Source organism: Mustela putorius, unplaced genomic scaffold, assembly GCF_011764305.1.
Source record: "Mustela putorius furo isolate JIRA1106 unplaced genomic scaffold, ASM1176430v1.1 tig00003962_pilon_pilon_pilon, whole genome shotgun sequence".
Lineage (NCBI taxonomy): Eukaryota > Metazoa > Chordata > Mammalia > Carnivora > Mustelidae > Mustela > Mustela putorius.
In genome coordinates this window covers 8,647,097-8,791,275 of record NW_025422106.1, presented here as the reverse complement: position 1 = coordinate 8,791,275, position 144,179 = coordinate 8,647,097, and the positions used below count along the sequence as shown (strand labels likewise).

At 43.7% G+C, this 144,179-nt stretch overlaps 2 protein-coding genes across 4 annotated transcripts; both read left to right on the top strand.

Moving 5' to 3' along the window:
* Positions 1-17,279: 17,279 nt before the first annotated feature.
* LOC123389176 (small integral membrane protein 36-like) lies at positions 17,280-17,723 on the top strand. Its single transcript, XM_045070213.1, has one exon. The coding sequence runs from the start codon at positions 17,280-17,282 to the stop codon at positions 17,559-17,561; it is 282 nt and encodes a 93-aa protein (XP_044926148.1). The 3' UTR covers positions 17,562-17,723.
* Positions 17,724-77,241: 59,518 nt separating this feature from the next.
* Positions 77,242-132,235, top strand: MMD (monocyte to macrophage differentiation associated). Of its 3 annotated transcripts, none has more exons than XM_045070063.1 (7): positions 77,242-77,527; positions 84,704-84,785; positions 88,588-88,748; positions 92,483-92,557; positions 94,484-94,585; positions 96,476-96,545; positions 132,128-132,235. In XM_045070063.1, exons 1-7 carry the CDS (start codon positions 77,502-77,504, stop codon positions 132,218-132,220), a joined length of 609 nt encoding a protein of 202 aa, XP_044925998.1. In that variant the 5' UTR covers positions 77,242-77,501; the 3' UTR covers positions 132,221-132,235. The 3 variants fall into 3 exon arrangements, with proteins under 3 accessions (XP_044925998.1, XP_012909127.1, XP_004747416.1); XM_013053673.2 differs by lacking the exon at positions 132,128-132,235 and adding an exon at positions 105,353-106,132; XM_004747359.3 differs by lacking the exon at positions 132,128-132,235 and adding an exon at positions 102,189-104,102.
* Positions 132,236-144,179: the final 11,944 nt, after the last annotated feature.

Genomic DNA, 144,179 nt, shown 5'->3' with positions numbered 1-144,179 from the left:
TTAAAAAAAAAATAATTAACCATGTTCTGTAGTTTAATGTCTGTGCATGGATATCTCTTTTGTATCACAGGTACTGTTAGGAAAAGGATAGTTCCGAGCAATGCTTCCTTTTTTTTCTTCTGAATAAATATCAATGCCTATGAGTTCTACTTCATGAAATTTTAAATAGTTAGTGCTAGAAAAACCCAGAACAAACATCTGAAGGAATCTCCTAAAGGTACAAATGGGGGCCACTAAAATCTAGAGAGGTTAACGACACCCAGGATCACATCAGAAATACGTGGGAAAGCTCAAATGCTACCCAAATGTCCTAGTTCTTTGTCCAAAACTTTTCAGCTACATTTCTTCTTCTTTTTTTTTTTAAGATTTTATTTATTTATTTATTTGGGAGATGAGCAGGGAGGGGGCAGAGGGAGAAGCAGAGTACCTACTGAGCAGGGAGCCCAAAGTAGGGCTCGATCCCAGGATCCTGAGATCATGACCCAAGCCAAAGGCAGACGCTTAACTGACGGAGCCATCCAAGCACCAAGCACCATCCAAGCATTTCTTCTTTAACAAAAAAAAGCGGGGGATGGGAGGGGGGACTTTATTTATTTAGAGCAGCTGTAGGTTGCTCTAAATAACCTACCGAATTGAAAGGAAGAGAAGATTGCCTATATGCTCCCTGCCCCCACGCATGTGTAGCCTGTGCCATTATCAACATCTGTCACCAGAATGGTACATTTTTTACTATGGATGAAGCAATACTGACACATCATAATCACCTAAAGTCCATAGTTTACCTTAAGGTTCACTCTTGGTGCTGGACATTCATAGGTTTAGACAAATGGATAATGAATCCATGATTAGATCACACAGAGTATTTTCACTGCCCTAAAAACCCTCTGTCCTCTGTCCATCCATCTCCTCCCTGACCACACCCCAACCTCTAGTAATAACCACTCATCATTTTGTTGTCTCCATAGTTTTGCCTTTTCCAGAATATCATACATAGGAGTCCCCCACCTTATTTGTGTTTTCGCTTTCTGCCATTTCAGTCACCCACGGTCAACCGAGGTCTGGAAGCAAATGGTCATGCTTCTGACCTCCGCCCGAAGGTCCGCAGAAGCCTAACGCCATGTCACATACCTACGTCATTCACTTCATTCCTCTCGTCACTAGGCATTTTATCCTCTCACATTCCCATAAGAAGGGTGACTGCAGTACCATAAGATATTTTGAGAAAGAGGGAGACCACATTCACAACGTTTATGACAGTATATTATTGTAACTGCTCTGTTTTATTATTTACTGTTGTTAACCTCCTGTGTCTAATTTATAAATTAAACTTCATCCTAGTATATAGGCTGCTGCACTATCCAAGGTGTCAGGCAGCTCCTGGGGGTCTTGGAACGTATCCGCAGATAAGGAAAGAGTATTCCAGACGTCATCATACACAATGCAGCCTTTTCAGATGGGCTTTTTTCACGTAGTAACATGCATTTTCAAGTTTTTCCCTGTCTTTTCACAGCGCCTTTCTTTTCAGTGCTGAATACTATTCCAGGGGCCACATTCAGCAGTGGGCGGGCGACAGTTCCCTGGTCAGACTGTCCCCCGCCTCCCCCACTGTGTCCCGCACAGAAACAAGCCCTTGGGCTCTGCGGGCGGGGGATCTTGGTGGGCCTGCATCCCAGTGCGGTGTGTAGCGAGCCCTCCGCTTCTCCAGCACAGTTCCTGGTGGCCCAGCCCTGCAGGCCCCCCTGCCATCCCGATGGGGCGAGACTGGAATGCACTGGGGCAGCTGCAGATCCCCCTGCTCTAGGGCCCCTCCTTGGAGGAAGCGCAGGCCCGGGGAGACCGGGGAGCTCTATGCCCACCTGCCGGAGTGAGGGGGAGGGGCAGAGCGGCCAGCCTCTTACCTTCCAAGGCCAACTGTCTTGGTGTCCGTAGGGCAGGCGGTGCTCTAGTCTCACCCCCACTGGGGCTCTAGGGTTCTCTCAGCGGTGTCTGGTCCACCAGTAGCTGGTTTTCTTGGGAGGAGGAGCGAAGCCGGGACCGACCCAGGTCTCCATCTTGGTGACGTCACTCCGGAAACCCCCTTCTGCGGGAGGGGGGGGATGGGCCACCACGTTATTTATCCATTGGCTGGCTCAGGGATATCTTGGGTGCTCTCAAGTTTGCGTGATTGTGAATGAAACTGCTATAAACATCCATGAGCAGATTTTCGTGTGGACATGTTTCCAACGCCTGTGGATAAGTACCAGGGAGCACGATTACCCGATCATATGGTAAGAGTACATTTAATTTCAAGAGACTGCCAAGCGGTCTTCCGAAGTGGCTGCACCCTTCTGCATTCCCAGCAGCAACGAACAAGAGTTCCTGTTGTCCACGTTCTCGGCAGCCCGTGGCGCGGTCAGTTTTCCAGATTTTTGCCATTCTACTTGGTGGAGAGAGAGGTATTTCATTGTTGTTTTAATTTGCGTGTCCCTGATGACATATGACTGGGGAGTACTATTCATAAGCTTATTTGACATGTGTGTATCTTCTCTAGGGAGGTGTCGGTTGAGATCTTTGACCTATTTTTTAATCAGGTTTTTTTCTTTTCTTAACATTGAGTTTTAAAAGTTCATGGCAAATTTTGGATAATGGTTTCTCTATTGTATGTGTCTTTTGCCAACATCTCTGTACACGTAAAGTATATTTTCTTGGAGGTCCTTAGCAGAAAAAGCAAAAACGATTAAGTGATTGGTTTAAGATTTCCCCCAAATAATCCTACCCCTCTGTGATAATATCCTAGTTACTAAACAATGGTGAGTAATTGTATGGATTTCTGTGTTTATATGTGCACCCAACACTTGCTTTGAGTTACGTGCCTTGCACAAGACTAGGCCCTGAAGATAACACTGAGATAACACAGTCCAAGCTCTTAACAGTTTCACAGTCCAGACAGTAACACACACTAAATTATGAATAACCCATGCTCTAATCCTGAGATGGGAGAAGTTCTGGGATACAAAGATGAGAAGGCAGAAGAGTAAAGGGGACAATTTAGGACTTTGGCTTATGGCTAGGAGTTTTCCAGAAAAGAAAAAAAAGGCATTTCAGGCAGAGACTAGTGTAACCACACAGATAAAGCTACAGAGATGTAGACTCAGGAAGAAATGGGTATTAGTCTTCCGGGGCAAAACAGACAGAACTTGGTTCCTTCCACCTCTACTAAGTTGCATGCTTCTTAGTAAATTAGTAGTGCCCATCTCTAGTGATCTATTCATTTCTGGCCTATTTTTTTCTGACTAGAAAATGAACTAAAAGAGAATTCCTGCTCAGAGGGTGCCCTCTCTTGGTAAGAGGCCATAAAAGACAGTTCTCCCCAGAAAGAAACCTATATATTCCTTTTTAGAATTGCCTACCTTCTTTTTCAGGCAAATCTAAGAAAATGCAATTTCTATGACAGGTAACTTTGGTTAACAATAAGAGTAGGTGAGTGATAGAGCCACGTACTGAGAAGCATTATGGTCCAACAGGCTAAGTGACCTTAGGCCTCTGAGCTTCTGTTTATATCAGTGCACTGCACTAGATAATTTTCATGCCTTCCCCCCTTGCTCTGACATTCCCTGACTTCTAGAAAATATGGCTCATCATATCTTGACTGAATATAAAATGCTTGGTAGTTAAACGGTATCTGTAGGAGTTAATGGCTATGAAGAAACTGGAGAGTCCCTACCAGGAGAAAAATGTTGTTTCTGGCGGTGGCCACTTTGGTCTCTGAATTTTCCACAGCAGCCAGAGATAACTGGCCAGAACAATTTTCCCCTTCTCTTCTTCTCATGTTTTGGGCAGTTAAAAGTCTATTTGAGATGGCAAAGAGTGTAAACGCAGCAGGATCACCACATATTCCTGAAACACGCCCCCCCCCCACCCACACACACCATTTTAAAGTACAAATCTGCCAAACAGCAATTCCACCAAAAGTCACCTTTTGAGTGTGTTATGGGATTCCGAGGATATCTTCTTCCTAAATGATTTGATTTTTCAGGCATCCAGTAAAATGAGTTCACGTGTGCTGAGGGCCAGCCAAATGAGGTGAGCCGAGAAGAGATCCTTGAAACTTGTGGGATCTTGGGATTTGGGCATTCCCCTCAGGTAATTCTAGCAAGTGCATTATAGGGAAAAAGAGTTCCTGGAAATGGAGAAGAGACTTGAGAGTACAGGGAAGGGAGAGAAGTGAGACTGATGCAATGTGCGGGGGGAAATTAGTTTATCTTTTCCGTTGTTCCCAAAAGAATGTCACTGGTGATATAAAGAAGTGGAAAATCAGAAACTCCATTATCATCCAAAAACCACTTGTCCATTTCCTGCTCTGCCTGGGAAGGAAAATTGAACTGCAAACTTCAGATTTAACACAGGGCTGTGGTCTTCTGGTGCCCCCTACTGTCGGGGAGGAAGACTTGCAGCTGCCTCCACTAAGGCAAGAATGAGACCAACGGAGAATTTGGCTGCCTGCCTGAGAAACTCTGCAACTGTTAACTGATAAGAAGAAAGGACAGAAGGAGGGAGCAGAAGAGGGAGAGAGGGGACAGGACATTCTCAAAGTACTTTCAAGACTGGAACCAGGCTGAGTCTCACAGAGCTGAAAGACTAAAGGGTGCAATCTCTTAAAAATGCCCAGGGGAGGGGCACCTGGCTTGCTCAGTCGGTAGAACATGTGACTGTTGACCTTGGGGTTGTGAGTTCGAGCCCTGTATTAGGTGTAAATATTGCTTTAAAATAAAATCTTTTTTAAAATGCCTAATGGCAGGCACCTGAGTGGCTCAGTCGGCTAAGCTGCTGCCTTCAGCTCAGGTCATGGCCCCGGAGTCCTGGGATCAAGCCCCACATCGGGCTCCCTGCTCAATGGGGAGCCTGCTTCTCCCTCTCCCTTTGCAGATCCCCCTGCCTGTGCTCTCTCTCTCCCCAATAAATAAATAAACTATTTATTTTAAATGCCTAATGGACAGTAGATCTTAACATCAGATTAGCACTCAAAGAATGTTTGATGAATAAAAGAGGACAAAAATGAGAGAGAGAGATCTTAACTGGCCAAACTGTGTTTCCCTCCAGCCACCCATCTTAACAGAAATGTCTGATTTTTGTCACTCATCTAAACATTTTCCATAAGTTATATCAACCCTCTGGATATTTTAAAAAGGCTAAGCTTTTGTTTGGAGGCCAGAGACTAGCAAATCTAAATGTGCAGAGACATCCCTCCATAGACAGGGGAAGAAGAGGGTATATAGAAGGGGGTAGGGTCAGGAATTAAAAGCACAGGCTCCAGAGCCACCGCTTAGATTCAAACCTGGGCTCTGCCACCTAAAACCTATGACCCTGGGCAACTTCCTCACCCTCTGTGTGCCTCCATGTCCTCACCTGTAAAATGAGGTGATAAACCTTCATACAGTAAGGGCTGGCTGGCTCAGTGCATGTAAGGCAGACAGAAGAGAGCCTGGCAGGCAGCAAGCCCTCAGTCAGCAACAGGTACTGAGGGGATGACAGGGGACATTGGTCTCTGCCTCTTCAGGGGCCTTCATTATTTCAGGGTTGAAGTCCATCTCACTTTATACAATCGCTTCTAGTAACAGAACACCTTTCTCTCTTGGTAATAATAAACTTCCTGGAATCGCGGGACCCTTAGACACATTTAATGAAGTCATGTTTCCCATCTAGCTTCGTATAAATAGACCCAGGCACTTGAAAGACCAAGTCAAAATATGATTTTCCCCTGAAACTAGGTGTATTTGTTGATGAGGAGTGCATAACAAAATACCACAGAGTGGGTGGCTTAAACAACAACAAAACATGTTTCTCATAATATTAGAGGCCGGCATTCCCAGATCGAGGTACTGGCAGGTTGGGTTTGTCCTGAGGTCTCTGTCTTTGGCTTGTACACAGCCACCTCCTTGTCGTGAGTTCACACGGCCTTTCCTCTGGGTATGTGCATCCGTGATGTTTCCCTGTGTATCCAAGCCTCCTCTCCTTCAAGAACCCCAATCAGATTGGATGAGCACCACCCTAACAGCCTTGTTTTTGTTAAGTCCCTCCTTTAAAGGCCCCATTTCCAAAAACAGTCACATTCTGAGGTCCTGAGGTAGAAGTGGCTTGGAGGGTCCAAGGAACATATGAAAGTGGCTGGAGTAGAGCAGGTGAGGGGGAAAGTGACTGGCAATGAGATCAGGGAGGTGCCTTAAGCCACCTTGCATATTGACTTTTGCTGAAGTGAAACGGGAAAACATTAGAAGGTTTTGAGCAAAGGAGTAAAATGATCTGACTCCTGTTTTTAAAGGCTTGACACTCGGATTATTGTGTTGGTAATAGATGGGGTGGGGCAGTAGGGAACCAGAAGCAAGCAGACTAATTGCAATAGTCAAGGCAGAAGGTAACAGTAGCTTGATGCAAAGTGGAAACAGTGAAGGTGATAAGAAAGGTTTATTCTTGATATATTTCACATGTAGAACCACCAGGATTTTCTGTTATTCCATCTGGTGCTCATATTTCCCTCGGGGTTGCTTCTGGCATCCTGACAATTAGTATTGTCAAAGTTTTCTTGCATCTGAGCATTATCTGTCTCTTGGATTCAAAAATACATCTTAAAGCCATGCACGTCCAATGTACATATCAAAATAAATGAACACTAACATTACGTAAATCCTACATAGGAAATTGGATAAAGTAGGCATCTTTAACCATCCATACCCTAATCACAGGTTATAAAAAGTCCCAAGCCAAAAGGAATGCAGAATGCCTCCAGATGGTACAATATTCAGATAAGGAAATAGAGAATGTCATCATGGGTGTGAAACATTTCTAACCAGAAAAGGGAAAGAGAGCAGAAGAAAAGAAGGCAGAGCAGGAAAGTGATAAAATTTGCTATCCCCAAAACGGGGTAACTACCATGGTGCAATTAGTTTTTCATAATGGTTCTTTTCAATACTTTCAAAAGCAAACTACAAAATCTTTTTTCTCTCTAATGGCTGAAGTTAAGTGATATCTTTTGAGGTTTTCTTATTTAAGATGAGTTTAGCATAGCTCTGCTCATCTTTCCTTTTCCTGATCTTTGTTCATAGAGCCTGAGCTTTTAGATGAAGATCATTTTTATTAAGTAAAAATTATTCTGGTTACTATTACCAGGATTATTTTTATTGAAAACGGACCATCCCTGATGACATCAATTCCCCATCATACAAAAGCTGATTTTCTTTCTCCGTACTCCATGTGGGAGGCTTAAAAATGAACTTCCAAGAAGATAACCACATCTCAATCTTTAGAACCTGTGAATCAGTTTTTGCAGACATCATTAAATTCAGCATCCTGGAGATGAGGAGATTATCCTGGGTTACTTGGATGGGCTCAAAATGTAATCGCATGTAAGGCAAAAAGATTTCCTGCAAAGAGAGAAGGCAACATGAAGATAGAGCAGACACAGATTTGAAGATGTAGCTTTGGAGACTGGAGTGATGTAACCACAAGCTAGGGAATGCCAGCAGCTTCCATAAAGGCGAAAGAGAGGACAGATTCTCCCCTAGACTCTGCAGGCAGAGTGCTGCCTTTCCAACACTTTCATTTTGGCTCAGTAATACTAACCTTGGACTTCTGGCCTCTAGAGCTATAAGACAATAAATTTCAGTTATTGCAAGCCACCAAGTTTGTGTTAATTTGTTACAACAGTCCCAGGAAACTAAATAGGTGATTTTTTTTTTACCCTAAATTGTTACTTCTTAACACATTTTTCCCCTTGCCCCATCAAAATCCTCAGTTAGTAGGCTTACACTTGTGAAGTGTAGGTCATCAGACTTGACCACCAGACACCTCCTGCTTTTACCTCATCTACCAACCGCCTAACCACTTCTGTCTCATCGAAGGCTCTGCTCACAGCTTCCTTTTCACTCTTAGCCTTTCATCCTTCTTGGCAATTTCAGCACATTTCAACAAAATCTATCTCTGTGGATTTTTGCCCACCCCAACGGAAAAGATAAGCCTGTCCTTTCTTTTCAGTCCTACACACTCTCGTGGTCCTTCCTGAATCTTGTCATCACCAAAAACTATGTCCCCTTCCAAATCCCAGTTTCAATCATGCCCACCTCCATTCCTCCCAATGCATGAACTGAACTTTGTACTCCAACTCTCTTTTGACTACGAAGGGACCATCACTGCATTGACCCTACCATGTCTCTCTCTCACACACACACACACACACATACCACATGTCCTCATTTCCATCCAGCTTAAAAGCTTTGACCTAATACTAGAACCATTTGCTTCCTTAATACCCTCACTGTCCCAACCCTGTTTTGTTCACTCAATTAAACCTCTAATCTAGGGACGCCTGGGTGGCTCAGTTGGTTGAGCAGCTGCCTTCGGCTCAGGTCATGATCCCAGCGTCCTGGGATCGAGTCCCACATCGGGCTCCTTGCTCGGCAGGGAGCCTGCTTCTCCCTCTGACTCTGCCTGCCATTCTTCTGCCTGTGCTTGCTCTCTCTCCCTCTCTCTGACAAATTAAAAAAAAAAAAAAAAAGATTAAAAAAAAAAACCTCTAATCTGCCTAGCCAAACTATCTACCAACTTGGAGCCAAGTTTAAATTCACTTTAAATTCATGACAGCAGGGATGCCTGGGTGGCTCAGTCGGTTAAGCTGCTGCCTTCGGCTCAGGTCATGATCTCAGGGTCCTGGGACTGAATCCCACATCAGGCTCCTTGCTCAGCAGGGAGCCTGCTTCTCTCTCTCTTTCTCTCTCTCTCTCTCTTTCTCTCTGATAAATAAAATCTTTTAAAAATTTATTTAAAAAAATAAATAAAAATAAATTCATGACAACAAATCTCAAAGGGGAACTCAATAGTGCCCGGCAATCCTACCTTACTTCTCTATGATACTTGTATTCTCTTTCCCCCAGATCAGTATTTCAAAACTTCTCTTCATGTTTCATATGCCACACAGTTCCCTCACTCGATCTCTGCTGATTCATTCATGCATGGAAACAAAAATAAACTAAAAACTAAAACTAAAACTAAAAACTAAAGAGCCGGATAAAACAAACCTCCTTTTCCCACCAGTAAGACCACTTTAAGCTCACTAATGTTTCCCCTTTCCTGATATAATGGAAGAATTGTCCCTGCTCCTAGCTGCGGCCCATCCTTCAGTGCTTACTCTGGATCTCATCCCTGCTCAAGAAAATTGCTTCTAAAATTTTCCCTTTCCTCTTGTGTTATCAATTCCCCTTTCACAACTGGATTGTTCCCACTGGCCCCCCCCTACAGGCGAGAATGTCACTCATATGAAAAATAAAAACACCTTGCCTTTGCCTCTCTTACTGCCCTCCAGCTACTTCCCATTTTCGTGCAATCTTTTACAGCCAAACTCCTCAATATCATCTTTGCTTACATTCTCTACTTTCTGACCTTCTTTTCTTTTCTCAGCCTACTTTTTGGGGATCTCATTCTTTACCCTACCCGCTCCAAACTCCTTCAGTTTCTATCAACGTCTCAAAACAAATGGCCAGTTCTCCATTCTCAAGTTACCCAACCCTTAGCAACTTCTAAATCAGTTGACCACTTTCTTTTTTAAACCCACTTTTCTCTAGAATTCCCAGAGACCATGCTCCCCTGGTTTTCCTCACTGCCACTCCTTCTCTGTCTCATTTCTCGACTCCTTTTTCTTTCTGCTCAAGCTCTCAGGGTGGGAATACCCCCTTGGTCCTCTTCTCTTCCCTAGCTACACGTTCTCCCTATGTCAGCTTGTCCAATTCCATGACTGTAAATACTACTCATCTACCAACTCCAAAATCTGTGTCTGCAACACCATTCTTCCCACTAAGATCCACACTCAAATATCTAGCCATGTCCTCAGCATGTCCGATTTAGCTAATCCTAAGGAGAACCCAAGATCCATCCCCTAAACCACTCATCCAGGTCGCTAAATATACCCACTTGCTCGGGCCCAAATCCTCCTTTTCTCTCATCCCTTACATCCGATTCTCAACAAGTATGACATGTAGTTCTCAAATCCAAGACACTTTCTAGCATCTTCATGGACAGCCTTGTCCACGCCACCACCACATCGGACCTAGAACATTGCAGTGGACCCCTTGACTGATGTCTCCCTCTTTCAACTACACTCTTGTCTTTCTATAACCCATTCTCTGCACATCAGCCATAGAGTTTCTCCAAGATTAAGTGTGATTGCCGAAGCTCAATTTAAATCTCTCTAAAGGCTTCCTATGGCAATTCGAACAAAATTCAAACTCTTTAGCATAGCTTCTCGAGCCCTGTATGATCTGACCCTGCCTACATTCATCTGGCACACTTTTATTATTGAGATGGAATTTTCCTGTCCATTGTGCTTTTTTGGGGTTTCTCTTGTCTTGTTGCTCCCTTTAAAAAAGAAAAGAATCTCTTATCCCCCCCCCAGCTTTATTGAGATATAACTGACATATAACATATGTCAGATCATCACACTGTACACCTTTATCTTTTACTTGCAGGGGATAACTGCCCATGATGTGAAGGCACCACCACCACTGCTCTTCCCCTCTATCCACTTCCCTTGGATTGAAGATGCTGAGGACGGAGTGGAGATAGCGACTTGTCGTAAGAGATAAGCAATGAAGTTCTACGGATCCTGGGTCTATGATACAGAAGTAGATGGTGGAATTAGTTGGAGAAATGTCCAACTGTCCTTAAATATTCTGTTTCCTAACACAAGCCCTGATTATGCCCAGCCATGAAAACCCTTTAAATAGTTCCCAATCCAGCTCCATCTACCAATAGTCTATCCAAATTCTGGTATCGGGCTGTCCTTCAGTCTTGTTTTAATGCCTGTATAACTTACAGGCATGAGTCAAATATAAAAACCCATTTCTCTTCGCTTCTCTATAACTAAAATACATCAGTTTAGAAGTCCCCGTGCCTTCCAATGGTGAAAATACAATCTTGCCTTTAAAAGCAAATCAACTATTTTCTTGTTTGCAGCTTCATCTTTTGGGAAGGAAATACTTATTCAGGGGCTGGTTTCTTCTTTTTCCCCTTCTTTCTGCTTTCTTCTTTCTGGGAATCATCTAAGTTTGTGGGGTCTTGGGTCCCAGCTTTGGAGGAGGAACGCGTACTCTACACGTTATCATTTGTCTTCGGTGTTCCACACTGAAATGTGGTCTATCTCATCTGGCCCAGAGCATCAGACTCTGTACCAGCTATATCATTGCTTATGTCCAAATCTCTTTGTCCCACAACTGTCAGATCTGCTAACTCTGTGCCCTTGATAGAAATAATGAGTCCTTTACAATCAGACGTCTCTCAACTCCTCCATCTCAATCCCATTTTGGAGTCTCAGAAACTCTTAGCTATTTGTCTTGTACCCTCTTGGCATGACTTCGGTGGTAAGGTGGCCCTGGTTCATCCAGTTAGCCATCTTTCTTGGAAATTGTTCTCTACCATTCCAGCCCATTGCTGCTCAGTCTTATGTAGTGCATGGGGCTTCTCCGAAAACCTGACGATTGCCCGGATATACTCTGGAATCAAAGCCCAACCCGTTTTGCTTTGGAGTGTCCATCTGGGTGTTTCTACAGTCTCTCCACCAATAGAAGTGTATGGGGGAGAGGAAAGAGCCTTCATAACGGCACACAAACATCTAGGTTCTTGTTGCCTCCCCTTGGAATCCCTCTTTCAATTTTATTGCCTTTAGAGTAGGAAACTTCCTCACATTCTTCACTTTGTCTTTGCTACCTTTTGGCCTGTGGTATAAATTCTGCGCTCTCAGTCTCTTGATGCACAAAACCAATATTTTATCATTTTAAAAATAGCCTTTGCTCTCTCCACAATGCCTGGCTCTCTAGGTCTATGGGCTCTGGTATAGATTTATGAAGTCTACAGAGAAGCTCCAGATGATGAATTTGGCTTTTCTGCGCTGTATCTCTCCTGGGAGTCACTACCTTTAGAAATTCTGGATGATGACAAAGAAGAGAAATGGGCTCAAATCATTCTTGGGAAGGGGGAAGGGGAAAGGGGAGAAGCAATGCCTTGACGTCTTAAAAATATTATCCCCTGCTACACTGATTCTCATTTCTTTTGTAGGTTTTTTATATTTTTCTGTGTCTTCCAAGGAATTTTACTGGGAAGATATAAAAGGCTCCATCAGGGACTGCCAGCCAGTTGCTATTTTAAACTGAAGGTCTTGTGTTTATTTTTTACGGAAGCAAATTTCACATACAAAAATTTTCTTTCATCTTGGGCATTTTCTTCATGGAGCCATACCCCAGAAGAAGGAGCCAGAAACCTAACTCAGGGCTAGAAGGGGCAAATGCCAAAAGACCTTTGTATATGTCATAGTTCACTCCAAACCTTGGTTTATTTAAGTATTAGATAGATCATGTATTATTTTCCCAGGACTGCTGTAACAAAATATCACAAACTGGGTCACTTAAAGCAACAGAAATTTGCTCTCTCACAGCTGGGGAGATTAGAAGTCTGAAATCAAGGTGTTAGCGTGATTGGTTCCTTCTAGAGGCTCAGAGGGAGAATCTGCCCCCTGTCTCTCTCTTAGCTTCTATGGTTGCCAACAACCCATTAGTATCCCTTGGCTTGTAGTCACCTCACTCTAGTCTCTGTCACCATTTCCTCATGGCATGATTCTCTGTGTGTGTCTCCGTGTCTTCACGTGGCCTTCTTATAAGAACAGTAGTCATTGGCTTGACCCAGTATGACTTCATCTTAAGTCAACTCATTACATCTGCAAAGAGCCTATTTCCAAATAAGGTCACCCTCTGAATTTCCAAGTGGATATGACTCTGGAGGGAGACTGTATTCCACCCAGTACAGGTGGAAAAATAGATCTTGATGTTTCTCTGTGATAAAATGTGGCAGCCTTTCTCCAGAGGCTCCCAGATGAGCCATGCATTGGGTTCCAACTGGGCGGTTGAAAAGGGCAGCGGCTTATGAATACAGTTATGTGTTGTTAGTGCAAATGTTTTTTGTTTGCTTTTTAAGATTTTATTTATTTATTTAGGGATACCTGGGTGGCTTAGTGGGTTAAGTGTCTACCTTTGGCTCAGGTCATGATCCCAGCGGCCTGGGATCGAGTCCCACATTGGGCTCTCTGCTCAGCGGAAAGTCTGCTTCTCCCTCTGCTGCTCTCCCTGCTTGTGCTCTGTCTCTCTCTCTCTGACAAATAAATAAATAAAAACTTTTTTTAAAAAAAGATTTTTTTTATTTATTTCACACAGAAAGAGAGAGAGAAAGAGGGAGTAAGCAGGGTGAACGGCAGGCAGAGGGAGAAGCAGGCTCCTGGCTGAGCAGGGAGGACTCGATCCCAGGATCCTGGGATCATGACCTGAGCTGCCGGCAGACGCTTAACCAACTGAGCCACCGGGTGCCCTGTGTGCAAATGTTGAGGTGATGTAGGTTTTTCACAATATAGAGGGCTGCAGTTTGGTTCATTATTGCTGCCATTCTCACTTTTCTAGCGTCTGTGGCATCTCGTTCTCAGTCATTCCCACTCCATCCAGTCAAGAGCTTCAGTGAAAAACAGCACTAGATTAGAATTCAGAGAACTTGGTTTCAAGTTTTATCTCCATCATTTACCATCTGGCCTTAAGCACGTCACTTCCCTGAGCCTCGACGTCCTCAACAGCAACATAATTAAACTGCCAATGATTTCTTTTGTAAGTATGGGATGTTTTTACCTCCAAAGCTATTAAAACTTGAAACTGTACTAAAACTTTGGGGATGCTGCATTTTATTGAAGAAGCAAGGCACTGTGTGATATCAGAAATAAATTCCTATCCAGAACAGTTAAAATACCAAAATATTTTGGTGTTTTATGGAATAAGCTATCGTTGCCTGGAAATGCATTTACACATATTTATCTGCAATTATTTTTTAAATTTTATTTATTTATTTGACAGTGAGAGATCACAAGTAGGCAGAGAGGCAGGCAGAAGAGGGGATGGGGGGAAGCAGCCTCCCTGCTGAGGAGTCTGATGTGGGGCTCAATCCCAGGACCCTGAGCCAAAGGCAGAGGCTTAACCCACTGAGCCACCCAGGCGCTCTGCAATTATTTTTTAAGATCTATTTACTTATTTATCTTGAGAGAGAGATCACAGAGGGAGAGGGAGGAGCAAACCTGCTGCTGAGCAGAGAGCTTGATGCAGGGCTCTATCCCATGACCCTGAGATCATGACCTGAACCAAAAGCCGATGCTTGACCAAGTGAGCCATCCAAGTGCCCCTATCTGGTATTATTAAGTGATATTTCAGGTCAGCAGACAAAATGGACTATACTGTAAATTAATATGTATACAACTGAGAACTCATGGAATCCCTCTCTGATTGCCTTTCAAATGCCCTATGGCACATAGCCTGGGGTAGTCTGTGTAAAAACTTGCTTTATATTTCAAACAGTAAGAAAGAGAGGTGGAAGGATAAGAGGGAGAAAGAGAATGATCTCGTTAGAATTCTTTCGCCTCTTTCCTCCTCTTAAAATGGAGTTGATAACTCCTCTTTTCATTAGGGTTCTCTAACATTGGGCATGTAGTGTCCTTTCAATATTGATCACATTACCAAGCTCCAAAGCGCCTAGCACCCAGCCAGCACATGGTAAGTGCACAATAGATATTTGTAAATGAGAGAAGGAATGAGTATGTCCTGATGACCTCAAGGAGTTGTTCTGAAATGTAACTCGATATCATTACCTATGTCACCCTCTCCTGATGATTAGAAATAACTGTCCCAGTTTTTGCTTCCTGCCAACTTTCTTCTTTCATTAGCAGCCTCTGCCTTGGCCACTAGATGGCACAAGAGGAAAGTTCCTTAAAGCTCTGAACAGCTGCAGCTAGTGAATAAAGCAGCCATCCCTGGGGTTAATTAAGCAAAACAGGGAGCCAGCGTTTCACTCAACATATCGGAAGGAAGCAAAACCTCCACAACTCTGGACTTCAAATGAACTTTGAGCACTGATAAATACGAAGACAAACAAACAAACAAACCCAAGTCTCTGCAGATTGTAATAAAATACCGAACCAAAAACAATAGCCTTGAACCAAATATTCTGGGACACCACGGAGGGAATCAGCAGAACTGGGACAAGGCAAGAAGAGAAGAGGCCAGATTGAATCAACCATCCTGATTTAAGGGTTATCACTGACACACAGAGAGATCTGGAGCTGATCTGAAAAACTCCATTCCATACAAATGTTGCCACGTGTTTCAGTGCAATTTAATGTGGACCAAAACGTATCCAAGTCAATGTTAGGAAATCTTTGTGTCCTCTATTTAAAGTCATCAAAAGTGGGGTGCCTGGGTGGCTCAGTCGTTAAGCGTCTGTCTCTGGCTCAGGTCATGATCCCAGGGTCCTGGGATAGAGCCCTGCATCAGTCTCCCTGCCGCCCCCCCCCACTCCCTGCTCAGTGGGAGGCCTACTTCTCCCTTTCCCACTCCTCTTGCTTGTGTTCCCTCTTGCACTGTGTCTCTCTCTGTCAAATAAATAAGTAAAATCTTTTAAAAAAATAAAGTCATCAAAGAACTCCCTAAATATTGTTATAGGAGAGAACCTATGCTGTACAGAGATGGATTTACTATAGACATCAAGGATCTAGAGTTCAGAGTGAACAGAAAAATGAATTCACGGGTACATAATAACGTTGCCTTTTAAAGCCTGGCTGTGGTCCAGGAGTCCTGCATGTGACTTACAGGTGCACTGCACAGCTCCCCTTGCTGAGATTCTGAGCTCACCAGGAAACTTTCTGATTATAAATGGACTTTGTAGATATGCCTCTGGAGAGAAAAGGCTATGGTTGCTCCAGCACAAGCCCTTCCGATCTTGTGACAGTTGTATTTTTCACTGTACCTTAATAAATTGGTATTCTGATCTAAACAGCAGTCTCCTATGAGCTTGGTAAATGTAAACTGCCATGAGGAAAGGGACTTGCTCTTGACAAAAGGAACTCTCCCAGCCTGTGGGACTCACAGCCTCACATGGTGTTAAAGTCTCTGTTGAAAACCTCCTGTGACATCTCTTGGCAGACAACCAAGGCTCTGGGGGTCTGGGGGACCTTGCTTTCACATGTCTAGGGCCAAGAGTCTCCACCCTGGTTGCATATCAAAATTACTGAAATTATGAAGCTGTTTAACTAATGCAGATTCCCACTCCAGCCCCAGAGATGATAATTCAGAAGCTCTGGGGCTGACCCGGGAATCCGTATTCCTCAGGAACCCAACTGATTCTAACCTATGGTGTGAGAAGACTATCCATCTGCTTAAGTATAATTTCACAGTTAGTCCAGGATCACAGAATCATGGAATATTTTATTTTAAAAAGGTCTCTAGAGCAATAAGAACTCTTTTTTATAGCATCCCTGAACCCTCAGCCTCCCGTGGAAGCTGGGCATAAAGAGGCCAGACAGGAAGCTGCCAGGCCATTAACTTAACAACAGTGAGAAACCACAGACCTCTGGGAGCTTAGGCCTTTAGCTAGGAGCATCAAAGAATCCCATTAGCTTTTGGAGAAGTGGTCCTGTCTGGCCAAAACTGTATATATGAGACCAAGGCCAGATACATAATTTATGAGCCCAATACAAAATAAATAATTATAAAGAACTTTAAGATGGTGACAGCAGAGCAAGAAACAGGTACAGGACCCTTCTGAGCCAGGGGACCCATATGACGACCCTAGATCCACACCCAAGAGGTTGGCTAGATACAGGACTATTGGGGCAGAATGATAATTTATACATCAAGAGAGATCTGCATTCTTTTTTTTTTTTTTTTTTTAAGATTTCATTTGTTTATTTGACAGAGATCACAGTAGGCAGAGTCAGGCAGCGGGGGTGGGGGGAAGCAGGCTCCCTACTGAGCCGAGAGTCCGATGAGGGGCTTGATCCCAGGACCCTGGAATCATGACCCGAGCCGAAGGCAGAGGCATTAACCCACTGAGCCACCCAGGCACCCCGTCAAACCACATGTTTAGATGATGAATTATATGGACACTCTGCTTATATACCAGACTTTAATAACATCTGAACCATCTCTTTCTGTCTCTCTCTGCAGAGGTAAATTGACAAGAGACAGCTCCTGTGTTTTGGTGGCTGCAGTATTAACAGCAAGAGCTTAAGTTATTAAACCGAGCAGCTTTAATCTGTGAGGTCTCCTGGAGCACTGGAGATTATTGTATTTTTACTCCAGAGCCCATGCAGCTATTTCAATGAGCTAGGGTTTGCTCCCCGCAATCCCCATACTGGCCCCGCTGTCTTTCTCTAGACCCACTTCCTAACTGTGAGAGACGTGATGGAGTTTTACTTGGAGATTGACCCTGTCACCTTGAACCTGATCATCCTAGTAGCCAGCTACGTCATCTTGCTTCTGGTGTTCCTCATCTCCTGCGTGCTGTATGACTGCCGAGGCAAGGACCCCAGTAAGGAGTACGCTCCCGAGACCACCCTTGATGCCCAGCCTTCCATCCGCTTGCTGGTGATGCAGCAGAGTACTTCAGAGGACCCCTGGGCAAGGAGGCCCAGCCTTCATTTTGGGGATCCTGCTCTACTAGGGAAGAAAAGCACAATGGTGTGAGGCTGGCTGAGGGGGCCTGGGGAGAGAGCACTAGACATTTGGCATGAACTGTTCTCCACAGGGTTGCGGTTCTCTCAGGGTACCGCCAGTCCTGCTTGGCTCTGAGAGTGGGAGCTCTGCCTTACCTTCTACTTTCTCATCACCCTCTTTGGGGACGAAGCATCCACTTAAGGTAAGAAGCCCAAGGTGGCCTTCGGTCAAGTTCTCTAGATGCAAAATCTCATTAATACTATTGTATAGTGAAGTTGCTGGGCCCTTCCTGGTGATGCTATCCTTGCCATTTCTAGGAGAGACTGACATTTGAATAAGGTGCAGGGGTAGAAAACTCTTTTCTTTCTTTTTCTTCCCTTCTAGGTTCTTTGGCTGGTCCAGTAATTACATTTACATAAAACATATGAACGGGAGAAAAAATAAATTTAATTTTTAACCTATGGGAGTCCCATAAAAAAATACGAAGCTCAAAGAAGTGACCAGAGCAGACAGCTTTTATGTCCTTTAGACCAAAAAAAAAAGATAAATTTATGAAGAATTGACAAGGCAAAGAAATTTGGGTTTGGGGCAGTAAATTAGTAAGGAAATAACAAGTTCTGTTTATATAGCTTTCTTGGCTCTAAATTCCCTATTTCTGGTGACCAGAATGCCTTCTCCCCTCCAGGTACAGGAGGGTAGCTTTCATATGGGAGATTTATTCCCTGCTTTCAGGGGGACCAAGGAGGGCCAGACTATTCTTTCTTACACTCGTTCTCTTTTAAGGAACTTTAAATCAAAATAATCAACAGGCCAAAACGTCATATTTTGGGGTAGCATCTTCGACTCCCCTTCAAAGGGTTTAAAAAACAAAATACAATAGTGTGTGTGTATGTGTGTGTCTGTCTTTGTGTGTGTCTGTGTCTGTGTATCTCTATGTCTGTATAATGAGAAATGAGACTAACTTGCATCTACCCTGTACTTAGCAGATTCTCTCTCTCCAAAGCAACCATTGAACTTTTCCAGACTTGAAGTTATTATTATTCTTTTTATACACACCACTGCTCACCTTCTATTCCCCTGTGAGTCAGTATGGGGAACACAGTAATCATAGAGCACAGTGGCTAACCGGCAAAGCTTGGAGCCTGGGTTCACACCCTATCTCCTCCACTTACTAGATGGGTGACCAAAGCCGTCTCTGTGTGCCCCAAGGCTAGTAGCAGGATCTATAGGCTGTATGGGGTATTTAAATGAGTAATTTCACGGAAAGCCCTCAAGACAGTGCTTTATACCTTTGGTTAGCTAATTACTAATGATTATTAATATTATTAATGTTATTTCCTCTCATACTTCTCATCAAGAAGCTCACACTCCAATCCTGTTCCAATCCAAGGTTACTGAAGACTCACCACAAAATGTCGAGGTCCCATAGCTTTGGTGTTTCAGTTCTCCCGCCCTCTGAACACGGCTCACACGCGCGCGTCTCTCTCCTTTTCTTTGTTGCTATTAACTAACACATTTGTTTCCCTGCTCGCTCATCTGTTTCTCTGATTTTGAATTATTACTTCCACTGTATGTTGTTATGAATCCTCCTTTCCCTGAGCTCACAGTGACTTGTATATTGACTTGGTGATTTATGAAACCCCTTCTTCCAATCAGGCCCCATGTGGAAATAACAAAGACATGGTGTCGTGACTGCGGCCGTCCTATCTTTGCAGCCTGATAAAGACAGAGTCAGGCATGGCCTCTCCGAAGGAGGACAAGAAAGCATGGCATTGTGAGAAGTCTACACAGAGTGCAGAAGACCATGGAGACACGAGCGCCTATGGCACAGAAGGGGATCAGGCAGCATTTAAATAATGTTGAATGGCCCATTTCATCTTGGACTCAGGCATCAAAGATAAGATTATGCATTCCGAAAAATGAGGAGCTGTTTTCTAGAAGGACTAAGGGATGTTGCAGGCTTGAAGGTAAGATAGGAAATGGCATTTTAGATAGACAGAAAGGTGTAAAGAGAGCTCGGAAGCAGAAATTGTGGAGTTCATTGACTATGAAAGTCTGACCGTTTCCAAAACTGTCGAGAAAAAGTGAGACATGCCATCTCAATGTATCCTATTGAAAACTGAAGGGGAGGGACCTGATCATGCCTGCTCTGCCAATTTCAGTGACAGGCATGGTTTTGCCTTTGGATTGTTAAGTAGCCATAACACAAATAAAGATAATCCCCATTATTCTGTTTTCAAATTTTGTTCATATTTTATCAGAAAGTCATGTTTTCTCTTAAATATGTGATTTAAAAATTATATTGAAAAGCCCACAGCGGGTTTTTTTTTTCCTTTTATGGTTAAGAAATCATCTTCGCTTTACTAATGAAAATATAAAATGAACAGGAAAGTCAGTAAATTCACAAGCAAGTAACTTCTGAGAACCTGCCCTTTCCCTAACATGAGCTTTACCTGGGCTAACCTTCTTATTTCTTTTCCCTGTCAGGGGAACATACATATCAGGGCACACAAAAATGTATCAGTGGAGAAAAAAAAAAAAAAGTTGACCATAAAAAAAAGTGATAATAATTTAATTTAGCCTTTTGAGGGAGAGAAATATAAAATGTTTGATTCTTCCAATTTTAAAGTTCAGACTATAAAGCAAACATCCATTTAACATGTTTTTAAATGGACATGTTTTCACTTATGTTTCAATTCCATAATGGGGACAGTTGAAGAGGACAGACTAACAGAGATTCAGTATAGAAAAATAAATCCCTTGGGACGCCTGGGTGGCTCAGTTGGTTAAGCAGCTGCCTTCGGCTCGGGTCATGATCCCAGCGTCCTGGGATAGAGTCCCACATTGGGCTCCTTGCTTGGCAGGGAACCTGCTTCTCCCTCTGCCTGTGCTCGCTTTCTCTCTCTGATAAATAAATTAAAAAGTCTTTAAAAAAAAAAAAAAGAAAAGAAAAATAAATCCCAAGAGAGAAGATGAACAACAACGAAAAAACAAAAACAAAAAACACTAAAAAATAGTAGTAACAACAACAGATAAAGGCAGGGGAGAGACCCCAAAGAAGGAAATTGTAAAGACTCTAAAGTGAATGTGGGAATTGGAGGTATCAAGCTTTTCCAAGCCTCTGTTTCATTCGATTTGTGGTTCATTCCATTTGTGTTTTTCTACCGTGAGGAACGGGCTTCCCAGCATTTAAAACAATCTTTTCTGTCTAGAATGTATGCTTAGAATCTTATGAGAACGAGAAACACCCTTCAGAATTTTGCCAATGAGGAGATCAGCCTGGAAAGCAGAGTGATGTCCCCAAGAGAACTTGACTTCAGAGCTCGGACTAACACCCTGTTATACCCTTTTCCCTCGAAACCCTACCCCTCACAGTGCTCTTTCTACAGCACCATCTCTTACCTGCTTGTATTTTAAAACTTCTTGATTTATTCCTTATCTTTTCTTTTTGAAAAAAAGATTTATTCATTTATTATTGAGAAAGAGAGAAAAAAAGAGGGAGTGAAAGGGGAGGCGGAGGGAGACAGACAAGCCGACTCCCCACTGAGCACAGAGCCTGACTCATAAGATCCTGACCTGAGCAGAAATCATGAATCAGGCACTTAATCCACTGAGCTGCCCAGGAGCCCCTATTTCTTATCTTTTAAATAAAGCCTTATTTCCCAGTGGAATGATTCATGGCACAGCTGGGAAGTTGTAACTAATGTTTTCAAAGCTGGTGGAATGGATGGCTGGCTAGAACCATAAGTCCCTTTAACATTCAAAGACGGCCTTGTTTTTTTGTTTCCTTATGGGATTAAGATGTCCTTAGTCCACGTCCTTTGAATACATTATTCTCCCATCACGCACCATTTTTATTAAAGCAAATGCAATATTGTAGCCATTTCAGATGATAGCTGTGGGAAGGACACAAACAAAATGCTTTCAAGGGGAGAGAGGGAGGAAGAGCATGTAGATGTATCATGAATCCGCTACATACCAAATACTTTTTATTCGTATCTCCTTTAACCCTCCTCCCCCGCTATGAGATAGACACAATGCAAACCTATTAAAGATAAGGAAATGGAGACTGAGGGAAGCCCAAGAGCCTGTCCAAGGCCACCAGCTGGTACACGTAGGAGGCAGGATTTGAGCTCCCTTCTAAATGTGTGGTTTTCTGCCACCTGTTTTTTCCCAGTGTGTTCAGAACAGTAGTCAGCTCATGCTTGCCCCACACTGCCTCTCCCCCATTCTAGAACCGTGTACCTACAAGCGGCTATGAACTATAGTCCGTTAAATAATCTAACAGCCTTTCAGATTTTCTCCTCTGAATAAGATGACCATAGTTTCCATCAGAGCAAAAATTAAATTATTGTAATTTAGCCAGAACATTACCTTCTGGTGTTCCAGAAGTCGCCAGGATGGAGTGGTCTAAGATGGCCTTGTACCGGAAATGCTAAACTCAAGTCCTGCTCTGTCACTACATGCTGTCGAGCCTTTGGGACATCCGTTACCTTCCTAAGCCTTTTTCCTCACTTTAAAAACGAGGGCAGTGCTAACGCCAGTGAGGCTTAGAATGGTATATATAAAGTATCTGTCGTAGGTAGGATTTCAACAAAAGGAAGGCCATCGTTATCATGCCAGTTGATGCGGGGAAAATAAGTAGGAGGACCTTATCGCCTGGAAGCCCTGGTTAGCACCGGCAGGTCCAGGCTCATTGATGGGTGCACCGGGAAGCAGGAGTGCATGGTTGAGAGTTGCCACATGCTGTAGAAATTTGGAAATACGGTCAAGTGCCTGTGATGGGCTGAATTTTGTTCCCACCCCCCACCCAAAGCCATACATTGAAGTCTTTACCCCAGTACTTCAGAACTTATTTTGAAGCGAGCTTGTTTTGAAATAGATCATTATTGGCGTATTTAGTTAATACAGGTCCTACTAGAGTAGGGCGGACCCCTAATCCAGTATAAAGGGTGTCATTATAATAAAGGGGTATCTGGGCCCTGACTGCTCGCAAGAGCACCATGTGAAGAAGACAGGAGTCATGTGACCACTTGCTAAGAAGCTACCAGCGGGTAAAGAGAGGAGATCGTTCTGCAGTGCCTTTGGAGGGACAGCTCTTGTGGACACCTTGACCTGAGACCTGTAGGTGATGAAGTCCCAGAACCTAAGTCAGGATCGGTGGGGTGAGGTTCGGAGCTGATGACTAAAGAAAGAATTCTTAAGACATCTTTGGTGCAAAATGGTGGTTTATTAAAGCACGGGGACAGGACCCGTGGGCAGGAAGAGCTGCTGCTGCGGGTTGTGAGGAGTGGTTGGTTATATACACAGGAGTTGGGTAGGTGAGGACAAAGGGGTGTTCAGAAGGGCTATTGGGGCAAAGAATACTATCAGGATATTGAAGGCTTAGTTGCTATCAAGTAAAGACAATTGGAAGTCTGGTGGAATGTTACATTCCTGCTATCAAGCATCCTTGTTAATGAGATTTAGGTTTAGAAGAAATTTAACTTTATTTACTTTTCCTTCTACCTCCGCCTCCTTCGGTGTTTTATGGAGGGGAGGGTGACATTAGGGCTTGAGGAACTGAGCTCTGTGTCTTTGGAAATTGGGCTATTGATAAGGTAACTTCTTTGTTGTAATCTCAAGGACATTTGCAAACCAAGGGAGACTCCTGTTTTGCAGGATTGCGATCTCAGCAAGTTAACTATTTATCATTTTATGGCAGTCAGGGGTGCCTGAGGAATGCTACACCTATGGAGGGGAGCGGATGAAGGCGGGGGTGCAAGGCGCCAGCTTTTGCTTTGTCCTCAGCCAGCCTCCTGCTTCCTCATCAGTAGGCACCAGAACTGTAAGACGATACATTTTTGTTGTTGAAACCCTCAGTTTGTGATGCCTTGTTAGGACACCCCTCACAGACTAATACAGCGGCTAAAGGGAATGTTTAGTACTCGTGAGCGGATGCTTACCATTTCAAGGCCCTTTAGGGTCAGTGATGTTATTCCTTTGGATGTGACAGCATGCTGAGCTGGGCCATGGACAGAAGCTAGAAGGCCGAGCTTTGCCAGAGTTACCTAGGAAATCGACCCTGCAGAAGCAGAGTAACATTTTGTTGTACTTTTAAGGAGGGTAGAATACAGGGGAAAAAATGTCTCCAGGAAGAAAATGTGCTTGTGGTTTTGCTAGATAAAATATGAAGGATAATTTTGTTAAGAGTGAGGAACTCTCTGTTCTATTAAAAAGGACCAAGGAACACGTCACAAAGAAAAGATGTTATGGAGTCCATGTGCAAATCTATCAGGTTAAAGGAGAGAAAAAAGTCAGAACTAGCCTTAAAGAATCCAAATCCTTCCAGACTATAGGACGTATAGGTTACATGTCTGTAGTGTCCCACAGATACTTTAAAAACCACTTAGTGAGTGTGTGGCTCATTATTTAAGATTAAAGGACAGCTCATAGAGGGAGGAACAATTATTCTTATTTTGGAGAAGAGAGAGTTTCAGATTGTCTTGCATAAACCTTTCAATCAGCAGAGTAGGATTAACAGAATCCACAGATTCTGACTCAGTCCCGAGTTTGCCCTATAATTCCAAAGGTGCCCAAAATGTATGCAGAGTAATGGAGTGATTCACCAAGATGAATGCAGGAAGTCCACACTTTTGTGAATGTCTCCCACTCTTTTACGTGTATGGAAGCACCAAATAACACAGTCCTTTTTTTCTTAAAGATGTTATTTATTTATCTGAGAGAGAAAGAGTATGCCCATGAGCTGGGTGCAGGGTTGGGGGGATGGGCAGAGGGAGAAGCAGGCTCCCCGCTGAGCAGGGAGCCTGATGCAGGACTTGATCCCAGGACCCTGGGATCGTGATCTGAGCCAAAGGCAGACGCTTAACTGAATGAGCCACCCAAGCGCCCCAACAATCTTCTTGATTAGGGCAAGTCCCCAAGAACTAGAGGGTAGATAAAGTCCAGTACAGCTGAATATCATCAAGGATGGCCTTCTACTCGTGACTTCATCCTCTCTGGGAATACTCATGGTTGAACTATAGAAACTCAGAAAGCCTGTGTTATCTATCTCTGTTGTAAGAGTTCCTTTGGACTTTAACCTTCTTGGGCTGTCAGTGTTTCAGATAAGGGCTTTGTGACACCAGGATTGAGAAAGGTCCTAGCGATTTCACATCCTCCCAAGATAATGTGAAGTTGTCCGCACGTATTTATTTTTGCCTTCAAGACTTCTGTAGACTCAGCTGTTATTTAACTAAACACTAGGCACCTGCTGGGATCTGCCGGTCCTCTGACACTTCTACAGCCTGGTGGCCTCGGCTGTAGTCTAAAGTTGACAGAAGTGCAAGGTTCAGGAAATATTAGAAAGGTGAGGACGTGGTTTGGAAGGACAAAGGGGACCCAAGGGAAAGAAAAGTGTATTGCTCCGAAGGAGGGCTTAAAATTGCCCAAAAGTGGCTCAGCGAAAATGTGGCCATGGAATTTGGAATCTGAACTGAATTGTCAGAATTGATGAAGACCTTTATTATCATGGCAGTTAATCAGTGAAAAGCTGCTTGCCGTTAGGGGCAGGAGGAAAACTAGTATTATAATAAAATGTTGGAGAAAAACTAACATGTGATAGTCATGATACACCTGCTCAGGGTGAAAAGCAGATCCAGATAAAGACAGCTGGTTTTGTCCATGTCAACAAGGCTGAATCTGATAACCCTCGCCATCAGAAAAGTCTCCCGATATTTAACCTACATCTCTTCTGTTCTTAGACTTTACATTCATTTTCTCTCATTTACCTCGTTTGGGTTTTATAAGGAAAAACTGTTTATTCAGTGATCTGTAGGAACATGTCTCATGAATCCAATCCGATTAGATCGCAAGGTATCATAAGTAAACAGCTAGTTCGTGGGTGGGGCCATAGCATACCGATGAAACCACCACCCGTTACGAGGTGTGCCAAAAATCACTTTCACTAAAAATAAACTAAGTTTGTGAATGATTCGCTGATTTTTATATAGGGAGTGATTGCACTTCTGTGCGCTCCTATGTTGTTGCTGGTACGGCACAGATACGGCAGAGTTTCAGTTAATGGGAAAGCAGCTGCATATATTTATTGACCACTTCCCTATCTGACAAATATTTGTAAAGCATCTGCTTTGCCGGGGTCTCCCACCAGGCCCAGGAGGATACATTGTGCACCTGACCTGTGCTCGTGAAGCTTGCCAAGTAGAAGGAAAAACCTCTAAGCACCTTGTACATATCATCAGAACCTTCACTACAATGCTAAGAGGTACTATTGTTTTCCCAATTTTATATATTTTGGCAGTGGAGAGTCTAAAGCCCATTCTCCAAACCAGTGGCTTCCAAACATGACTGAGCCTGCATCCCTTTCCGTAAAGATGATTTTAGCACTTACCTCTGAGTGTGTGTGTGTGTGTGTGTGTGTACTGTGTCTATCTAAATAAGTATACGTTTATATACTGAAATTATTTAAACATGTATAGAGTTGTGCATGATATATACACATATGTGCATATGCATATACGTACATTTTACAGACCTTTCTGTACATCTCACTCAGAGACAACTACTCCACACCACTTTACTGCACTGCTTCCTGATTCTGTCTGTAACGGGAATGAATAATCTACCTCCATTCTACTCCCCCTGTCCAACTAACCTTATGTTTTGCTCTTGAAGAGGGGATGGGAACCCCATCTAAGAACATGATTGAGGAAATATTTCTTTTTAAAATATATTTTTTTAAGACTTTATTTATTTATTTAACAGGGAGCGATCACAAGCAGGCAGAGAGGCAGGCAGAGAGAGAGAGGGAGGAAGCAGGCTCCCCGCCAAGCAGAGAGCCCGATGTGGGGCTTGATCCCAGGACCCTGAGATCATGACCTGAGCCGAAGGCAGAGGCTTTAACCCTCTGAGCCACCCAGGCGCTCCATGGAAATATTTCTTTTTAAATAAAAAGCAATCATTTTCAAGTTTGAACTAGATCTTCGTATTGCTAAATATGTTTTGGCAGCATTCCTTAATGAGGTTTTTTTTTTTTTCTAATATGCAAAGGTGAGTTCTGCTGGCTTGCAAATCCTATTCATCTCTTCTGAATTCTCTTTGCTGGCAAGATCTTAAATGCCTCCAACAAAAGACTGAGTATCTTATATGTGTTTCAGCATTCCGTACCACCCAGTAAAGGACTAAACACATCAGGAAACCTCTGTCCTTTGGTGATGGCTTTGTTGGAAAAAGAAAGGAGAATTCTTCCTTCAGCTGTAGAATAGGAATTACTCTTCTGTGGTTGCAAAGTGTCCCAGACACAGCAGGAAGGCAGCTGGGCTGCTCTGATGTCCTGAGCGTGGATGGCTGGGGATGCAGAAGATATCTTCTAATGAATGGGTGCTGGAAAAGATGCCAGGGCTGTCACACAGCCATCTCCAAGGCACTGTGAAAAGGAGGGCCGAGAAGCCAGATCAATGGAGATGAGAACCCCCCAGTTCCACATGATCACCCTAACTTCCACTTTTCCGGTGGAGGCTTCAGGACAGTGGCTGAAGCTCCCTCTTGGACTTGATACTGTCCACAACTCCATGCTTGCTTCTTATCCATATTTCTATTTCTATGGGACAGACTGAGGACTACCCAGTCACTAACTTCATGGGAGGCGTTCAGCCTTATTTGCTCAACTGGAAAAAAAAAAAAAAAAGGCACTGAAGTTAATGCAACTTTCCAGGGGTCTTCCAGCTCTGGCCATCTCGACCCTACATCTTCCTTTTTCCTGACCTTTCCTCCCTTCCCATCCTCATCTTTCAGAATGAAGCAACTAGGGACAGGAGGATTTGTCCTGAAAACTACCTCCATCTGGGGCATTGTTGTTGATCAGGGAGCTGCAAAGGGAAGCTTAAGAGAGGGCTGAGTCCTTTCCTTCCACAGGATGCATGCACATATCCCATTGTCTAACATGTTTTCCAGCTGACATTTCAACTAACTATCCCCATGTTGGTGCTTCTTCAAGTCAAAGTCTGTTTTGCACTCTTTGGAAAGAGCATAAACCATGACAAATGGCCTCAGTGTAGGCATATGGTGATGCATTGGTTTCCTAGTTTTCTGGGATGTATTAGCAAACTTATTGTCCCCAAATGTAATGTAAAAAAAAGCAATGAACTCACCACCATGCATGGAACGTTGACAATGTGAAACAGATTAGATTTATGGAAGCCTCAGAGACAGCCCTTAATTTTTAGTAGAACATTGCCTTTTATGTCCATCCTGAGTGAATTTCAATTGCCTTCCCCCTAAAACCTTGTCTTCCCCCTAAAAGAAGGTTTGAAGATGGTCACAGTGGTTAAGAATTAAAAAGTTGTTCTTTTTTTCTTAAGTGTGTGTATTAGTTAGAATTTGTATTTGGTTATGATTAACAAAGACACAAGATACAATGGCAAAACTCGATTGGAACTTTGTTCTCTCTCCTGCATCCCAAAGTTGGGAGGGGAATTGTTCATCCTGGTACAGTGATTCCAAGATGGCCCCATTGTTCCAGGTACCTTCACTTCTGTTCCACTAGCTTTACTTCATGATTCCATCCATGAGGTTGTCTTCTCATTATGAGATGGCTACTGCAGCTCCAGACCTTTTGTCTGAGTTCCAGGCAGGGAGAGGAATGGAGAGGAAGGGCGAATGGGCACAAACGAGTCAGGTAAGAGACCTACTTAACAACTTCTACTTAGATTTCATTGGTTAGAACGTCAACTATCTGTTCCTATACCCAAGGAAAGCTGGAAGATGCAGATTTTTGCTGGGTACATTGACACTGCCCCCCCTAAATCAGGGTTCCTTGGAAGGAGAGAATGAATTTGGGATAGGCTACTGTCCTAGTGGGGTTGTTTGTCCTCCTAAAATGAATCTGTTTGTTTGGTAAGCCTGAAAACTATGGAAAAGGAAAAGAAAGAGATGATGATGATGATGATGATTTTGATGCTAACTACCCAAAATGACCTCCAGCAGCATTTAGTGTAACTGTATGCTTGCTTTTTACTAATAATTGCAATTATTTTTCTGATATATTTTTCCTGATTATAAAAGAAATTTGGGGAAACTCTGAGCAAAGCGTAGAGAAGAAAATAGGAACCATCCATAATCCCATTACCCAGAGAAAAATCGCTATGCTATTTTGTTGCATTTTCTGCCATATATATACATACTTACATATATATATATATATATATATATATACTACATATTAATTATCACAGTATTGTGTAACTTGGTATCTTTTCCCATTTTCTAAATAAAACAAGTGAATTTACATATGACCCTAGTTATTGGATCTCTTGTACCCCTGTAACAGAGCATTCCAAATGGTGGTTGCAGAGCTATTTGGAAAATTCTTTAAGCCTGAGATCATGAATTGTGTAGATAGCATAGACCCATTTTCTCCTGCCCTGCTTCTGGGAGACCATTTGGCAAATCTGGCTACTGTCACTCCTATTTTCAGACCATATCATATGATCTTCTTTCTGAAATTTTTCACCTTAAAAAGTGGCAAGTGCCCATGCCAAGAGTAAAAATGATTCTTCGGGGAATGTGAACTGTTGCCCATTCCTACCATGTGTCTCACAGAGGTGGACTTCACTCTGGCTTATAAATCCATAGGACCTCCAAGCTAGGTAGGACCCTCGTGGCTCATCAGTCGGAGCCTCTAATGCAACAGTGAAGGGATCCAGAAAGGAAAAGTACCCTGCTGGCTGGCATGGTCAGTACCCAGGTGCCTTTCTGGTGGTCTTCCACTCTTCTTGAGATACTTTGGACGATCAACTAATTGGTAAACAGCAAAGGTGTCATGACTCCCCCCAAAACACATAACCAACTGCTGTCAGTTGCTAAAGGCTTCAAATGAAGACTAAGGATTGATAACGTGCATAGGGTGGCATTTCTCAGATGGTCAACTGCTCTAATATACCTAGATATTTGGAGAAAATATACCACCCACGGCACCTGGGTGGCTCAGTGGGTTAAAGCCTCTGCCTTCGGCTCAGGTCATGATCCCAGGGTCCTGAGATCGAGTCTGGCATTGGGATCTCTGCTCAGCAGGGAGCCTGCTTCTCTGTCTCTCTTTGCCTGCCTCTCTGTCTACTTGTGGTCTCTGTCAAATAAATAAATAAAATATTTTAAAAAAAAGAAAAGAAAAGAAAATATACCATCCAAAGAAAGCAATTCTATTCTGTGCTCACTATGAGCTCAGACCTTGCTGAATGCTCCAGAGTCATGTTACAGACTTACAAAACTTGCACCCTTCTTGGGGTGATGAAAGGGACATATGAGCCAATGTGGCCCATTCGTACAATGAAACGTCATGCAACCTAAAAGGGAATGAGGAAAAACTACACGAACTGCCATGGGAAGATGACTACAATATGTTGTTAGAAGAACAACACTGATCAGCAGAGGAGTTTGATGAACATGGAGTAAGATCTCTCCTGTGTTTTCAAAGTACAGTTACTTTGGAAAAGTACAGTTACTTTTAACAGTGGCTACTCAATGGAGTGGGATTTTAAGATGGGGATTTATTTATTTATTTTTACTTTTTTCATTCACATACTTCTGGGTTTGTTTGTTTTTTTATTTTTTTTAAAAGATTTTATTTATTTATTTGACAGAGATCACAAGTAGACAGAAACACAGGCAGAGAGAGAGAGGGAAGCAGGCTCCCTGCTGAACAGAGATCCCAATGCGGGACTCAATCCCAGAACCCTGAGATCACGACCTGAGCTGAAGGCAGTGGTTTAACCCACTGAGCCACCCAGGCGCTCCTCTGGGTTTTTTAAAACATAATTGTGCATGACAATCAGTTTCCCCATCATACATTTTGAATCATCACAGTACTACAGAGGGATTGTGACAATTAAATGTGCTGCTATGAATAAAATGCTTAGACTTTTGCTGGGTCCATTGGAAGAGCTCAAGAAACATTAGCTGTGATGATGATGATGATGATGATGATGATGACGACAACGATGATGAAGAAAGGTGGTTGCCCATAGGCTGTTGCTGAGTATATACATCCACACCAGCTATTTATAGAGCCAATGGATCAGACATACATGCCAAAAGGCTTTGAAATGTGAAAGCATTTTGACCCAGCAGTTCTACTTTCAGAAATTTCTTCTGTGGAAAAAAACACAAAACCGAATACGTATATAAGAGGTACGTACAAAGATGAATAAAGAGCAAAATGTTGGCAACAAGCTAAATGTTCAAATCCAGGAATGGTTTAATAAATTATGGTGCACCTTTACAATGGCAGAGTATGCATTCATTGTAGCGATGAATTCATTAATGTGGTAATGCCATAATGATAGAATATTAATGAAAAAGGCAAATTCCTGAAGGGCAAATACATCATGATTCCATTACAGTACCAAAAAAGAAATAAACGTAAGTATCTCTAAAAGGACATGTGCTTAAATATTAGCGGTCCTGAGCCCTTGGCAGTTGTGAAAATTGTTTTCTTTTTACTTAGGTGCAGTTTCCAATTTTTCTGTAGAACTTGTGCAAGTATTTAAAAGAAAGGCAAGGGGCCTTTGGAGGAGCATTTCATAAAGCAGCTTCCATGCCAACACACGGGCCTCGGGATGCCTCTGCCTGGGGGCCGAGGAGATGGATGCCTGCGAGGACCACAGGGGGTAGTTTTTTCAGTTTCTAGAGCAGACTCAGCTGACATGGAACTAGTGTCCTGGTCTGACTCAGCAGACAGACTTTGGGATGTTTATTAAAGGCCCAAAGAAGGAAATAGGTGAGAAAATTTGGGCCATGTCACTGTAATCAGCAAACCCAAAAATAGGTACCAAATTCTTACAATGACCACTCCTCCCATTTTGCATGGAACAGTCCCGGTCGGTTTTTTGACCCAGTATAATCATGAATAACACCCTTTTCGTTCTTGGTCACCCTATCTATTTGGGGTTTGCTCATTTGTCTGATCATTTTCTTTAATTTGTTCTTCTAGCTGCTCTGGTTCCTCTACATTGAAGTTAGTTAAAGGATTGATTCAGGTTCAACTTCTTTTTTTGGCAAGAATTCTTCATAAATATCTCTGTTTGGTGTATACTGCCTCATGTAAGGAGTTACACGATGTCTGATTGCCCCACGTTTAGTGATACTCAAATTGACAAGTGGATTCAGGTGATGGCAGCATGATCAAGCCATTGTAAAGTTCTTCATCAACCTTTCATCTCGTGGTTTCACCCATTGTTGATCATCATCTGCATTACTGTATTCGAGGTTAGAAAATAGTTCCAACTCTATCATTCCTTCCATATTTGTTGAATCGAATTCTTTTGTAAAGAAGAATGTCCCTTGGGGTCCCTGGGTGTCGCAGTCTGTTGGGTGTCCCACTCCTGATTTCAGCTCAGGTCATGACCTCAGGGTCTTGAAACCAACCCCTGCTTCCAGCTCCACACTGGGCATGAAGCCTGCTCAAGATTCTCTCTCACCCTCTCCCTTGGACTCTCCCACACCCTCTCTCTCTCTCTCTCTAAAAGAAGAAGAAGGAGGAGGAGGAGCTTGAGGAGGGGGAGAGAAGAAGAAGGGGAGGGAGAAGAAGAAGAGGAATGTTCCTTATTAATTAGGACTCTCTAGTACAGTTTATACAGGGAGGACAGATAAATGCTTGTCTCTTTCCTTTTAATGGTCAATTTTCAGAGCAGAGCAAGAAGTTGAAACTGTAGTTACTTCCGATGGTGTCCAGGGTTTTTTTGTGTGTTTCGAACTTTTTTACTTGTTTGCTTATTTTCTGATGGGGAGATTTCTTTTTTCTCTTTCTTTTTAAAAACGTTTGGTATTGGGACATCTGGGTGGCTCAGTCAGTTGAGCATCTGCCTTTGGCTCAGGTCATGATCTCAGGGTCTAGGGATTGAGTCCCATATTGGGCTCCCTGTTCAGCAGAGAGCCTGCTTCTCCCTCTGCCTGCTGTTCCTCCCCCACTTGTGCTCATTCTCTCTCACTGTCTCTGACAAATAAATAAATAAAATCTTAACATATATACATATTTTATACATATCTATACATAAAATATGTATATATTTTATATATTTATATAATATTTTATATATCATGTAAAATCTTATATATAAGATATAAATAAAACCTTATTTTATTAATATCTTATATATAAATAATGTATGTATATCTATATACACACATAAATAAAAAGTTTGGTATCCTTATGAATTCATCAACTTCGTATATATTTAATTTAAATACATCTATAAAACAAATTACCCTCATAAATTAGGAGCTGTGTTTATTAGTCAGGGTTCTCCAGTGAAGCAGAACCAATAGAATGTGTATGCACAGAGAGAGATAGATTTATTTTAAGGAATATTCTTACACAACTGGGGACTGACAAGTCCAAAATCTGCAGCGCAAGCAAGCTGTCTGGTAAGCCAGAGAAGAGTTGGTGTTGTAACACAAGTCCAAAGGCTTCTAGGAGCAGGAGAGCCCTCCTCTTCCTTGGGAGACCTCCATCTTTTTCTCTTAAGGCCTTCAGTTGATGGGATGAAGCCCACCCACATTTGGGAGAGTTTTGGGGAGAGGCTTTACACAGAGCCTACTGATTTAAATGTTAATCTCATCTGAAAAATATCTTCACAGCAACATCTAGACTGATGATTGATCAAATATCTGGGTCCCATGGCCTACACAAATTGATACAAAGAATTAATCATCACATTATTTCTAACAATAAAATTATTCCTAACAATACAATGCAAAATGAACGGTAGAATCAACCTTTACCCTGGGTGCTCAAGATGCAAAAGGACACTTGAGCTGAACCAAACGAGAAAGATTTGAATTAGTCATTTCTGTGTGTTCTACTGGCTTAGGTGCTAGACTGAGAGCTGGCAAAAATGATCCCAGTTCTACCTCTTCTCATGTAACCTTGTGTATTTTTGTTCGTTCACTGAGTTTCAGATTCTTCATCTGAAAAGCAAGAATAACCTCTGTCCTACCTGCCCCTATACTTTGTTACGGCAGCCAAGAGAAATTGGGTATATTAAAGCATTTGGGAACCTGCATGTTATACCAGTATCAGATGTTATTATACTACTTTCTGTTAAGAGTCAACAAACTGCAGGGGTGCCTGGGTGGGCTCAGTCCGTTAAGCGTCCGACTCTTGATTTCAGCTCGGGTCATGATCTTGGAGTCATGAGATCGAGCCCTGCATTAGGCTCCATGCTCCGTGGGGAGTCTGCCTGAGATTCTCTCGCTCCCTCTCCCTCTGTCCTTTTCCCACTTGTGTTTTCTCTCTCTCTCTCTCTCAATAAAAGGAGAAAGAAGGAAGGAAGAAAGAAAGGAAGTGAGGGAGGAAAGAGAAAGAAAGAAAAGAAAAGAAAGAGGAGAGGAGGAAGGAAGGAAGGAAAGAAACAACAAACCGCAGATGTCCAGCAAGTGTGCTACAGCCCTAAGGACATGATGATAGCCCCATGATGATACTCCATGGCTTTCTCTTCCTTTGTGAGAGGCCATCTCTTTTAGGTCCCACATTTTAAGAAGAGGGGAAATTGTTACTCCGCTAAGGGGAAAAGAATCAGTGTTAATTTTTCATATGAGTATCTTGGCTTCTAAATTCCTATTTTCCCCAGAGCCCCCAGGGTTCTCTGTGTCAACAGTGTAGTATGGACCAGTGCAGGGGATAAATAACGGGCTTATTTCATTCACTCGGCCATTCAGTAAGAATCTGTCAAACAGGGGCACCTGGGTGGCTCAGTGGGTTAAAGCCTCTACCTTTGGCTCAGGTCATGATCCTGGGGTCCTGGGATCGAGCCCCACATCGGGCTCTCTGCTCAGCAGGGAGCCTGCTTCCTCCACTCTCTCTCTCTGCCTGCCTCTCTGCCTACTTGTGATCTCTGTCTGTCAAATAAATAAATAAATCTTAAAAAAAAAAAAAAAAGAATTTGTCAAACACCCATGACCTATGAGACACTATGCCTGGTGCTTTTGGAAACACAGAAATGAATCAAATCCAGAGTCTGTCCTCAAGCAATTTGCAGGTTAAGAGGAAGAAGCCACGGACACCTGAGTGGGTCAGTCAGTTAAGCGTCTGCTTTCAGCTCAGGTCATGATCTTCTGGGTCCTGGGACTGAGCCCTGGGTCCCGCTCCCTGCTCAGCTGGGAGTCTGCTTTCTCCCTGCTTCTCCCTCTGCCTCTGACCCTCACCTTGATGTCTTATGCTGTCTTGTGCTTGTGCTGTGTCTCTCTCTCTCTTTTTCTCTGTTAAATAAATAATCTTTAAAAAAGAGGAAGAAACCATAATTTTTTAAAAAAACTATAATATACAATATAGAAGAGAGAGATCATTAACATCTGTGAAAGTTCAGAGGAAAAACCAGGTTTTCTTTTTTTAAGATTTTATTTATTTGAGAGAGAGAGCACAAGCCGGGGGTGGAAGAAGAGAAGGTAGTGCAGGGGGAGAGGCAGAAGCAGACTCCCTGCCAAGCAGGGAGCCTGACGCAGGGCTTGATCCCAGGATCCTGAGATTATGACCTGAGCCGAAGACAGACGCTTACCCGACTGAGCCACCCAGGTGCCCCTCAGAGGAGGAAACCGGTTTCAAAGGAAGGTTCCAGACAGCTTCTTGGAAGAGGCGGCACTTCGCCAGACTGAAGAATAGGAATAGATGTGGGCCTGTGCGGTGGGGCAGGGCGAAGCAGATGGAGTAAGGAGAGGGATGTGTAGATGGGGCGGAGAATACAAGCTACTTGAAGAGCAGCAGTAGGAAGGGTGTTTGCACATGTGCTATCTGTAGCAATTGACGAATTCTCTCCTCTTCCTCTAACTTCTTCTCTACGATTTTGGAAAGGAGAAAAAGACTTCCTTTGTCTAGCTCACTAACGACAACTAATGGGTAGCAAGAGGTTATATCCAGTTGGTCAGCTCAGTGGCAAGGGTTCTCGTCAAATACCTACCTATTCGATAAGTTGAAATGTTATTGTGATGATAATGCTGCTCGCCGGCTTTAAAATTCTATGATTCTCGGAAGCCAAATCTTGTCTAAAAGTTGTAAACATTTTAGATATAAACCTTTCTTAGCTAGAGATCCCATGTCCATGCTTCCTAAACAGAAAATACAGAACTGAATTTAGCCGCCTTGATGACTCAGAGTCATCTTCAAAAACAGAAGGGATCCGGCTGTACCATACCACAGCACTGCCAGGATCTGTGCAGGCACAAAGTATTATTTATCCCTAAACCTAGGGGCTTCAGATTGCCCGGTTACAATTTTTTCTTTCTTTCTTTTTTTCCTGCCTTGTTGCTGGGCATTCCACACTCAGATTTGGGTGCTATCTGCTTATCTACCTATCCTATCCCATTTTTTTTTTTTCTGTCTGTTTGCTGCTTCTCTTCTACCTGAGGTTTGGAAGTTAGATAACCAAGTTCTGTTAGAATTACATGGAAAATAAAGCCTATTGCTAAGCTCTGAGTAAGGGTCTAAGAGGATTGCCGACATGTAAAGTATCTTGAGACTTAGTGCCATCTGGTCTGGCTGTTTAATTAAAGGTATGTGTGTGAGGGAAGTGGGGAGGGAAGGGGGGGCAACAGAGACAGAGAGAGGGAGGGGCGAGGAAGGGAGAGAGAAAGTACGTCTGCATGTGTGTGCACATATAAATGTAATTTTTTCCCTTATGGTTTTTGACTGTGAGTATGGGACAACTAAGTCCAAGATAAATACAAGATGCCAGGATATAATTTGCTTAGAGAAGCTGGGAAGCACAGAAAAATCTAAGATAAGAAGGAATTTTGTAACATTGCATATAAGAGATGATCATGATTGCTTCTGCTAGGATGACTTTAAGATAGAGTGAGGAGCGACCATTATCTCTGAGAAACAGTCGTTACGTGAACAGTCCAAATTCCTCTGGGGGGAAATTGAAGGAAAATGATGATTACACGCAAGGTCTCCTGATTTTAAACCAGACTTCCTTCAACTACTATAAAATACTAGCCACATGATAATTATTATTAGAAATCAAAAGAAATCCTGTACCTTTGTGCTTCTACATCACATTGAGGGCATCTGAGCAAAAGATGTAGGCTTGGAGTAAGTCAGTGTATGTCCAGAAACAACCCATAAGCATGCTAAACACAAATACCCAGAGAATCTGTTTAAAAATACTGATGCTCGGGTGCCTGGGTGGCTCAGTGGGTTAAGCCGCTGCCTTCGGCTCAGGTCATGATCTTGGGGTCCTGAGATCAAGTCCCGCATCGGGCTCTCTGCTCAGCAGGGAGCCTGCTTCCCCCTCTCTCTCTCTCTCTGCCTGCCTCTCCGTCTACTCGTGATTTCTCTCTTTCAAATAAATAAATAAAATCTTAAAAAAAAAAAATACGGATGCTCAGGCCCCATTATCAAGAGTCTATTGTAGCAGATCTGGGATGGGGACCAGAAGTCTGGGAGAGAGTTCACCCTTAAATACTTAAGCATACAACTCCTTCTTAACTACAATACCATTATAACACCAGGTTTTGAATTTTATGAGAAACCCAAATTGTGTTTGTGCATCCAACCATTTCGTATGTAGGCCTGGGGCTCTAGGTAGCCAGAAGGTCATTGGTTTTTTTTTTTTCCCCAGAGCACACCCTTCTTCCTGCCCCTGCCTTTCCTGTTCAGCTCACAGTGTACTTCTCAGTCCCCTTCACCCATGCCTGTGCCAAAAGAACACAGTATCTAGGCATGCGTGACATCCCATCCCCAATTGCTTCTGTTCTACCTCTCTCTGCTTCTGGTGCTCAGCTGCAAGTGGTGATGAGGTTACTGTTGGACACCCTAACCAGCCGGGTCCTGCTTCGTAGGAAAGTCAAGGCTTTTTCAGCAGTCATTTCTACAGGGTTGAACGCCTTCTACACCTGTCAGAGTCTACAGGAATCTGCAGCAACAGGAATGCTTACTGAGAATACACAAAAGCGTGATATATCACGCTGGAAATACACTTATCTCCCATCGCTTGCCATACACTTCACAACTAGTATCTCCTTTTAGCCTCACAGCAAACCTGTAAGGTAATGAATCCTAGAGTCCTGATTGGAGAGATGAGGAAACAGAGGCCCAGCCAGAGAGGTTAATAACTTGGCCAAGAGCATGCCCAGTAAATGATAGGGTCAACATCTGAACCCAGATCTGTAGGACTCGTGCTATGGGTTGAATGGCACCCCCACCCCAGTATCTCCATATGAGATCTTCTTTGGAAATAGAGTCGCCCCATAGGCAAGCTAGTGAAAATAAGGATATTAGGGGTGAGCCCTAATCAAACAGGACTGATGTCCTTATCAACACCGGAAATCTGGGCATGGGATAGACACGCAGAGGGAAGATGGTCTGGAAACACACAGAAGAAAGGCAGCTATGTGAGGGGAGCAAAACACCACAAGCCTGGGAAAGCCACAAATGGATGGGAGACAGCAGAAACTAGCAGGCGTGAGGAAGGAATCTCCCTTCGAGCCATCAGAGGGAGCATGGCCCTGCTCACACCCTGACGTCAGACTTCTTGTCTCCGGAACTAGGACACAATGCATTTCTACCGTTTGAAGTTACGCAGTCTCTAGTCTTTGTTATGGCATCCCCAGGAAACTAACACATCTCTCAGACTCTTGAACACATTTTTTTTAAGATTTTATTATTTTATTTATTAGACAGAGAGAGATCACAAGTAGGCAGAGAGGCAGGCAGAGAGAGAAAAGGATGCGGATTCCCCGCTGAGCAGAGAGCCCAATGTGGGGCTCGATCCCAGGACCCTGGGATCATGACCTGAGCCAAAGGCAGAGGCTTTAACCCACTGAGCTACCCAGGTGCCCCAACTTGAACACATTTTTATAGTGCCTCCCTGAAAAGCTGAAAATTTACCTATGTCTGGCTGGGAATGCTACTGGACTAGAAGAGATCATCCTAGAAAACTGCAGTTATCGGCATGAAGGCACAAAAGTAGGGCCAAGCAAATTACCTGTTGACCCAGCCAGAGAACCATGTTGCCAATGAGAAAAACACAAACTCACTCTGCACTTAATCAAACTCAAAGTAGGATCAACCTTAGATGCTTTACTCATAAGGCCCCCAACACTCGGCAAGGCTGGGGTCTCTGCCCTTCTGTGGGTGAGGGAACTGACTGGTCCCCAGTCCCACCGCTGAGAATGAAAAGCCAGCCTTCACACCTGGGTAGCTTCCAACAAGCCCCACTGTTCTTTCTGCCTGCTCTGATTTCTTCCCACAGGAAACCCTCCTTAGGGACACTGCCTCAGGATGTGGGCAGATATTAGAAAGAACATTGTGTAAGTACAGTGTTTGCCTCCTGTTTTGTACTTCTCTGTGTCCTTGGCTCTTTTGAGGATTCAGGGATGGGTTTTGGTTTTCGATTTTTCTTTAAAGACCCAGATTGGTCAGTGTGATCAGTCCCAGTTCCTCTATTTGCTGTCTCAGGACACCAATTGTATCTCCCCAATGACCTCATTTCCCCCTTCTGTTGTTGTGCATTCTGCAGTAGAGCCAATAATTACAACTAATTAGCTTAAGAAGTGCCTTGAGATAAGAACAAAAGCACTTGCATTAAAGAATTCAGTCCGTTGGACTTAGGCCCGGATGAACTTGTTCCTAAAGAGGAAGTCTGAACTTCGTCTCCCAGCCAGAGGCACCTCTGATGTCATCAAGACTGATTTTGAGACACCTAAGGGTGCTTCCTCTACCGACTGGGAGGACTACCTAAGTGAAAGCCCTCCTTGTCTTTCCACGTCCTTGGATGGAAGGACACATCCTGGCCATGGACTGATCGCTGCCCGTTGTCTAAGAGCAACTGTGGAATGAAGACAAAGGAAGGTGATGATTTAAGTTACAGGTGACAAGATGGTGAACTCCAAGAGGGAAGGAATATTGTGTCTGGCATTGCTGTTACTCATTATTTTAATCACCCTTCCTGAATGAGAAATTTTTATAACTACCTTTGTACGAAGTTTATCGTGAAACACTGAGTGATAACCACAAATGCCCCTACCCGGTGTTGAAAGCTCTTAACACTGTTGGCTCTAACTTGTTTCCAGCCAGACTCCCAAACCCTCTTCTACTGGACACCTCCATTCTAACTGGATGACTCCCAAATATGTTTGCCACTTTCTTATCTTCATGTCTCTTGCTCCTAGTACCCCCCCCCAGAATCCCATCACAGTTTCATATAGGTGAAAGGGGACCATCCATGATCTATGCAGGGACTGGCTTTACAAGAACCCCCTAAAGGGCTTATTAGAGATTGCTGGGCTCTACTCGCAGATGATTCTGATGCACAGCTAAATTTGGGAACTCCGAAGAGCCCAGACTCACTCGCCCAGTGCAGGATGCCCCTCTCTACCACCCTAAAACATGGAAATTAGCATCTGCTTGAACACTCTTTGTAGTCCTGAGTTCTATTTTTAAACAATGATTGCCAAAATTTCTGCCATATGTGGAGGTTATATTATCTTCTCTGTAAATCCTACTATTTGACCTAAATCTGTCATTTGAATCTACCCAAAAGTAGTCTAATACCTGGGTTCAATGATCCAGTTTTCAATGATCTAGCTAGATATTAGGTTTTCCATGATCTAGATAGGTGTTACTTCCCACTCATTTCCCTGACTGCCCCCCTCCACCACCACTTAAGGCTCCAGAGTTTCTGGCTAACCACCCCTACTTCCTTCAAATACAAATCATAATTCATCATCCTGATCCTTGCCAGAATTCCATGAGATAGGTAGTATTAATTAGTTCCATGGTATAGATGAGGAAACGGAGACTGTGGGAGGTTACATAACTTCCCCAAGTCACACAATACATGTCAGATCTTGGACCTGAACAAGTCCACCTGACTCCAAAGTGGGAGGCCTTAACCGTTTTTGCTGTAATCGCCACCAGTTAGTTCATTCTTTGGACCATCCCCAATTTTAATATCTCTCATTAAATGTGATGTCCAGAATGGGTCACAATGTTCACAAGCTTGCCTGGCCAGCACAGAGCCCAGAGTCCTCTTGCTGTCTACTATACACTTCTGTTAACACAGCCCACAGGGATCTTGGTGCTTCCTGGCGATTCCATCACGTGGTTAACCAATACCACTTTAAACTCCTGGTCTGTTCTCATGTGGACTGCTTGCAGGAATTATTTCTTTTTCCATAATTGCCATTAGTTGCCTGTAATGTGCAAATCAAAGAACTACCGGCAAGGGATACAGGCGTGGGTATGAAAAAGAGAGCAAATGAAAGAAAGGTAGGGGAGTGTTACAAAGGGAAGAGATGAAAGAACAGGTTTCCAACCATGGCACTGGCATCCCAAGACTGCCAGGCAGAGAGATCTTAGGGAGACTCAAGCTTTTTCCAGCTTTGTGACTAATGTTACTTTGTGACCATATGACCCCAGGAGCCTGAGCAGAGGAGTGGGGCGAATGCTCAAAGCTACCTCTAACTGTAAATTTAATTTATTTTAAACCCAAGTTAGGGAATTTTCTTCTATTGGGGCTTAATTATCATTGTGTATTTATCTTGTGAGTGTTGGCCCATCCTTTCAAACTTTAAAAGTTTTTTGTTTTGTTTTGTTGTTTAACCTGATTCTGCAAGAGTCAGATTCTACAGTGTCAACACTCCCAGCTCTGAACTGCCCACAAATGGAATTAACATGCCTGCTAAGTCACTAAGAAAAGCATCGAATGGGAATGAATGGGAATTGATCCTGGACAGGTAGCAGTGTGATAGAAATGCAAGGTCAGGGCACACCTGGGTGAAGCAGTCAGTTAAAGTGTCGGACTCTTGGTTTTGGCTCAGGTCATGATCTCAGGGTCATGAGATCTAGTCTGTGCTCAGTGCCAAGTCTGCTTGAGATGCCCTCTCTCCCTCTCCCACTGACCTCCTGCTCTTGGACTCTCTCTCTCACTAAAATAAATAAATCCTTAGGGGCACCTGGGTGGCTCAGTGGGTTAAAGCCTCTGCTTTCTGCTCAGGTCGTGATCTCAGGGTCCTGGGATCGAGCCCCACATCGGGCTCTCTGCTCAGCAGGGAGCCTGCTTCCTCCTCTCTCTCTGCCTGCCTCTCTGCCTACTTGTGATCTCTGTCTGTCAAATAAATAAATAAAATCTTAAAATAATAATAATAATGATGATTTTTTAAAATAATAAAATAAAATAAATAAATCTTTTAAAAAAGGAAAGAGAGACAAAGAGACAAGGAAAGAAAGAAAGAAAGAGAAAACAGGAAGAGGAAGGAAGAAAGGAAGAAAAAAAGGAAAGAAGGAAGAAGTAGAAGGTCAGGCTGGGAGAGTTTTGTGTCTGGCTTGTTCATCACTGACTGCCCAGAAGGTAGCACAGAGCTCAGTATCGGGTGAATGCAGCATCAAGCCTTGTATAAATTAATCGATTAATTAAGACATTTCTCCAATTTCATACCATAGAATATTAGCATATCCTAGCTGAAAAGGCATCTCAAAAGTTCTCTAACTCAACCTTTCCCTGTACAGAGTCAGAAAACGGAACCCAAAGAGGAACAATGATCTACCTCAAATCACTTACTTGGGGAATAAAACAGATCAATGACCAAGGCTTCCTATTTTCTAACACAGAGTACTTTCCACCCCATCAAGCAGTGGACCTGATAATCAACACTCTCTTATTATATGTGTCCACCTCCTAATTGTACTACTACAATCAAGCCTGGGCAATCCTATGGAAAGCCCAAGTAGGACAGAAGAAAACTTTTTCCTTCTGACTCAGAAGCCAAAATTCTCTTGGGCTAATCTAGAGAAATCTGTAGCTCCTTGGTATGACACTGGTCATAATGAAGGAAAAGACTCTAACAGGGAGTTCCAAAAAGTAGCTCTGAGGTCCTATGAGTGGAGCACAGAGGTCTTCCATCATCTTTCCTTATATACAGCAGCAGGCCTCTAAGAGAGCAAGAACTTGACCACATCAGGGGCCCATGACCCCTTGAGCCTGAGCATTCTCTCTCTGGGCCTGACCTATTATGAATTCTGCTATCCAAAATCACAATGAACTTCAAGTGCTATAGGTTATGGAGGGCCTACCAAGTGCCAGATCCCCGTATTGGGGTTTTACACTCTTTATTTCAAATTCTTGGGACAACCTGGAATGCTAGCTTTCATTAGCCCATTTTCCAAATGAGAAAAGGAAGATCCAGAGAGGTTAAATAACTCTTCCAAGGTAATAAGTAGAGAAGGTAATATTGGAACTTGCCTCTCCATCTAAAGCCAAGATTTAAGGCAAGGCCATATACTTCCTACGACACCAGACTGCTTGCCCCCAAATCTGTCCTAAATTATTTTAAGTTTAACCTCAACTAGCCCCCAAAGAAGTTGCCGAGAAGAATATAAATTTGGTTGCTACCCATATGCATGGTTTTTCCCATCTGCCATTCCAGACCAGTCTCCCAGTGGACTCCTAACATAGCCTACATTTGCAGCTGTTTTCCACAAGAGCTCTCTGCCCCGATTTGTTCTATTTACTAACCATTATTAAGAATCATGGGATGCCTGGGTGGCTCAGTTGGTTAAGCAGCTGCCTTCGGCTCGGGTCATGATCCCAGCGTCCTGGGATCGAGTCCCACATCAGGCTCCTTGCTCGGCAGGGAGCCTGCTTCTCCCTGTCTCTGCCTACCACTCTGTCTGCCTGTGCTCACTCTCGCTCCCTCTCTCTCTCTCTGACAAATAAATAAAATCTTTAAAAAAAAAAAAAAAGAATCAAAACCAATATGATTTCAAGGATATTTAACTCATTCAGTACTAAGTGGGAGCAGGTGGATGGAGTGGGGAAGGCCCTTTTTTTCCACTGAAGAAATGAAGATCATAACAATAAATGAGTTACATTTTTCTGAGTACTCACAGGAATGTATTTGTTTTCTGTTTTTAAATGCACAGCACAATTTTTACGTAAATGAATAATTTGTTTATTTTTTTAATTTACTATAGTATAATTTCCATAGAATAAAATGCAGCCTGTTAGGGTGCACAAGTCTGTGAATTTTGACTATACACTTGTTATTATGGACTAAACTGGGTACCCCCCCCCAAATTATACGATGACATCCTAACCCTCAATATCACTGTAGTTGGGGTTAAGGCCTTTCCGGAGGAAATTAGAGTTAAATGAAGTCCTTTAGGTAGGACTCTAATTGCTGTTCTTTTTTTTTTTTAAGATTTTTATTTATTTATTTGATAGACAGAGAGAGATTACAAGTAGGCAGAGAGGCAGGCAGAGAAAGAGGGTGAAGCAGGCTCCCTGCCGAGCAGAGAGCCCGATGTGGGGCTCGATCCCAGGACCCTGAGATCATGACCCGAGCCGAAGGCAGAGGCCCAAACCACTGAGCCACCCAGACGCCCCGCGAATTGCTGTTCTTAATATGAGAGGAAATGGTACTAAAAGTGTGCTCACACAGAGGAAAGGCCATGAGAGGTACACAGCAAGAAGGTGGCTATCATGTGTATTAGGAAAGGGGGCCACAGAAGAAATTAACCCTGCCAACACCTTGATCTTGAACTTCCAGTCTCCAAAAACTAAGAGAAAATACATTTCTGTACCCACCCCCCATCTGTTGTATTTTACGGCAGTGCTAACCAATGAATACAATTGTGTAACCACCACCATCATCAAGATACAGACTATTTCCATCATTCCAAGAAGCCCTTGAATAGTCAACCCTCTTCCCCCACCTCTGGTCCCTGGCAACTACTAATCTGATTTCTGTCCAAGTAGTTTTAGCTTTTCCAAAATGTCATGTAAATGGAATCAAACACCATAGCCTTCTGAGTCTGGCTTTTATTCACTCAGCGTTATGGTTTGAGATTCATTGACTTCGTTGCATGGAGAATCCTTGCTTTTTGATGAAGATGTTTTGACAGCATCTGACCAGGAGAAAAGAGAGAAGCAATAGAAATAGAACAATGGTTTTGTTGAGTATGGTGATGTTGATCAAGAATCAGGTATTTGAGAAATGGAATGCACTCAAAATATGGTACAAATAATTACTTTAGATTTTCCCCAAATCTAGTTTAGACAAATCTCTCTCCCTTTGCTCTCTTTCTTTGGCCTTAGGTCAGAGGTGAGATAATAATCTTTCTCAGTTTCTATATCCTATTATCCTTAGCCTATGTGAGGCCTCACTCCTGTTTTAATTTTATTATATCTCACAATTTATTCTTTTTTTTTAATGATTTTACTTATTCATTTGACAGACAGAGATGACAAGTAGGCAGAGAGTCAGGCAGAGAGAGAGGGGGAAGCAGGCTCTCCACTGAGCAGAGAGCCCAATGCAGGGCTCGATCCCAGGACCCTGAGATCATGACCCGAGCCGAAGAGGCTTAACCCACCGAGCGACACAGGCGCCCCTCACAATTTATTCTTTATATCACTGCTGTTCCTCTCTCCCCAGACTCTCTGTTAAAGGAGTTCACCATATGTGCTTAGGTGTATATAGATCTTTAAAACATATACAGTGCTGGTTTGCATATTTATGTGTTAAATATACATAAATGGTATTGTGGCATAGAGTATGTACTGGTTCTCTTTCACTCAGCACTCTTTTAAAGATCTATCCATGGGGCGCCTGGGTGGCTCAGTGGGTTAAGCCTCTGCCTTCTCATGATCCCAGAGTCCTGGGATCGAGCCCCACATCGGGCTCTCTGCTCCACGGGGATCCTGCTTCTTTCTCTCTCTCTGTCCGCTGCTCTGCCTGCTTGTGATCTCTATCTGTCAAATAAATAAAATCTTTAAAAAAAAAATAGAGATCTATCCATAATGAGTTAATGTATAGTCGTTTGTAACCTGTAAAGAACTCTACAAATATTTACTACTACTACCTCTAGAGGTATTAATAAAGGTGATTCATTCGAGAAATCTTCCTGAGCACCTAATACATTCTATGTACTTTGTTAAACCCTACCTAGAGAGGCATAATTTTTTTAAAAGACACAAATACAGTAAATGAATAATTGCATAACTAACTACATAAATATATAACTATATAAACATAAATATAAAAATGATCATAGTAATCCTAAATTCATAAATAACTGTGGTACGAGAGTTTCTAACAGGAGGTCCTAACTTTATCTTGAGACTCAGGGACAGCTTCTCTGGGACACTCGAGCCAGTTTTTGTCCCATATGCTCAGGCTCATGAAAGACCCATTAAAAACCATACATATGTTATATATACCAAGTGGGTTTTCCATTTTTTTCCAAAAGGGAACATCTGAACCGTAACAAAAACAACAAAAATCTAGGACTGAGCTTTGGAAAATTGGGTGTCGGGACTGCTTTGAAGGGATGAGTCAAACCCAGATGAGCAAGAGGCAACATTTAAAACTGGAATAATCAACAATGTAAGTCAACTTCCCATTCCACACAAGTAGATGTCAGCAGCAGCATACCAGCATCATCAGAAGTCTGAATTAACCTTCTCTTGCCATACCTTTGTGACTATGGTCTGTTTGTCTGCGTGGATGGAGGAGCAGTTAGAGACATAAGTAATAGAATGGCCAGACACAGGATTGAGTCATTCATTACTCTCAGCTTTGGTACGGTGGCACCAAGAGGGGGGAAAAAAAATTCTAAATTCAGGAAACAGGATTAATGTCCTCAGACTGACTAAGCAGCTTCCACTGTATAAATTTCAATATAATATAACATAAGAAAGAGGGACAAGAGAGAAAAATGCATAACCTAAAAACAGAGCATATACCCAAGTATGGTCGCTCAGAGAGCAGGCAAATCCCAGCTCTATTCCCATTAGCGTGGAGAGTAGTTTTTCCCTTTGGTGAGAAAGCCAGATAAAGATCTCGAACACTGTCAACAGGATTTTTTTTTTTTAATGCAATCCTCTGTAAACACTATTCTTCATTTGCAGAGCATTTGTGTATTTTCTAACAATGCAGACTTACTTGAAAAGGGCCTGGGTGATCCTCTCCCAATCTCCTCCTATCCCATGAACTCATCTCTTCAACGTTGGCATCCGTGTGTTGCGGGGGGGAAACGCTTCAACTGCTTACTGACTAGCCCGTCCTCTGGCTGAGAAAGTCTGACATTGCAAACTGCTATTTAGGAGTCCCCCAACTGTTGGATGTTTATTGCTGCCTAAAGGACGAAAAGATCATGGCCCACTTCAAATGCATTTTCAGCCTCTCAGTTTGCCCTTTTAATGGGTTGACATGAGTGGAGAATTAATAACAAAAGTGAGTACAGGGGTGCCTGGGTGGCTCAGGGGGTTAAGCCTCTGCCTTTGGCTCAGGCCCTGATGTTGGGGTCCTGGAATGGAGCTCTGTAACGGACTCTGCTCAGCAGGGAGCCTGCTTCCTCCTCTCTCTCTCTCTCTGCTTGCCTCTCTGCCTGTCTCTCTGCCTGCTTGTGATCTCTGTCAAATAAATAAATAAAATCTTAAAAAAATAATAAGTTTAAAAAAGTAATACAAAGTGATGAAATGTATCCTTAAGCCCCAAAGAGTCAACTTACATAATTATTGTTTAGTCTCACCACTTTACTGTTTGAATATGGTTCCCAGTAACAGATATTATTAAGCCTTCTTACTGTACTCAAGAGAGAAACAAAAGGGCACCTGGGTGGCTCAGTCATTAAGCATCGGCCTTCAGCTCAGCTCAAGATCCCAGGGTCCTGGGATAGAGCCCCACATCCAGCTCTCTGCTTAGTGGGAAGCCTGCTTCCTCCCTCTCCCACTCCCCCTCCTTGTGTTCCCCTCTCTCGCTGTGTCTCTCTCTGTCAAATAAATAAATAAAATCTTAAAAAAAAAAAAACACAGAGAGAGAGAGAAAGAAACAAAATTAACAAGACTACAGAGCCACAGCTCTTAACCTCCACTCTTTAAAGGGACTGCCAGTGGTTTAATAGCCATTTTGTTATTACATATCCACACCTACAAATCCATGTGGAAGAAAATAGGGCCAAACCTTCCATCCAATTCTCCAAAGCATCTGTGGCTTCAGGAAAACTCAGGGTCATTACCCTAGATGTGGAATAAGTCATAGCTAAAGGCTACGTGATAAATCATTAAAGGTGAAATGGCACTTCAAAGTCATATAGTTGGATTTAACTCTCTTTTTTTTTTTTTAAGATTTTATTTACTTTACAGAGAGAGAGAGAGATCACAAGTAGGCAGAGAGGCAGGCAGAGAGAGGAATGGGAGCAGGCTCCCTGCTGAACAGAGAGCCTGATGTACGGCTCGATCCCAGGACCCTGAGATCATGACCTGAGCTGAAGGCAGCTACTTAACCCACTGAGCCCCCCAGGCGTCCCTGGATCTAACTTTCTTATGCTTACAAATGAGAACACGGAGGCATCACAAGGAAAAGTGACTTGACTCTCATGCCAGATGGAATCAAGAAATGGGCCACACTCTTGTTCTGGAAGGTAAGCTGATGACTAGGAAAGAAGGATGGAAGAAAAGGAAGAAAATTACATTTGCTTGAGAGTGTCAGAAAAGACCTGATGTGGGATGTGGCCTTTGAAATAGTCTCAAATGGTACACTTGGAGAGATCTGACTGGAATGGCCAAGATGTTAGCAGATGGAGTTATGAGTGTCACCTGGAGAAAAACAGGACGGTTAAGTTGGGGATGTGTGAGTTCGGCTGTTGTGTCCATGTGCCTCCTACAGGACGAGAAGGAGTTGGGACTGGAAAGATAGGTAGACGGTGGCTCTGTTGTGAGTGGCATCAGAGACCAGATGAGAACTTACGCTCCCTGCACAACCCAAGTTAAAGAATCCACAAAGTAGGGGTGCCTGGGTGGCTCAGTGGGTTAGAGCCTCTGCCTTCAGCTCAGGTCATGATCTCGGGGTCCTGGGATCGAGCCCCGCATCGGGCTCTCTGCTCAGCAGGGAGCCGGCTTCCCTTCCTCTCTCTTTCTGCTTCTCTGCCTACTTGTGATCTCTGTCAAATAAATGAGTAAAAAATCTTTTAAAAAGTAATTTTTAGGGCACCTGGGTGGCTCAGTGGGTTAGAGCCTCTGCCTTCGGCTCAGGTCATGATCTCAGGGTCCTGGGATCGAGTCCCACATCGGGCTCTCTGCTCAGCAGGGAGCCTGCTTCCTTCTCTCTCTCTCTCTCTCTGCCTGCCTCTCAGTGTACTTGTAATTTCTCTCTGTCAAATAAATAAATAAAATCTTAAAAAAAAAAGTAATTTTTAAAAAATCCACAAAGTAATTGGTAATTACTTTGATAATTGCCAAAGACTGCTTTAAATGCTAATATGTTCTCAGCTTTGGGAAACACTCACAGAAACTACCAGTGCGGTTATAAATCGGCACAGTCTCTCGAAGGAGGTGGTTCGGGCACCAGCAGCAAAATGCTATGAAAGGTGCATAGTTTTGACGGGGCAGTCTTTCTTCCAGGAGTTTATTCTAAGTAAACAATAATGAATGTGCCCAGAGATCTCTCTCTAAGGTTACCTATCAGTTAGTAATTAGACATCACCCGATACCCACACGTAGGGGACAATTTAAGTACATTATGTTCCTTCCTCTAGCTAGAAAGAAAATGACCGTTAAATATCATGTCACAGAAGAGTAGTTAATGAGAAAATATTTGTGATAACTTGTGAAGATTTTTAATTTGCTTTCACTATTTTTACCTTCCCCATTTGATTCTCAAACAAGAAGCTAGAGGTTTTGAACTTGCCTGTGTGCCTTATCTCCCTCCGGGGGAGGAGGGAATGCTGAGGATTCCCAGGGAGCTGGTAATGTTGTATTTCTTGTTCTCAGTATTGCTATAAGGTTTAGCTTCGAAAAATCCATTTAGTGTTCACATGTGCCCTTTTTGGTATATTTGATACCCTGCGATAAAAAAGAAAGTTTTAAATAAAATTTAAACACCAACCTGGGGACTCCTACTGACATTCTCAAAGCATGTCCCTTAGTTGACAAGCACCAAACTTTCAGGAGAACTGTATGATAATTTACACGGTTTGAGGGCCTCTTCAGAGTGAAGGAAAGCAAGAAAGAGAGTGGAAAACAGGAGTGACCTATATGCTTGAAGACCAAGTTCTGTGGGCTCAATTTTGAGGAAGTGCCTGGCTGGTGTACTTGGGGGTGGGGGGCAGGGCGATACGGGTGGGGAGAGCTGGTGACCGTGAGGGAACATGCCTCCCATTCCCAGTCACTGCACAAGAAACTGGGATCACTGAGCAACTTCCTTTTTCTCTCCAAACTTCAGCTCAACCAACTACAAAAGGAAGATATCTGATTTCAATAACGGTGACCTAAGGGCTTTGTCCTCACTGGGGCTTTATGTTCAAGGAAACACATAAAATGGTGGGGGGTGGGGTGGGGTTGGTGTGAGGCAGAGAACTAAACACAGCAACGACTGACGGATTCATTTTTCTTATTAGAAAGCAAACATTGCTAAGGTCACTCTCGGGTCACCCAGAGGCAGGATATAGCTGAGTGATGACAAAGCCCACTTTCCAGAACAGGATGGCCACTATGTGAGCTGAGCACTTGGAGCCAGCAGAGCTGGAACCTTCTGGTCAGATGTTTCCCAGCAAATTCTTGGTGCAGTTCAGCCCCATTAAAAAGCCAACTACTTGGTCCGTCCAGCCTGTCTCCCCACTGGACAGTGTTAGTGATCTACGGGCCAAGGTCAGAGCTCCTACTTCTCCCTTCTGGGGGTTTTCCTTCCAGCTTCACCATCTACCCCAGTTCTATCGCCAACTTTGCTCTGCTCTGTCTATGCACACAACCAGGCTTGCACACATGCATGTATAGTCTGGAATCAATGTGCTATTTTCAAACAAACTGATAGTTTAACATGATGCAGCAGGATTTTTTAAAAAATATTTATTTATTTATTTATTTATTTGACAGACAAAGATCACAAGTAGGCAGAGAGGCGCACAGAGTGAGGTGGTGGCGGGCGGGGGAAACGGGCTCCCTGCTTGGCGGGGCTCAATCCCAGGACCCTGAGATCATGACCTGGGCAGAAGGCAGAAGCTTTAACCCACTGAGCCACCTAGGTGCCTCTGCAGCAGGATTTTTACACTAACAGTACCCAGACTGCATTCTGTAGAACGCCTATACTCAAGGACCTTCACACAAAAGGATATTGGTCAAATATGTCTGGGGAATTCTGAGTTTGTTGCAGTGTTTACTTTAGAAATTCTCAGAGCCTTTGATAGGCATTATGAATGTTCAAGAGAATTCAGAACTCTTAAAACTTTTTTTGTAGGGAATTTCATAGTAATTTCTCAGGACGCCTAGTTTAGGAAAACTGGCAAATTCACTCATTCAACAAATACTTACAAAGTACCTACTATGTGGCAGGCACTGTTCCAGGCACAGAGAGGAAGCATCTTTCTCAACGTTCTTTTCAAAATATTTTTACTCTAGTGACAAGAGAGGCTAATAAGCCAATAAACAAGATAGCTTCTGCATGTGGTAAGAAACTCATAGAGAGGGCCCCTGCGTGGCTCAGTTGTTAAGCGTCTGCCTTCAGCTCAGTTCATGATCTGACAGTCCTGGGATCAAGGCCCACATCAGGCTCCCTGCTCTGCAGGAGGCCTGCTTCGCCTCTCCCACTCCCCCTGCTTGTGTTCCCTCTCTCTCTGTGTCTGTCTCTGTCAAATAAATAAATAAAATCTTAGAAAGAAAGAAACATACAGAGAAATAGGCAGGGCCCACTTTTAGTCTTCTCCAGAGAACTATTTGAGCTGAAACTTGACAATAAACATGAATCAGATACAGGAAGAGACATGAGGAAAGTATTCTAGGCCAACAGAAGAGTAAGTGCAAAGTCTCCAAAGGCAGGAAAGACCTTGGGCTCTTTCAGGACCAGGTCAACTTCTGACCAGGCTGGTGGTGCTGGAGGGTAGTGAGGGATAGAGACAGTGGTAGGAAATGAGGTTGGGGAAGAAGCAGGTATTGGATCATGTGGGGCCTTATGGGCAATCATCACACATTTGGATCTTAGTCTAAGGACAATGAGAAGCTACTAGGGGGCTTTAAGCAGTGAGGTGCTGTCGAGGGAGATGGGAGAAGTAGCTGGATTTTAAATGTGTCCTGATTGAAATACTCTTGGCTCTGATTCCCCAGACTCCATACCCTTGAATTCTAATGCCTGTTTCCCAGGCACTACTATTCCAGCACCTGAAACTCCAATGCCAAGCCCTTAGATCCCAAGTCTGATGCCTATGCCCCTGATCCCCGATATACTGAGACCTGGTGCCCCATCACAGGAGACCTAACACCCAGCTGCCTTGATTCTCAGACCCCAGGCCCAGCCCAAGACAGCAGGTAGGCCCAGCGCTGTGTGTGGAGAGGCCTCAACACCTTGAAGTGGAAACTTACCCTCTGAGCTCCAGGCTTGTAATTCTCTTAGGGCATATCAACTTGAAACACCACTCCCTGCCCATACAGAGGAAAACAAGCCTGTGGTGCTTACCACCTCCTTGAAAGAAGAGAAAAGAGAAGAGAAGAGAAGGAAAAAGAAAAGAAAAGAGAAATGTGTTACAGTGGGAGAACCTCTGAGACTCTCCAGATTCACTGTTTGACTCGACTGGTGCCTAAACACAGTATCTGTGTGAGTCTCGTGTTATCTTATGGTGGTTTTGAACTTCTGTCTCCCAACTCAACTGCAAGTTCTCTCTCTAGGCTACAAACAGAAAGCAAAGATATCTGGGTATCAGAAGACCCAGGTACCAAAAAAAAAAAAAGAAGACCCAGGTACCAAGTCTGGGCTCACACTAAGCAGTTGTGAGAGTATAGACAAGTCACTTCACCTCTCTGGACCTCAGGCACCTCATCTGTAAAGTAAAACCAAAGGACTAGAGGATCTACTTTTAACATTCAGAGACCTACATTCTGTACCTCTCAGCAACAGGGACACCTGGGTGGCTCAGTGGGTTAAAGCCTCTGCCTTCGGCTCAGGTCATGATCCCGGGGTTCTGGGATCCAGTCCCGAATCGGGCTCTCTGCTCGGCAGGGAGCCTGCTTCCCTTTCTCTCTGCCTGCCTCTCTGCCTACTTGTGATCTTTGTCTGTCAAATAAATAAATAAAATCTTAAAAAAAAAAAAAAAAAAGCTCAGCAACAAAAGCAAAACTACATCAAAGAAACTTCTACATGATAAAGGAAATAACCAACAGAGTAAAACCTATAGAATGGGAAAAAACATTTGTGAACCATATATCTGAAAAAGGTTCATGTCATATAAAGCAACATTCAATCTTTTACCACATAAAGTAATACTCAGTTTCTGGGAATTTGGACAGGGACATATGTTTTGGGGGGACCATCGTTAAGCTTGCTACAGATATCAATTACCACTCCACTCCAAATATGTCCTCATGCTGTTTTCAGATATTTATTCTTCCTCTCTGGATTCCCCATGCCAACATGACTTCTGTCTCTTTCATTTCTCCTTCATAGAGCCCCATAAAAGATTGCATAGGGGAGGTACTTTTACAATGAGTGCTGCTCCCACACAGAAATTTCTGGAAACCCTTCAGTAAGAGTATCCTGAGCATTTCCCTTACAACTCAAAGATTGGGAAATCAGCTAGACATCAGCTGATTTGCAAAGCAACAAAAGAATGTACTCGGCTGTGCATGAAATGATCAGGGCTTTAGTCCCTACTCTGTACCAGTCTGTTTTATGATCCTAGAGAGGCAAGGGCATTTGCTTTCTAAAGAGAGGGGCCTAGCATAGCTGGCTTCTAGAAGTTCTTATTTCTAGGGGAGTGGAAAAATGATTTTTCTCTACTCATCTCAGGTTCACTGACTGGGGTCCTGCAAAATGGAGTGGCAAAGACAGACTAACAAGAGAAAAATACAGCCATGTATTAGCACATATATCACACATACTCGTAGCAGTATGCAGTGATAAGTAGCTTAAAGGGGTTGGTTAGAATTGGGGCTTACACAGGGGCACCTGGGTGGCTCAGCTGGTTAAGTATGTGCCTTCAGCTCAGGTCATGATCTCAGGGTCCTGGGGTCAAGCCCTGAGTCGGGCTCTCTGCTCAGCAGGGAGCCTGCTTCCCCCCCACCCCTCTCTGCCTGCCTCTCTTGTGATCTCTGTCTGTCAAATAAATACATAAAATCCTTAAAAAAAAGAAGAAGAAGAATTTGGGCTTGTATAGCATTTAACAAAAGAACACTAAATTTGTACTGAAGTGACAAGACAAAGGAAGAGAACTTTGCTTTTTAGGGGGGCAAATTGTTAAAAGGTAACCATGTGGGGGGAAATGATATTTGTTCTGTCGACACCTCTGGTGGCAACTGGGGACTGAAAAGGGCCTGCAGAGTTGTCTCCAGTGGTTGAGAATCACCCTGCTCTTCCTAGCAGAGGGGGAGGGCAGAAGTTTTCCTTGTGTCTGGCTTTTCTTAATTACGGGCAGCTCAAAATAATCCTTATGTCAGAGTGGCATATTTTGGAATGACAAACTCTGAATACCCTTCAAATTCAAAATTAAATGTGTTCTTTCTCGGGATCCTTTGAAGCACATATTTCTTCTAAGTTACAGAAGAAAAGCATAGCCCTTTGCCCCTCCTACCACAATGCGTAGGGAAGCATCTGCCCTAGAAAGAAGCAAAGAGTTGAAGCGAGATAAAAATCTTCATTTTCCAGTCCTGATAGCCCAGATCTGAACACTTGAGGGTTTTGCAATAAGGAGGGTCAAGTTTCAAAGATCACTATCTCTGCAGTAAGCTCTGTTGCTGTTCTGGAAAGTTAACAAATCCTTCAGCTAACAAATATTCTTAGGCTTAGCGGCATACAACTGACTGGACGACTGTTTCTGTCTTCCTCCCTCATACTGCTCCCCTTCATCTCCCCTTCCCATATCCCAGCACATCCGAAGGAAAACTTGCTCCCATAAGTCATCTGAAGAGCCAAGCCGTCAATTAGAGACATAGTAACAGAGGATCCCCATCACACTCCCTCGTGTAAATTCTAAGGAAATAAATGAACTTCTATAACCAGGAGAAAGGAAGGAAGTAACATTAACTAAGTACCTACTATGTATGGGACCTCTTCCTGGTTATCTTATCCTCACAACAAGCCTTAGATAAATACTATCAATCCCTTTAAGAGATATGGACACACACACACCACACACACACACACACACAAGATATGGACAAAACAGCCCAAAGGGGGAAAATAACCTAAGTGCCACTGCCAGGTAAGTGGATAAGCAAAACGTGGGGATACACATACACTGGAACATTCCTGAGCCTTAAAAATGAATGAATGCGGATCTGTGATACAACATGGATAAGACATTTAGACATTATGCCAAGTGAATTGAATCAGACACAAAGGGACAAATATTATATGATTCCACTTACAAGAGATACCTAGAATAGACAAATTCACAGAGATAGAAAGTAGGATAAAGGTTACCAGGGGCTGAGGGGTGAGGAGAACAGGAGTTATTGCTTAATGGGTACAGACTCTCTGTTTGGGATGATGGAAAAGTTCTAGAAGTAGATTGTGGCATGGCTGCACATGCTACAAATGTACTGAATGCCTCTGAACTATTCACCTACAAATGGTTAAAATGGTGAAACCGAAGCCACATATATTCCACTATAATTGAAGGGGAAAAAAAAAGATTTGGAAACTGGGAGGTTCACTATCCCAAACCACACAGCTCTTTTAAGAGGAAGCCAGGGTTTGAAACTATGTCTGACATGTAACAAATTATCATGTGGTGGAAAAAAAAAAAAATCCGTAGATAATGGTAAGACTGGTCTTCAAACAAAGCAGAAACTGCAACAGAATTAACAGTAGCTTTTCGGGTCTACTCCAAGCTAACTTCCTCACCTGCATTTGCATGTTTTTGGATGATGACTGGGTGAATGTCAAAAATGTTAACACATCATTCTTTGACTATTGCCTAACCACATCCTCATTAAGTCTCTGCTATGGATGACCTCGTCTGTTGTGTTAGCCCCTGGTGGTAACTCTGTTTGAACTTTGGGAATAATTAAAGAATGAAACGAAAAACAAATATGGCTCATAAAGCCTACAAATCATGGTCTTAAGGAAAGTAAATATGGTGATTCCCTTTAGCCAGTATCCGAGCCTTTTGAGAAGTCACTAGACTGTATAGCTCTTAAGCTCATGTTTGTCGCCCACCCCAGGGAGCTGACACAATACATGTCCAAGAGCAAGATTTTGAATTTTTTTTTTAATTAATTGAATTGAAATTTCAACCCCAAACCTGCCAGGAGACCCTCTGTAAGACCTTCTGTAAGACTCAGTAATCCAAATTCTTTGGTGGCTGTTGCTATGCCTTCTCTACCACCATCATAACAAACAGATTAATTCTCCTTTTTGGAACCATGTCCTGGGCATGTTTATCAAAGGGCCACTGCAGAAGTTTTAAGTACTGTATCCTTTCCTGTAATAATAATAGCTAATGTTAACAGCCTCACATGATGTACCAACCAAAATAATACAAAAATGGAATACCCAACATAACCTCTGAAGCACTATATTTTTGCCTAAAATAGGTACCCTGAATCTAATGAGGTCTTTAGACTTGGTTTTCAACTTATGGGAAATATTCAAGGCAGAGGAATAAGTTAGAATAACACCACAAACGATTAGATGATGACAGAATAAGACATTCTTCAACACAATTGGCCTTATTTTAAAATATTAGTGCCATAGATAGTAAAATGGGGAGGGGGCTGCTGTTCTAGATTATGAGAAACTAAAGAGATATAAAACCAAAATACATGGTGTGAGCCTTCAACGGATTCTCGTAAAAAGAAGAAGAAGAAGAAGAAGCTATAAAATGGGCAATTAAAATATCTGATTACGAACTGGAAGTTAGGTATTAGAGAATTATTGCCCATTTTTTTATGTGTGATCCTTCTTTTTAGGGCATGCATGCTGAGGTATATAGGGATGGAGTGTCATGGTATCTAACCCTTATTTTCTTTCTTTCTTTTTTTTTTTTTAAAGATTTTATTTATGTATTTGACAGATAGAGATCACAAGCAGGCAGAGAGGCAGGCAGAGAGAGAGGAGGAAGCAGGCTCCTGGCTGAGCAGAGAGCCCGATGTGGGGCTCGATCCCAGGACCCTGTCTAACCCTTATTTTCATAAGGTTTTGCAAAAAATATATACACACATGCACACATGCGACTATGTGTAAGCAAAACAAATATGACAAAAAATTAAGACCTGTTACATCTGGATATTCAGTTCTTGGGTGATTACTGTATGATTATCTCAAGTTTTCCATATATTTGAACATTTTCAAATTCAAATTTATTTTTAAAAATAAGCATCAAAATTAGGGAAAAAATTAGTTTGCATTTATTGAGTGTGTGCTATGTATCCGGCAATGTTCTAAGACTGTATAGTAACAGCTCATTTAATTTCCAAAACAACTCCATGACACAGTTACTAATATTCTTCTCACTTAGTGAGGAGGAAAATATTCATTTATACAGTACAAAACTCACAAGGAAAGAACATGGGGCTGTTTTCAAGGCCATTTCCCAACCTGCCTGAAGTGAATTGTTTCACTTACAATAAATGCCAAAAAAAAAAAACAACGACAACAAAAAAATACAAGAGGCAAGCTTGGAATGAAAACACTCACATGGAATGGAATTCCAGATTACTGCGTGCTTTCCTGACCCAGGAAACTCTTGTCTTCCTTTTTTTTTTTTTTTTTTTTTTTATCCCTTAAATATTCATTAATGCAGCTACCATTGCTTCCATCTTTTAGGAAGCTGTGGAACAAAATACCTCAATCCTGCCAGAATTTTGTCCAATTTTTCATTTAGGGGTCAATTCCTTCAGTTTTGATAGCAGGAAACAGAAGCAGTCAGGCCAAGGCTGTAACCATTTGTCTCACTGCAACCTCCAACGGCTGTGGGTCCCTGGGCCCTTCTCTTGTGAAATGAAGAGTCTGGCCACAGAAAGCATGAGATCCTTTCCAAATAAGCCTTGCTGTCACCAGAGCTTAGAATAATCAGTGTTACAACCAATCTGTTTTATTTTGTTCAATTAGGGAAATTTTTTTTAAAGTAAATTTCTCACAGAGGGGTACATTACTTCCCTTCTCAAGTCTTACGGTTCTATTTTAAAAGTGTTTTCTGTGGCCATCTCCTGACCTCTTTTTCATCCCACCAGTCCGTTGATCTGATAACCCCTTGTAAGCTGAGGCAGGAGATTGAAGATACAAGCCCCGATGGGGTGGGGAGGAAGGGGGGCAGAGGACAGGAAGCATTTTAAAATGCAAGTCTGGAGGCGCCTGGGTGGCTCAGTGGGTTAAAGCCTCTGTCTTCGGCTCCGGTCATGGTCTCGGGGTCTTGGGATGAGTTCCACATCGGGCTCTCCACTCAGCCGGGAGCCTGCTTCTCTCTCTCTCTCTGCCTGCCTCTCTGCCTACTTGTGATCTCTCTCTCTGTCAAATAAATAAAAAATAAAAAAATAAAATAAAAAAGCAAGTCTGTCCTGCGGGTTAGAAATGGTCTAGCAGGTGAAGTTCAAGTCTCAACTTTTTTTTATCTCCTCAGCTTCATATTCCATGGAACTGTACTACGTAAACCTTCAATTACCTACAAGTTGGGCACAGTCAGATTGGTAGGTGGGCATACAGGAATTCTGCTACAATCTATTGGGTCTCCAAAACTCTATCAGCCAAATAGCCTATCCATCTTCAGTCCAGAAAGAATGGCTAAACCCAACTCTGCCAAGTGGTTACAGGGTTTGGGATTTTAATCTTATAACTGAATTGTTGAAACTGGGCCCTGGGTTTGAATTCTACAAGTTTCACGCAGGTCTCTGAAGACCCCGTATTGCCGCTGGAAACCTCAAGGCAAACTGCAATGCATCTGAGCTTGCCAGAATTGGGCCATGAGGACACCAAAGCAGGAGGCTAAGTTCCATCCCCACCTCCGCCAACCCTCCACCCATCCTGCGGCCACCAGCCCCACCCAGCTCCCCCACGAGGGTCCCTGAACATTTTCTCACTTAGGAAAAGGTTTTTAGCAAAAGTAACTTTGCATGGTGATCGATCTTTCATCTTTATTTCACACAAACACTTTTCAAAAACACTTTTTTTTTGGGTAAAGATTTTATGCATTTATTTGACAGAGAGAGAAAGAGCACACGTGGGGGAACAACAGGCAGAGGAAGAGGGAGAGACAGGCTCCCCGCTGAGCACGGAGCCTGATGCAAGGCTTTTAAGTGGAGGCATTTCAAATTTTCTTCGGAAGGGATTTCAATTCAAGATTGAATTACTTTTTAAAATACGTAGTGTATCTGTCAACTTCAAGATGTAGCACTAAAACCAAGAAGCTCTCCAGGGTGGAGGGTGTGCTTTCATCAACATGCCTCACAGCCGTGGGAAACGGACTTTGCTCATTGCCAAGTGTGGGTGGGAACATGGAAAGGCCTTGTTCCCCTTTGAAAGTGCCATCCTTGCTCAGAGGCTGACCCCTTTCCCTTTGCCCAGAACAGCCGGCACCAGTATTTCTAAATCAGGACCAAAGGCAACAATAAACTCTACATTCCATTCCTTCTGTAGGAAAGCTCTGTAAAAGTTCCCTTCTTGGAAGGGGGGGAAGGTGGAGGAGTGTGTGGGCAGCTGTCCCAGGAACATGGTTTCAGGGCAAATTCTCCTAGCTCCCCATGAAAGGCACTTCAAAGGGTAGCCTGTTAGAGTAATGCGTTGTGTCCCAAAATGGGATCCCGTGTACACTCTGCTACAAAACACTTCCATTTTTAATTGAGGTTGGGGGGAAATGCATATCAGTTACTCTCTTGGAGATTCACGCTGTGCCTTGATGAGTTAAAGCCTACTATAAGGAAACCTATTTCTGTTAACAACGCAAGATTTCCGAAAGCTATTTGACCGTATAGTCTTTTTTAAAATCTCTTGTATGTAACACCTATTAACATCTGTTCTGAGCAGTACAAACTGGGAAATGCTGGCTTAATGGAAAATCATGACCTTTTGCATTAACGAATCTAAATGGGAGTCACTATCTATCATCTCCTTGCTGTGGGGCCTTAGGAAATTTACTTGACTTCTCTGAGTCTCTGCTTTGCCATCGTTCAAAATAAGTGAATAATTCCAATCTTACAAGGGTACGGAGGATGAAATAAGCCAAAGTGTGCGGCACCCAATGGGAGCCCTAATGATACCTTATGGAATGCAGGTGGTGGTGCACTTTCCAGATCCCCTTCTGGAATAAAGGAAAGATTTGCTTTCCCCAGTTGCAAGGAACGCTGCCAGGAGACAGCCCTCAGCTCTCAGACCTCTTAAGGAATTGTCTTGGCTGAGGAGAACCATCTGTTCTAAGGACACGTCCCATCCTCAAGGAAGCTGTGGAGGGGTGGGGGTTCCAAAGGTCTGACTCTCTTGCCCAGTTTTGGGGATGTCTGCTTCAGAGCTTCCCCCATTGGGTTGGCTAAGGCCTCCCTTGAGACTCCATGGCAGCCTATCTTCTCCTTCTCCCCCCATCGTATTTCCACTTCCTCCCCTCTCCTGTCCCTTCCCCTCCACTCTTCGCTCTCTTACAGGTGTTAATCCAAGAGCAGTCCCTAATAAACCTTCTGTACCCAAATCTCCACTCCCTTCCTGACCGGGACCCGGTCAGCACCACTGTGATTTCAACAGCCCACCTTCCATCAGGACTTGGATGGCAGTAAAGAGAGGCATAGCGCAAAGATCCTCAGGAGGACCCAGATTCATGCATCTAATTAAGTCCCTTAAAAGAAATGCATCTCATGTCAAGAAAATGTTCTTCCCATAAAGGACTCTGACAGGCTCCCCCAGGAAGCCAGGGGCAGAAAGAAAATATTTTAGGCTTGGCAGGCCATATAGGTTATGTCGTAACTCCTTAACTCTGCCATTGTAACATGGAAGCAGCCACAGACAATATGTGAGATAAATGACCATGGCTGAATTCCAATAAAAATCTACTTACAGACTGTAGACTGCATAGGGCCAGAGTCCATGCTTTGCTAACCCTTGCCCTAGACTCTTGCTATTCAAGGCAAGTTGGTTCTAGGATCGTCAACATCACTTTGAATCCTGCTTAAAAAAATGTTGACTCAGGCCCAGGCCCAGAATTTCTGAATCAGAATCTGTCATTTAGCTAGATGGTCAGGTGATCTCTAATATGTTTGATTTTGCACAGCAATGCTAGATAGTTCCCGTTATGGGAAAGTCAGAGATGAGCGTCCCCCTGAGCTGGTTCGTTTCTCTCTGTTCTATAATGACAGGGGACAGATTGGAACCCAGACTGTACCAGCGATCTTGCAAAAGTATGCCACACAGAGCGGGCTAGCTCCATGTCCCCCTTTACTGGACAAACCAAGTAAGTTCTGACTTTCCAGCTGGAGCCCAGCGGTTAATTAATATGAAGGACACACGATTATCAAAAGATCTCATCGAGCTGATACAGAGAAGGGGGCAAGAGGAAGAAACCTTCTTATCTTTGAGGGAAAATTGAGTCAAGGAGATCATTCTGATTGTCAGACCTGAGAGCTCCTCCTCCTGATTCATGGAGTCCTGTTTTTCCAGTAGGGACTCTGTAATATTGCATTAGTCAAATGATTCTGCAACATCATTTAAATGACATAAAATGTCTGCTTGTGCCTGAGCGTGATTCCGAGGGCGGACTTGTGCCAGCCCATCTGTGCCTCTGGAGAATCTATCCAGAATTAATTCTATTAGAAACAACAGGCTCGTTCTGGCAGGGGAGCTCTGGAAAGGGGATATAAAAGGCCTGTGTGCTAGAAGAACTGTCCTCATAAGGGACATCACTGGCATAAAGGCTGATATATCTTCTCATTCCCTCCACTTGTGCCCAGAGATGTCTTCTCGGCTGAACTTTACCACTGATTCCTCTAACACAGGGGTTGGTAAACTTTTTCTGGAAAGGGCCAGATAGTCAATATTTCAGGCTTTGTCAGCTCTAAGGTCTCTGTTACGACTGCTTGACTCTGACATTGCAGCACAAAAGTAGCCGTAGACAATCTGTAAATAAATGGGGGTGGCTTGTTTAATAAAGCTGTCTTTACAAAAGCGAGCAGTGAGCTGGATTTCACCTGCAGATTTTAGCTGGCTGATTCCTGCTCTAGCATCTGGTCTAGACTACCACACCTCAAATTTGAATGTGCATAGGAATCACCAGGGTTATCTTGCTAAAATGCGGAGTCTGATTCAACTGATGAGTGGAGCCTTACCTTTTTAAGGAGCTCCCACATAACAGTGATGGTGGTGGTCTTGGAACCACACTGAATGGCAAGGACTGAATACAGACCAGTAGTTCCCAACCTTGGATGTACCCTGGAATCACCTAGAGAGCTTCCTGTCCTCACTCCCACCCCTAAATCCTGATTTCATTGATGTGGGCTGTGGCTGGAGCATCAGGATTTTTAATAGCTCCCCAGGTCATTTTGATATGCAGTTACAATTAAGAACAGTGCTTAGCAGGCGAATGAACCGCTCGGCAGTTTCTTTGACGAACATAAAATGCACTGTTCAGATTTCTAAAATGGCACATTTGTTCGGAGTGAAGTTATCCCTTGAGGAAAGAAAATATCTCTACCCAAGAGAAATGACACTATTACGGGTAAAGTAAACAACTCCCCAAATTAGCTACAAAGGGATGGATAAGCCTTATGGAGTGAACAAGCCCCTTTCTCTTAGATTGGGGCAAGAAGGAAAACACAAGATTTTATAAGGGTAGAGTCTAAAAATTGAGGCATTCATGTCAACTGTTCTATAGAGGGAGAGATAATCACCCAGCAAACAACTTCTGAGCACTGAACATGTCCCAGGGAAGGTCACATGCTGAGTGTGGGGAATGGTGTGAAGGACTTCGATACTACGATATCTCAGATTCGTTTCTAAGAACATTGGGAGAGAAGGCAGAGTGGGGGACCGACAGACCTCTCAGCACCATAATGGGCCAGTTGCAGTTAGAGACATTTTTTTCAGCCGATTGAAACGAAGAATTTGCTGACAATAAAACTGTCCAAAGTTGTCCCTGGCTCCCATCAGGAATGGTGAACTCCTAGTCAGTGGAGGATTTCAACCACTGGCAAAATCAGCACTTTTGTCCACAAAACCTATGGATTAAGAATAGCTGAGCTGGGTGTTAGTAGTAATTTTGGTATTAGCTGTTACACGGCCAACCTTGGCCAACGAATGACTTGAAAATTACACTCTAAAATACAATCAAGTCTGTCTCGGTAGTAACACCTGTCTTAATTATTTGCATTATTGATTCCCTCGGAATGGGAGAAAAAGGTGTGGCACACAGCTGCCGTGCCAGGAATTGTACACAACCTACAAAGATTCTTACCTCATCGGCAGAGGTAATATATCTCGCACGTGAGCATTAATCCCTCAAGTGTCGGGTAGTGGGGGATAAAAGGGGGGGCTGCAAACTGCTTGCGACAGATGGTGAAGTGGCCGGCGGAGCCTAGAATTGAATTCAGGGAGGGGATGATGAACGGAGCCATAATTTAAGGTCCTTCCAACTCCAAAAACTCAGTGATGCTAAGAAAACACCCATGCTTCCATTTGTTCTTTTGGTTTCCAAAGTAAAAAGTTCCATACGAGAGGGAGAATGAGTCACTGCATAATTTATTCAGGGCCTGAAGTCCTTTGGGGGAATTGCTTTCTGGTCTTCAAGGAAGGAATCTCTGCCCTCAGCAACGCCCCCCCCCCCCCCGCCCATCCCTAGTCTGGGTAAAGGTTGCATTTTTTATCTCTAAGCTGCAGAAAAAGTTCTCATATAAATACCTAAGTTTCCCCCGACTCGTATCTTCATGATTATCAAAAGTGTCACCCCGTACATAGCTTGCAATACAGTATTTTCCTTAAAGCCCAGAACTGTTGCTAACGGGAGGCAATGTGACAGAGTAGTAGGCCCCTGCCGGGGGGCGGGGGGGTGGTGTTGTCAGGGATCAGTTTTATGATGTTCTAGGTGGCAACCTTAGATAAATTGCTTTCTGCTCGGTGCCAGCCTCATCGTAAATGAAATGAGGACAACGATGTCTACCTCAGAGGGTTATCATAAAGACATAACACAAGTCACTTACTTAGATTACCTGCCAAGTACAAAGGTGAGTACTCAGGCTACGTTAGCTATTACAGAATTCCCATGTTCTAGGAGGTAGAAGAAAGATCCGCTTACATGGACACACTTTAACAACACATGTGGCCAACAAAAGAACATAAAACGAAACCAAAACTGAACAGCAGGTATTTAATTACTTCTCTTTTAGAGGTTCTACCTGTTCATAAAGTGAAGAACCAACTTCTAGACTTGGTCTCAAAGTCCTTCGTGATTTGATGCCATTTCTACACATACAACACATTCTTCTCCTTAAGTCAACAACTTACACTCGAACCAAACCAGACCACTAACTGTGGTCCCAATGGGCTCCATTATCTTCCAGTTTCTGAAAATGTATTCATAATATTTACTCAACCCCAGGGGTGCCTGGGTGGCTCAGTGGGTTAAGCATCTGCCTTCAGCTCAGGTCATGGTCCCAGGGTCCCGAATCAGAGGGGAGCCTGCTTTCCCCTCTCCCTCTGCTTGCAGGTCCCGCAGCTTGTGTGCGCTCGCGCTCTCTCGCTCTCTCTCTCTGTGTCAAATAAATGAATAAAAGCTTAAAAAAAATTTATTCAACCTCTATGTCATAAACTTTTTATACACCTTTGCTGTTCAGTATCTCCCCATCCTTCATCATCCAGGCTACATAAAACTTGCTTTCAGCAATGTTCACAATAGCCAAACTATGGAAAGAATCTAAATGCCCATCAACAGATGAATGGATAAAGAAGATGTGGTGTGTGTGTATATATATATACACACACACATATATATGATGGAATACAATGCAGCCATCAAAAGAAATGAAATCTTGCCATTTGTGATGACATGGATGGAACTAGAAGGTATCATGCTTAGCGAAATAAGTCAATCAGAGAAAGACAACTATCATATGATCTCCCTGATATGAGGAAGTGGAGATGCAGGGTGGGGGTTAGGAGGGCAGGAAAAGAATAAATGAAACAAGATGGGATTGGGAGGGAGACAAACCAAAAGAGACTCTTACCATCACAAAACAAACTGAGGATGATGGGGGGGTGGTGTAGGGAGAGGGAGGTGGAGTTATGGGCATTGGGGAGAGTATGTGCTATGGTGAGTGCTGTGAGGTGTGTAAACCTGGCAGATTCACAGACCTGTACCCCTGGGGCTAATAATACATTATATGTTTATTAAAAAAATTTAAAAATTACGGGGTACCTGGGTGACTCAGGGGGTTAAGCCTCTGCCTTCGGCTCAGGTCATGGTCCCAGGGTCCTGGGATCGAGCCCCACATCGGGCACTCTGTTCAGTGGGGATCCTGCTCCCCACCCCCCACTCCCGCCTGCCTCTCTGCCTCCTTGTGATCTTTGCCTGTCAAGTGAATGGATAAAATCTTCTTAAAAAATAAATAAATAAATATTAAAAATTAAAAAATTTAATAAAAAAAAAACCCTTGCTTTCAAACCTCAGCAGACACAGTGTATCTATCCCTCTCTGTGGTGTCTTAATGCTTTATGGCTTCATTACCATATTGGTTTAGAATTATGTGGTGAAGTCCACCTGGTTTTAAGTGTCTGAAAAGACAGAAATTTCTCCTTATTCATTTTTCTATCCCACTCTCTGACCCCACCCCACCATTACCACCTTTGCACTAGGAAAGCGCATAAGTGGAATGGAGCATGGGAAGAATTCTTAAGGTGCCCAAGTGGGGCAAGTACAAGGAAATAGCTATAACCCAGGGGCTGCGAGCACTTACTAAAATTGGATATTTGATGTCTGAGAGCAAATTTTTTTTTTTTTTTTTTAGATTTCATTTATTTATTTGTCAGAGAGAGAGAGAGAGCGAGAGAGCAGGCACAGGCAGAAATAGTGGCAGGCAGAGGCAGAGGGAGAAGCAGGCTCCCTGCCGAGCAAGGAGCCCGATATGCGATTCGATCCCAGGATGCTGGGATCATGACCTGAGCCGAAGGCAGCCGCTTAACCAACTGAGCCACCCAGGCGTCCCTGAGAGCAAATTTTTCATATACTTAATATTAAGGGTTTTTTCAGGTGCTGATCACACCCATCTCCCTTCCAAAAGCACAGCCCCCACACCTCCCAGCCTCTGATGAAACGGCTCATGAGGCAACTGTGTTTGTTCTACCACAGTCCATCCTCCAGCCTGAGCTGATTGGATCAAGGCCCTCAATTCATAGAAAGCCTATTTACCTGCGGTCTCAGGAGGCAAACTGAGCTCAGCCAATGGCTCTTTCCAGAGAGAATTTCAAATTGGGACTCAGAAATACTCAGCCGGGAGCTTTAAACACCAGAGTTGCTATAATAATAACAACAACATAGCTGTATTTATTGAGCGTGTACTACGTGTCCATCACTACGCTGGATGTCTAAGGACATTATCTTACTTATTTCTCACAATATCCTATAAGGTCGAGACCTCTATTTTCGAGATGAGGGAACTGGAACCAGAGAAGTTAGCTGGTAAATCAGGAGTCAAACTCCAGTAATCTGTCTCTACCCGTCTGTGCCCCTGATCTCTGGGCTGAAATGTTTGTGTCTCCAGGGCAGGGCAGGATGAAATGTCCTGAGGACCCAAAGTTGGGGTATCCCTTTGAAGGTCGCAGGCAAGTTATGGAGGAAGCTGGGCAAGTCAGCCTTCCGAGGAAAACACAGTAAGGGCAGGGGGACCAGCAGAGAGAGCTACATAAATGAAAGATCGCGAAGCCACAGAAAGACCTAATTTCCCAGCAGCTATATAAAATTCCCAGGGGCTTGGCAATACTGTGTTTCCTGCCTTAGGATTTCACGAACCCGACTGCGGATGTTAAATTGACCTTTGCATGCGCTGAATCAGGTGGGACCTCTGTGCCATGAACAGATCCCCATGCACGTGGTCAAAGTCTGCGTCACCCTTTTGAAAGTTCAGCCTGCGGACTCAGAGGTCAAACCGGTGGACTGGCCCTCCACCTAGCTCAGCTGCCACCCTGCAGACCCTCTTGCTCAGGAAAGAATTCCTGACTCAGAGTCAGATTTGGTCAATAAAGTCACAGGACACCCAGTTAAACCGGAATTTCAGTTAACAGCGAATAATTTTTTAACCCTGCCACCTGGTTAATGGTGTGACCTTGAACTGGTCCTTGCTGTGTTTGAATCTCAACAGCTTCCTTTAATTAAAAAAAAAAAAAAAAGGTGTGGGGGGAGGGGCTGCCAATAACAAAACATTTGTCCTGCCTCCTCCTTCAAGCCAAGAGTGTGGTTGTGGTTTACCTAAGATAGTGGAGGTGAAAAGGCTGTGCAAACAGGGGGCATTTTTTTTAAGCCTCGCATTCCTTAGGGCTTGTGTGTAAACCCTGGCTTTTATCAGTGGGGCTGCCTCAGTCAATAAAGAAAAAGGTACTGTTATCACCATGGTGTTTCCTTCACTCGTGTCTCTGTTTACAAAGTCACAGGTATTGCTACAAAAATACATTTTTTTTTCTTTTTAACCTTACGGTTAAAAAACAAAATCCAACTGAGGAAACGTAAAGATCAACTTGGCTTTATTATTCACAAATCGGCTAGCATCCCATCTAGCAAACAGAAAAAAATCCACCAAGCTGGAGAAAAGGAAAGGCTTTTAAACGTGGAAAGGGGGCTCCAAAGGGCAATTATCAGCAAAGGATGAATTGTTTCAGCCACTGTGTCCCTTTCTCACGGGGGATGGAAAGGATCTATCAGCAGGTTATCTCACTACTGCTGACCAGGTAACTCCACGTTGACTGGGTAAAGGTTACATTCCTAGAGGGTTAAAAATGCAATTCAGTTAGATATTAAGTCTTGTTTTGCTGCGCTGGGGGTTGCATAAATGACTCCATTTGGGGTCCAGCTGCCTTCTTTTTTACATCACTAATGAGTCAGCTCTGGAAGCATCAGTCTCTTTACCAGTAAGACAGATCTATTTTTCCATGGCTCTGTTTACTCAGCAGCAGAGACGCTCTCCTGGGCTGACTCTCCACAGTCTTGGCTCTGAGTCTTTCCATGTTTCTCTGCTTTGCCAAACCTTATCTGCCCTGCCAGCTTGGGCCTAGATGGCCCCCTTCCCTATCCCTCAACAAGGATTGTGATTCCTGTTCAGGGGGTGCTTAACTATTTGTTTGGGGAGAAACTTGCATGGCAACAAAGAGATGGGCCAGATGGGCGGAAGTAAGCTTGAAAGTTCAGGCAACTATGACCCTCCCTAATACCGTTAAGTTTATCAGACCCAGAGGGGTTTTAAATATAGTTTGGGTGTTGTTTGTGTTGGTTGTTGTTTTTTGGTGGATTTGTTTGTAAATGAACCATGTCTCCCTCATAAATATTACTTTGTGGGGTTTTCCCAACTTGCAGAAAGGCTTAGTGTCTCATCAAAACCACAGAACTCACTAAATCATGGTCTTCCTATGTTGTAACTCACAGAGACATGACCAACATATCCTACAAAGAAATTATGAGATAGCTGATGCTTTTGCTTTATGAAGTTATGGAGTAGGAAGGACCCTGGGGAAGGGGTGTGTGGAAATCCTGAGATGGGACTGACAGATGGAATACAGAAGGCTGAGTTGAGTTTGAATTTTAGATAAATAACGAATAAACAACCCATATTGCATGGGACAGACTGATACTACAAAATTATTTGTTGTTAACTGAAATCTTTTTTTTTTTTTTAAGATTTTATTTATTTATTTGACAGGGATCACAAGTAGGCAGAGAGGCAGGCAGAGAGAGAGAGAGAGAGAGAAGCAGGCTCCCTGCTGAGCAGAGAGCCCCCACATGGGGCTGGATCCCCGGAACCCTGGGATCATGACCTGAGCCGAAGGCAGAGGCCTTAACCCACCGAGCCACCCAGGCACCCCATTAACTGAAATCTAAATTTAACTGAACACCTTGTGTTCTTATTTCCTCGATATGACAACCCTACTCAGTTCTGGCTCTTTCAACAGGTAACATTTAAATTCTCTGGTCCTCAGAATCCTCTTTAAAATGAGATGCCTGGGGCGCCTGGGTGGGTCAGTGGGTTAAGCCGCTGCCTTCAGCTCAGGTCATGATCTCAGGGTCCTGGGATCGAGTCCCGCATCGGGCTCTCTGCTCGGCAGGAAGCCTGCTTCCCTCTCTCTCTGCCTGCCTCTCCATCTACTTGTGATTTCTCTCTGTCAAATAAATAAAATCTTTAAAAAAATAAAATAAAATAAAATGAGATGCCTGAACAAGATGAACCCTGCATCTCGATAATGATGTAATTCTATGACTCAGATACTAATAAGCAACCAAATGTGAATCTTGGGTGAATTATTTCAACTCTAGGAGGGTCAATTTCCCCATCTTCAGAATAAGGATGATGAAGTCCATGTTAGATAGACACCTGCAGCGGGCTCCTGCCTGTGTCAAGGACAAAGCCCAACATTAGTTGAAGAGGTGAAAACAGATTTTATGTAGTAACTACTGACAGAAGGGGAAAGAGCTGAGCTGCATTCCGATCTTTGCAGAGGTGGCTGGGCGTTTAAAGGCAGAATGTGGGAGGGGTGGGGATGGGGAAGCAATGAGCCTTCCAGTAGAGTCGGGGGGAGGGGGGCAGTGAAAAATTATGAAGCTTTGGTTAGTGTAAATGCGATTAAGCCAGGAGTTGTCTGCAAGCTGGCAATTACTGGAACGAGGATTCTATCCTCCCACAGAGACGGGGAGACAGAGGCCCCATCCTTCCCGATAGTTCCATTTCAAAGGAATGGCTTTCAGGTCTGGGCGACTCTCTTGAGTGTAGGAAATACATATACATCTCAAAGGGACAGAGGACGGATTTGCAATTGTAAATTTTTTTTTTTTTTTTTTGTAAATGCTCTAAGAGAGGTCAGGGGCCTGAGGTCAGTGTTGGCTAGAACAAAGGGCTGCTATTTTGACAGCCCTGAATTTTTCCAGAGAGGAGCTCAACCGGGAACTGGGTAGCCCCGGGGATAAGGCCTCATAGGCTGCTAGGGGCCTTTAGAGGTTGCTCCAGCTTCTTGGTGCAGGGGTTTGGGAGGAATTCTCACCTTCAAAAGTGCTTGGCATAGGAACGTGTGCTTAAAGAATAACCATTCATTTACTTATTCAAAATACTGTAAGATCATCCATAATCAAAATGTAGCCAACCAGAATTTCTTATTTTATGACTCACATAGTTTTGGTGTAGAGAAAGGAATAGGAAAACTTGAAAGAATAGGAAACTTGCTTAACTTAGGCAATTGTTGGCAGGCAATAAACATGATGTAGTTTTTTATTTTTTATTTTTTTAAGATTTTATTTATTTGAGAGAGAGAGAGAGAGGTAAGCACAAGCAGGGGCATGGGTAGAGGGAGAAGCAGGCTCCCCACGCAGCAGGGAGTCAGATATGGGGCTTGATTCACAGGACCCCTAAATCAGGACCTGAGCCAAACGCAGACGCTTAACTGACTGAGCCACCCAGGTGCCCCTTTGCTGCTTAAAAAGAATTTTACTTTTTTATGAAGGTATCTCTTAAGGCTAGTCATCAACATCTTTTGTTGACATGGAGTTGGCGGTCTACAGGCACAAAATACACAGATTTAAATTATTCTAGAATTTGTACCATATGTTAGCTCTCAGCTTGCCCTGCTTCGTTTAGTCCCAAACAAAGATTTCTCAGCTTCTGAACAGGTCAGGGTGCTATATTGATTTAATTATATCTATAGTGCAGCAGATCTCAGCTGGGCCTGGGGAAGAGTATATGTCCTATTTTTATTTCTCTTTTGCTCATTAGATTTCTATTTTTTTTTTTTTTTTAAGATTTTATTTATTTATTTGTCAAAGAGAGCGAGAGAGAGCGAGTACAGGCAGACAGAGTGGAAGGCAGAGTCAGAGGGAGAAGCAGGCCCCCTGCGGAGCAAGGAGCCCGATGCGGGACTCGATCCCAGGACGCTGGGATCATGACCTGAGCCGAAGGCAGCTGCTTAACCAACTGAGCCACCCAGGCGTCCCTAGATTTCTATTTTTAAATAGTACTGAATTGTGAGTCTAATGTAATGTTCACAGAAGCAGTCATGGATGAAACTGTATTCCTCTCTGAGTTTTCAGAGTTCTGTTTTCTACAAAGAACCCTTCCGTCCTTCTCAGATGTGTTCCTTTCTCCCCACCCCCACTGGTATGGCCTCCATTCTGTCCTTCAATGCTTCTTGCCTGGATTATTCTCATCCTGTTTTAACTGGTCACTCTACTTCCAGCTTTACTCCGTGTCTGCTAGGATAACTTATATATGACAGAAATGCAAAATTAGAGTGGTATAAATGAAATGGAAATTCATCCCTCTTGCACTTAAAATTCTGACTGGCATGGCAACTCTGGACCAGTGCCATCGGGGCCCAGGCTCCTATCTTACTGCTCTGGTATGCCACATAATCCAAATCTTTCATATCTACACTTCACCCTGTGGAGGCAGGGAAATTGATAAAGGGGTGGCACAGTGTACCTTTAAATGCGTAACCCAGAAAACTGTACTTTCAGCTCACTTCCCATTGCCAGGTTAATCATATGACCCACACTTTGCTATGAGGCAAGCTAGAAAATGCAGGCTTTACTCTGGGCAGCCATGTGCCCAGCTTATAAATTGGGGTTTCTGTGAGCACAGCTAAAGAGGAGAAGGATAATCAGACCATAGCAGCTAGACTTGTGGAGAGCATAGCTAACATACAGAGTTGCTGAATCACCATGTCTTACACCTGAAACTAATGCAACATTGTGTGTCAACTCTATTGCAATAAAAAAACTTTCTAAAATAAGTAACAGAATCTTAGAAAGAGAGAGAGGAGAAAGCTGTAGAGTGGCACTGTCCCACACGGTAGCCACTTACTTAAATTTAAATAAATTAACATGAAATGAGAGTAAAAATGTAGTTCCTCAATGCACTCCCTACATTTCAAGGGCTCAAACAGCCTACATGGCTAGCTCTTATGGTATTGGACAGAACAGATAAAGAACGCTTTTACCATCATTGCAAGTTCAACTGCATAGAACTGATAGAGACAACCAACATTCTCATCCATACCCCTCCAAACAAATGTTATCACGAGATCTTCCTAAATACAAAACTGATCACCTCATTTGGGTGTCTGAAGTTTTTCAGTGGGTCTCTGCTGCTTGCAGTATGGACTCCAAATCTCCTTGGTTTAGCACAGCAGCACTTTATTCAATCCCAACATTGCTTACCCCTCCACTCCTGTCTATACTTCCCCACAAATGCCTTTCACTTGCACCATGTGGAAATGCAGGTCTTCCCACATGGACTGCTTTTGCATTGGCAGTGCTCTCTCTCCTTTTAGTATCAGCATCTTTATTGCGTAGCTTACTTACCCCCTCTCATCTGATCATTGGGTACGAAGTCCTAGAGTCATCTCCTCTTAACCCCCCGACCCAGCTTCAATATCATTAGAGATTTTTATTATGTGTCCTAAATCATCAACAGTACTCCATCATAGCACTTAAAACAGTGAATAGTGATTTAAGATCAATTATTTTTCTTTCCCACCACCTAGAGGTTCTTTGAGGCTAGGGCATCTCATACAACTTTGTATCAGCACCTCGCTACACTAGACTTGCAATAAATGTGTGATAAACGAACATAATAATTTGTTATTTTCAAATCTTTCCCTTTCTGTGTCTTTTAAAGAGGATAGCTCTCCATGAAGACCCTTCATTTTGCTTCCATGGAGTGACTGTTGGAGTTGCTAAATGACAGAAGCCAAAAGAGAAAGACCTAATTTCCTTGCATGAGAATATGTACTCCAGACCTTCTGGGGGTGGTTCCTCCCCCCCCCCCCCCCCCCCCCCACACCGGTGTAGAAAAAAAAAAAGAATATGTTGGATGGGAAAATGGCGATGTTTGGGAGAAAAAGAAATGGCAGCTCCCATGGGATGTAGGGCTCTGGAGAAACAATGTGGGGCACCTTGGTGGCTCAGTCATGATCCTGGGGTCCTGGGATTGAGCCCCAAGCCAGGCTCTGTGCTCAGTGGGGATCCTGCATCTCCCTCTCCCTCTGTCCCCCAATTTATGTTCTCTCTCTCTCCATCTAAAGTGAATAAATAAAATCTTAAAAAAAAAAAAAAAGAGTGATACACAACGTAATTCCCTTTTCCGGATTCACAAAAACTTTAGTAACAGTTGCCATTACTTGTCTGTGCTTTTAGGGAATCATTCAGGTCTGTGTTTCTTCCAAGTAGAAGAAATTGATACATCAGAGGCAAGGACTTGTCCAAGGAGGCCCAGTTGCTTTTGGTTTACAAATAAATTAATGACGCTAGGTCTGGACACACTCCCATAGCAGGTGAAGTTTCGGAGCATCATCTTTCAGTGTCTGCAAGTTTAGAAACGTTTGCGGGTGTTCACACCAGCATACTCTGCTTTTCCTCCTCGAGAGAAGTCATGTTACATCTCCATCAGCATTTTCTATTTGTCAGGAACAAACAGAATACCGTGATGGGGTACGGAGGGAAAAGGAACCGTGGTGGGGTCAGAAAAACTGGGCTCAAATAGTGACTTTTTCACGTACACTTACAAAATTAAGTAACTCCCAAAGCCTCTTTAAGCTTTTGGCTGCTTTTAAAAATAGATATGGCATTATCTCCCTAACAGGATGGTCTTAAGGGTAAAATGAGCCAATACCTGGAATAGTTCTAGGCACTTTAGGCACTCAGAAAGTTGACTCTGTGGAACCATTGTAAACCCACCTTCCATGTGGTCCAGTCTCTAAAAGAAATCACTTTCAAATAAATACAACTGAACAGCTGAGAATAATTTTTTTTTAATTGGGGGAGGATTCTAAACTTTACTTGTTGGAAAATATCAGAGTATCCAACTCATACTTTTAGCAAAACTTCTCACAATCCCTTTCCTGTTCTTCTCATATCCCACAATACTCTGAATCTTCTCATTTTGCTAAACCCTTCCCCACCTCACAAAATACCTTTACCAATACTCTGCAGATTAGGAAATGTTTTCTCCTCACTCAGCTTCATCATATAAATCAATATAGCCTATCTACCTAAATCCTTTCTTTCTCCTGGATCTCTCCTTCTTCCCTTTGTTTTCAATTATTTTCATCAAGGAATTCTAGGAGTTGGGCATGAAAGGGGCAGGTATTCCTCAAAGGTCAGGTGACTTTTGTATTTGCTACTAAATATCACAGACTGGGTGGCTTATACACAACAGAAAACTTTTTTCCCCTCCAGTTCTGGAGGCTGGAAGTCCAATGTCAGAACTGCCAGCATGTTTGAGTTCTGGTGAGAACTCTCTTCCAGGTTGCATACCGTTGATGTCTCCCTATATCTTTACACGGTGGATGGGGCCAGGAAACTCCCTCAGGCCTCTTTTAAGAGGACATTAATCTCATTCATGAGGGTGTTGATTAACCTAATCACCTCCAAGAGGTCCCCATCAACTTATTTCATCACATGGAGCATTAGGATTTCAAAAGATCAATTTGAGGGTGGAGGGGGTCCACAAATATTCAGACCATGGCATCAGGGAATGCGGGCAAAAGACCAAGTAGGAAAAAGACAGTATTCCTCTCTTTGGAAATGTCTGGGAGCACTGACATTTTAGTAATTGCTCTACTTTGTCATATTGGTAAAGAGACCGATTGGAAGCCAGTCACAAAATAAGACTAGCAATCAAAAGTGCTGCAACCTTCCTGAGCATCTGCTGAAATGACTGTCTTGAGCAGAGTTGTGTCTTTCTGGCTGGGCAACGGCAGCCCAGAGGACTGGGTTCCAGGTGCTTCCTGGTATGGTCAGCATCCTGCCTAGAAACTCGGTATCCCTCAGGAAGCAGAGCAGGTGTTCTCCCAAGAGATTCCTCTGTAACTGGCGCCTGGTCCATCACAAATTCTTTCATCGAGGCACAGTTTGTACCCATGCAAATGTGGACCCACCATTTTGCAAAAAGAACTATGTCTCTGAGCTCAACAAGAATGTCATATCCTGCTAATGCAGAAAAGCTTTCATTTTCTTCCCCTCCCATAACATTAATCTCTAAGTTGAATCCAGTACCTCTTTTCTGCAAACATATTTGGGATTTGTCCTCAGAAACAGATCTAAATGGAGATCTTACTAAAAAAGAAGAAAAAAAGTGGCAGGTGTTTACATAATTAATTCAGAACTGTTTCTTGTGATTTATTTTTTTTAAAGATTTTATTTATTTATTTGAGAGAGAGAGCACACGCACAAGAGCATAGTAGGAGGGAGAAGCAGACTCCCTGCTGAGCAGAGAGCCCCATGTGGGGCTCGACCCCAGGACCCTGAGATCATGACCTAAACAGAAGGCAGACACTTAACCGACTAAGCCACCCTGGTGCTCTGTCTTGTAATTTATTTTTATCTTTTGAAGATTGCTTTTACTTTGGGGGATGAGTTTTACCAACAACAAGGCTGATTTAAATTTGTGATCATATTGTTTAAACAAGCCACTTTCAGTTAATATTCTTGCATTTCTGTGGAAGAGACACTGGAGGTGAAGGATTTTATTCTATCAATTTAATCTGATTATTATCTCGCTCATTTTCTTCTCTTGGGTAAATATTGTTCACATTGGTGTTTTTAAATCCAGGTGGCCTCCCACAAATTTCCCCATACTAACCACTTCACATCTTTGTTCAAGCCATTCTCCCCTTATAAAAGGCTATGCCAAGTCATATCCATCATCTATTTCAAAATCGACCTCCAGACTTCCTTCTCTTCTGCACCATTTTCCCTAATTAGCTTTACAAATTCTGAGAGCCTCTTTTCTCTGTATATTCCTGAATTGTTTATAGAATGTGATCTGGCACCCATTGATTTGTTGTTTTTTTAAGCCTTCTTATGTTATTTCATATTATTATTTTTAATCTATTTTTATTAGTTATTTCCTTTGTAAACTTTCCCACTGTCACCCATTTATCTGCCCAGGGGCCAGACAGAACAGATTAGTAAACTTTCAACCCATGCTCATATTTCTTACTTGATATAGAAAAAAAGTTTTTGCTTTTGTTTTAAAGAGACATACTACTCAAAAATCCTAGGAGGACACCTGGGTGGCTCAGTTTAAGTGCCTGCTTTTGGCTGCTGTCCTGATCCCAGAGTGCTGGGATCCAGCCCCACATGGGACTCAGCAGGGAGTCAGCCTTTCCCTGTGCCCCTCTGCACCTCCCCCCAACTCTTGCTCTCTCTCTCTCTTTCTCTCTCTCTCAAAAATAAGTAAATAAAATCTTCTAAAATCCTAGGGAGAGGCAATGTGGTGTACCAAAATGATTGGAGGTTTTAATGTTAGACAAAGCTGAGTACAAATCCTAGATTTGCCTTTGGCAAGTTTTTAAACTTCTCAGCTTCCTTATCTGTGAAATGAGTAAGATAATGTCTATCTCCTGGAGTTCCCGAGGAAATTAATGAAATAACCATGGAAACCACCTCCCCGCTGGAAGATGTTCAAGGAAAAGCAACTAGAATTCTGGGTGAAAGAATTTCCAGCTTTTCAATGCCCCACGGCTCGCAGCGTGAACACTCCCAACACGCCGGCCGAATAGCCCCTTAGAGTCACCAGTGTGAGCTGTGGGAGGGTGGGTGTGGACAGGCTACCTGGAGGGGAGCACACCTAAATTCCAGGAGTGATAGGGAGAGGATCAAGAAGCCGCCTGTCATTCACTTTCCTTTGGATGTGTCCTCCGGCAAGCCCTCAGGGTTTAAGCTTAGCAAAAGGACCCTGATTCACCTCAACTGGTTTATTTGGAAGGTGCTTAGATTAAAGCAAAAACAAAAACAAAAACCAGAGGGAACCGCAATAAACAGATCCCGCTGGAGGACACCCCCATTTGTGGTTCTCACTGGATCTCAGAGTTTTCCTAGTGATACCAAACTTCTCTTGTGGCAGACAAGGAAAGGTTTTAAAAAACCACCCTGAAGCCTCGCACAATAACCTAGAGGAGCGGGCCCTCAAAATGGTGAAGGAAGGGACGCCTGGGTGGCTCAGCTGGTTAAGCAGCTGCCTTTCGGCTCAGGTCATGATTCCAGCGCCCTGGGATCGAGTCCCATATGGGGCTCCTTGCTCGGCAGAGAGCCTGCTTCTCCCTCTGCCTCTGCCTGCCTCTCGGTCTGCCTGTGCTCGCTCTCGCTCTCTCTCCCTCTATCTCTGACAAATAAATAAATAAAATCTTTAAAAAAAAAAATGGTGAAGGAATAAGTGAACGGAGCTATGAAGAAATGAATGGTGAAGAATGAAGGCAGGCCACCCCGCCGGGGCTGGAACGCAGACTGGAGCCCTCGTTTGCTGCTGTCGGGCTCACAACTGCTTTTAAGAGTCTTGGCCTACCTCCCCCTTTGCAATTTCTCCGGCTCGGGCCTCTGCCTCTTCAGGTTCCTTCGTCCAACTCCACCCCTTCAAGGAGTGCACCGCCCTCCCAGCCCTCTCGTCTCTCCTAGCCCCGCCCCATCGGACACGAGGCTCCGCCCCCTTCGCCGGGGCTCTGCGGGATGAATGGCAGCGTTGCCGCCGCGCCGCTCGGGGTGCTGATTGGCCGCCCGGCTCGGTGACGCGCTGGCGGCCGCGGGCGCACGCAGGCGGGCGGAGCTGGTAGGGGTGGAGCCGGGCTCCGGGGCGGGGCGCGGGAGCCCGGGGGCGGAGGAGCCGGGAGGCGGGAGGCGGGAGGCGGGAGGCGCCGGGGCCGTTTAAGCGGCCTCCCTCCCGCCCCCAGCCGCCCGGTCTGGCCCCGGCCCTGTCCCGACCCCCGGCCTGGCCCACTCAGCCTTGCCCTGCCGAGCGGTCCGCCGGGCACACGGGCGGCCTCCGGAGCAGCCCAAGCCGATGAGGGCCGCGCGCCCTGCCCCCGGCGCTGACGAGACGGAGCTCCCGGCCCCCGAGGAGGAGCGGAGGATCAATGCGGTTCAAGAATCGATTCCAGCGGTGAGAGAGGGATGGTGTCCCTGCCCCACCGCCCGTGCCGGCAGCGGGTCCAAGATCCCGCCTCGTCCGGAGTGGGTCCCGGCTCCTCACCTGGTTGCATCCCCCCCGCGGATACCGCGCCTTGGCCGGGGACCAGCTCCCGGGGGTTTCCCCGCCCTGTGGTCCCTGGGCGATCCCCTTCCTCCGAGGACCGCGATCTCACGCGTGACCCGGGTTCCCAGACCTCGAACCCCGAGCCTGCCCTCCTTCCAGGGGATCCCATTGCTCACCCGACTTCATCCTACCTACCCCAACCCGGCAGGGCTCGTGCCTTGCCCTGAGGACCGGAACCCCAGCCCCAGACGCCGACTCCGTTCCTCCAACCCTGGCTTTGGCCTCCACCCCTTATCCCCAGCTTGGGGGGTCTCCCGGGGCGCACGGAATAGGGGCCGGGCAGCTGCTGCGCCCTGCAGCTAGATTTGTCGTAAGACGGGGTGCTGGGCGTTTTAGTGCTTTGTCTGTGATAGGCCCTAGCAACAGGGAAACTGAGGCATGCTCCGCTGGTGAATTTAGCCTTTCCTGGCCAGGTCCGGGCCTTGCTAATTCTCCAAGCTTGCTGGTTTAGCGTCCAAGGGCGGTGCTGTGTTGGGCACTGCGAAGGGACAAGTTAGTATTCGGGTGGTGAGAGCTGCTGTTGAGGAGCCTGTGTTAGGAAATGAGGAGGAGGAACCTAGGAGGTGCCACCGGAAGGTTGGCCAGCAGCTCATTCACTGGAGGGCCGGTGGGAATGCCAACCTCGGGAAGCACGGTGGCCTTAATCCTGGCTCAGGTCTCTGACATTTAGCAATGGATGGAGGCTGGCCCATGTTTCTGAGAGGAAGCTCTGGGCTTTTCCCCCTAATTCTTCGTTTTAAGTGGGTGAAAGTTCATCTCCCCTATGTTTCACTCTCCATCCTTTGTCTGAATCTGTCAGCCGTGGCCCCATTCCCAGACCTTCACTAGCAGGCAAGCTTGGTGTACAGTGATGGGGAATTTGAAAGAAGAAAAGGAATGCATGAAAATCTTCCAGGGAGGTTATTGAGTTTTTAGACTGCCTCTTATTTCAGAATTTCAAACTGCACTTTCCCCCCCTCCTCTTTCCAACCCCCTAAGCTGTTTGATGCTCACTCCCCCATTATGCTTCTCTCATTACTCCCCTGGTCCCAAAGGGTAAGGAAGCCAAAGAATGCATAGGAAGAGTTGGGGAGGGCCGTACCATTAGAAGGGTTATGAGTTTGAAGACTTGATTAACTTAACCGACATTGCTCATCATTCAAGAGTGTTGAATGCCTGGCACTGTTCCCTTGGTGGGATCATCCTATCAGTGCTTCTGAAGGCAAAAAGGGATCATGATGTCTGGCTTTAGAGCATGAAGTCAGGAATGAAGGTTAGATGGGCCTTAAGAGAGAAAGTAACATGCATTCAAGTATGATTGGTAAAGCCTTATGCATGTGGTTTGTTTGATTTGGTTTTACTTCTTTGAACATCTGTGCGCTTCCTGTTTTCAGAGAACAGTGGCAATATTCTGTGAAATTACCCTTCCTTATTTGATTGAATTTGTATTTCTTTCCTATCCTTTGTATTCTCTTCAAGAAAGGAAAAAAAAAAAAAAGGCTTTTTACACAAACGTTAAAACAATGTTAAGGGAAATGGGAAACAAAAAACCCCTTCATTTCAGATCCTACTGTCTCAGCTAATTGAACTACTTTTGCTGGATGCTAATCTACCCAGTCCTTATTATCAGTGTAGTAATGTAATTTTGTGCTCTACTTCATTCATTTAAAGATGAAAAATAGAGGCATTTCTTTTGGTGTGGCACAGACTTTGTAATCTTCTCAGTGACTGCACAGTATCAATGGATATTGAACATTTATTTTCCTGATGGCACTTACACCCACCCTGATTTTCTTTGAAGACTGAATGATTACATAATTTCTTGTTTTTCTTACTACAGACAAAATTGGAAAGCTATTTCTCAGGGTAACTTTGAACTTGGACATAAAGCCTGCAAATACAAATTAACAAAAAAAGGCCCTTTTAGTGTATTGTACAACATCAACATGTTGGGAGTACTATTAATCATCTCTTCAAGGCGTGTTCCTTATATATCTTTTGAGCATTCAGAAAAGTTATCGGCAAGTAAATTATAGAGAAACTAGAGAGAGGGACGTACTGTCTTTGAATGCATGTGTTACTTCTGATAGATTTATCAAGAGTCCCTTGAAGAGCATTTGATTGCAGTAAAAACATTTCATTAGGCCATGGTTTGTGGCTATGTCTAAATTACAAGAAATGGACATCTTGCTGGTTTGTTCATAATGGAAATGTGGTGGTCATTTTGGCTTTGGATAAACTTCCAGAGTTCTGCCATTTCTGCAGAGGAAGGCTGTGAAGAAATTTAGCCCACTGTCCTAAGTGGAGGGCTTTATGCATGCATGGCTTCTCAAAAAGTTTAGGATGTGAAAAATGCCACTGGGACACAGAGCATATTTTCTCTTGCTTTATCCTTTCCCCATCTGAGTCTGCCCCCACACCTTCCTCTCCCAGAGTCATTTTCTCCCTATCACAGCATCCCTGACTGATTGGAATAATTGCTAACATTTATTGAGTGTTTACTTGAGCCAGCCAGTGGCTGGGTATTTATGTATTACTCATCTCTTTCTCAACTCTAACCCTGGAAGACAAAATTTTATAGCCATTTAATAGATAAGCAAATAGGGTTAGAGAATAAAAGAGAACTAGCCGCAGTCACATGGCTAGGAAAGGACAGACCCATTTCAATTCAACTTCCTGTCCCTTTCTACCACCATGCTGCCATTTCACCTTTGACTGTCTCCCTGCTTACACAATATCATGTGCAGAGCACTGAGGCCTGGGACCCACAGAGCTTCTACTGTACGGTGTTGGTGCATTCTCATTTCTCCAGCCTTGCCACCGAAAATCCAAGGAAAAGGATACTCCTTGATTCAGAGCTCCAGCCTTGTGACCACTGGTTAGCTTCAGACTGATTATGTGATATAAAGCACCTTACTCTCCAGAGTTAGGAAGTCTTCCTGGACTGCCTGTTGCCTTTTTTAAAACATGTTCTTAGAGCACTGAATTACAGGCATGGGATAGTCTTCTTAAACATGTCGTCCACCGTCACCCCCTCTGGCAATGGACACTTTTCCTCAATACCATGCTCACTCGTAAACTGGCTAATAATAAGGTGCTGTGGATAGGGGTTGGCTTATGTGGCTCCATCAAGTGCTGTTGAAAGAGCCCTGGAATATCCATGGTCTTAGCCTTTAAGAATTTTCTTTTCATGAGATTCAAGGTTCTTTTGGTGCTAAGATTGCCTATTTCTCTTTGTTATATACAGAACCTGTTGGATCCCGAGTGAAACAATATTATTATTTTTTAAGATTTTATTTACTTATTTGACAGAGGGAAAGAGAGAGGTCACTGTCCAGGGGAGGGCAGAAAAGGGACTCCTTGCTGAATAGGGAGCGGGATACAGACTCAATCCCAGGAGTCTGGGATCATAACCTGAGCTGAAGGTATCATGACCTGAGTCCAAGGTAGACTCACTTATTTATTTATTTATTTATTTATTTATTTATTTGACAGACAGAGATCACAAGTAGGCAGAGAGGCAGACAGAGAGAGAAGGGGAAGCAGGCTCTCTGCTGAACAGAGAGCCCGATGCGGGATTGATCCCAGGACCCTGGCAGGTTTTAAGCCAGAGTTGGGGTGTATGCTGTGATCTGGTTTTCATATAGACTATTTTGGCTGCTGAATGAAGAGAAGAGTCTGTATGGGGACAAGCAGGGAGACCAACTGAGAGATTTGTATTCATGTAGACCAGAGATGTCAGTGCCTTAATGTATAAGGTAGGGTCTGTGGAACTGTAGAGAGCTAGGCTGATCTGGAATATATTTAGAAGTAGCAATCTTCCCATTGGAGAATGGGGAAGACCTAGAAATCAGGGACAACTTCTGAGATTTGACCTTGGGTCTTAGAGATTTGCTGGTGGGTCATAGATTTACTTTCAGAAGGCACAGTGCTTTGGGGTCTGTTCTTTCTCTCTAGAGTTTTGAAATTTTGTTATGGGGGTTTGGGGTTTTAAAAATGCCGGGTAAGGGAAAGCAAGATAGAGTGTCAAAAGAGAAAGCGAGGAGATGAGTGAACAAACCTAACTAAATAATAGTTTTTATAAGGGGTGGCTCATTAGTTAAGCATCAGAGTCTTGATTTTGGCTCAGGTCATGAACTCAGGTCATGAGACTGAGTCTGCTGCTGGCTCAGTGCTGTGCATGGAGCCTGTTTAAGATTCTTTCTCACTCCCTCTGCCCTTCCCCCCTCAAGAAACCTAAATAATAGCTTTATTAAAGTGTGTTTTCCATACCCAGGACTAAATTACCTTCCCTCAAACCCTGTAAAACCTGCTGGATACTCTCTTCTAGCATCAGATAACCAACTGTTAGGGTTACTCCTCCTTAGGTAGAAGCGGCTTCCATAAATGGGTGCTGTTTTCTGTAACACGTGAGAACCCTTTTCATTCTTTTTGGGGGAAGAGAAGAGAATAGAATAGGTTCGGCGTGTGGGAGTTAATTTGCATTTTACTTCTGCTTTTCCATTTAGGTTTTAGGAATGATTTCTTCAGAAGGCTATGTTGGAGGCTTGACTGCATTGTAAATTTCTCAGCAGAACACTTGTGTGGTGGTTTTTGACTGAGCCCTGGACAGTGGTGGGCTTCTCGAAGACTTGCTCTTCCCTTGCCTTATTATGGGAATCTCGCTCTGGCCGGAAGAGACTACCTGAAGTCACATGGGTGGGATATTTTTCTCTACAACTTAGGAGTTTATTTTTACTCTGAGTGATTCCAGGTGGGCAGGGACGAAGCTGTCACAAACATGGCCATCCAGCTTCTTAGCTTTTGGGAGAAAATGTGAAAGTCTATCCCTGTTGCTGTGTAATGGGTTGACTATTTTTAGATTGAGCTGCCAGAGATATAAATTGCTATTTTAGTCTTCAGCCTGGTGGTGGGTAGACAAACCTTACTTACTGTACCCTAAACAGAACACTCTCAATTTAATCTACCCTCTACCATTTTTTTTTTTTTTAAGATTTTATTTATTTATTTGACAGAGAGAAATCACAAGCAGATGGAGAGGCAGGCAGAGAGAGAGAGAGAGGGAAGCAGGCTCCCTGCTGAGCAGAGAGCCCGATGCGGGACTCGATCCCAGGACCCTGAGATCATGACCTGAGCCGAAGGCAGCGGCTTAACCCACTGAGCCACCCAGGCGCCCTACCCTCTACCATTTTTGAGCCTTGATCTTTACCCTTTAAAATTTCTAATAGGGTGTGCTACTTATAGCTCTGTTGCTATGTCTGGGGATGATGAGGTAGATCCTTGAATGCTTGAGATGCTTTTAAAGCATTCTTCTCAAGACTGCAATTATTTTCCTTTTCACTAATAAGCGCTATGTAGCAATCCTCTCGTCCCTTAGGAAATTAGTAAAGTTACTTAAAGGATTAGCAGGGGAGAAAAGATTTATTTTATCTATGTGTGAGAATAGCTTGGATAAATTCTGAAGCTGTTAAATGTCTATTTCTCTTAAACAGTTTTCAAACCCATCTGGCAAATTCCATTCAATAAGATATATTCCACACACTAGTCAGATAACTAACCCATTGGTTGTCCAAGTGAAATATCATCACCATGCCAGATTCATTCCCCATTGGATTTTCTACCCAAACTCTCTGTACTAGGTTGAATGAAACTGCCGTTTTCTTTTTCTTTATTTGCTCTAAGCATGACATGACTTATATATAAGCTCTAAGCATGATCCCCTTTTAATTCAGGGAGAAAATGCTAGTCTTCCTAAACTGGGCATTGTTTAGGATGGCTTGTCCATGTGCTTCAGACCGGCCCTGCCATTTGGTTCAGCCCGGTACTATTTTTCATCATAGTAATTATAAGATTTGACTGGTCAGAACTCGTTGGTGGCAGATGACAAAATCTCCCTCCTTTCCCCCATCTTAAAGTAGTTTAAGCAAAAAGATAATTTCTAGCGCAAAGCCTGCTGCCATCTTGCAGGCTCTAAGCACAGGAATGTAGCGGGGCCTCCAAGACCAATATGCTCTGGGAGCTTTTGTACCTCTCTGTTTCTCTGCATCTGCTTCTTCTGGGCAGCTGCTTCATCATCTTACTGAATTTACATCTCCCCTTTTTCAGAGAACAGACTAAACCAGCATCCCTCATGAAACATGGCATGGGTGAGGGTTGGGTTGCCGAGGCTCCTCACCTCCACATTGAAGGGGAAAATGCTGTTCATATCTTCGGGTCCCATGGTATTCATGGTTTTCACTGTATTGCTACTTCCACAAAGTTGGCCCAAAGGGAAGTGTGGAATGTGGGTATGTGTCTATATGTGTAACCAATTTTGATATTAGATACATACACACATTTGTATGTATGTATGAATTTTATAGCCAGGATATCAGGTACTAGTTGTATATTTGGATTTGAAAGCAAACTGTTTTAACTCCGGAAGAATGCAGGTAAAAACAAGCCTCTAGTTTAGGTGGCTTAGAGGTAGCCAGGTATCATTTATTTAAACTGTCTGGTGCTGGAACAGGTAATGCAATATAGGGAAACTCGTTGGGCGGGCCTGCTAATTGTGGAATGTAGGGTGTAAAGATCTCCATGTATAATGCTTTATAATTTTGAGAGAGAAAACTGAAACCTTGCTTTGTACTCCTTTTAATTGAATGGCAGTTACTGGCATTTGTAAAGTTTAGAAAGATTGTCTTGCCTTTTCCCCCGAGATTTAAGATTTGGTTGCGCCTTTTTTTATTTATAATTGTTTTAGCATGGGGGCGGTTATGAGCTGAAGAAGGTGGGTATGATTGATTGCTGTTTGCTTCTGATTGGTAGAGGTTTCTTTTGAATAAACTGAAAGAATACTTAATCCAATAAACTAGGGCATTTGCTTTTGGATCATGGCTGTTAGCTCAGTTTACACCTGTTTAGCGGCTTTGGTCTTGTTCCCGCAACTAGGTGTTTCCAGCAGCCTCCTCTCACTTAGAATAGACCAAACAGTATTGGCAGCCTTCCCCATTGTTCTTTATATCCTTTGAGCGCGTCTCATGTGATATCTTTTTGTTTGTCCAGGTTCATGAACCACCGGGCCCCAGCCAATGGCCGCTACAAACCAACCTGTTATGAACATGCTGCTAACTGTTACACACATGCAGTGAGTATGCATTTTCTCCCCTTTGCGGCCTTCCCGAGGGCTCTGGTGGGAGGAGCAGCCATTATCTCTAGTATCCTCAGCCCAATTAGTTAGATGTACCTATCTCTGTGACCTCCCCTACCAGGGCATCGGTGCTGGGTCATGTTAGCAGAAGCTCTGTGAGCACATCAAGCCCTTCCAGTGCTCTGCCAGCTCTGTACATCCTAAACTGACTCTCTGACAAGATCTTCTGTAGAAGAATAGTTAAGTACCCTAGTTATAGGAAAATCAAAAAGACAACTATTTATGAGGAGGACCTCCCGAATGAAGTGAATCACCTTTTCAAGACAGTCAGCTGTGTTCATGGGCCAAGGAGAGTTCAGAGTGTTGTTGACAAGGTGTTTTTTCTTACCAAGTGATTCCTTGAAACAAGTCGCCACCCCATCCCTATCTCCATAGAACCCACTGCTTTTCAGAGCAGATGTTTCTGCATATTGTAGAAGAAAAAGCTGATTTGATCCCTAATTCATAGTGAACTTTTTTCTTCCTCATAAAAGCAAAACATGCTCATTGTAAGAAATTTAGAAAATACTGAAGAATATGTAAGAAAAACAAAACCACCCAGAAATAAATTAATGCTTTGGTGCATTTCTTCTATTTGCATCTTATGTTCATGAATATGTATTTTCAGATTTTTTTTTTTTAAGATTTTATTTATTTATTTGACAGAGATCACAAGTAGGCAGAGAGGCAGGCAGAGAGAGAGACGAGGAAGCAGGCTCCCTGCTGAATAGAGAGCCCAAGGTGGGGCTCAATCCCAGGACCCTGGGATCATGACCTGAGCCAAAGGCAGAGGCTTTAACCCACTGAGCCACCCAGGCACCCCAACGTTTAGTGAGACTTTAGAGGGAAGGGAGGTAGCTGCTATAAAGCTGAAGTTCAGAAAAAGAGGAGGCCAACTTAATTCTTTCATGAAGAGTGTTTAGAACAGGCTAATGTAAGTATTTTATACCGTGTTAGTACATATGTCATTATAATAAGATTTGCTTGAATTCGACTGTGCTTTTTCATATCTTTAATCTTCTTCCCCAAAGAATAGTTACAGTGTTTACTATAAAGAATAATGATGCCAAATAAACCCCTAATAAACTGGGTTCTAATAGATTCCTTTATAATCTAATATAATCTATTAGCATAAATCAAACTTTATGAAGCATCTGTGTTATGTATCATAATGGTGTAGTTCAGATAATACTTATTAATACTGAACCATCATCCTAATTTATCACTGCATGTCCTTTTGCCTTAGGTGCTAAAAAGACTTTTATTTAAATAATTAATATGCTGGAATCTTGCTAAAGGGAAAAATTAGTACCTGACATGCCTGCCCTGGATTCCATAAATGAGCTTCCGTAATGAAGTTCTGGAGTAACCTCTCTAGTGGACAGTCTCCCTGGACCCATGACGGAGATTCTGGGGACAGGAAGGATTTAGTGAAATTCTTTATAGACTTGAGCTGACCCGTCTTTGCCTTAGTGACACACTTATGTGGCGTGAGCTTTGACCAGAGGGTCAAAATGTTTAGAGTACCAACATGGACTAAAGAATGCATGGCCTAGGGGCGCCTGGGTGGCTCAGTCCTTGAGCATCTGCCTATGGCTCAGGTCATGACCCCAGAGTCCTGGGATTGAGCCCCGCATCGGGCTTCTTGCTCCATGGGAAGCCGGCTTCTCCTTCTTCCACTCCCCCTGCTTGTGTTCCCTCTCTTGCCATCTCTCTCTGTCAAATAAATAAATAAAATCGTTTAAAAAAGAAAGAAGGGAAGAAAGAAAGAAAGAAAAGAAAGAGTGGCCTAATTTGATTGTGTTTGATACCTATCAGACTATCCATCTTTTATTCTGACCAGATATTGGATGAATTTAACAGCTAAAAGTAAAATTACTACCAAAAATAATTGTCCACAGGCCCATACGAAAAAGTTTTATGTCTGTATGTGTGTATTTAAGTCTAGGGGAGGATTAAGATATAAGGAATATAGGGGCGCCTGGGTGGCTCAATGGGTTAAACCTCTGCCTTCGGCTCAGGTCATGGTCTCAGGGTCCTGGGATCGAGCCCCACATCGGGCTCCCTGCTCAGCGGGGAGCCTGTTTCCCCTCTCTCCCTCTGCCTGCCTCTTTGCCTACTTGTGATCTCTGTCAAATAAGTAAATAAAATCTTAAAAAAAAAAAAAAAGATATAAGGAATATAAAAATTTGAGTAATAATTTATTTGGCCTCTTCTTTCACTCATTGCTCCAATATACATCCATTATTTTTTCTATTTACCAACTACAAAACACTCATGAAAGTTACAGGCCAGTGCCATGATAGTTTCTGTACCACTGACAAATGAAGGTAATCAATGAAATATTTGTTACTTAGCATTATGTTGAACACTTAAAATGTAATAGTTTGGCTATTAAGATGTGCAGGTCACCTTTAGGAATATTATTTGCTGGAGACAGACTTGAATGATCCCTTATCTCTTCTGGGTATGTCATAAGTTAAGGAATACTTGTATAAAACAAGAAAAACTGACAAAAACTCCATGTTAATTTTTTAGAACAAAATATCATTTTATTAAACTTACTAAACTGCATCCTGATTTTTTACTTTCAGAGAGAGGTAAGATTTCTAAAACAGACAAAACAAAACAAACTTCCATCATCATCATTTCATTAAAGAGGATACTTTAACATGAGAAAGTAGGAAGGACACAGTCTCAAAATAAATTAAGTTCTGTCTTATGAAAAACTTACTTTGTTGTCATTAATTTTCTCATATTGTCTGGGTCAGTGAAAACTTCAGCATTTGAAAATTCAGTGCTGATCTCATGTAGAGATACTTTGTTGCAAGAGGGCAAAAGTAGGTATTGTGGGGAAAAAGATAAGATTGCTAAAGCTTTCTTTCTTTGCCAGGTATGCTTATTCTAATATCTAAAAAGTAGTTTATTTTTCTTGCGGATGTTTATTATTATAAAATGTTTACCACTCTTCAAGTTTACTGTGAGCTAAAAACTTCCCTAAAAAGATGAAGTCTTCAACAAAAAAGTTTACTAGTGATACTCCTACTCATATGACAGACACTGAAATTTGTGTCCATGGGAAGTAACTATGGTAGAGTAAGCAAAATTCGCTTAAGATTATGGTCCCTTAAAATTACTTGAATAGGTGAGAATGGATTACCCTTGCTTACTTGAAAGGTGCTATTAAAAATAAATAATTGTCACTTGGCACTAGTTTTCAAATTGGTGGAATGTACAGATCCAAACTAAAAATCAGAACATGACTTGACAGTTAATATTTGTGTATGTGGTATACATTATAATACTTCTTGATTCTATTCATTCACTTAACCCTTTGCTGAAATACTGAGATTTCAGTAGTTCAGGGGGGAAATAGGAAAGAACATTTAAAAATAGCACCTCCTTACAAAATTTGGGTACATGCTTGGCATTTGAATATTTTAAGTACCTACTTTAAATCACATTAGAGAACAGGGTGAAATACATTCTTATGTAATGAAATTAGGATAACAAATATCTGCTTTGCCACCATGGAGTAATGTATCCTGTATCATGTACTTGGATACCCAGTGGTGGGCATGGTTCCTGGGCCCTGAATGGTACTTGCTGTCACCAGTGTAGCCACCGACCACTCCCTCCCCGAAAGGCAAGTGTTTAAAATGATCTTTCTAAAACTGCCCCCGGGAAACCTACATATTTTTAACAAAGGGGGCAATTTCGCCAAACCCAGGGTATTTACTCTTGTTTGCCTTTCCCTTAGTTCCTCATTGTTCCGGCCATTGTGGGCAGTGCCCTCCTGCATCGGCTGTCAGATGACTGCTGGGAAAAGATCACTGCGTGGATTTACGGGATGGGCCTCTGCGCCCTCTTCATCGTTTCCACAGTATTTCACATTGTGTCGTGGAAGAAGAGCCACTTAAGGTACTGTGGATGGCTTGCTAGTTCCCCTGATCTGAAGAGCAGACTCAGGGTAGCCTCCCCTACTGGCATCTTTCAGTCGGGTTGAAGCTACAGAGTAGACAGACATTTTCTTGCCCCGTAGACTATAACGCTCTGCCATTATAGTCAAGACATTTCCAACGGATTGGACAGACTTTGAGAACCCCAGTATGTATCTAAGAAAGCAGGCCTTTCTCAGAAGCCACCAGCAAAACCACACTGCTTCCCCAGGACTTACATCGTATAATCCCGAGACCTGTCTTTTAACGTTGTCAAACGTAAGACCCAATAGAGTGCAGCAGCTGTGGGTTAGTAAGAGCACAATGAACTCGGAGTCAGCCCAGCCCTGCCACTCAGGCTTGTGTAAGTCACTTGACCCCCTGAAGCCTTAGTTTCTTCATCACTAAAATGGAAGTAACAGGGGCGCCTGGGTGGCTCAGTGGGTTAAGCCTCTGCCTTCAGCTCAGGTCATGATCTCAGGGTCCTGGGATTGAGGCCCGCATTGGGCTCTCAGCTGGGAGCCTGGTTCCCCCTCTCTCTCTCTGCCTCTCTGCCTAGCTTGTGATCTCTCTCTCCCTCCCTGTCAAATAAATAGATAAATAAATAAAAATCTAAAATAATAATAATAATAATAAATTTTTTAAAAACATGCCCAGTGTTCATAGATAGGTGAATGAGATAACGCATGCCAGAATGATTTGAAAATTACAAATGACCAGGACTTTGTCATGTAAGGAGGTTTGCTACAGTTTAGGTTTACTGTTTTGCAAAGTTCAGCTTTCAGAATTAAGTCCTGTGTATCGATTCAAACAGAATTCACATATTAGCTGTCAGGTACTTTCCAACTCAAAGCAGGCTTGCTAGCCTCCTAATAAGGACATAAAAGCATTCCTCCTTTGAGTGAGGGATTAATTTGGGGGAATACAAAAGGAGAAGCACATCATTTAGTTGCTGATAGAATACATTCGGTACAACCCAAAAGTGCAGAATTTCTTTTTGTAAAAGGAGTATTCAGAGCAAACTTAGAGTGTTTTAAAATAATAGAATATAGCTTTTGGTTTTATAAAATGCCCCCCTCCCAATCTCAAATAATTCAAACAATCTAATATTAAAAAGACATGTGTTATTTAAGAAGAGGGTTTAGGATTCATGAGAAGATTATTTGTCTCCTTACAAGTAGAATCATAGTTTAAGAGCAGGAAGGATTCTTAGGGGTCATCTAATCCAGATCCCTTAATTTTCACCTGTAGAAACTGAGGCTCAGAAATGGCTTGTCTTGCCCAGTCAGTGAGACTAGCAGAGTCTGATCATTCCTGGACCTCTGACTCCCAGTCTGGGGTTTTTCACCCACAGCCTTCTCAATACTGCTTATAGTTCCCAGCCTGCTACCTGTGCTTATAAGTTCCTTACCTAAAATAAAACCACAGCATTGGATCATGAGGGCTTGCTGGGGCGTATCCACAAGAGAGCCTCAAAAGTACCTGCCTCCCCAGAACATACTGTCACAGAGACCAGAGGCCAGAGTACTTCATTATCTTCCTGGCACAATCCAATGCTTGTGGTTGCCTCGGCTGACTGGGCTTTGATGTCTAGATTTCTGAATCAATAAAGAGTTGTAGATGCATACTTCGGTATTCAGGGCCTCCCTCCCGGGGGCTAGAGAAGGTGTAATAGAAACCAGGCTCTCTTGAACTTTGAAATAGTACTGCTAGAATCAAGCCACATGTGGATTTTTGCTCTGCATTACTTTTTTAATATTTCCAAATACAGCCTTATTTAGAAGCAAGGGAAAGAGCATATATTGAGTACCTACTGTGTGCTAGGTGTTGTGCTAGTGAATACGTGGCTACATGATCTCATTTAATGCTCACACATGCTCTATGATAGAAATGTTGTCATTTCTATTTTCCCTAGGAGGAAAATGAGGGTCAGAGAAGCCAGAGTGGATCTTGAATAAAATTATAGGTTTGACTTTACCTGCTCTAATGAGTGCATAGCAGTCTAGAAAGCTGAATTAGAAAGGCCCCAGACCTGGCTAGGAACCACAATCATCCAAAGAGTTTAAAAAAATATAAAAGATTCTCTTCCCTCCATTTCCTACCCCATGTTTTAGGCATTTTAAAAATTATAATCTTCTGGACTAGTGTTTATGACTCTATTTTATAAGCTTGCCAGGTGATTGTGATATGCAGTCAAGTTTGAGAAGCATTAATCTAGTGTTTGCTTTTTTAGACCTGTGACCTAAATTATTTTTACTTCACTATTAGATGACTAACAATAACTGTGGCTAAAACATCCTCGGCTTGCTTTGGTTGACACTGTATATGTGGTGAGGGAAAATCTAACACTAACTCTAAACCAAACCATAGCTATCACCCTTGGACACTGAAAATGGATTCAAGACGATGCAGTACGTTCATACTACTAAATCACCTCAGTAAGGGGCAGATTCTGTCTAACCCACTGTCTAATCTGGTCACCTCCGTGAACCAGGTCTTTGTACACTTCCTAAATTTTCAGTTTTGGAAGGAGGAACTCACTTAGAAATCCAGGTGGTTATTTGCTTGCAGCAAATGAGCCTTTTTTTTTTTTTTTTGGTTTTGGTTATTCCTGTTCCTACATTAGTTTCTGAATGTCCTTTATTTATAACTTATTGTATACACTAAGATATTTAAAGTGAGAGCTTCTTTGAAGACATTCTAAGATGAAGAACTAATTCATGCCCTCAACTGTGTGATAGGGGTTGAGGGGTGGTCTGCCCTCAAGGAATTTCATTTTTCTGTTATATTGAATCTAAGAGAAATGGAAAACATCATCATAGACAGATTTTGTTTGTTTATTTACATGGTAAATATCATACGTGTAAGCTTAAAAGTAACGTAAAATTTCTCATTGTGGCTTCGTATTATTAAAAATAGCTGTGTGGGGGTGCCTGGGTGGCTCAGTGGGTTAAGCCTCTGCCTTAGGCTCAGGTCATGATCTCCGGGGTCCTGGGATCGAGCCCCACATCAGGCTCCCTGCTCAGGGGGGAGTCTGCTTCCCCCTCCCACTCTCTGCCTGACTCTCCGCCTACTTGTAACCTCTCTTTCTCTCTCTCTCTGTTAAATTAAAAAAAAAAAAAAAAAAGCTGTGTGAAGATGTATGAAGATGTGGTTCATATATACAATGGAATATTACTCAGCCATCAGAAAGTATGAATACATTGACATGGATGGAACTGGAGGGTATTATGCTAAGTGAAATAACTCAGTCAGAGAAAGAGAATTATCATATGGTTTAACTCGTGTGTAGAATATAAGGCATAGTGTAGGTGCCATAGGGGAAGTGAAGGAAAACTGAATGGGAAGAAATGAGAGACAGAGACAAACCACAAGAGAATCTTAACTCCAGGAAACACACTGAGGGTTATGGAAACAGAGGTGGGTGGGAGGAGATGGGTGATGGGCATTAAGGGGGCATGTGACATGATGAGCACTGCGTGTTATACGCAACGAATGAATCAGTTGAACATGATGTCAAACATTAATGATGTACTCTATGTTGGCTAATGGAATTTAAATTTTAAAAAATAGCTGTGTGACTTTGAAAGCCAAGTTATAACTTCCCCAAGAAACTAGAATAGGAATGGAAATTACAACATGGTGGAGTGATAAACTATGCTGCCAGTCTGAAAGTTTTCTGAAAACTTTGCCTAACTTGTTTTTCCCTCCCAATAGGACAGTGGAGCACTGTTTTCACATGTGTGATAGAATGGTTATTTATTTCTTCATTGCTGCTTCTTACGCTCCATGGTAAGATACTATCTTTCTATTTTTGAAGATAATAGAAATTCTAGTAGTAGAATTTCTGTCTTTCTTTCCTTCCCTTCCTCCTGTCCCTGCCCCATGCATATACCTTACCCCTGTCCCTCCAACACACGTGAATACATGTTTTTTTGTTTTTTGACTTGGGTCAGATTGCAGATTTTAAGGGAAGAATGTCACTGCTGTTCAGAATATATATCTGGTATTGGATTGTTTAAGACAAAGTGCCAGGAACTTGTGTGTAGGTAGCACACTCACTTTTGAAATATGTCACCTTTGGCTTCCATGTTCTTTCTGTATACGGCTGCTGCTCACAATACTTGGACATCTACTCATTCAAGTGTAAATGCTATAAATACGTATAGGAAAACAAGCTCACTTTGATCTACAGTTCGCTTCACAGCATAGTAGCTACTATATATGGAGTGTGTTTCTCATTTCTGTAGCTGTATGAGTAAGAAAACTAATTAGTTAGCTATTTAAAACACCTAGTATTCTGGCTCAGTGGGTGGAGCCTGCAACTCTTGATCTCGGGATCATGAATTTGAGCCCTATGTTGGCTGTAGAGATTACTTAAAAAAATAAAACTGAAATACTAAAAAATAAAATACTTAGTATTCTGTTCAATTTTTGCTCTTTTTGCCCTTTTGGTAGAGATGATGTAGAATCTTTTGTTGCCTGGAAACCTCCGATTAAAGGAACGTTAGAGTCCCTCTATTAAGACATGGTCGGTTATAAACCCTCAGAAATTCATTTTGTGCCATCAACTGCAGTAGTCACTAGAAACAGCAGGCCTCTACATTCTGACTTACACAGCATCCATCATTAAAAAGAAAACCAATTATCTTTCGGAGTAAAAAATACTTGTCATTAAATTACAGCAGTGCATCCTATTGGAGAAAGAACACTTAACAGGCTTTTGGAAAGTATTCCCTGACTTAAAATAAGGAAATAAAATTTTTAAAAGCTCAGGAATCAAATACTACAGTAAACAACCTGTTCACATGTAGTTTTCAATAGGTAGGTGGTACCTTTTCTGTTTAGAAATAATAATTTTATAGTCATAGTCAATCAGAATAACATTTGGGTGTTTTCTGATAACTTTTTTTTTTTTAAGATTTTATTTATTTATTTGACACAGAGAGAGAGAGGTCAGAAGTAGGCAGACAGGCAGGCAGAGAGGGGGGGGGAACAGGCTCCCTGCTGAGCAGAGAGCCGGATGCAGGGCTCCATCCTGGGACCCTGAGATCATGACCTGGGCCAAAAGCAGAAGCTTAACCCATTGAGCCACCTGGGCACCCCTCTCATAGCTATTCTTAGTATGAAATGAGTACAGATGAATTCACAGCATCTTAAAATTCAAGCTTTACAAGAGCCCACGGTTAAATTCTGACAAAATGTCTTTCATAACATATGTTAAGCTAATTCTTCTCATGTTCTCCCTTGGCAGAGATACTGGTAATGGAGATACTTGGTCTGTGTATTAGGTATCTGCTGTGGATATGTGATCCTGGTTGAGGATTCTGTTCAGGGTTTTCATTAAGCTTTGTAAGCACTCTGCTCCCAAATATATTATCAGAATTAAGCTGATTTGACAGCAGCTGCCTAATAAGGAAAGTCGGGCATCACAGGTGTGGTGGGACTCACTTCTGCATATCTCCTTTTAGCTTGTTCTATTTTTAAACGATGTTGGAACTAATTCTAAGTCTTAAAGGTCAACTGACAATTTTATCTTTGAATTATTAATTTTACCCAAATTGCCTAAATACCTCCATGGCATGTTGAATGCCTCATTATCCTGGTTTTATGTTAGCATTTGCTTCCCCAGTTTTCAAGCCTAGAGGAAAACAAAGGCCCTGTGAATTCCCTTCATTTATCACATCTGTTCTTTGTTGTCATGTTTACATTTTTTAGGTTAAATCTCCGTGAACTTGGACCCCTGGCATCTCATATGCGTTGGTTTATCTGGCTCATGGCAGCTGGAGGAACCATTTATGTATTTCTCTACCATGAAAAGTAAGAAAAAATAATTTACATTTGATAGTTTTAAAATTGACTACCTAAATTTTATCGACATTGTAACACAATTTGTTTTACACTTGCACTTCAAAATAGTAGAAATACATAAATAGAATATATATTGCTTTTAACAAGTCTTTGAAACCATTTGGCGTTCATTACTGGTAGACAGATTGCTATGGGAAGAGCTGAATGGCACATGTGTGATAGGATGCATTTGAGGGACAGACGGACTGCCATTTTAGTCAGTTGGATATTACTTGACATCCTCAGGCAACGGCCCTTATCAGCAAACTAGCCTTATCCTCCATGATTCATACTTATCACATGAGAAAAAAAACTACTTTTCAAGCTTTCAGTGAGGACTGAAGACAATGATAGTTCTAGAACAACATTTATTTAAGTAGCAAACCGGAAGACGTCCCAAACTAGGATTCTCTGAGAAAGGGGATATTTGGAAGAGCGTCCAAACTCTTAATAATATCCTAACCATGGGGCACATTTTTTAACCCATTATTTATAGTTCATAGTCATAAGTATTAAGCAATATAAAAAGGAAAGCTTATTGAAATTTAGCATCACGGCTCTAGAGGAGACCTTCAAAGTCATCTATTCCAGCTCCATGCTTAAAAAAAAAAAATGAGACCATTTAGGATGTGCAGCAAATTAGTGATTCATCTAGAATTAGGACCCAAGTGTCCTAGTTCTTAAACCATGGCTCTTTTCATTATTTCACATGCCTGAATTTGAAAAACTCACAAGCATGAAATCATTGTCCTTGAGTACAGTTTATTAGTTTTTCTACTGTCATTGGCAGAATGGCTCTAAGATTTGAACATAATTTGGGTTTATCACAAAGTATTAAATTGTTTCCTCTTTTCAGAGGAAAATGGCAGTTTTCAGTAACTTCTGACTTTGAAATTCACTTCAATGTATTTTGACCACAATTAGCTATTCTGAGTGGTGTCTTATAGTATATATATAAATCCGAGGGAACAGTTTGCTTCTTGGGCTCAAACCCCTAACTTGTACCCTTGGATAGAACAGAAAGTAAAGTAAAACAGCTATCTTTTCTCCTTTTAAGGGCTTCTTTTACACCAATCCCACAAACTTATTCTTCCCCGTTTCCTGATGAGATTACTTCAGAGTGGACTCTGGAGTAGAAAACACAGAGAATGAGATGTGATTGGCCCTTGGCCATTTGGGTTGGACAGATATTAGGGAGTGCCTGACTCATGCCAGGTACTATGCTAGGCTCTGTAGATCTGAACATAAATAAAACTTGGCCCCCGCCTCCAAGGAACTTAGAACCTATGATTAGGCAGAAATGTAAGCTGAATTTTAGTATAGTGTATTTCTTAGCATTTTCAGACATTTTGTAGCCTAAAACGATGAGCCTTACAAGTCGGAGTTTGTGCAGATGCAAAATAAAGAGACAAACAAAACTACATGCCCTTCATTCCTGCGGGCTACCATCCCTTTGCTACTGATGAACCTGGCCCCATGCAGCATCCCTGTCCATCTTCATAATTTCAGTTTCTTGTAGCTGTGGATTGGAGTGGTGATAAGGACAAACACTCTGGGACCAGGAAGGGGAAAAATGCATGGGAATTGGATGCAGTAGTAACACTTTTGGTAGCAAACATTTTCCAAGTCACATGTGGCATCTGATGCCATTTCAGTTCTGTAAGAAATGCTAGTTAATTGTGACTCAACTACAGTATTTTAATTAGAGGCCTAATGGTCTCCTACTGGGAATATATATTCATTGGAATAGTTGGAGAGTTTGCATTTCTTTTTAAAAAAAAGGTGGGGGGGGCAAGCTGGTATGGAAATAGTCTAAGTACTGTAGGGATAGATGCAATTAACTGCCTTTCTGTCCTGCAGGTATAAGGTGGTTGAGCTCTTCTTCTATCTCACAATGGGGTTTTCTCCAGCTTTGGTGGTGACATCAATGGTAAGAAATGGCTTCATAATTTTAACTATTTTACCTTATTTCCTTTTAAATTGAGGGAACTCTTCATTTGTGCATAGATATGATATGTAGTTTTTCTTTCTGAAGTTATGACATCACCATTAACTCCAAAGAAAAAGTATATAAATAACAAAGTGCCTGCAATCTATACTAGCTCCTGGTTGTAATTTGGAGAAGTTCTATACTAAAGTGTGTTTGATAGTATGTGTTGCTTTTGGATAGCCATTCTGTTCACCCCACCCTTCTCCCAAAGAGGTATGAGGTCACCGTCTGATAGGCATTTTTGCCTGAATTGTTTAGTGTCTTAACCGTAAATCCATGAAGGAGGGTAAATTTTTTGATGTCTTATAATGAAAAACAATCAACTATGAATTCTTGACTTCTTTAATCTTGAGAATTAGAAGGACCACAAGAGGTCAGTTGTGTCAACGTTTTATTTAGTCTTTCCCAAAAGTCTTCACTCTTTTCTTTCACTTGCTTTTAAGTCATATATATCTTATTTCTTTTTCTCAGAGAAGTGCCTTTTATTTTTTTTTTAAACTTTGCTTGAAAATTTCTTTTGAGGACTTCATGGGTGGAGACGTAACATTACCTACAGTAGGCAGTCAGTATGTATGTTTTGAACTCCCTTTCAGATTGAATTGCTGTTGAGAAATCTATGTGTATCTATCAGTCAGTCTGAAAGAAAAGCATATCATTATTGCCTTGTGATCCCATCCAACTGGTTACTTTGTGCCATTAGCTTATGTAGGGCCATTAGCTTCAGTGTCTTAGGCTCTGCATTTTTTTTTTTTTTTTGCATTAGCCACTGTGTTAATTAAGGAACTCATAATGTGTCTAGTTTGAATTCTTTTCTCAGTCTACAAAGGTCAGAAGAATTGTATCTATAATTTCATCCCTGTGCCTGTGAGCTAAGAATGTATATAGTCCCTACCCTGGTCACAAAAATACCTGTAAAAGGTTTAGAAGTTAAAGCTTGTTTGTTTTTTTCAGAGGCTAGGTCTTATGAGAATGTGTCAAAATATGTTTCTTTAAGGTAAGAGCTTTATGGTAGCTTTAATAATTACCTAGCACCAAAAATAAATATAGTTTAGTTGATAAAGGCAACAGGGAATAGTGAAAGGAAGGAGGTGAGTGATGGAAACAAGAAAATTTGCCTTAAAGGCCATATAGTTAGAGGGCAATTCAGGACACCCAAAGCAACATAAGCAAGATTTGTGTGTGTAGGTTACTAATCATTAGAGTAGAACATCAAATAAATTCCCTTGGGGTATCATAAGAGCAGGTTTATCCAGTATTTTTACTAGCCTAAATCTTGGCATTTTCACAAGTTGTACATGGTCGGTGACTAACGTTTATGATAGTCAAACAGGATAATCCTCACATTTCCCCCCTCTCCCCGCCATAGAACTTTTACCGAGCAGGAACCTACAATTCATTTTAAATAAGAAACTACCATAAAGTTTTATAATGTCTTTGGGAATAGCGTAGGCTGCTATGGGAACACATGGCCCAAGCACCAAAGGAAATGATGTTCACACTGATTCATAAAGACAAGAAAGAGCCTAGGGATAATAAGGATGATGCAAGTAGGATAGGAAAGAATATGGCATGAAAGAGGCCCTGGAGAGGGGGAAAGCACTAGCACCTTTGAAGAACTGAAAATAGTTCATTGTTTGGAACACGAATGTGTGTACCTGTTTGAGTGTGCCTCTATGCACGAGGTGGGTAATTATGCAAATAGCATAAGTCTTGTAATAAAGCTGGAGAGCTAGACAGAGACCAGATCAAAAAGAACCTCATAAGCCATCTGAACTAACAAACAGTATGACTGGATACTCAGAGCTTTGATTCTGGTCAGAATATTGGGCTATCAGAGACTCTTCTCCCTAAAGAATGATGAATAACTGGCAAGGTATTTGAAACAACTGTCTTTTCGCATTGGACCACAGACACAAGACTGTTCCTTGAGGGAATAGAAACCAAAAGATGAGCTTCAAATTTGTCCATTTTCTCCCTGGGGACACTTTCCAAACTGTGACAAAAGTAAGCCAGCCAGAGAGCAGCACACAGGGTGGAGGAAACAGAAATCAGTATTTTAGCTACTGAGCCTGCTTCAGTTTGGGGGTGGGATTCTGGAGAAAGGGGAGCTTCACAAAGAAGTGTCTCCAGAAGTCTACAAAGGGGTTTCTCTGAATCCTTGCCTAAATATTACACTGAATCTGTGCAGGGCAAGACTCTGCATGCCCTGGCCGAGAGTGGCTCTTGGACAGCTAGGAGATAGTAGAGAATCTGGAGGTGTCTGGTGCTGGAAGAGATCAGAGGCCAGCCAGCCATAGTGGAAAGACCATGCTGAACAACTCTGGTGTTCACCTGAACCTAGCAAGTCAACCTCCACACCTTATGAGAACTACTCTAGCTCTAGAGTGAGGACTGCCCTGGAACTGCCATAACAAAGCCAAGAAACAGACTTGGAAAGGATTAAAATTGGTCCTCTGTACATAAACTGCCTACCAGAACAAAACTCAACATTACTGAAAGGAAGACAACAAAATCTATACTCTAACACCTTGGCATCCATTTATCCAAACAAATATTACTAGATAAGCAAGAAAATGTGATACCACACACCTAAGGAAAAACAAATCAGTAAAAAGAGATCCAAAGATGACAGAGATGTTGAAATTAGCATGTGAGGCTTTTTAAACATAATGAGTGAACAAATGAAGAATCTCAGAAAAGAAATGGAACTACAAAAAAAGAACTGAGTGGAAATTCTAGATTTGAAAACATTATATATATTAAGAAAAAAACTTTTTGGAGAGGTTAATAACAACTGGATCCTGTAGAAAAAAAGATCAATGAACTTGAAAATGCACAGACACGCTAGAAACTGGGAGAAAATATTTTTTCTATATGTATCTGACAAAGGACATGTATGTGGAATATATAAGATACTCCAAAAGAATAATAAAGAGCCAATCCTATAAAAATGGGTAAAACACTTAAACAGACACTTCACAAAGAAAGGCACAAAGAAAGGTACAACGTCATTAGTCATCAAGAAATGAAAATTAAAACCTCAATGTGCTACCAGAATACACCCTGGAGAATTATTAAAATTAAAAAGACAGCACCAAATCTGTCAAAGATGTGAGATAACAGGAACCCCAACTCATTGTTGGGGGTAGTATAATATGGTATAACTATTTTGGAAAACTGTTTAGTCATTATAAAGTTAAACATAAATTTATGACTCAACAGGTACTACCCAACAGAAATGAAAACCTCTGTCTACAAAAAGACCTCCATAAGCCCCAGATGGAAAGAACCGATGAACAAATTTCAAATAAATCGAGGGATTGCTAAGTAATAAAAAGGAATGATTGACATAGATAAGACATGTAGGAATCTCAGAAATATTATATTGAGCAAAAAAAGAAGCCAGACACAAAAGTAGGTGTTACAGTATGATTTCATTTATGTGACATTCTAAAACAGACTTAGTCTGTGGTAATTGTAGCAATAAGAACAATGGTTGCCTTGGTGGAAGAGACTGCACAGAACTGGGAGGGGGTATTGGGGTAATTGTCTCTCTTGGTACGGGTATGGGTTAAATAGGTGTATGCATTTATCAAGGTCCATGATATTCACTTAATATTTATGCATTACACTCTGTAAATTAATCATCAATTTAAAAAATGACCCATTTCTTCCACCCCACCCCCCAGAAAGAGAATATAAGTTCAGGAACCAGACCACCTTGGTTCAAATCCTGATTCTGACACTAAACACTATGTGGCCTTGAGCAAATCATGTGATCTTCTCTGCTTAAGTTTTTTCATCTGTAAAGTTAGGATACTAACAGAGCCTAATTTAGGGTTGTGAAGATTAAATGAATAAATATATGGGTACACTTCGGACAGTTATTGGGGTAGAGTAACAGTGTAATGACACAGGTAATGAAGAAAACAGGTTTTGTTCTAGGATTAATTATGTTCTGGTTCTGTGAAAGTTGACAAGTTAAATATGGTGTCATAAGGAACTGTTAACAGAATGTTTGTCAGAACCAACCTCTATACATGCATTGGTCTCTTGCTTACTATTTTAGTGGAAAGAAAAAAAAGTGTTATCTTTTGGGCAGTAACCAGCTCTATGGCTTTGTTCAGGTTACTTCATTCCTCTGGTTCCACTGTCTTCATCTCTAAAATAAGGAGGTTTTGTTATGTTAGATGAGTGACTTTTTACTGTTTGGGAATTATATGCCCCTTTGAGAATCTGATGAAGAACTAGAAAAATTTTAATTAATAGATATCAGTTGCTTTGTAACCTTTAAGAAATAATAAATGTGTAGTATTTGTGGGTTTTTTGTTTTTGACCAAAATCAATCTGGCTAACTTTACATCTTATAAAAATTAAGGAGAAACCTCTTATCAGTTGATTTGGGTTGGCTCCTTCCCCATCTTTTGAGCTTACCAAAACAGTGGGGGCTTACGTGAACTTTGAAGAAAGGACTGATCCCTACCTGTGGCTCTACATCCTCATGCCTGGTTCTTAGCTCGTGGTTGTCCACTGCTGCCACTGTCTAGGTGCATGGGGGCCCATTCGAGTTGGTGGCTGCATAAGGGCTTTCCCATGCTCCCTGCTGGACCTGGCCAAAGTCTAAGGCTCCAGGGCTCACGAGCTTGCAGTTGCTGGTGCCCAGGCCTCTGGGACACCCACACACCCATCCCCTTCCAGGGCTTGCCACAGTCTGGCTTAGCTTTTCACCACCCTGCAGAACCTGAGACCTTTCTATTCCTAGTCCTCAGGAATCCAGGGGACTGAATTGTTCATCAGCCTCCTAAGCCCTGCCTCTCTGTTCCTTTCCCCTCATTCATACATCCCAGTTTAATTTTGAATCTGGGCCTGGGTCTTGGAAAACCAAAAACAGCCTAAAAATTCTCTTTTTTGTGTTAAAGCACATGTGACTGTGAACTTCCTCCTGAGCTAAGAAACGCCTAGGCTCACAGACAAAAAGGCCTAGCAACATCTAGAAGGTCAAGAAGTATGTTATCCTTGCGTGCTGTCTGCTCTCCGAGGTCACTTGGAGCTGTGATTTGTCCCTGTCAGCCATAAGGGAGCTCTAAGCTCACACAAGCAGGGGAAGTCTCAGAAAAGCAATCAGTGTAGTACAGAGTCTGAGGAGGAGAAGGGAAGTGAAAACCCGGTCAGAAAACCCTGTTGAAGATGTCAATTAGAAATGCGGTGGTGTGGGCGCGACTCAGAAGGGAAGAAAGCTCTTAAAGGAGAAGACGAAAACCAAAGATGTGCTTTCTTAAACTGAACTCCTGTGTCTGAATGTGACCGCAGGCAGCTTCAGCATGGCGTAGGTAGATGAGCAGAGTGTGCTGCTTCTACTGTGGGGCCTGTAGCCCAACTGCTCACCCCGCTCAAGACGGCCAACCCCTAAGGGTAATCCAGGTTGACGGATGAGGGACTTTTTAGATCATGTTTAGCGATCAGGATGCTGTCTGTGCGGCTCATTGTCTAGAAGATCAGCAGGTTTCGGGGGAATTGCAATGATCTCTTTAGTTTGTCACCTCGAGAGTAACATCAAAACCTCTTTTTTTCCTCTGTTGACAGAATAACACTGATGGACTTCATGAACTTGCCTGTGGGGGCTTAATTTATTGCCTGGGAGTTGTGTTCTTCAAGAGTGATGGCATCATTCCATTTGCCCATGCCATCTGGCACCTGTTTGTGGCCACGGCAGCTGCAGTGCATTACTATGCCATTTGGAAATACCTTTATCGAAGTCCAACAGACTTCATGCGACATTTATGACCAGTCTGTACTAGGTCTCGAAACCAGTATTATTTCAATTATGGCACTTAGGGAGTGGGGTAAGAGCTGAAAGTTGCACAGAGGAAAAAAAAAAAAAAGAAGAAGACAACAGCACTGACTTTCTTTATATCTTTTGAATATAGTTACTGTGAAAGTATAAAAGCTGTGTTCTGGAATATTCCCCCTCACAGCAGATAAATAAGGTAGTGAATTAATTATTCATTCCATTCCACTATCATGAAGGACTCTGGATAGACTTGGCCAACCGATGTTTACAAACAGAATTTTGTATTTTAATTTTACAGACTTTATTACATGATTTTTCTAAATTACTAGGTCAGGCTATAAAAGTCAGTGCTACGACAAAGCTTCCTTTATAAAAGAAAATTGTTTCTATCACTTTCCCATTAGCTGTGTGAAGAATCATGGACAGAACTTACACTACTTTTACCATGTTTCATCTTGGCATAACATGGTTATTTTTTAATAGAAAATTTCATTTTTTGTAAATTTTTAAAGACTATTTCATTGAAGCGCATCTCTGCGGTTCCTCATTCACATGAATTTTTGCAGCAAGCTGTCAACATTCCACAAACGAACAAACATAATACCTCTTCTGATAGTTTTATTAAGCATAGAGAAATTGCCAATTTTTAAAAATTGCAGTTTTCCAAACTTTTCTGCCAACCTCTGACTCTGAATTCCATGCTGCTTTGGGCCATATACTTGACCTAGTTTGGTTTACCACTGATGGAAAAGTATTTTGATATCATTAACTTTTTCAAAAGATTCAACTTTTTCTCTATGCCTTTGCCATGTTTTCTTCAGGATCTCTTTCAGCAGTGGATGAGTATTCACATCTGTATTCTGATGGTATTACTGGAGTGATCATCCACTGAAGACTCCTGGAGAGTGTTGTGAATTACACTGAGTAGTGGTATTGCCTGTTTGGTGCCCGTCGGTTAAATCATTGTCACTTAGCTTAATATTATCCGTTTGATGCTTGTTTTCAATTGTGGAATTAGATGCACAAATTCACATTCTTATCTTACCCCTGTATCTCCTGATAATAGTTTTTTCTTTTCCATAGAAGAATATTTAAAGCATTGTTTGACAGATAGAAACTCATGCATCTGTAGTTCATGGGTTTTATCCTGGCTCAGTGGAGTGGTATTTAATATATTATTTTTTGGTTTGCCTTCAGTGTCTTATATTAAGATTAACATGAGCTGCATTGTTTATTACTCTCCTGTTGGTGTTTTAATAAATGAAATAACCTTGCCTTTCGATCCGTGCGGATACCGACTGTTTGCTAGATTTGGGTTTGATCAGTGAAAGAATTGGCTTGACGACACATTTAGGCTTATTCATTGAAATTTTGTACTGATGTGGCTTGAAAAGAGGGTTTATTTTGGGTGTGCATATTTAGAACTCTCTGATTTGGGTGAATTACATGGGAATAAAGAACAGAAGAAATGGTATTTGCTGGTAAATTCTTAAATAGGCAAGGTGCCCAGTGATAACACCAACCAGACCACCCCTATATCTGCATGATTCTGAACATCCTGATGCCTGTTATTTTGTGTATATTCTGTTTTTAATATATTAACTTTTGTGGATTCATTTAAAGTCTGCTCAAAAGTAACACTGTCGAAACCACCAAAATGTATGTAAAAAATTGTGCTGTAGACTAGAATAAAATTGTTACTTGGATTTGTTCCACTGTCTCTAAATTAGATGACTGTGAAGATGAGAATGCAGTTTTGAGAGCTTGAGCTCATCCAGCATTGTAATTTGTATACTAGCCTTTTTTCTTTTTTTTTGAGAAATCAGGATAGAAAAACAAATGTGCCCTGTCATCTAGAACTTTCTAGTCCATATTTTATTTTATTTTATTTTTCTAGTCCATATTTTAATAATTGAAATGCCAGAGCCAGCTCAGACATTAAAATCAGCTTTTTTTCAGTTTAAAATATGTTAGTTGGGGCCTAAAGATTATAACCTAAATGATGTATCATTACCAAGAGAAGCCTTTTGCTTTAGTTTACAGAGTAGACTGCAGGGCTGAGGTTATACAGTTTTATATTGGCAACCAGACACACGTCATATGGCAAACAAGGTGAATGCTTGATGTCCTCCTCCCCTCTTCTACAGTGCAGGAAGCAGATTCAGAGAGGTCTGCCTTCCTCCAGGGTCAGGGAGCGGGGACAGGAATGCAAGTCACCATATACACCACTGTATTTTCAAAGTCAGCAATAACAAACCAATCCAACTTGAACTGAAAATTCATTCAGCATGGACGTCAGTTTAGAGCCTCGGTAAACCCTCAGACAACCCTCCATCAAACCCAGTTTTGAAGATGGAGTGTCTTAAAGCATTATTATTCCCTATAATTCTGTCCTCTGGTCCACCAGGGTAACCTCCCCTATTTCTAGAGCATCTGCCCTGTGCTCTCACCTTCCTGATCAATAACTTCAGCCTAAAACTATTTCCTTTTTTTTTTCCCCTCCTAAAACTGTTTTCTAAAGACCAGACCTCTCATCAACTGCCCAGATGCCCCTCAGCACATTTCGCCCCACCTGTCCCAGACGGAATGGAGTTCACTGTCTTTCCTTCTTTCCCCACCACCAAGCCTATTTTTCTCAAGTTCCCTCTCTTAGTTCAGGCCATGGCCAGAGCCTCCCACCGATCCTTGATTTGTGTCACACTCAAATCCAAGCAGTTGGCCAGAGCTGTCGCCTCTGCCTCAGTCACAAGACCTTGACCTGCTTGCTCCCCCTACCCCTTCCCCCCACAAGGCCCTACAAAGCCCTGGTGAACAGCCCTCAGGCTGCTAAAGCCACCTCCGCCATATCCCACCACTGGGTACACCCCTCGAACAAGCACAGTCGCCGCACTACAACCAGCATTTTCATCCCCGAATAGTTGACGGATGGCTCTTCTCTGCTTTCAAACGTCCACAGACTCAGCCTCCACGACTCAGGCCAGCCACCTGGTGTCTTCCTGTGCTGACTACTCACCGTCCCTCCAGGCCACACAAGACACAGCCCCACAGTGAGTTTCACAGCCTCCGCCCAACACTGTGCCCTCCCAGTGCACAGCAGCTGCTGTTCCTCAGCCTGGATGCCCTTCGCCAGCCTTTCTCCTAATGTGGCAAACATTGCCTCATTCCCAACCTCCATCAGATGCCCTCCCCTTTGACTCCAGCACTGCTAATGTGGCCGGTCACGTTGCCTGGGGATTGAGTTTGCTTCTCTGCTCCCAGGGCTGACCTCTTTCAAAGCAAGAGCTGAATCTTTACCTCTGTCCTCAGCTTGTGGCACAGCACTGGGCTCACCGGAAGAGAGCCTTGAGCCAAAGGAGAGAGAGAGGGTGGGTCGGAGGAGACAGACTGACAACGAAGTGGTTTGGACCGAGCACCTCTCCTCTATCATGAGCACTGTAGCAGGCTCTAACTGCCTGCCAGGAGCCTACTTCTAGCTTCCTTGGCCTTACTGGCTTCCCTGACCAAGGGTCAGCTAGCGGTTCATAGCAACCACAGGCAAGCTGATAAGTAATTGTCATGGAAATATTAGATAGTGTATCCTAAATGAGGAAAAAAGCCAGCCTTGTTTATTGAAGCTTCCAGAGAAGGAACTGTGGAAGATTTATAAGCCTGGAAAATTACTTTACCTACCCTACTTCCCTTGGGTCCTCTTTTTCTGAACATATTAATAAAATAAAAATAACACTCAGTTCTGCAACCCCTGAGCCTTAGTATGGATTACACTCAAAAAGCAGCAACTTTAATACAACATTTAAATATTTTGTATAGTTTTACTTTGAAAATATATATAACACTTGGGAAAATAGAGCACAGAAAAAATGTTTTTTTGAAAAGATTTTATTTATTTATTTGACAGAGCACAAGTAAGCAGAGGAAGGCAGAGAGGGGGAAAGCAGGCCCCCTGCCAAGCAGAGAGCCCCAGGCTCAATCCTAGGACCCTGGGATTAAGACCTGAGCTGAAAGCAGAGGCTCAACCCACTGAGCCACTCAGGCGCCCGAGCACAGAAAAACTGTAAATCACCCAGTTCATTCATCCTAATGCATTTTCATGTATTTCTTATAAATAAGCCACATACGTGATTTTTGTGTTCTGCTTCCCCTCACACTTATTTCATAAACATTTACAACATATTATACAGTTTCTGTAGCCAGAATGTTCAGTGGCTCCACCTTTTTTTTCTGGACTGGAGATATGCAGCCTATTTTGCTTAATCATTCACTTAATTTTGGATTTTTAGATTGTTTCCAGTTTTTATTATAAACTACTGCGGTGACACCAGTGCATAGCTTTGTCCAAATTTATGATTGGGACCTAAAGGTAATTATAATAAACAACTAAGGGCTTCCCATGTATTGGGAACTGTGCTAGTTTGCACGGATTATCTCACTGAACCGTTAAAAAAATTCTTAACGGGTAGACAATTTTATTATCCCCATTTTACAGATGAGGAAACAAACACAGACGAATGAGTTTCCTCATCCAAGCTAAGTGGCAGAACTGGATGGAATCCAGGAAGCCTGGAGTCCATTTTCATTCTCACGAGTGCAGTTCCTGATTAAAGGTTTGCTGATGGGTCTACCCAAAGGAAGACCTCTTAAAAATAAAACTTACTCCAAACCTCCACATTTTTACTGGGTGTCTTTAAATTATGTCATTTAGAGGAAGAGTAGAATAGGAGTGTCTCCAAAGGAAACTGACCACACAGAAGCTGGTTCCGCTCCCTCGTTGTCAAACAAAGTTTCCCAAGAGGGCCCAAGGAATGTTTTTAGTTTAACAAGGTTAGAATGACTGTGTTCATGTCTTTCTGCTGTTTTTGCTATTTTAAACGGAGAGTGCCAACATGTTCTTGCGTCCAGTGCCATTCCCACCTACATCCCTGTGATGTATTGGTGATGTTATTTTTTCCAAGAAACAGTGCCACTGTGCACTCTAGCCACTTCGCAAGGGGAGCTAAGCTCTTCTCAACAAGGCCCTGTTCAACACAACAGAACACTCTCCTTCTCCTACACAGCTCATTATCACTCAGACTTTCACGGCAGTCAGATGGTTTCAGCCGACACAGACTGGCTAGGCTTATGGAGGCCCTGGAAAAATAGGCTTTGGAGGCTTACCTCATCTCCTTGGAGCGGTCACAGGTCTTCTTACCATTCTGTGCCAGGCCAAACTCAGTACGCCCAATCAGATGTGCCCGTTACTGAAAAAGTCAGGAAAAGTGTATTGATCAAGAGGATTTGGTTCTCTTAAAATCACGAGTGTTTTCTGAACCCCATGTGTGAGCTGTGTGTTGAGTTGGCGTGGAATCATCAGCCAGCCTGTGACAGATTGGGTGAGTTTAGGCAAGTTACGGATTACCTCTGAGCCTCAGTTCCTGTCTGCAAAAGGGGTATAGCACTTCCCTCATACTGCAGTCATAAGGATTGAATAATAAACCACAAGTGTCTAGTTTATGCCTTCTGGCATATGATTGGCACCAGATAAATGTTAGCTTCCTTCCCATATGGCCAAGCTTTTAAAATTATGGTTATAGCCCACCTGCAAAGATTTTTCATGCAAAAACAACCTGAAGGAACATTTTAGCGGCATTCAAAAAATTGTGTGCATCTTTAAACCCTTAAAAATGGTCCCGGATCAACCTCCGGCCCAGACTATTACTAGGCCATGTGGTCACCCCAGGCTTTCTAATGATTTTGTGCCTTTTGTAGCAAATGTTCTTTAAATATTCACTAAATTTCTTGAGACAGAGGCTGAATACTACATGGAAAATAGTGGAAAGGGAAGGAGCCGGGCAGTTGTCCTTTTGTACCCAGATGGGAATGTGCATACTCCACTTAGACCACGGGCCGCTAGTTAATCGGACCCACACTTTGTGGATAGCAGTTTGGTCACCATCTGCTGTTCTGGGAGTGTGCCTCTTAGGAGACTCAGCCACTAGACCAACCCTTAGTGGCTTATGAGAGAATTGCTTCTAACCATGGTGCAATCAAGTCTTTTCTATCTCGTTTTCTTGCTTGGTGATCTTGTAGAGTTTCCTAGGCATACATTCATTCAACAGATATTTGGGGAGGGTTTTAGGTATGTGCCACGGACTGGTCTAGACACTGGAGGTGCTGTAACGAAAAGCCAAACAACAAAACAAAAATCTTGCCTGTTGCTATGATTCTCTGCCTTTCCTCCCTTAATCTGGATTGGAGGTTTGACAGGTTTTTGCTGATCTGGTTTCTGGCACTATCCAGCTGCCTGGGGCCAGTGAAAGCCAGTGCAAAGTATGTACACACAAGAAGAGAATGATACTGATCTAATTAGCCTTTCATCAGACCTGCCTTACTTTGTGCAAAAGTCTGCTGGGCTGAGTTCAAATTCCCTGTCCCATGCAGCTCTTGCTTTGGAGAACACTGAAGAAACTCCTCATTTAAAGGATCCCCTGTGGTAACCTCTGCCCTCAAAGGGACATTCCTCTAGCCTAAAAGACAGCCCTCTATTCAGCAGCACGTTTGTTCAAACCCATCAGGTTCCTTTGAAGCAGGTTTTGCATAGCCTCCCAGGCTGGAAACGATGAATGGGAAACCTCGGGTTTGGGCCAAGATGTTTCCCTTCTTTGTTTACAGCATCTGGGATTCCTGTAGTGTAGTGTCTCCTCCCCCCCCCCCCCATCATCCTGTCTTGTGTCAGCACATGTGTTTAGTGGCCAGGGATGCCGTTCTGTGTAGAGTAAGTCTGTGCCCTCCGGGGCTCCCACAGTCTCCTGGGGAGAAGGACTGACTGGGAACAAATTAGCAATTATAATGTAACATAATCACCGTGTTTGTATTGGATGCTATTATTGGAGGAGGAAGTGATTAACTCTCCCCAGGGGACTCGAGTTCTCCCTACAGGGGCAGTATTTCGGCTGAGACTTGAAGGGTGAGTGAGAGATTACAGAGGGGAAAGGTGAAGAGGCAGTGGGTCCACACAGGTTAGGGGAAGGACAGCATTCCAGGCATGGGAAGGAGGACCTGTCGGGGAACAAGCGGGGGTGGGGGAGGGGGTAAAGGGGTGTGGGGGGGCAGTTTGAGGAACAGCATGAGGTGCCCTTGGGAAGTGCTGCATGGGATGTGTGGAAGAGGGGTGATAACATCTATTCTCTGTGACTCAGGGACGTGTGTGTGTGTGTGTGTGTGTGTGTGTGTAAGATGCTATTGTATGCATGTGAATTTTTCTGCAGCAAACCCTGCATCCTAGACAGCGTTCTTTGTCCCCATGTTTCTGGGACACCACACCCCATAACACCATAGAATTGTTATGGAAGGCAAATGTTTTATGGTCCATCTGAGCTAATCCCTGTGTTACTGTATTAACACTGAAATAATGCATGGTGCGGTACATTGTGAATTGGTTGGACGGATGATCCATTATTGGGATTATGATCCTTTCCTGTTGACGTAGGTAATCAAGATCTGAGGATATTTGTGGAGACCTTCATGTGGGCATCCAATTTATTCAACAAAGAATGAGCCCGTCCTGTGTGCCAGATGCTGGTCCAAATGTTGGGGATAAAGCATTGAACAGAACAGATGCAAGTCCCTGCCTCATGGGACTGACATTCTTGCCGACATACTGACTGACATACATACTTTACTAGAAGTAAAATGTAGAAGTAAAACACATAGTATGTTTTAATAAGTGGTATGAAGAATCATGGTCGGGGGGATGCAGTATGTTTTAATAAGTGGTATGGAGAATCATGGTCGGGGGGATGCCGGGGCAGGCGTGTGGATGTGCAGTCCCCTGCACTTGGGGAAGGCTGCACTGAGAAGGGGGAAGACCTGAGGGTGGGCCCCAGGCCACAGAGACACCTGCTGGCACAGGAGGCCCCTGACGGGAGCATTTTGAGTGAGCAGAGAACAGTCTTGTCTATGAGGCCACAGGGATAACAAAGACTCTCCCTCTGCCAAACTTGACTCCGTCCCCTAGAATCTTCTTTCTGACTAGTCCCTGACTTCAGGCTCTGGCCTTGACCTGTTAAGTTCAAATTTAGCAAGTATCCTGCTGGTCAGTTTAGGGAAAATCCCCCATTCTCAGAAGCAAATGAAGTTCTTCATTCCCCACCATTGGTGTCTTAAAACCTTGGCTTTTGCTTTCGTAAGACTCTCCTGAGTCTTATTGAAATTACTGAGGAAACCTAATTTCCCACCCGCCTCTTGGCTGTGAATTCCCACTTGACCTGGTTATATTCACAGTGGAATTGATTGTCCCCTACTCTAAAACCCCATTCCAGTAGCCACCCCCTGAATAAAGTCTGCCTTCCCATCTTTAACAAGTGTCATGACTAACTTTTTCTTTACCAGGGTACTGATTAGTGAGTACATGGTGCCTTGGAAACCACGGTATGGTCCACAGGCACACGTGTGTGTGGGGGTTATTATTAGTGCTGGACTTTCTTCTGGAATCATCCAGAAGGTGTTAGAAAGATCCCAGCATCTGGATTTTGAATAATGAGGGGACCCTGGCCCCTAAGTATTAGAAAGAACATGGGCAGCCTGACTTGAATCTCAGTTTATTTATCTTTAAAATGTAGATGATTAAAAAAAGAGAGAAAGAAAAAGAAAATGCAGATGTCAGTAGTAAGACTAACCTCAGAGGCTGAACACTATACAAATGTGAATTTAAAAATGAGCACCAATCTTGGGACATCAGGGTGGTTCAGTCAGTTAAGCATCCAACTCTTGATTTCAGCTCAGGTCATGATCTCAGAGTGATGAGATGGAGCCCTGCATCAGGCTCCATGCTGAGTGTGGAGCCTGCTTAAGATTCTCTCTCTCCCTCTACCCCTCCCCCTGCTTGTGTGCATGCACACTCTTTCTCTCTCTAAAAAAAAATAGGGGGGGGGGAGCACCAATCTTAAAAAGTGGGCCAGTGTATTGTGTATTCCCAAGCAGCCTTTAATTGTTCAACTGTTGGGGAGGGGAGATGTGCTACTCAGTAACTGGGAGGGAGCTGAAGGTAGCTGCCTGATCTTCCTCTACGCTCGACCTCTCCCTCGCTGGCCTTTGATCCTTTAAGAGAGAGTTTTTTTGTGCAGCGTCTTCTTTCTCCAGCCCGTTTGATCTAGCTTACTCACGTGGAGCATCCCTGGCAGGAATGGCACCCTACCTTTGGCTCAAGTTTCTCTTCTTTCCTCATCAGCTTTAGGAGCTCGAGCCAGTGAGTGATAAAAGACGGGCTCTCCGTAGATGCCAAGCACTGGTTTGGTTTGTCACCGATGTGTTATGGGGGTTGTGACCTAACAATGCATGGAGAGGAAAGGGAGGAGCAAGTATTTGGCTGTGCTGAGGCTTGATTTCCTCATTTGGAAAGGACTGTGCTCTCAGCCTCAGAGGGCTGTGGTGAGATTATGTGCAGAGAGTACTAACACAGGACCTGACAGTCAGTGCTGAATTCCATTCTCAATTACTGTTCACCAAAGTTGCTCTGAAGATTGTGAAAGAGCCCTTGGCTAGAATTAGGGCAAAGGGGTGCAGGCGATTACTCCCCTACTCGGCTTATTTCACCTTGTGTGAATGGCAGCCTTATTCCCATCTAAGGTTCTTGCTTGAGCCCATCTGCTGCCTGGGGAGTGTTCTTCCAACCCTGTCTTCCTTTGCCCTGCTTTGGGGCCTGTATTAATCTTATACCTTCCGAGGACTTGGTGGCACTGTCTACTCTCCCTTCTTCTATCTCCCCAGCCCTGGCCTCCCTGACATTGCTGTATCCTGCGTCCCTCTTTTCCTCCCATTTCTGGCTTCTCTGAGTCTTTTTTTTCCCGACTCCTCCCCTTTCTACCCATCCTTAAATATTGGTTCTCCAAGGTCCTCCTCGGCCCTTGAACCCTCAAGGACCCCACCCACACGGATGGTGAGGGTCTTTAGCCCCACACTCTCCTATCTCCCAAATCCTTAAACCCATTTGCCCATTGGCTATTTTCACATGGATGTTCCATACCCACCTCAAAGTCAGTCTTTTCAAAACCAAATAAGTCCTCTCTTCTCCCAAACCTGATGTGCCTTCCATATTGCCTGTGTAAGCCAACAGTAGTACTGTCTACACCATCCCCTAAGCCAGGAACCTGAGAGTCCTTCTGGACCTCTCCCTCCTGTGCATGCATCTCTTGCATTCCACCAGTTTGCAAATCTCATACTCTCTGATCTCTTCCAAAATCTGCACCCCCTCCACAGAGACCACCTGAGTTGAAGCCCTTATCCATTCTGCTCACCATGGCTGCTTCCAGCAAGTCTTCTGCCATCCACCCCAACTCATCCAACCCACCCCATCCCATCTCCCCCCCACTCCATTCTCCCCATCTACCCCACCCACCCCATCCCATCTACCGGTCATCCACCCCACCCCATCCTCTTCATCTACCCCAACTACCCTCTCCACCCCACCCCACCCCACCCCATTCTCCCCATCCACCCCATCTCATCTACCCCACCCCATCCACCCAACCTCACTCCTTTGACTTCATCTACATCTCATCTAGTCTCTGCGTTTCTACCCAAGTGCTGTTTCTAAAGCGAGACTCTTAATGATATTCTAAAATGAGAAAGCTTAGTGTTGGATCTGGCACCTCCTTACCCGTGTGGACTCACCTCTTCTTACTCCCAGGTACCCTCCAGCCAAACAGAAGGCTTGCTGTTCCTCAAATGTGCCACCGCTTTATCATGCCACCGTGCCTCTGCATATGCTGTTCCCTCTTCCTGGATGCCCTGCCTGCCCTCACCTTCCTTCATTCACATTCAGCATCCCTATTTAAACATCAAGTCCAAATTCAAAAGTTACCTCTTCCTTAGAAGGGGCTGGCTCTTCACATTCTCCCAAGGAATTCCACGGTGACACTTAGTAATCACATTGCATTGTGCTCATCTTTTCCCCACCACAGCCCTCAAGATAAGGTTAGGTTACTAATCTCTGTACTGCTGATCCTTAAGAGGTTTTTGACACATAGGAGCTACTTGGAACATGCTTATTTAATAAGTGAATGAATGAATGATTGCATGAGGACTGGATGGTCACTGGCACTGAAGGGAACATCTATGGACATCAGTGCTGAGAAGACAAGATACCGGAGATGAGGCTGTCAGATGTGTACCGTTATCTTCATAAATGACAGCAGAGAGAGGGCCCTGAGCCAGACTCAACTCCAGACAGCCTCCCTCCCACCACCCAGTGTCTGTCTGAGCCACCTCTCCCTTCTATCTTACAAAGTTCAGCTTGAGCAAAACAAAATTAAGATGGTAATTTTTATTGCAATGCTGAATTAAAATGACCCACGCTCCCTGAGATTACCTGCTCTTTGGGATTAGCATGGAAGATCAAAGACTGACCCTGCCTCTTTCTTACAAGTACTGCCTGAAGCCTCAGAGCAAATGATAACACCGTACAGGTTGAAAGCTGTGTCAAACCATCCAGATCAACCGGGAAGCAGAAAGAGCACCAGTTTCAAAAGCCCGGAGGTCCCATTCTGGCCAGGATCCAGCCAGGATGGCTAAAGTCCTTCCAGCTTTAATCCCCAGGCAGCAGAGAAGCCTGGATTGTAGCTACCCACAAACCCAGGTGATTCTAAAGAATGCTCTGATAATAACATCTCCTAGCTTAAAACATTTCTCTTTGGAAGTGTTCCAAGTGCCTTGACGGCTATCACCCTGCATTTTATGTCCATTTTCTTGCGAGGCCATTTGGTGGCAAATGTTCTAATTCCTCTGTTACAGTTGGTGAAAGTGACTCTTCTAGGAGGTGAATAATAATCCAAGATCACACAGTGAATTGGGAGATCAAGCCAGAACATGCACCCAGGCAAAAATAACTTCCGAACGGCCACTTTACTAAGCCTTCTACGAAACATCATCTGCTCTTTATTTAAGTCTGGGGGAAAATTAAATTTGGGAAAAAAGAATAGAAGCATAATTAAAGGATCTGGCAGGAGAATATAAAACCCAGAGGGAACAACTCATTCCTTTGTGCCTTTTTTTTTTTTTTTTAGCTGCTTGAGCACACACATGATTTTTCTTCTTCCTTATTCCCAAATGTTCTTTTTTCTTTTCTTTTTGTTCTTTATTATTTTTTTTTTTCCTTAACTCAAATCTTAAAGTGCTGAAGCCAAGACTTTTGAGCACCCGACTTCCTTGGGGCCTGACTGTCCCTCGATTTTCTCTGCCAGGGCCTGACTGAGCACTTCGACCCTGTTCTTATCACTTTTTTTTTTTAACTTTTTATTATGGGGAATTTCCTATTTACACAGAAGTACAAAGCAACTCAACTCTAAACAGAAAGGCACATAATGCAAAACAGGAAAACCTGAGCCTAAGGATGCATTTCCATGTCAGGAAACTGACCCATCCTTCTTCACTGGCACTGGGGTAGGATGAGCTCAGCGCTTGGAGGAGAATATCCACATCCAGCTTTCCCTCCCCTGAACTGCATGGCTTTTGGAAAGTCACGCAGAGGGTTGGTTTTTTCACTTGCAAAATAGGAACAATCAAACTAATCCCACAGAATGGCTGTGACCATGAAGTGAGATAACATCTGGGAATAGGTTTTGTAAGTTACGAAATGCTCTGAAAATGTGAGGAGCTCTGAGGACTGTTTCGCAGAGCCCTCGGAGCCCTGCCATGCACGGCGTGGTTCGCATGCTCGGAAATGTAGACAGAAGGCTTGTGTGACAGAGCTCTGCCATACCCACCGTCTGTTCAGACTTGGTCCTGAACCTTCATCTTATGTCACTTTGCTTTTCACCCACTTGACTAGCAACTGTGCTACCCACTACTCATTTTCCTCCTTGCTTTGGGGACAGTTTGCCCATTGGTCTTGTCTTCCCAGGGCCCCTCTGGTCAACTGTCCTATGCTTCCACCCAGACTAGACCAACTTGGGCTGCTTTTGTTTAGAAAGGCCTTCTCCACACGGCACCTGTGATCCTTTTATTCTAGTAAAATCCTGACGGTAGTACCTACCCCCCAGCAATCAGGACTCAGGGGGGAATCAGCATGGGCTTAGGGAGGAGGACAGGGAAGGAAGACCGCTTGCAATAGACTCAGCCCCTCTCCTGTAGGTCAAGGAGGGACCTGCTCTCCTTAGAAGGTAGTTTAGGGAGCAGTGGTGAACAAGAGGAAATCCATGACCCAATGGAGCTAATATTCGGGGGTGGGGTGGGGAATGGGAGCTGACTATAAATGAGTAAATACACTAATAAATAGAACTAAAAATAAATAATATTTCAAGATGGGAAGAAATTAATGCATAGTTATGTACTGGCAAGAGACTAGAGGTAGGAGTGGCTGACTAAGCTGACTAACATAGGGTAGTCAAGGTCATGGGTTATGGCTTCAGTTTTATAAGTGCCCTTCCCACCTCACCTTATTGTGAACAAGGAAGCTAAGAGCCCCACTTGCTACTGGCAGCCATCCCATACCCTGAAGGGAGCTAGTTAGAGGATAAAGCCATCACTGTAGATAACAGAGCAGAAAAAGGAAAAGATTACCTCTTGGATGCTTATGGGTAAGACACTGTATTGTTGAACTCTAAAGTCCACCTGACCCTGAACCTTCCAGTTAGGTAAGCCAATAACTTAAGGCCATTTTGATTTGGTTTTCCAGTGCCCAACAACCAAGAGTGTTATAACTGATGCATGTCTCTTGTGGGTTATGATCCCCATTTCAGGGAGGTCTTCTATCCAGACACATATAGCTCTTCCCATGAAGATGCTGAAAAACTGAAGCTTCTCCATCTTCTTACATTTCCAGGGACACCATTAACCAGGTGAGGCACTTGTTAACGTGCCTAACATATTAAAGATAGTTGACAAATATCTATTGAACCAAACTGATTGAATAAGCCAGATTACTGTTTAAAAGGAGAGAAGACACAGACAGTTCTAGTCTCCCAAAAGGCAAGGACATTCCAAAATAAAACTTCATAGTCCTTTCTAGGTCATGGAAGGCTTTCACATACTTTATACCATTTAACCTTATACTACTCCAAGGATCATCATTTTATGCAGAAATACAGACTGAGAAAGGTCAAGCCAGGGGCATGGCAATTAGATGATATTCATAAGGACTCTGACTCCGGTCTCTCATTCATTCCTGGATCCTGAAAATTAACTGGTTGATATAGTAGACATTCAAGTTCCTTGTAAACTAGAGGAATTCCCAAAGAGGTGTACATAGGCTTATTGACCTCAGAAAGCAGAGATTCTGGAGATGATGGCATGGCCAATGTGTTTGTCCAGACTCTGTCAGATGCTGGAGGAGCCACATATCTGTCACAGGAGTACAAGAGCCCTTTTCTGTGTAACTTCAACCCAGACTGATGTAAATCCTACTGACTGGTGGGGAAGCCGGGTAAAATCTTGTACAGCACCCTCCTCCCGTCCTTTCCCTTATCATATGGGCAAAAAATTCATTGCGCTTCTTTGTAATTATACAACTAAAATTATTTTTTAAAAATTTACTTCACTTTTAATTAACTTTTAACTTTAGAACAATTTTCAATTTACAGCAAAGTTGTGAGGATGGTAGAGTTCCCAAATATCCCCACTCCGTTTTCTGTGAATACCTTAACATTAAGATAATACACTAGTCACAATTAGTCAACCAGAATGGATAAATTATTATTAACTGAAGTCTATATTTATTCAGATTTCCTTAGCTTTTATCTAATTTTCCTTTTTTGTTCTAGGATCCCATCCAAACTATAGTCATCCTGTCTCCTTAGGCTCCTCTTGCCTGTGACAATTTCTCAGACTTTCCTTGTTCTTGATAACCTTGAAAGTTTTGAGGAGTACCAGTGGGGTATTTTGTAGCATGTTCCTCAACAAGGATTCATCTGGTGTTTTTCTCATAGACTGGCGTTAAGGGCTTCTGAGAGGAAAAATCACAGAGGTAAAGTGCTATTCTCGTTACGACACACCAGGGGTTCATACTGTCAGTATGACTTATCACTGTTGATGTTGACCTGGGATCACCTGCCCGAGGTGCTGCTTGTCTGGTTTCTTCACTGTAGAGTCACTCTTCTCTCCATACTATGTTCTTTTAGGAAGGAAGCTCACGCTTAAGGAGTGGAGACTTCCCTTCCACCTCCTTCAGAGTGGAATATTGAGATAAATTATCTGTAAGTCTTCAGTGGTATCTGGCCATTCTAGCCATTTATTTATTCAGTCATTTATTTGTATCAGTATAGATTCGTGGGTATTTATTTTAGTCTTTGGGTATAAATACTATTTGATTAATTTTGTTGCTTAAATTGTTCTAGCTCTGGCCACTGGCCACTCTTTTCATTGGCTGACTGCACTTTTAACCCAAATGTATATATTTTAAAAAATATTTTATTTATTTATTTGAGAGAGAGAGAGAGAGGTCGGTCACAAGCAGGGTAGGGAGGGCTAGAGGGAGAAGCAGACTCCCTGATCAGCAAGGAGCCCCATATGGGGCTCAATCCCAAGACCCTGAGATCATGACCTGAGCTGAGGCAGACACTTAACCGAATGAGCCACCCAGGCATCTCTACCCAAACATATGTTCTGATGTCTTTTTACCGAAGAGCACAAGGCAAAGAATCAGAAGACCTGAAGTTCCACTCCCCAACCCTTGCATCTCTACCACAAATTTCTATGTCACTTTGGTCAGATCTCACCTTGTCTTTTTCTTCACCTCAACAGTGAAGTTAACAGCACCTGCTTCCCATCACCTCTGCTGTGGCTGTGAAGCCAAAACGAAGTGATAGGCAAGGACTCTTGAAAATTTAAAACGACACAAAGGAAAGCATGCAAATACATCACTTTACATCTCTGCTTCCCTTCCCCATTCACATCTGGAGAGCTTTACAGTCAAGCATTCCATGAGTATTTTCTGAGTGAAGGAATGCGGGAACCTGTGAAGGAGACTGCACACATGCTTCCTGAGTTGCGGCAGCAGATAAGCGATGGAAGAGAGAGGACGCAGCCCAGGTATGCTGAGAAAACATATTGTCCCCACCTCTGCTCATTTCAGAGCAAGTTCACGAACCTGTCAGGTGGCCTTATGATGTACAAACTGTGGCCTGGAAGAAGCAGGGATGCAGGACACAAAACATACCATCAAGCAATTTACAATCCAGCAGGCATCCAGACATACAACCAATGGTTCACAGAGGATGTGCGCTGTTTCATGGGTATCAGAAATGCATCCCTGGGGTGCCTGGGTGGCTCAGTGGGTTAAAGCCTCTGCCTTCGGCTCAGGTCATGATCCCAGAGTCTGGGATAGAGCCCCACATCGGGCTCTCTACTCAGTGGGAAGCCTGCTTCCCCGCCCCCCGACCTGCCACTCTGCCTACTTGTGATCTCTGTCAAATAAATGAATAAAATCTTTTAAAAAAAATGCATCCCTATTTTGTGATTTTTTTCTGTAACTTGACTTATTTCTCCATCCCCCCCAGCCCCTCCTGACAGAATCTTTAGTCAAGCCAATTCCAGGCTGGCTCACTCAATTCCATGTTTTCTTCCCCTCCTTCCTGGGACTTCCTAGGGCTGTGCCTCAGTCCCGAGTGTCAGGTGCTGAGTGGGGATGGGAGGTGGGAGAGGCACTGAATACTTGTGTGTCACCTCTCACCATTATATCCGCCTCTGCCTGATTCTCAGGTGTGCTTACCTGCGGTGTGGTTGCCTGTCCATCTGCTTCATCGTGACACAGACACCGTCAGGATCCACCTACTATCTGTCCCTGTCCGCCTTGGAGCCAGTGATTCTGTAGTTCCTGTTAAGGAGTGAAAAAAAAAAAAAAGCCAGATGTAGTACTTGAGAACACAGCAGAACAAGTGGAGAGTGTAAAGGAGCACTTTCTCCATGTAGGAATGGAACATGTTGAAGAAAGCAGAACAGGGGTAGCCTGTCCTCACCAGCAGGAACCTCGTCCATGCACTGAGTTCCCTCTTCTTTTGCCTCTTTGGGCAGTGTAGACGTGTGTAAAGGAGGGGATCCCTCTTTTAGTCGGTGTGGGTGACCTTCTGAGATGAAATGATGGTAAGCCTATAGGTTCGCCTAACTTGTCGGTTTACCAAGCATATGACATCCCTTAGTGAATTCGGTTAGCACATCCCTATGTGGAGGGCAGCTGTTACCACCACCGTTTTACAGATGAAGAATCCAGGCTTCAGAGAGGTTGAGAGACGTGGGCTGAGCAAATTGGAGAAAGCCAACAATCCAACAATCGCCAGAATGTATAGCCTTGTTTCTAAATCCTTCGTGAGGGCTGCCGGCAAAGATGTGTCTTCATCACCCAGGGAGAAGGAAGAAATGGGCAGGCAGAAAGCCCATCTCACTCCTAGGGCTTCGGGACACTTCCATGATGTGACAGTGAGAACAAAACACCCAATTGTCGGTGTTAGCCCACTGCTGCCCTGCAGGTCTAGGGAGGGAGCAGTCACAGGAACAAAGGGAACGAATGTGGGTATTCACTCTTCGTTAATCCAACAAACATTTTCTAAGTGTCTTTTAGCATTGGGTGACGTTCCAAGTGCAAGGGATATAAAAAATGAATAAAACGAAATTTTAGAAGTGTGTTCTCTAATGAGAGATCCATGAACAAGTGAAATGCAATTTTATGTGAGTCTTAGAGATTTACACAGAGTTTCAGCTTAAAAGAGGGATTGGTCGGTCAGTCCTGGGAAGAGGTGGGAAGCTTAATAGCAGGGCTGAGTCTAAAAAGTAGGTGGGTTTGGACACGTGAATGGGGAGACAGAGTAATTGAGGGAGGGGAGGTGTCATTGGAAAGGCCCCGAGACATGAGATGATGCGGAGTATCTTAGGAAATGCTTTTCTGCGTAATGGAATCGTTATGTGCAGGAAAGGATGAAGATGTGATATACTGATGAACTTAGAGAGAAGTTCATAGGGGGCCGGGAAGCATACTGGCAGGTCAGAATTTGGTCCTCTAAACCCCACTGACCAATGTGGTAGCTACCAGCCACATGGGATTATAGAGTGCCTAGTGAAATGTGGCTAGTGTGCCTATAAGCAATTTAATCTTTAATTTTAGTTCATTTAAACTTAAAACTGGATTGAATTTAGTTATTGGAAAACTTTTAAGTACGTTTGGAAGAATGTGGGTAGGTACATGTGTTCTTTTGACTCCACTGTAAATTGTATGAAATCTAAATATAAGTCAAGCATTTCCAAGGAAAACTTGACATCTGGAATTGAGACATGTAAGTGTAAAAATATACACCAGATTTCAGAGATTTGGCATGCAAAAAGAATGTAAAATATATCATTAATGACTTTTATATTGGTGACAGATTGCAATAATATTTTTGATATACTGGGTTCAGTAACAGTGTTCAAATTAATTTCACTTTTGTTTTAAACTTTTAAAATTTTCCAGGAGCCACATAAAAAGATTACATATGTGGCCCACGCTATATTTTTAGTAGACAGTGCTGCTTAAGCATTGGGGAACATTGAAGAATTTTATGTAGGACAGAGGCATGGTCAGATTTGCATTTAGAGGGAACATTCTGGTAAGAAAGGGGCGGATAGCGTAGAGGGATTTAAGAGCAGAGGAGGGTACAGTTGGTTAGGAAATGACTGCAGTAAAAGCTTCAGGAATGGAGTCATCAGTCAGATATTAGGAAGGTCAATGTAGAGCAAGTGTCAGAATCACCTGGGGGGGCTTATTAAAACACAGACTACAGGTCCCCCTCCCAAAGAGGCTGAACTAGGGTGGAAACCAAGTATTTTCATTTCTCACTAGTTTCTAGCTATTGCTGCTATTGGTGATCTGGAGACCTTACTCCGAGACCTCTCCCCTACAGGACTTGGCCACCAGAAAGATATATGAAGAGAGAGAGAGAGAGAAGTTTATGAAGACCTGCAGATTCCTGTTATGGTGGTCTGGGTGGACAGGGACTAGAAGAGGAGAAGCTTACTTGGGACAAAATGGGATGGGTTTTGTTTGGGAGTTTGAGTTTGAGTTCCTTTATGAACCCCAAGGAGGAGATATCTCCTGGGTAGTTGGATATATATAGGTCTGAAACTCAGGAAGAGTCTGAGCTAGAATTACAGACTTGAAGTCATCAGAGTTGAGTTGGCAGGTAAAGCCCTAAGCAAGAGAGAGACTGCCCAGAGAGACAGTGAGGCATGAGAAGACAGGAGAGCCAAGGGCAGATTCCTACAGCTGAAGCTATGTTTTGATTAAAATCATCAGTAATCAAGAAGAAAGGAAGGAATATGCCCTTGTCATTTTTAACTGTATGTTCTTGTGTCTGATCACAGTGACCCAGGCTTAAGGAACAGATTCATAGAGCTTTAAAATCTAATCAAAGGTTAGCTATGCTCCACCACCGACATGACAGAAGTTAAAGAAAGTCTTTTATTTATGAATCTAATCATTAATAATATAGCCTTGGCGGACCAGCGGAACCTTCCCAAGCTTTAGCTTTGTTGTTGTTGGCTTTTTTCATCTATAAAATTGGGATACTGATACTTCTCTCACAGAGTTTCTGGGAGAAGGGGATAATGTGTGTGAAGCACAGAACCCAGCTGACACACAGGAGCATCTCAGGAAGGCTAATGATCCTCACTGCTGTGAGACCACCTTCTCGGTGAGGCAACTTCACTAACGAAACCTTTGTGGATGGAGACCGTTTCACGTGGAATCTCATCCAAAGCGAAGAGAGCCATTTCGAGTCAACAGCGTCAGTGATCACTTCAGGATTGTAATTACTGAAATTTTAAAGTTCAGAGGGAAAGAAAACCAATTCTTCAGAGCAAATGTGTGTTGTCCATTGTTATATTGTGTTTTAGTATATGTGCTGCCGAAGCGAGCACTGTCATACCGTGTTTTTACAACACAATGAGATGGAAGGAAAGTGGCCTTCATCTGCACCAGGCAGGCTGGCTATATTATCCCCTTTAATCTATCCATGTAATAGCTTTACATAAGTCTCCAGTGGATGGCTCCACGTGTTTCCTAGCAGGAGGGAGAGAAGCTGGGTCCCTGGGGTCCCAACACATTGCCCAGGCCATCAAAAGCTGGGTCTCTGCAGGTGGCTCCTTGTCATTTTTCAGAGCAGCATAAGGCTGGCTACCGTCTGACTTGTCTGACAGGCAGGCCAGACCTGCGTAGACAAGTGCAGCCTTTCTTTTGGTCATTTAAGCTATTTCCCCCATCACCCTCTCCTGTTCTCATTTTCTTTGAGAGCCGCAGTACTCCCTTTGATTTGCCTGCTGTCTTCCCTCACACAAAACCCTTCATCTGGGAGAGAAAGTCGTCCTCATATTACCTTTAATCTGAATATCAATTTCAGCATCTTAAACCAGAGAGCCTTATCTAGTCCAGCTGCTTTGATTGAGACATGGTCTGGAAAGAAGGAAAATAGAGTTTGTGGGGCTTGGCTGACATCTCTCTGAGCCCTCTTGTACTTTTCTTTCCAGAGAATTCTCACCTCTCCCCGGTCCTGGTGTGCTAATGAAATAGATATTCTGTTTTGTTTCTGCTGGGCACAGAGTGAGGTCCAAATGCATTTCCTAATGGTTTGTTTTCCAGCTGGGCTGAACAGAATCAAAGCCACAAACCACCAATGAGAGCCTAAGATGTCTAAATGGATGGGGAAGCCATTTAAAATGCTAGAAAAAAATAAAAATAAAATCAGAGGCTGGTGGAATTCTCTGTAGTTATTTCACCAAGTAGGAGATTATTTTTTATACACATATAATGTATGTCACTAATCAATATTATAGTAAGTTATTTACCAATCAGTAATGCTACTCCTGTTTGTTTTTTTAATAAAAACGTATCTATACATCCCCTTGTCTAACCATCCCCTTCCTCTTTCCCTCCCTCCTAACCCCTTACTAGTCTGCCACCAAGAACTTCCACTAAGTGATCAGCAAACTCATCTCTATCTTCGAACACTTCTTCGAGTACTTCCGACACCCATTTACCTTAGCTGAAACCCAAGGTGACTGTGTGCCCGCTTCCTCTCTCATAGCTCAGGATCCAGTGGAAGGATAATGGTCCTCCTTGTTGCCATTGCTGCTTCCAGACAGTTATTCCTCTGCGCTCTTATGAGAACAAACGAAACCCAAAACACGCAACACAACAAACCCAACTCCTTTGAAGCTCATGCTTCATTACCCCCCTCTCCCCTTCCTTGTCACTTGCTCTCCTTCTTTGAAGTCTTGAGGGCTTGATTCACAGTCATTGTCTCCTGCGATCAATGCCACTGAGCTGAATAACTTGTATCTTCAGGGACGCTGCTCACCCGACACCTTGCACATCAACTCGGTGAACTTCTCAACGGTACCTCAACCCAGGTGCCCGTGACCCTGCCCCTGACATTATCAACTACCTGCACCCCTTCCAAAAATCATGGCTTTAGAAGTCCAATTTCTAGGTCTCTGACCGACGAGTCCAGCCACTTAACTTTTTTCTATCGTTCAATGGCCCTCTCTTGATATTACTTACCTCTTTATGGCTTCTATTTCATGATCTATCAATGTCATGACTCCCCTGCTGCTATCTTTGTTTTACCCTTTTCTGTCTTCATCACACCCACCCCACAAATGGAAGAGTTTCTAGCCCAGCACTCCTGGGAATGGCTGTGGGAAACACAATGTGGGGCAAAGAGCTGTCACTCTAAATGAATAACCCACTCTGAATGGGTCACTGTGGTGCCTTGGCTTCCTACTCTCTCTCTCTAGATCTGGTAAGCCTGAGCTCCCCTTCTCTCCCCAAATTTCCTGTTCTTGTCTTTCACTTTTTGGTAAAGTAAAAGCCATCATATGGAAGGGCTGCTGCCTTTCCTTGACCGGTTCAGTACACGTGCTTGTATGAGCTCAGTCTTCGCTTCCACCCCTCGTTCAACGGAGCACGTGTCCTCCTCCTCTGCAAGGCCGGTCTCTTCATGCGCCACCTGGTCTGGTCTCTCTCAAAGGCAAGAGCACTAATACTGCATCTCATTAACTGCTCCTCCTTCACTGGATCCACACACACACACAGTGCAAAACTACTCGGATCACCCCATGTCCCTGTGCAACTCCACCCTATTCTCTGATTCCTCGTGCTTTCTCCAGACTGTCTCCACTTCTCACATCTGCTCGTGCTTCACTCCTGCACGCATTCTCCCCTTCCCATGCCAAAACGGCTCCTGTCAAAGTCCCTAGGGACTTGTGTCCTCGTCTGGCTCCAGTTGCTCCTGAGGGGTGCAGTACTGCCCAGCCTTCCTGACCCCCGGAGTGGACTGGGATCGAAGGAGAGTTCTTCTCGGCTTTCTCTTTCCCTGGTCTTCCCTGTTCAACTTCTGCCTGCTGTGCCATTTTGCTTGTATCATGCAGATGGGATACCAGTCTCCTTTTGCTTTCCACAAAGATGGCTGTTATTTTCAACAATGCTTGTCATCATGAAATTTTCCACACTTTAATCCAGAGAAAGTCAGTCCCATAGGGCAGAGCTTTTCCCTCCTTAGGGCATGCTTTTCCCAAAAGGCAGAACCCCCTCTACTACTGCACTGGAACTGGGTCAGACCCTCTTTCCCCAGGATGACATCCTGTTCTTTGAGGGAGTCCTAGGGGAAGGGGATATGGAAACCCTTCGTCTTCTCAGCTTGCCCTGCCCAGCATGGAATTTCTGCCCTGCAAGGAAGCTGGGGTGTGGGCAGGGCCCCAGTACCGTTGACTTACCATGACTGGAGCAGGGCTTCTGCCCTACCAGCGGAGGCTAGATAAAGGGGACCTAGTCCTCCTGCTATGCTTATCTGGAACAGAACTTCCACAAAATGGGGCTGGGAACTGAGAAACACCAGCATCCTTCCCCTTTAGAAGTGAAACTACAGCCCCAGACTGGAGTCTAAGAGACACTGGAGCCCTGTGGCTGCACAAGACCCGGGTAAAGTAGAACACGCAGCTAGTGGGGAGGACGATGGAGCAGAACATGGCTCAGATGCCACAGACCTGTGCTGTTCCTATCTAGAGTTTATAGGTTTTCATGAAAGAATGTTTTCCTTCGCTCTAAGCCCTTAAGACACTTTCCAGAGTCTTTCCGTGATAGGTATTTAAAATAATTTTCTCAGTTAAATTGTTATTTTGCTGGGTAGAAAGTCTCTGTTCTGCTACTTGTTAGCTGTGTTACTTAGAACAGGTTGTAAAACTCACAGCAGCTCCCTAAGAGGACTGTGGTGGCGTGCATATGTGGGTTAATGCCTGGGAAGCAGTTGGCTCAGAGTTAGGTGCCCACTGAAGGACAGCTCTGGGTTCCTCTTGGTAACCCTTGCATGGTGACAGATCGCCACAAGGGGGCATCAAGAGTCAGGCGTAATGATGAAGCACTCAAGGGCTCTTTGGTTAGGTCATCCCCGTGGTTATATTTGTAGGCCAGTCCGAAGTGGGTATCTTCCCAGGTGACAGAAAATAGAAGTTGAAGGCACTTCCTAAACATCACCATACTATTTTCCTCCCAAGACAGGAACTCAAGACCCTAAACATCACTAGGTCATTCCCCCAAATGGAAGCTTTGGTATATAGACACGGGAAGTCTGCTGTCAGAAGAAAAGCCTCATTTGATTTACAAGGTACTAGTCCTGTACCTTGTGTTCTAGGAGACGGGAGCTATAGAGGTTCCCTTTGGGAACAGTCACAGATACGAAGTTGGTATTTACTTACTGAGTGTGTGCCATGTGTCAGGGATCCTAACAGCATAAGACATCAACCTGTTCCTTTCATTCTGATTGAAGAGGGCCCCAGAGGCTCAGCCAAGGGTTTGACCTTTGCTCAGAGGATGATAAAGAGTCCATCGATATTTTGGAGCAAGGAGGAGGGAATTTATGAAGAAGGTACTTAGCATGATTTATTCAGAGTGCAGTGCAGGAAAAAAAGAGTGAAAGAAAAAGGGAGAGATGCCCCCTGGGAAGCTTGCAACAGACCAGTGCAAAGCCAAAGTTGACGAAAGCAAAAGCTCTTAATAAAACTAAATTTTAGGAGAAACCCCAATAGTTAATAAAAATGAAGCTGAACCATGAAACAGTGACTGAAGCTGGTGGAAACCGGAGTCTTCAGCAACCTAGACCTCTCTCTCACCTTCTTACAGCTCCCCAAATGAACTGGATATAAGTTTTCGGAGCTAAAATCAATGTTGGAAGAGCCTTGGGTGTATCTCTATGGGACCCAACTTCAACACAACTGCAGTTGTCCAGATAGTAAAGCGTACGGATGAAGATGCAGGAGAAAGGATGACTTGATGGGGTAGAGCACACGATAACCCAGGACCAGACTCCAAGCGGCCCCAGTGTCCTTACTGTGTCCCAGCTGTGTCCTCTGCCCTCTGTCTGCCTCATTCACTTCTCCTGCTTCCCTTCACATTCTGTCCATTGCCTTAACTAGTATATGTCCAGGGTCTGAGCCCTACTATTGCCATTAATCTTGGTTCTCATCCTTGGCTACCATTCACCTTTGCCTCTCCCTTCCCAGAGACAGCCCAGCCTGACCCAGGCTTATCAGTGGGATCCTTGGCCTAGACCCAAGAGGCCACCATTCTTGCCACCTGCTGTGAACATTAGGAAAGAAGAATGAAGGGGATCTAGCAACAGACTGTGCATGGAGGCAGAACTAATAGAAGAAGGGGAGAAAGGGAAACGGGTCATTAATAAGCTAATATTTATGAAGTGGTGTCTGTGTACCGGGCACACTGCTAAGATGTTATATACAGATGTTATCTTATTAATATGTCCATATTTGTATATAATATACATAGTTATATCCTTATATATCATTATATATTTATATAAATATATGGGTGGTGGGTAGGAATAGACAACATACCACAAAGTCCACTGTTTTTGATGAAGATGCAGCCATTTTTCCTGAATAAATACTCCTTGGATTGTTGCAAGACTTTGGTTAATTTCCATAGTTCTGAAAATGTTGATTCTGACCATTTTTTAAAAAGATTTATTTATTTGATAGACAGAGATCACAAGTAGGCAAAGAGGCAGGCAGAGAGAGAGAGAGAGGAGGAAGCAGGCTCCCTGCTGAGCAGAGAGCCCGATGCAGGGCTCGATCCTGGGACCCTGAGATCATGACCTGAGCTGAAGGCAGAGGCCCTAACCCACTGAACCACCCAGGTGCCCCTATTCCGATCATTTCTGCCAGTGTTCTCATTGCTTTTGTGGAAGGGTGGATTTTCAGAAGTCTTTGCTTCACTGTATGGAAATTGCCAAGCCCCCCGCCCCCCACAATGTTTCCCCAGCCCCCACATCCCACTGCTCGCTCACTCTGGGCTTGTAGTCCTCGGAACCCTGAGTCTCTCCCGTGAACCGCTGGCTACTCCTTCATATATCTGATTGTTTTCAAGTAGGTGTAAGACTTTGTTTTCACTAATAAAGTTCCATTTTCTTTTTTTTTTTTTTTAAGACTTTATTTATTTGACAGAGAGAGATCAGTAGGCATAGAGGCAGGCAGAGAGAGAGGAGGAAGCAGGCTCCCCGCTGAGCAGAGAGCCCGATGCGGGACTCGATCCCAGGACCCTGAGATCATGACCTGAGCCAAAGGCAGCGGCTTAACCCACTGAGCCACCCAGGTGCCCTAAAGTTCCATTTTCTTGAATTTTGTTGTTGTTCCAAGATGTCAAATAATTTGGAATCTTGGCATCAGGAAGTATGCTTTTTTGGGTTTCACTGGAGTCATAGACGTTACTGGCCCAAGTCGGAGCACAGAACAGCCTTTTGGAGCTCTGCAGGGTATCCCCTCCAGGGGAACATTTAGTCCATTAACTAGTTGGGGCACTTCTATTTCCAAACTGTGTCTCTAGCATTCCAAAATCTACCAGTAATACACCTTTTTCTAAAAAGGAAAGTTGGTTAATTTTACATGATTTATTCACAGCGAATTTTCCCAACTCCTATTATTCACTATTTCTTTACTGTTCACACATCATTTGCTTCTAAAGAATGTTATAATTATTGAAGTAATAAGGATCCATCATTGTCCCTTTTGGCAAAGCGAGGCAGCATTTGGTCTGTCCTCAAATTTCTAGCCCCTTTCCATCTCTCCAGACATTTCCCAAAGGTCAGTAACGATCGTGTGAGAATTAATCTGCAGCCATCACTGTCTTGTCCCTGGTGACAGTGGGGCTAGGAAGAGCACAGCCTAGGGGGCGGATGGCTTAAGGGCAGGGGGCTGTTCCCCTATGGGTAGCCCAGGCAGCTAATGGATAATTCTAGGCGTGGTGTGGGAAACTGTCAACACCAGAGCTCCAAACTGCACTCCGAGGGTGGTGGTATGGCTCGGGGCTGGCTCTTTTGGTTATCTGTGACGGCGCCACGTCAATGATCAGTGAGCACAGAGAGAAGAATCCAGTGTTCCCCACTCCCCGGAGCGGGGGCTGGTGGGAGTAATATGGGTCATAAAGCACAACTGAACCGACTGAAACTTGGGGCTAGAGTCTCAGACATGGTCTCCAAGGCAGGAAGCCCCTGCCGTGAATTGGGCCAACTGTGTGGGCACATGGAGGACAACAGCCCTATTAGTACCCACTGCTAACACACTTGCTGCTTGCCTCCACGAATGCCTCAGTATGGAGTGGGGCGCATTCCCCATTCCAGCCGTGAGCGGCCGCAAAAGGCGGGAGCTACCAAGGAATAGGACTTTTGGAGAGTTTGCACAAGGCAGGGGACATAAAGGCCCAGACAGGCTAAATAAACGGTGGTCCAACCACTTGGCAAATTACTTATTACTGTGAGTTTCAAGTTTCTCGTTTATGCAGTTAAGTACCCAGCGCACCAGAGCCCCAGTAAATTGTACTCGGGAATTTTCATTATGCTGGTAGGTTTCCTCCTCCGAGCAATTCCCCATCCCTACTGCCAGATGGCGCCTGGGAGCAGGGCCGCCCTTTCCAAAGGCCTTTCTTTCCACCCTTTGGGCGCCAGGTAGTGAGTGATCTTCCTCTCTGTCAGTGCTCAAGCTGGCATTTAAAACCCAGTACTGCACACAGACTTTGTGCTTTTGATGCATCTGCTCCATGAAGAGCTGTGAAACTCAGAAATACCTCCTTCTAGCCAGACACCCATTGCTCCAATAGGATTTGTCGGTTGATGAGCCTTTGTGATATAACCAGGCAAAGGGGACACTCAGAAGAAGTCAAATATTTCATTAGGAATCTGATTTTTTTTTTCCTTTGCATGCTTATCTCTATTCTGAGTTGGGGAATCTGGAGAGACTCAAAGTTCAGGCCTCGTAGGTTTGAATCTCAGTATGCTGAACACCTTTGAGCAAATGATTTGATCTTTCTGAAGCCTACTTTCTTTACCTGGAAATAGCTGTGATAAGAGTAACTGCGTCATAGGGTTGCCATGAGAATAAATGAGATAACATGGGTAGGACATGGCATGAAATTGGGTACAGAACTAATGCTAAGTATAAGCAATTATATGTCAAGAGCTTGAGTTTCAGAGTCAGACAAGGATTTGACTCCTAGCTCTTTGATTCAGAAGTTGCATGGTCTTGAATAAGTTATGCAAACTCTCCGAGCTCCTTGAAAGTTGCAAGATTTTTAGGAAAATTACAGAGCTATATCGACAACACCTTTTAGTTTTATTTGCATCGTGACCCATTTCAGATAGGATTTGAGCTTCCCCACACGAAACAAAAGGAACCCAGTGACTTTTCGTAAGCAGATAATAAAATCGGGGTGAAGAAAAAGCAAGGATAGGAAACACGAGGGAAAACAAGAGATAAGGTTAAGCCTCCCCGATCACGTCAAAAGAGTATCCTGTATCCTCGCTAGCGAGGGGGTCACAAATGTGGCTTTGGGCTTCTTCGCATCCAAGGCAATGAAGAAAGGAAATATGGTTCGTTAAATGATTCAGTGTGCCAAGATAAATGCAGAGGAGTTCTGAAGAAGAATCTCAGCTATTCCTAGTTCTGAGACTGAAGAGGCTGTAAGTAGCACATGGTGGATACACAATAGATATAAAAATGTGAGCTGTCCTCATCTTCGAGCACAGAGGAGACAGTGAGTCTAGGAATAAAAGCAACATGGAAGAGGTAGCTTTGGAGCCGAACAGAACTGAATACAAATTTGCCAGGTGTCGGGGCAGGGGCGGCGAGGTGGGGGGGCTGCCCGTAAGGGGAGAGCGTGACAGTGGCAGGCTCACCCCCACCCATCACTGCAGCTCGAAAGCCAGGGACTCACGTGGTGTCACACCGGCTGGAGAGAAAGCTCCCCTCAGACTGACAGGCACAGGGACCTGTGGTTTGAAAAAAGCCAAGCGGGGAAGGACAGAGGTGACTTGGGAGCAGAAGCACAGCGGTTTTGGCTTCGAGTCTCTCCCGACTGGACATCTGGTGTTTAATGACGGTCCTCAGTGGGAAGGGAGTTCTCTTTTTTTGAGTGTGTTTTGTTTGGTTCTGTTTTCCTGTGGACCCAGCCTTATGGCTCTTTTTTTTTTTTTTTTTTAAAGATTTTATTTATTTATTTGACAGAGAGGGATCACAAGTAGACAGAGAGACAGGCAGAGAGAGAGAGAGGAGGAAGCAGGCTCCCCGCTGAGCAGAGAGCCCAATGCGGGACTCGATCCCAGGACCCCGAGGTCATGACCCGAGCCGAAGGAAGTGGCTTAACCCACTGAGCCACCCAGGCGCCCCCAGCCTTATGACTCTTGAAGGAAGAAAACCACCAGGATGGTTAAAGGGATTGTTCCTTTTTTTTTTTTTGCCAGGTCTTCCCAGCCATTAGGAACAGGGCTGGAGGCTTCGGTGACGTAAGGGAGTCAGAAAGTGTTTTGGGGACTGTACAGACCCACAGCCTTGTATGGAAATTGTATTCCCATTCCTCCTCTTCTCGCCCCACACTCTCAGGTCCTTCTTCCTTCTTGATGTCTTCCATCACATTCTCTGACTCTGTCTCTGTCGATCTGTCCCTCACTAAGTGGGAGGGGGTGAGATTAAACCTGAAGAAATCTGTGTTTCCCTCTGCATTAGCCACCCAGAGGAGCCTCCCAATCCCTGCATCGCCTTGGGACTTTGTCCTAAATATATCTATATGCAAAGACAGAGCTTCTCTGCTTCAAAGTGTTTGTACCCAGGAGGCTGAAAATGAGCTCATTAGTGCTTATAGTTAGGCTTGTATCCCTGGACACACAGTTGGTATTACTGTCTTGCTCTCGGTGACAACTGAGTAGTCACTAACTTTCAGGACTTAAATACCCTTGAGACTCTTCCTGGCCTGCCCAGAGTAGGCACAGCATGATCCCGACAGCCCAGGATAGCAGTTTCATATCTCTGCAGTCATCTGTTTTCTAAGAATTCTCTCCAGGGCCAGTTCTTGGTATGGTCCTGATGATTATCTTGGCACCCTATGGGTGACGACCGTGACAGAGTCCCCTTGTTAGCTGGCTCTGCCCAGGCACGGTGAAAGGGACACAGACTAGGAGTATCAGACATCCAGGTTCCAGGTATGACTGTCAGGGACAAGTTTGGTAGCTTCGAATAAGTCACTTCTGTTTTCTGGTCCTCAATTTTTCCATCCGTTAAAAAAAAAAAAAAAAAAAAAACTCTCCAAAAAATTTTTTTTGAACATATGGATTTTTCTGGGGTCCATGGCTGTCATTATTTTCTCAAAGGATTTGTGACTCCCAAAAGTTAAGAATCCCTGGGCTTGTTGATTTATAAATTCTTAGAATCCATGCAGAGCAAATCTCTGGTTCTCTGCTTCTAGGAATGTCATACACTGCATAGTTCAGCAACGTCTGCTGACTGCCTACTGTTCACCTGTTCCTTTGACATGATGCAAGGATGGGAAAGTAAGTAAGACAGCTTCAAAGGAAACCCCGGTCCCACGGAGAGACCCACCCACTAATAAGGAATCATGGTAAGATGTCTCAAAGATGATGATGGAGAGGCACACAGGGCCCTTGAGAAAGAGCATGAGGAAGTGACAGCCCCTTTTCCTCCTCGCCTCCAAAGAGCACGTGCACTGCTGAGAAAAGGTTCGGGGGAAGCTCCTTTCAGGTTTCCAAAGTGGAGGGCATGCTCCCACGCACTCCTTCTGAAGTCCCCAGGCTCCTGCTGACCTGGTCCCTCCTGACAGTCTCAAACAGGTTCTCTGTCCTTGTGCTGCCAACCAGGTCATTGAGCTTGAGTGGAAATGGGCCTCCTCCTTGAGTGTAACCCTCCCCGGGCACGCCTCAGAGGCCCCATTCACTGTGGGAACCCCAAGACCTTGCCAGCCCCTCCTTTCCTGCCCTTATGCGCTCTCCTGGCCCCTTTCATGTCCAACACTCCAGGACATTAAACCTTAAGGATGCGGACAAGGGTGCTATCCTGCCAGCATGTTATTCTTGTTTCTATGTTGACCTTAGCAGTTCCCAGCAACCTTATGGCCCTGCAGGAAGCACTATGAAAGGTAAATCCATTTAAAAAAGAAAAGCAGGGGCGCCTGGGTGGCTCAGTGGGTTGGGCCGCTGCCTTCGGCTCAGGTCATGATCTCAGGGTCCTGGAATTGAGTCCCGTGTCGGGCTCTCTGCTAAGCAGGGAGCCTGCTTCCCTCTCTCTCTCTCTCTCTGCCTGCCTCTCTGTCTAATTGTGATCTCTGTCAAATAAACAAATAAAAAAATCTTTAAAAAAAAAATAAAAAAGAAAAGCAGAGGGGTGCCCGGGTGGCTCAGTCAGTTAAGCGTCTTCCTTCAGCTCAGGTCATGATTTTAAGAGTCCTGGGATGGAGCTCCATGTCAGGACCCCCACTCAGCAGGAAGCCTGCTTCTCCCTCTTCTTCCCCCTCCCCCCAACTAATGCTCTCTCTCTTTCTCAAATAAAATAAACAAAATCTTAAGAAGGAAGGAAGGAAGGAAGGAAGGAAGGAAGGAAGGGAGGAAGGAAGGAAAAGAAAAAAATTATTTTGGCACATAGTGGGTCAGAGGGACAGACACTGCCATAAGCCTGGTTCTAGTCCCAGTTCCCTTACTCACCATCCGAATGCAAGCCTTTCCACAGAGTTGCCTCCCATACTCCAGGCTACCATCACCTCTGCCCTCAACTATTCCACTTAACTTGCATATAGGTCCAGTAATTCACTCCCCATATGGCAGCCAGAGGGATCTTTTTCAAATGTAAATCAGAACATACCACTCCCCTGCTACAGCTTTCCAAATATTTTTGCAGCTCTCAGAATAAAAGCCAAACTGCTCACCAGGTCTGTAACATCTTCCATGATCTGACATCTGCCTACCTCTCTAGCCCTGTCCAGGGCCCCTTTCTTCACTCACTAAGCTCACTGCTCTTCTGTCTCTACATCATAGTCTGTTCTGCCGCAGGACCTTTGCATGTGCCATTTTTGTTAAGTGAACTCTTACCCCCCAGAAAAATCCCAGGCATGGCATTTTCTCTTATGATTCCAGTCTCAGCTGCAAAGGCACTTCTAAGGTTTCCTCATGTTGCCCGCAGCATGGCCTTTTCATTCTATCTTTTACTCTCTTCAGGGTGTTTACTGTAATCTGAAATGATCTTGTTTATGTGTTTATTGTTTGTTTCCTCTGCCCCACTAAGGAGCCTTGTCTTTCACTTTCACTGGGGTACTCCTAGAACCTAGAATATGGTATGGCCCATAATTATTGAGTATTTGTTGAATAATTGAATGAGTAATGATGGTAAAGCCATTTAATATATCTGAGCCCCCAATCCCTGGCTACATATCTGATCTTTTAAGATCTTTAGAAAACTCCCTTTGGTAGTCATTATTATAGCCACTTTGTGGTTGAGAAAATAGAAAGTCAGATGGGTTATATCATTTGCCTAAAATCATAATTGTGTCCTGAAAGTTTATCCCCTTTGAGATAAATAAAAATTCGGGGGAGAAAAATTCTCCCTATTCATCCAAAATTCAAGTTCCACTAAAAAGTTATCCATCCATTGTGAAATGGAACAATATGCTACTATCTGGTCCACCCAGAAGCAAGGTCTGGGGCCGAGACAGCCCTGCGGGGTGACAGACGCTATTCCTGCACATAACTCCTGTGTATCTGATCCATGCTGAGCACATATCCTACTTTCAGTCATTCACTTATCTCACCATCGATTCATCACATATGCATGGTTAACAGCCAGCACTGATAGCTATACGGTAGCTCTAGGGGAGGAACCCCTGATTCATGCCAAGTGCACATCCTTGGTCTCCTCTAGAAACAGGGTCCCCAGTAGGATCTATTGGCTAAACAGTAATTCTTTTTGACTAAGTAAGATAATGCTTATGAAATGCTTATTAACCAGAGTTCTGGCTTCGGGTAGGTGCTGAGGGAGTGTTAGTGATGAGGATGACGATGATATTAGAACCTGGACCTCCTTTTTCAGCCAGGCTGCCTAGAAGAAGAGAGAGATATTAAATATTCCTTTGGCCTGTTTTTCCCTTCCAGATCCATCCCATTAGAAAATCCAGCACACGTGACTTCCATTTCTTTTTCCTAAATCCACAGCCTGTACAAGCCAACTGAAAGTAATAAGCATAACTCAAATGCTGTGTCTTTCCTAATTAAAATCCATCCCGAAGGGGATGCCAGAGTGGAGTCCATGTGGCAGAGGAAGTTCCATTATATTAATCCAGGCTTCCAAAGAGAGTCCAAGGGGAGACGTGTCCATGTGTGCGTTCTTATAGCGTAAGTTTGGGGGTGCTACCAAGAATGCATAGTTGGCCCTGAATAGGTTGTAGGATATGACTTTTCAGAGGAAGCTGTTAATGGAGCCACTAGGAATGCTTCCTGAGGCTCTTGAGGCTGGTGAGTAAACCCAGAGTCTGTCTTGGTTGGCCCTTGTCAGTGGTTCTGAAGAAACCCCCTGGAATGGCTTCTCCATGAGGAGATGCTGGCCCGGCTCTCCCCACAGAGGTTCCTCCACATGTTTGGCGGCTCTCCTTGGAAACACCGGTTGCCAGAGCAGCTGTGTCAGCCCGGCTTCCCCAGGAAAGACGGGAAAGCAAACAGGGAGCCCTCAGCTAACCCAAGGGCCTCTTTTCAGGGGACAACTCCCAAAAGCAAACCACACACAGAAACCAAATCCCGAGAGGAAGGCAATGACAACAGAAAAACAAGGAGCAAAGGAAGAGAAGGCAGAGAAACGAGGAGGAAGGGCAAAGTTTTGCTTTTCAAGGGCAGGAGGCCGTCACTGTGGGAGGAGAGGTGGCTGAAGAATGAAGGCCGTCTGGGCCATGCTTTTCATTTTCAGAGGACTCGTTTTTCCCATCACCTGGCTCAGAGCCTTGGCTGTAACTGTGAATGGTTTTGAAATAGATCTCAATGTAGGTTCTCCTACTGATGAACCTGTTTTCCTCCCAGCAGCCCCGGGGCTGTAGTGCCACTGAAGAGGAGAGTCCGTTAGAGGCCGGAGATGGGGGTGCTTCTGCTCCCCAAATCAAGGCCGAACCCTGCAGTGTTGAGGGTGGGAAGGGTGAAAGATATTTAGCATGAATTTAGAAGCACTGCGATGTGGTTAACTTACCTCTGGGAAAGGTAAATGTCTTAGATAGCCCATGGTCAGCCCAGAATGCATGTAGTGTGGTGCGGGGGCTGAGAAAGGTGTCCAGGTAAGGGAGCCAGAGGTCCGACTTGCAGAGACTTTCAGACTCCAGCTCCGTGCAGGCAACACACCTAGGTCTCTGGGAGATGCAGAGGCTGAAAGAAAGGAAGGACATAAGGAGATGTGGGTGGAAGACAAGGTGACTGCAGGGAGTGGGGACCAAACACAAAACTCCAAAGAACAAGGTGGGACTCTTTGCCAGGCAGATACCCAGTAAGAGCTCACAGATCAGTGGCGACTTGCGGTCAGCTCGGAAAATTGAGACTACCCCCACCAGTCACTGTAGGACTCCCAAGTTCCATCCCTACCCAAACACAGGGAAAGAGAAGAAGGTGGAGAGAGATCTTGAGGGAAACTTCCCTGGACATTTGTATCTTGAATTAATTGAATTCTTAACCCAAAGAGATCAAGTTGAATGGAAAAGGCGGTTTTAAATGGAAAAAGAAGAAATTACATTTAATTGGCCAATTAAGTTTTCTGGGGACTCAAATAAAGATGAAATCAATTATAGATCCTTTTAAGAGCTACATTTTTTCCCCTACCACTGAATTGCAGTGTAAAAATTTTGACCTCTCTATAATAATGACCTTATACAACCACAAATAGATTTAGAGCATACAAGTCATTTTCACATACATTATCTTTTTTGAACCTCCCATCAAAACAAAATAGATGTTCTTATTCCAACTCTACAGATGCAGAAAACAGGCTCAGTGATGCTAGGAGTCTTGTCCAAGTTCCACAACCTAGAGGACGGCCTCCTCCACGCCCATTTCAACTACAAGCTGTAGATTCTCCATCTAAATAGTGGTTTGCAACCAGAACCTTTCTGGAGACAATTCTGGTGGCCCCGCCTTGGGAGGGGGAGGGTGGGAAGAGTGCCATTGACATCTGGAGGGAAGAGGCCAGGGGTGCTGTGACACATTCTATGATGCACAGGGTGGCCCTCACCAGAAAGAATTTTCTGGCCTCAAATGTCAGTAGTGTGGAGGTGGAGAAACCTTCTCATACAGGGGATTCCAAGGGAGGATATTGTATCCCTCCTTTCGCCTTGTAAAAATGGACAAGGACCCAGAGCCAAGGCAATTACAATTTAATAGGGAAGACACAACTAATAAACCTTAACTAGCCAGAAACAGCCTCATAGGAGCTTCATTTCCAAGATTCTGTGAGGGGTGGGTGGGGCAAGTCTTCTTGGAGGATTAAGAGGAAATTGTCTTCACCATGGGGGGACGGAGTGAGAAGGGGCAGTGCGGGGGCGGGGGAGGGGGCAGCGGAGGGGGTGGGGGAGCACCCAGGGATGTACTCAGAATGGGTCATTTTAGCCTCCTTGTCTCTGTACAAAACAATTACTTTAAAACCAATAATAATGGCAGAAAACTGTGAAATTTTTCTCTCCTTGAATGTCATACACATAATCACATCAGTAATAACAAAAAATAAAAATGAGGAAAAACAGGAATAGTACCAGACTAATACTTTTAAAAATTTTACCGATGTATTTTCTTGTAAAGGAAAAATGTACATACCTGCACGTTTTGTCTGTTGTAATTAATGAGAAAGAATATTACAAATTCTATGTTTGTTCCTTACCTTTTGTAAATTTGTCAGTGATTTTGTCAAAATTAGTCTTTGCAAACTCACGTTCAGTAGCCAGATTTGTCAGGCCCATTTTCTTTACTCCTGGTTAATCAATTTTTTTTAAACCAATTTTAATTTCGAAACTTTCTTTCACACAAAGTAACAGATTTACAAACAGGGATTTTACAATCTTCATCTGGGCAAGCTTGGCAGAGATACATAAAACAGCTCACTTCTCAATAAATTCCAGAAATTATAGTACTTTCCATGTTTTTGTTTCCCTTCAGGATTTATCTAAGAGCGTTCCAAAGTCTCCACAGTTGAAAATTTCCACTAAAATACCTTCAGCAGAAAATTCATCATAATTCCTATCATATTTGGTAAAAACTGAAACTTTTTCTACCATAAGAACAGAAAAATGGCTGAAAAACAGAGAACACTGACATTATTTTTTTTTAAAGATTTTATTTATTTATTTGGCAGACAGAGATCACAAGTAGGCAGAGAGGCAGGCAGAGAGAGAGGAGGAAGCAGGCTCCCTGCTGAGCAGAAAGCCCAATGCCAAGGCTCGATCCCAGGACCCTGGGATCATGACCTGAGCTGAAGGCAGAGGCTTTAACCCACTGAGCCACCCAGGTGCCCCTTTTTGACATTATCATTTTAAAAATCACTTCAGGGGTGCCTGGGTGGCTCAGTTGGTTAAGCGTCTGGCTCTGGCTCAGGTCATGATCCTAGGTTCCTGGGGCTGAGCCCTACATCTGGCTCCTTGCTTAGTGGGAGTCTGCTTCTCCCTCTGCCCTTCCCCTCCTCTTGTATTCTCTCTCTGCCTCTTTCTCTCTCTCAAATAAATAAAATCTTAAAAAATAAAATCAGAGGAAGGAGTGGCTGCTTCTAACCAGGAGCCTAGAGACTTCATGGGAAAAGTGACATTGAAGTTGGGTAGCATTTGGACACTTAAAGACCTTGCTAAAGCCTTAGAAGACCGTATGCTGAAGGAGTCAGGCTCTTCGTGCCTCCATTTATCATCCATCAGCAAAGCTAGGATCAGATCATCTTTGCCCCTTGGGTCCACGTAGAAAAGAGCAAGAGACAGGGTGCTTGATCTGTTGAAGGAGGGGTGGCTATGCTTGTATTTTGCTGTGTGTGACATTCAGCAAGTCACTTGCCTTCCCTGGACAATGTTCTTGTCTGAAAAATGAAAGGATTTGCCAGACGAAGTATCTCAAAGGCATCCCCTGACTCAGACATTATCGTGTGATCCTAAAAGTGCCTTGGGGTGGATTTCTGCCAATGGGAACAGGGCTTCCTGTTCACACAGACATGTTGGTGAATGGGGACTGTTTAAGAGAGTCAGCCATGGTGTCTGCACAAGTCACAGTCAGGGGGCCGGGCAGTCTGGGCTTCTCCCATACCATCCACCTCTCTGGAGCCTTGAATCTCCTCCACCCTTGATTTTTCCTATGGTCTTTCCCAGCTGGTTTCCACATCCCCGCACTCACGTGCCCCCTCCACTACCGCACCCGAGGGGGAGAGGGGGAGAAGGGAAAGGTAGAAGGTGCGTGTCTGTCTTGTGCACAAATAGCTCCATTCCAGGCTTCCCACTGAGAACTGTGAGACCAAGGGAAGTCGCATCTTCTTGCTCCCCTACCTCCTCTCTGCTTTTAAGTTGTTTTTTTTTTTTTTTTCCCCCCTCTATTTCAGGGATTCATGTTCTTTCAGAGGAAAGAAAGGCACTTTGGTCTTTTGAGGGTACCTTTTCATAAGGCTTTGGTAGGAGTCCACTTCCCTCTGTAGTTCTGGGGAAGCGGCAGGGGGCCGGGGAACCTGAAAGAAGGTGGAAGGGATTTCTGCAGGGCCTCCTGCACCGACGACGGGAAGTAGGGAGGGTGGAGGACAGGGAGGGGCTTCTTCAGGCTGTCTAGGGAGTCCTATCAAAGGGCGCTCATTTGCAGGCCTTCAAAGCTACGAAGAAAAGAGATAGGAAGAGGAGAATAAGGTTATAGGTAGGGAAGATTCCTTTTAGGAAAGGCAGACGTATCTCAGATGAAAAATCAACGGGGGGGGGGGGTTGTGTGTCCTCAGGCACCAATCATGACCTTTGATCTCAGAAGTGGTGGGGTACAGGGGAAAGCCCCGGGGTGCAGGCTGGGGACTCAGCCCCCTGGCCAAGGCATTTATTATTTTCTTATTGATTCAGAATTCATTACTTATAGCTGAGGAAGCTGGGGTGTGTTTGTAGGGCACTGAAGAGATGCAGGCGGCTGGCGGAGGTGAGAACACCTCCCCACCCTCCCTTCCAGGGAGGAAGAGACGTCAAAATGTACTCTGCAGCACAGACTGCCCGCTGCTCTCTGAATTTGGACAAGGCTTGCTCTGGCTAACCCTCTGTTTCCTTATTTATTCTCCGAGGAGTACCTCACAGGGGGTGCTGAAAGGGCCGGCTGGGCTGACGGAGGGAACCTGACCAGGGTGTTCAGACATGGTGGGATCCTCATCCCACAGGAGGGCATCCTCCTCGGAGTGAGACATTCATGAAGATGACTTTCCTTCCTAGAGCATCTCTCGAGCCTCCAGACACGGCCGAGGGACAGGACAGGAAGGAAACATGGACTGTAGCTGCACTCTTCGGACTCCCGCTGGAAGCCCATCTTCAGGAACCCCTAGGAAGACCTCATGGTCCCCAGCCCGCTTCGCGCTGCAGGTTCAAATCGAACGGCACAGATCCGCGCTCTTCCTGTCCTGGGATTCATTTTCAGTCGTGGCTTCAGAATTTCTAGCTGGAAGGGGTCTCGGGGCTGCAATCTATGGGCGGGGGATGCATCTAGAAGATCGTAAAGCAAGCATCCCAGGGTTACGTAAGCACGTGCAAATTTGGGGAGGCTTTCACATGTGAGTGATTATGGGGTTCAAAAGTCCCTCCACTCTATCAGTGTATCTCTGAGTGAAGGTTCAAGATGGGATCCCGTTCTTAGGTGCAAGGCTGATGTTACTGCATGGGCAGTAGCAGGAGTTTGCAACCCTGGGGTGGACTCCAGCCTCTACCAACCAGTGCCTGATTCCTCATCTTAAGGGAAGGAGCATGGATGCGAGATTCCCGGAGATTCCTTCCTCAATCCACTCCCTCTCGCGTACTACGTTAGGGTAGAAACCTTGCAAGGAAATCAACCCTCAGGGATTAAAGCGCCAAGTGCCTCAGCCTGTGGTGTTATTCCTTTGACTTTCAAAGCCCAGAGAGAGGACAGGAATCCACGACCGACCGCATGCAGGAGCTCCTTATTCATCTTCTGCAAGGTCAAGGTGGGGGAGGGGGTGCGGTTGGGGGTTGGGCAGCAGGAGGGTTCGAAACAACACTAGTTGAGTATCTGCTACTCCAACTTGCTACGTGCTTTATCTATGTTGTCTTGCTTAACGCCACCAACACTGAGATGGCCTGAAACGACCCCGAGGTTCAGAAAGACGAAGTATAACGTTACCAGCTAAAAAGCGCTTTTCTGCAGCGAGTGCTCGAGGAGTATTTGTTTGAACCCAGGTTTGACTCCGCGCCCAAATAGGTACTATTTCCAGGCCGCTTCCTTACGCCCGACTTAAAGAGGAACATGGTCACTGACCTGCGAATGCCGCAGGTCGCCCGCCGGTGAACTTGATCGAGAAACACGGCACTCGAGGGACGGTCTTCTGAGACGGTGCCGAAACCCCAGCAAGGACTTTCGCGCTCCTGCTATGCTAATGACGCACGCAGACTTACGTGCTCCTGCTATGCTAATGACGCACGCAGACTTACGTGCTCCTGCTATGCTAATGACGCACGCAGACTTACATGCTCCTGCTATGCTAATGACGCACGCAGACTTACATGCTCCTGCTATGCTAATGACGCACGCCGCAAAGCACTTTAGTATATTCCAACCAAAGGAAAAAATTTTTTTGTTAAGATTTTTATTTATTTGACAGACAGAGATCACAAGTAGGCGGAGAGTCAGGCAGAGAGAGGGAGAGGGAAGCAGGCTCCCCGCCGAGCAGAGAGCCGGATGGGGGACTCGATCCCAGGACCCTGAGATCATGACCTCAGCCGAAGGCAGCGGCTTTAACCCACTGAGCCACGAGGCGCCCCAACCAAAGGAAATTTTTAAATAGCTAGCCTCTCGGGGCACCCATGGTTGCAGGAAACAGAAGTCTGCTCAGGTTGGCCCAATTAAAGGTGTGGTGGTGGTGGTGGTGGTGGGAGTAATTATAATGCTGGAGATCGTGCTGAATGCAGGGGAGGCTGAACGATTAAACATCAAGAAAAGCAAAAACCAGAGTGGCCTAAACTTTGCGGGTTCACAAAGGTTTTTACTCGTTTACATGGCCTCGTCCACTGATGTATTCCGTTCCTCCATGGCTCTTTGGAGGAGGGTTTTGAAAACCGCAGCCGGCGCAGGCATCACCTGGAGATCTTGTTAAAGCGCAGATTGTGATCCAATAAGTCTGGGGTGGGACCCGAGAGTCTATGCTCCTTGCAGGCTCCCAGGTGACGCAGGACCGCACTTAGAGAGCAGCAAGAACTAAGGTCACTGACTCACAAGATGCAGTTGGAATCACCTGAGAAAGTTTTTTAACCTTGACGTCTGAATTCCACCCCACCCAGCAGATTCTGATACAACCGGTTCGAAGTATGACCTGAGAATTAGGATGTTTTTTTTTAAGCCTCCCCTCCCAAGTGGTTCAAACGAGCAGCAAAGTTTGATTTGATGGAGGCGCTTCTCTGAGGGTTAGAGGTCCATCCTGGTTTTAGGCAGCTGTGGATGGATATGGGGCTTATGAAGTACAAGCATATCAGCCACACTCCGGAGTGTATAGGGTTAATGGGCAAGAATCAGCATATCTGGAATGATAAAGGACTTGGAGTCCAAAAAGCATGAGTACAAATTCTGGCATTCGCGCTCTGCTCCAGAAATTCTGGGTTCAAAATTAAGCCTTTTTAAGCCTTAGGGTGTTTAAAAAAAAAAAAAATTTTTTTAAGTGAAAGGTGGAAGCTGTGATTTCTGATCCACATTCCCCTTGGGGTCTTTTGAGGCTCGATGAGTGTTGTTCAATCAGGGAGCACAAAGGAGAATAAACTTGGAGAGCTTTCTAAGGAAGACAGGCTGGTCTCCCTCCCCCCCCCCCCCCCCCCAGAATTCTGCAAATCTCAGGGTGGTGCAGGCATGGGTATTTTTACAAGCTCCTTCCCACCCTGGATGATCCTTCTGTGCTTTCCTGGCCGTGAACCATTGATCAACTGAGATCATGTCATGAAACCTTCAAGCTGTCCTTGACTCTTCTACCAAACCCCATGGATTCCAGCTCCCTAAATAGCTCCTGAATCTATCCATCCATCTCATCCCTAGAGCCTTATTCAGAGACTAATGTAGAAAGTTCCCTCGGCCTCCAATTCTTCCTAATTCCCAGCGATCCATCTTCCGAGTAGCTGCCAGTATCATCTTTCTAATCCAGGAACTGCTTATGTCATTCTCCTGATCAGGATAAAGTCCAAAGGCCTTAAGATGGTGTGCAAGGACATTCATGGTCTGGCCATACCTCACTTGCTGTCACTCTCCCCCCTCATACGCCATACTCTGACAGTCCTATCACTCCCAGGGGAGTTCTTGGCTCTCAGCCTCTGTGCTGCTACTTGGAATATCCCTCCCCATCTTTGACAAACTCCTGCTTTTCCTCTCCCTGCTCCACAGTCCCCTTCCCTGCAGAGCCCTCCCACACCCACCCGCTCCCCATCAGAGGTAGAGGGGAGGCTTAGGACCACTTCTGGTTTATTAATCTTAGGGTATATTTCAATAGATGAAGAAGTGCCCGAGGAAAGTTACTCAAAAAGTTATCATTCTAGGGGCACCTGGGTGGCTCAGTGGGTTAAAGCCTCTGCCTTCGGCTCAGGTCATGATCCCAGGGTCCTGGGATCGAGTCCTACATCGCCCTCTCTGCTCAGCGGGGAGCCTGCTTCCCCCTACCCCCCTCCACTGCCTGCCTCTCTGCCTACTTGTGATCTCTGTCTGTCAAATAAATAAACAAAATCTTTAAAAAAAAGTTATCATTCTATTTCTGTGAATATATATTCATTTAGTGACAAATCAGACATCTTCATTTGAGGCCCTTCAGAAATGTAAGACAGGGACGAATGACCCCAAGCTACAGGTGTCAGCATTTAGTACCATTCAGTACCCTGGTTAAAATAAAGGTCTGCAAAATACCAACAATATCCAAGGCAGCATAGTTGGCTTAAAATTAAAATTAAAATTCAGGCTTCATGAATTTTATGTTTATAAAATCCGTCTCCGACGCACAGTTTGGATCAAGAAGTGGCCGCGCTCTCTCCCCCGTTTACTCACCCCTGCAGAACTGGGATTTCTCAAAAACATAGCAGTGGCTCTTGAATCGAGTATTTGCAGAATGAAAATGCATCCACTTAAATATGCAATATAGGGCCCAACTCTGTTGTAGCGCATACCAGAGAAACCAGATCAAGCAATATTTATTAACAATCACGATGACTATTAAAAAAGCAAGCATTTGTTGAATTCTTACGACACTCTGAGCACGTTCTCACTTAATCCTGGTAAAACCCTACAAGGGACTGTGATACCCACTTTACA

Coding starts and splice junctions, on each gene's coding strand:
- LOC123389176 (XM_045070213.1), top strand. CDS start 17,280: ATGGAGTTTTACTTGGAGATTGACCCTGTCACCTTGAACCTGATCATC.
- MMD (XM_004747359.3), top strand. CDS start 77,502: ATGCGGTTCAAGAATCGATTCCAGCG. Junction 92,558..94,483: donor GCTGCTTCTTACGCTCCATG/GTAAGATACTAT, acceptor TACATTTTTTAG/GTTAAATCTCCGTGAACTTG. Junction 94,586..96,475: donor GTATTTCTCTACCATGAAAA/GTAAGAAAAAAT, acceptor TCTGTCCTGCAG/GTATAAGGTGGTTGAGCTCT.